Source organism: Euphorbia lathyris, chromosome 3 (genome assembly GCF_963576675.1).
Source record: "Euphorbia lathyris chromosome 3, ddEupLath1.1, whole genome shotgun sequence".
In the NCBI taxonomy this organism is placed as follows: domain Eukaryota; kingdom Viridiplantae; phylum Streptophyta; class Magnoliopsida; order Malpighiales; family Euphorbiaceae; genus Euphorbia; species Euphorbia lathyris.
Window position 1 is genome coordinate 14,609,977 of NC_088912.1, and position 144,179 is coordinate 14,754,155.

The 144,179-nt window shown below is 35.4% G+C and overlaps 4 protein-coding genes and 5 long non-coding RNA genes across 13 annotated transcripts; 6 read left to right on the forward strand and 3 right to left on the reverse strand.

The window, feature by feature from the left end:
• Window positions 1-21,552: 21,552 nt before the first annotated feature.
• LOC136223544 (uncharacterized) lies at window positions 21,553-24,255 on the forward strand. Its single transcript, XR_010686013.1, has 6 exons — window positions 21,553-21,824; window positions 22,078-22,176; window positions 22,665-22,732; window positions 22,909-23,054; window positions 23,144-23,300; window positions 23,804-24,255. It is a non-coding gene; the product is annotated as an uncharacterized lncRNA (long non-coding RNA).
• Window positions 24,256-25,994: 1,739 nt separating this feature from the next.
• LOC136223586 (uncharacterized) lies at window positions 25,995-28,123 on the reverse strand. Its single transcript, XR_010686017.1, has 3 exons — window positions 27,764-28,123; window positions 27,434-27,555; window positions 25,995-26,464 (listed from the first exon to the last, which is right to left on the reverse strand). It is a non-coding gene; the product is annotated as an uncharacterized lncRNA (long non-coding RNA).
• Window positions 28,124-37,103: 8,980 nt separating this feature from the next.
• On the reverse strand, window positions 37,104-39,298 carry LOC136222455 (uncharacterized). Its single transcript, XR_010685645.1, has 3 exons — window positions 38,934-39,298; window positions 38,604-38,725; window positions 37,104-37,571 (listed from the first exon to the last, which is right to left on the reverse strand). It is a non-coding gene; the product is annotated as an uncharacterized lncRNA (long non-coding RNA).
• On the forward strand, window positions 37,568-57,794 carry LOC136222452 (histone H2B-like). Of its 2 annotated transcripts, none has more exons than XM_066010226.1 (2): window positions 37,568-37,812; window positions 57,031-57,794. In XM_066010226.1, exon 2 carries the CDS (start codon window positions 57,048-57,050, stop codon window positions 57,480-57,482), a length of 435 nt encoding a protein of 144 aa, XP_065866298.1. In that variant the 5' UTR covers window positions 37,568-37,812; window positions 57,031-57,047; the 3' UTR covers window positions 57,483-57,794. The 2 variants fall into 2 exon arrangements, with proteins under 2 accessions (XP_065866298.1, XP_065866297.1); XM_066010225.1 differs by lacking the exon at window positions 37,568-37,812 and adding an exon at window positions 42,196-42,294.
• LOC136222451 (ribosome-inactivating protein cucurmosin-like) lies at window positions 40,805-42,292 on the reverse strand. The gene is made up of 2 exons (XM_066010224.1): window positions 42,164-42,292; window positions 40,805-41,831 (listed from the first exon to the last, which is right to left on the reverse strand). The coding sequence occupies exon 2, from the start codon at window positions 41,814-41,816 to the stop codon at window positions 41,010-41,012; it is 807 nt and encodes a 268-aa protein (XP_065866296.1). The 5' UTR covers window positions 41,817-41,831; window positions 42,164-42,292; the 3' UTR covers window positions 40,805-41,009.
• A 38,735-nt stretch (window positions 57,795-96,529) lies between the features above and the next one.
• On the forward strand, window positions 96,530-97,303 carry LOC136222453 (histone H2B-like). Its single transcript, XM_066010227.1, has one exon. The coding sequence runs from the start codon at window positions 96,650-96,652 to the stop codon at window positions 97,082-97,084; it is 435 nt and encodes a 144-aa protein (XP_065866299.1). The 5' UTR covers window positions 96,530-96,649; the 3' UTR covers window positions 97,085-97,303.
• Window positions 97,304-103,673: 6,370 nt separating this feature from the next.
• Window positions 103,674-106,385, forward strand: LOC136222117 (uncharacterized). Its single transcript, XR_010685508.1, has 3 exons — window positions 103,674-103,747; window positions 104,385-104,483; window positions 105,879-106,385. It is a non-coding gene; the product is annotated as an uncharacterized lncRNA (long non-coding RNA).
• A 24,144-nt stretch (window positions 106,386-130,529) lies between these two features.
• LOC136223538 (uncharacterized) lies at window positions 130,530-134,312 on the forward strand. 4 transcript variants are annotated; one of them, XR_010686009.1, is made up of 5 exons: window positions 130,530-131,109; window positions 131,228-131,340; window positions 132,859-132,938; window positions 133,346-133,479; window positions 133,971-134,312. It is a non-coding gene; the product is annotated as an uncharacterized lncRNA (long non-coding RNA). The 4 variants fall into 4 exon arrangements; XR_010686010.1 differs by having other exon boundaries at window positions 131,213-131,340; window positions 132,859-133,479; XR_010686011.1 differs by having other exon boundaries at window positions 132,859-133,479.
• A 1,482-nt stretch (window positions 134,313-135,794) lies between these two features.
• LOC136222454 (histone H2B-like) lies at window positions 135,795-136,584 on the forward strand. The gene has a single exon (XM_066010229.1). The coding sequence runs from the start codon at window positions 135,931-135,933 to the stop codon at window positions 136,363-136,365; it is 435 nt and encodes a 144-aa protein (XP_065866301.1). The 5' UTR covers window positions 135,795-135,930; the 3' UTR covers window positions 136,366-136,584.
• The last annotated feature ends 7,595 nt before the right edge of the window (window positions 136,585-144,179 follow it).

A 144,179-nucleotide genomic window follows, 5' to 3' on the forward strand; every position in this document is an offset into this window, starting at 1 on the left:
AAGGCAACTCTTGCTTCTCCATTAGCTCAGTGCTTGCTTGTGCATTTAACACATAAGATTGGTCGAAATTTTCTTCCTCCATTTTGAGATGTGCCTTCTGCAATGTGTAATAGGTTTGTTTTCACCGGACATTCTGCAATCTGATTTGGTATGAGTGCCCATAAGATGATCTGATGCACTCACATCTTGACATGGATTTTCCTGCACAAAATTAAATAAGTTAAAATCATCTGCTCTCATTCTTGATTTGTTCAGATTTTTTTTTTATTTCTTAGCCCATTCAGATTTCTCCATCAGATTGGATTTCAAAAAAGAAGAAGACAAAGTTTACAATTGTTTGTCAACCATAATCACCTTTTTATTATATGTTTGAAGAATTCTCCGACATGATTCAATTTCCAAACATGAATAATTGTACATTGCAATAGGTGTGTGCACGTGAACATGCTTCATTCTAACATGTCATTAATCAAAACTACATAGAAAATCTTAATGAAGAACTGCTAATTACACTACACAGTGACAAAAGTAGATACAATACAAATTTAATCAATGCAAATATATTAATTAAGATCCTTATAACTGATACATCAGCAATTTAAAAAAAACATAATTTAATTACTTAAATCCACGTATAAGGACACCGAAAACTTATTTCTAAAACATAACCTTCATAAAATAGCCTTAAAGAAAAACAGACAAAGACACATACTAGCAAAAACCCTATTTGCCATCCATCTCAAACAAATATTGAGTCAAATAACCCATCCAGATCTGATCTAGCAATTTATATGAACTTGGGTGTTCTATCAATTCATAACATCCCTTCAAATTATCTCACCACACCAACAAGAAGCAGAATAAAATCAAATTAAAAGAAAAAAAAAGAGCTACCTTCTCCCATCTGCTTTACTACTTGTATTTCTTTTGGTTATGTTTGTTCCCAATCTGGTAGCTAGAGAGAAGCAAGAGAGAATTTTGAGTCTTGCTGATAGATGTCGGCTGCTCTAGAAGTAAGAGAAATTTAGGGTTTTGTTATATATAGTATGAAACTAACCATTGTCAAGTAAGTTATATATTTTTTTAATTTTAATAAAAAAAAATTATCGGTTGAGAGATAATAAGTTATGGTCTTGAAATTCATTTTTTTACATTTACAACTATTAATAAGTTTTTTTATATAAAGGAGTCGGCACTATTGGGGCTATTCTCATACTAGTGACTTGGTAAACTTTTTTAGTCATACTCTGTCTTATAACCGTTTTGTGATTTGATTAGGATTGGGTAATACCGTATACTCGCGGGTATATCACCCGTTCCCATCCATAGTCTTAACAATAATATCCTTACATTGAGTTAAGGGTCAAAACGTCCCTATAGTTGGCAGCCAGAATTGATTTGGTCAAAATTAAAACATAGACATCAACTCAACCCTCATATTTTTAAATTTCAACCAATTGAATTGGATTAAATCAGTTTGAATACCAAAAAATTTAAAAAATCTGGCTCAGTTTGTTAAAATTTGTTAATTTAAGGACTGAATTGATACCTAAACTTAAATTTGCACTAAATTGACCCTCATCCCAAGTTTAACCAATTTGATTCTCAATTCTCCTTACATTTAATATTTGATTGTTTTTTTATAAATACATTTGATATTTGTTGAAATATTGACTAATAAGATAAGTACAGTAGGGTTTATATAATTCCTTTTATCTTCACATAGGTTTAATTGTACTTTTTTTAATACCCTCTAAAACCCAACTTGCAAAATACCCCAGTCCGATAACTTTTTATTTGCTTAGTTATTCTAATTTGTAAGTTTTGTAGATAATCCAAATTATTTCAAGCCGTCTGTTTATCGCTTATATATATATATATATATATATATATATATATATATATATATATAATTTGCCTTCAGTAGTGTTATCAATTTTTTTGCTAACATGGAAAATAATGTTACAATTTTATCATAAAAATAATTATATAATCCTTAAAATATGGGTAAATTTCATCAAAGGTTTACAATGTTTATCTCATGTCAGATTTTGCCTTTTTGACTTTTGGTGTACAACAGCTAAAAATGATCTGTCAATGCAAAATTTGACTCTTCTAACATAAGATTACTTTTATACCCTCTTTTTCCTCATTCCCTCTTTTTCCTTTCCCTTTGCCCTTCTCTCTCTAACTACTCTCTCTACCTTATTTCTCTTCATTTAATATTTCCTTATTGGTTCTATATCTTTGTAGGATGGAATCCCTACAGATACTTTGGGATGCCCTCCTGGACGGAATACATATAAATTAATGGGATGCTTGATGTTCAAAGTGGATTGACCCATTCTGTAGAAATTGGCTGACCGAGACTAGGAGGGAAACTTAGCACCAAACCCGGCTTTCTTTGCTAATTTTTAAATTCATGAATTTCAATTGAGTTTCTAATGTGGATTTTGCTCGAAATTTGAAAAGATTGACCCAAGAATCTACAAATAGGAATCCATTACTCCTATCCTTAGATCTATTTCAAAAGCTGCTTTTGAACTTGGTGATTATTGTAGAATTATGGAGAGAGGAGATCGATGTTTGGGAACTTAATTGCAAAAAACCTTTTCAAATTCCTGCATGTTTTATTTCAATTATCGATCCATAGTGGTGAGCTGCATGAGTTCAACAGGTTCCACTTTTCCGAGTACTTTCTGACTTCATTTAACTCGCTGAAATCAAAATCTTGGTAAAAGCAATTGAAGGAAAATTCTATATATGCAGAATTTAATGCATATTTATACCTTCAAACTAGTTTATTTTAAAATAAATTCATATTTGTTATTCTAGTCTTTGGTTAAATTTTTGAATTTATATATATTAATTAATCATATAAAGAATATACCATTACTTTAGTTATTGTTTTTGTCCAAGTAAAAAAATCGAATAGGTTAAATTTGTACAAAAAATCTTTTAAATAATGTTTTTTTTATGGAATTTAAAATATTGTTTTAGTAATAGTCAAATTAAAAGAATGAGTCATTTTGATAAGCACATAGTATGCTGCCACTATGTTTTATAAGTTTGACAAATGAAGGTAACGTGTCACTTTCCTCTTATTTGATAGCAAACGACTTACACCTACAAATTAAAGACATTGATATCTCAAATTTGTATCTACCGGATTTAGGGGTTTTGAGGGGCGGCTTTTTGTTAAGTCACATGTCTTCTTGTTAGGTTTCTTTGAAGTAGTCTTTGCTGTTAACAATAAGTTCCTAGAAGATAGGAATAAGTTAGAGTTTGATTCTATCTGTTTTGGTCTTTCCTATAATTACGTTTCCTGTATATGTGGGATACGTTAGTTTCTCTTTTTGGATTTCTGTTCATTGTAAAGCTATTTAAAGCTTCCTCAGTTTACATTCTAAATAACAAATACTCTTTGCATTGTGTTGCAATTTGTCTATTGTGTTCAATATTTATCATTTGGTATCAGAGCCTGAACAGGCCTGATTGAGAGAGAAGAGTGTGAGAGAAACACGAGAGAAGAGTGTGAAGAGATGGCAGAAAGCAACAATAATAATGGTTTTGTGCAACCAGCTATCCCAAAATTTGATGGCTTCCATGAACATTGGGCAAAATTGATGGAGAATTTCCTTCGAGCAAAGGAATTCTGGAGCCTAGTAGAAGACGGAATAACAGAGATTCCAGCAGGAAGAGAGCCATCAGAAGCAGAGACTAAAGTTATTGAAGAACAACAATTGAAAGATAAGAAGGTGAAGAATTATCTCTCTCAAGCCATTGACAGAGAAATTATGGAAACCATTCTGAACGATGATACATCCAAGCAGATTTGGGACTCGATGAAGCAGAAATTTAAAGGGTCAACAAGGGTTAAAATAGCACAACTTCAAACCCTAAAAACTGAATTCGAAATTCTGAAGATGAAAGAAGGGGAAAGTGTCAATGCCTATTTTGGAAGAACACTCTCAATTGCCAAGAGGATGAAATCATGTGGTGAAAGTCTCAAAGAAGCTGATATCACAGGAAAGATTCTTCGATCCTTAGTTCCAAAATTCAACTACGTGGTATGTTCAATTGAAGAATCAAATAGTATGAAACTAACCATTACCAAGTAAGTTATATATTTTTTTAATTTTAATAAAAAAATTTATTGGTTGAGAGATAATAAGTTATGGTCTTGAAATTTATTTTTTACATTTACAACTATTAATAAGTTTTTTTATATAAAGGAGTCGGCACTATTGGGGCTATTCTCATACTAGTGACTTGGTAAACTTTTTTAGTCATACTCTGTCTTATAACCGTTTTGTGATTTGATTAGGATTGGATAATACCGTATACTCGCGGGTATATCACCCGTTCCCATCCATAGTCTTAATAATAATATCCTTACATTGAGTTAAGGGTCAAAACGTCCCTATAGTTGGCAGCCAGAATTGATTTGGTCAAAATTAAAACATAGACATCAACTCAACCCTCATATTTTTAAATTTCAACCAATTGAATTGGATTAAATCAGTTTGAATACCAAAAAATTTAAAAAATCTGGCTCACTTTGTTAAAATTTGTTAATTTAAGGACTGAATTGATACCTAAACTTAAATTTGCACTAAATTGACCCTCATCCCAAGTTTAACCAATTTGATTCTCAATTCTCCTTACATTTAATATTTGTTTGTTTTTTTATAAATACATTTGATATTTGTTGAAATATTGACTAATAAGATAAGTACAGTAGGGTTTATATAATTCCTTTTATCTTCACATAGGTTTAATTGTACTTTTTTTAATACCCTCTAAAACCCAACTTGCAAAATACCCCAGTCCGATAACTTTTATTTGCTTAGTTATTCTAATTTGTAAGTTTTGTAGATAATCCAAATTATTTCAAGCCGTCTGTTTATCGCAATATATATATATATATATATATAGGGGAGGGATCAAGTGAGAACCCTCCCCTAAGTGAGAACTCACCTTAGGTGAGAACCACCCAAAACTACGTAGTTTTGAGTAGGAAAATTAAGAAAAAATGTTGCTGCTTATTAGGGGGTTCAAACCTACGACCTATTCATCTACACTCCATATTGTTTACCACTGAGCCAATTGCTCTTTTTGTATATTATTTCGCGTGCTGATTAATATACCATCTCCCTTTTAGCTTCTATTGTTTTTTTTTGTTTAATATTTGACACATGCACTTAATAATATCGATTAAATATGCATAATAATGAATTATTAATAGAAAAAAGGAAATGTGCATAACAATGAATTATTAATAGAAAAAAAGAGAAATGTGCATAATAATGAATTATTAATAAAAAAAATCCAAGAACATGCTCTAATTTCTTATTTATTTAATTCCTTTATATTTTTGTAATTTATGTTACATAAGAAAATATATTTTTTAAAACATACGTTAAGACATATATTTTAACTTTTAAAACACGAACTATGAAGTTTAGAACGTACGACATATTTTTTAGAACATACGTTATGTTTTTTAGAACATGTGTTATGTTTTTTCGAACATGAGTTATAAATTATATTATAGAACAAATGAAAAAACGATCCAGATATCTACTGATTTTTTAGAACATTATACTTAATTTTTAGAACACAAACTATATATTTTTTAAAACATACGTTATAACATATATTTTAACTTTTAAAACACGAACTATGAAGTTAGAACGTACGACATATTTTTTAGAACATACGTTACGTTTTTTAGAACACGTGTTATGTTTTTTCGAACATGAGTTATAAATTATATTATAGAACAAGTGAAAAAACGATCGAAATATCTACTGATTTTTTTAGAACATTATACTTAATTTTTGGAACACAAACTATATATTTTTTAAAACAAACGTTAGAACATATATTTTAACTTTTAAAACACGAACTATGAAGTTTAGAACGTACGACATATTTTTTAGAACATACGTTATGTTTTTTAGAACACGTGTTATGTTTTTTCGAACATGAGTTATAAATTATATTATAGAACAAATGAAAAAACGATCGAGATATCTACTGATTTTTTTAGAACATTATACTTAATTTTTGGTACACAAAATATAAACTTTAGAACATGCGTTATGTTTTTTAGAACATACATTATGTTATTTAGAATATGAGTGTTATAAATTATATTATAGAACAAATGTAAAAATGGTCCATATATTTACTATTTTTTTAAACATTATACTTAATTTTTAGAACACAAATTATAAAGTTTAGAATATATGTAACAATATTTAGAACATCGTCCTTAACATTTTAAAATATAAATTACAAAAATATAGAAGAATTAAATAAATAAGAAATTAGAGCATGTTTTTGCATTTTTTTCTATTAATAATTCATTATTATGCATATTTATTTTTTTATTAATAATTTATTATTATGCACATTTAATTGATATAATAAGTGCATGCATCAAATATTAAACAATGGAAGCTAAAAGGGTCATAATATATTAATCAGCGCGACACATAGTACACAAGAAAGACAATTGGCTCAGTGGTAAGTAGTGTGGAGTATAGATGCAAGGTCTCAGGTTCGATCCCCTAGATAGCAGTGTTTTTTTTTAAATTTCCTTACCCAAAACTACGTAGTTTTGGGTGGTTCTCACCTAAGGTGAGTTCTCACCTAGGAAAGGGTTCTCACAAGAACCCTCTCCTATATATATATATATATATATAATAATTTTCCTTCAACAGTGTTATCAATTTTTTTGCTAACATGGAAAATAATGTTACAATTTTATGATAAAAATAATTATATAATCCTTAAAATATGGGTAAATTTCATCAAAGGTTTATAATGTTTATCTCATTTCAGATTTTGCCTTTTTGACCTTTGGTGTACAACAGCTAAAAATGATCTGTCAATGCAAAATTTGACTCTTCTAACATAAGATTACTTTTATACCCTCTTTTTCCTCATTTCCTCTTTTTCCTTTCCCTTTGCCCTTCTATCTATAACTACTCTCTCTACCTTATTTCTCTTCATTTAATATTTCTTTATTGGTTCTATATCTTTGTAGGATGGAATCCCTACAGATACTTTAGGATGCCCTCCTAGACGGAATACATATAAATTAATGGGATGTTTGATGTTCAAAGTGGATTGACCCATTCTGTAGAAATTGGCTGACCGAGACTAGGAGGGAAACTTGGCACCAAACCGGGCTTTCTTTGCTAATTTTTAAATTCATGAATTTCAATTGAGTTTCTGATGTGGATTTTGCTCGAAATTTGAAAAGATTGACCCAAGAATCTACAAATAGGAATCCATGGGCACCACGTACTCCTATCCTTAGATCTATTTCAAAAGCTGCTTTTGAACTTGGTGATTATTGCAGAATTATGGAGAGAGGAGATCGATGTTTGGGAACTTAATTGCAAAAAACCTTTTCAAATTCCTGCATGTTTTATTTCAATTATCGATCCATAGTGGTGAGCTGCATGAGTTCAACAGGTTCCACTTTTCCGAGTACTTTCTGACTTCATTTAACTCGCTGAAATCAAAATCTTGGTAAAAGCAATTGAAGGAAAATTTTATATATGCAGAATTTAATGCATATTTATACCTTCAAACTAGTTTATTTTAAAATAAATTCATGTTTGTTATTATAGTCTTTGGTTAAATTTTTTAATTTATATATATTAATTAATCATATAAAGAATATATCATTATTTTAGTTATTGTTTTTGTCCAAGTAAAAAAAATCGAATAGATTAAATTTGTACAAAAAATCTTTTAAATAATGTTTTTTTATGGAATTTAAAATATTGTTTTAGTAATAGTTAAATTAAAAGAATGAGTCATTTTGATAAGCACATAGTATGCTGCCACTACGTTTTATAAGTTTGACACATGAAGGTAACGTGTCACTTTCCTCTTATTTGATAGCAAACGGCTTACACCTACAAATTCAAGACATCGATATCTCAAATTTGTATCGACCGGATTTAGGGGTTTTGAGGGGCGGCTTTTTGTTAAGTCACATGTCTTCTTGTTAGGTTTCTTTGAAGTAGTCTTTGCTGTTAACAATAAGTTCCTAGAAGATAGGAATAAGTTAGAGTTTGATTCTATCTGTTTTGGTCTTTCCTATAATTACGTTTCCTGTATATGTGGGATACGTTAGTTTCTCTTTTTGGATTTCTGTTCATTGTAAAGCTATTTAAAGCTTCCTCAGTTTACATTCTAAATAACAAATACTCTTTGCATTGTGTTGCAATTTGTCTATTGTGTTCAATATTTATCATTTGGTATCAGAGCCTGAACAGGCCTGATTGAGAGAGAAGAGTGTGAGAGAAACACGAGAGAATAGTGTGAAGAGATGGCAGAAAGCAACAATAATAATTGTTTTGTGCAACCAGCTATCCCAAAATTTGATGGCTTCCATGAACATTGGGCAAAATTGATACAGAATTTCCTTCGAGCAAAGGAATTCTGGAGCCTAGTAGAAGACAGAATAACAGAGATTCCAACAGGAAGAGAGCCATCAGAAGCAGAGACTAAAGTTATTGCAGAACAACAATTGAAAGATAAGAAGGTGAAGAATTATCTCTCTCAAGCCATTGACAGAGAAATTATGGAAACCATTCTGAACGATGATACATCCAAGCAGATTTGGGACTCGATGAAGCAGAAATTTAAAGGGTCAACAAGGGTTAAAATAGCACAACTTCAAACCCTAAAAACTGAATTCGAAATTCTGAAGATGAAAGAAGGGGAAAGTGTCAATGCCTATTTTGGAAGAACACTCTCAATTGCCAAGAGGATGAAATCATGTGGTGAAAGTCTCAAAGAAGCTGATATCACAGGAAAGATTCTTCGATCCTTAGTTCCAAAATTCAACTATGTGGTATGTTCAATTCAAGAATCAAATAATGTTGATGTTTTAACTGTGGATGAACTCTAAAGCAGCCTTTTAATTCACGAACAAAGGATGAAAGGATCTGTAGAAGAAGATCAAGTATTGAAAGTTACACATGAAGACCGAAGTGGACGAGGCAGAGGCACGTTTAGAGGTCGAGGAAGAGGCAGAGGCGGATCGTTCTTTGACAAATCTGCTATTGAATGCTATAAATGTCACAATTTGGGACATTTTCAGTATGAATGTCAAAATTCAGAGAAACGGGCTCACTATGCCAAGATCGATGATGAAGATGAGATGTTGTTAATGGCGCAAGTTGATCTCAAACAAGACAAAAGGAAAGGGATCTGGTTTCTTGATTCTGGATGTTCGAACCACATGTCAGGAAACAAAGAGTGGTTCACACGACTTGATGAAGTTTTTAAGCATTCTGTTAAATTTGGAATGATTCCAAGCTGATGGTGATGGGGAAAGGGAGTATCAAGCTCGAAGTTGGTGGCCAAATCCAAATTGTGAGTGATGTTTTTTATGTACCTGAATTGCGTAATAACCTGCTGAGTATAGGTCAATTACAAGAATGAGGAATCACCATTCTTATCAAACATGGAGTGTGCAAGTTATGTCATCCGACCCGTGGTGTTATAATGAAAAGTGAAATGACAGCAAACAAAATGTTTGTAGTTATTGCAAACATTCTCATGAAATCACCTTCTTGCTTTAATGCACAAATTGAAAAATCGAGTGAAATTTGGCATCAAAGATTTGGGCATCTGAGCTATAAAAATCTAGCATTGCTGCACAACAAAGAGATGGTTCGAGGGCTACCAAACATCAAAACCCCAACAAAAAAATGTACAAGTTGCATGATGGGAAAACAACACAGAGTAGCCATTTCAAAGAAGAGTAATTGGAGAGCCATAAAGAAATTACAGCTCATACACTCAGACATTTGTGGTCCTATTTCGCCTGCCTCCTACAGTCAAAAGAGGTACATATTAACATTCATAAATGACTTTAGTCGAAAGATGTGGGTTTATTTTCTGAACGAAAAAGAGTGAAGCTTTTGTGACTTTCAAAAATTTCAAAATAATGGTGGAGAAAGAGTGTGGTCTATCAATGTGCAACTTAAGAACAGATAGAGGAGGAGAATTCAACTCCAAAGAATTTTCAGAATTTTGCAAAACACAAGGCATAAGAAGACAGCTTACTACAGCGTATACGCCTCAGCAAAATGGAGTTGCGGAACGTAAAAACCGTACAATCCTCAATATGGTGAGATGCTTGCTTGAAGAAAAACAAATGCCCAAAATGCTTTGGCCAGATGCTACGAAGTGGACATGTCACATTCTCAATTGTAGTCCCGTTGCCTCTGTGAAAAATAAAACTCCAGAGGAATGTTGGAGCGATTTGAAACCTAACATTGAATATTTAAGGGTCTTTGGCTGCATTGAAAATGTACATGTACTTGATGCTAAGAGATTGAAGTTAGACGCAAAAAGTCAGAAATTAGTCCTGATCGGCTACAGTGTGGAGTCCAAAGGATATAAGCTGATTAATCCTTTCACAAAGAAAGTAACCATCAGTAGAGATGTCATCTTTGAAGAAGATGAAAGATGGGATTGGGAAAAAACAAAAGAGGAGACTACTGATGTACTTGATTGGGGAGAAGAATATGAAGAAGCCCACAATCAAGGAGATGAAAGTGAAGAATAAGCAGATTTAGATGAAGAAAATACAGCAGATGTGGATGAAGACATCACCTCCAATGACGTAGAAAATTCAAGCTCCAACAGTGATGTTCCAAATTCAGCAAGTTCCAGCTCTAACTCACTAAATTCCAGCCCCAATAATACCTCTAATTCATCTTTCTCAATCAGAGAACGAAGAGCTCCTGCCTACTTAGAAGATTACACAAGTGGAGAAGGATTCTCTGAAGATGAGGTACAAAACTTTGCTCTATGTATATCTGCTGATCCCATTTTCTATGAACAAGCAGCAAAATTGAAGAAATGGAGGGATGCAATGGATCTTGAAATCGAAGCAATAAAGAAAAATCAAACTTGGGAACTTGTAAAGGCTCATTTGGAAGTGAAGGTGATAGGTGTCAAGTGGGTGTATCGAACCAAGCTGAACGAAAATGGAGAGATTGACAAAAGTAAAGCACGCCTCGTGGCCAAAGGGTATGCTCAAGAAAAGGGAATTGACGACAATGAGGTCTTTGCACCAGTAGCACGATAGGATATTATTCGCATGGTAATTGCAGTAGCAGCGAAAAATGGTTGGAAGTTGTTTCAACTAGACGTTAAAAGCGCATTTCTGCACGGAGAACTCAAAGAAGACGTCTACGTTGCTCAGCCACAAGGCTATGAAGTTAAGGGAGAGGAGAACAAAGTATAGAAACTAAACAAAGCTCTTTATGGCTTAAAGCAAGCTCCAAGGGCGTGGTTTAGTAGAATTGAAGGATACTTCGTCAAAGAAGGGTTCGAAAGAAGCTGCTGTGATCCTACCTTTTAAAACAGGAGAACAACAAGATTCTAATTATAAGTCTCTATGTTGATGATCTTGTTTTTACAGGCAATGATTTGATTATGATACAAAATTTCAAAAACTCTATGAAGAATGAGTTCGAGATGACTGATCTAGGAGAAATCAAGTATTTCTTGGGAGTGGAAGTTCATCAAGGAGTAAATGGCATTTTCATCAGCGAGAAGAAATATGCCAGTGAAATGCTTGAAAAATTCGGGATGAAAAGGTGCAATGGAGTCAGAAATCCAATTGTTCCAGGAAACAAACTATCAAAGGAGGAGGAAGGCACTCAAGTAAATGGAACCTTATTCAAGCAGATCGTTGGAAGCTTGCTATATATGACTGTCACAAGACCAGATTTGATGTACAGTGTATGTCTTATAAGCAGATTTATGTCAAAACCAATGGAAATACATATGTTAGCAGCTAAGAGAATCTTGAGATACATTCAAAGTACTGCTGATTTTGGCATTGTTTACAAACGAGGCTGCACAACTGAGTTAATGGCATCTACAGACAGTGATTATGCTGGTGATATAGATGATCGAAAGAGTACATCAGGGTATGTGTTCGTATTAAGTGGAGGAGCTGTAGCTTGGGCATCAAAGAAGCAACCTGTAGTGAGTTTGTCAACTACAGAGGCAGAATATATCGCTGCTGCCTCATGTGCGTGTCAATGTGTCTGGATGCAGAGAATTCTGAAACAAATTGAAGGTACAAAAATTGACTATGTGAAGGTTCTCTGTGACAATTCTTCTACTATTAAACTTGCAAAGAATCCGATACTTCATGGGAGAAGCAAACATATTGATGTAAGATTTCATTTCTTAAGAAATCTTGTAAATGATGGGTCAATTAAAATGGAATATTGTGGCACGAATGAGCAAGTTGCAGATATCATGACAAAACCTTTAAAGCTTGATCAATTTGAGAAGCTTAGAGAAGCACTTGGTGTTCGAAGCAGCTTGGGTATAAACTAACTTGTTGTAAGCAAGTTTAGTTTAGGGGAGAGTTTTGTTAAGTCACGTGTCTTCTTGTTAGATTTCTTTGAAGTAGTCTTTGCTGTTAATAATAAGCTCCTAGAAAATAGGAATAAGTTAGAGTTTGATTCTATCTGTTTTGGTCTTTCCTGTAATCACGTTTCCTGTATATGTGGGATACGTTAGTTTCTCTTTTTGGATTTCTGTTCATTGTAAAGCTATTTAAAGCTTCCTCAGTTTACATTCTAAATAACAAATACTTTTTGCATTGTGTTGCAATTTGTCTATTGTGTTCAATATTTATCACTTTTCTCGCCTGGGAACAACGAAGCATGGATCGATGGTAAATACATTGATATCTCAAGATGGAAAATGACACTACAAAAAATCACCACTTGCGCCACGATTAAAATCGTGGCACTAGTGTAATATTTCTGTGGCTATACTATTTAGCCACGGAAATTCAAACTAGATACTCTTGTGGCACAAGTGAGCGTGGCTAGGTAGTTGCCACGGAAAAATAATAGTTGTGGCATAAATTGATTTTTATGCCATAGAAAAATCCGTGGCTAGTCATATCCTTTTGCCACAAGCAAAATCGTGGCAAAAATAAAATACCCATGGCAAGATATAGCGACCCGTGGCAATCAACCCACCTAGCCACAAGCATAATCGTGGTAAAAATATAACAGTTTTTGCTAGGAACATTAGTTAGCCACGAGCATAACCATGGCAAAAACAAATCATGGCAAGCTTGATAAATATTAATAATTTATATTTAATTAACTTTTAATTTCTTTAATTATTATTATTACTAGTCAAAGTTTAGTGTAATACAACAAAACATTTCATTGATATCCCAAATTTGAAAACTATCATCTTAACACTTAATTTATGTTGTTTGGCCACCTATACGTAGGACCAAATTACAAAGAAAATGAAATAGAATATGAGAAAATGGTACCAACGGGTAATTGTATAGAATTGTTTTACAATTTTCCAAAAACACTTCCAAAGATCAACAATAATGTAATTATTATAAGCCACTTAAACCATGGAGTTCCAGCATGGTACTTTAAAACAGAGTGATTTAAGAAAGCTGTTTGTCCATCCGAGCAGCAACATGAACTGCCTGCAGAGAAATTAAAATTTAGATATCTGTTTGTCCAGTACGAGCAGCAACATGAACAACCTGCAGAGAAATTAAAATCTGAATGATGCATTTTTAGCATTAGATGACTGAAAATAAGCAAAACTAGGAAAATATGACCGCATATATGAATAATAATAATAATATTAAAATAAAATTATTATTAAGGTTGAATATTTGATAAGAAAGGCTTATCATAATGAGTGAAATAAAATCCAAGTTACAAGAGTCAAAAGTGCTTAAAATTACTATCTTGCTCCTCAGAACCAAATTAAAATACATTTCACTACATCAATTGAAGTATATCCAATCAGGTCAAGGGAGTTGATTTTCATTCCAGGGAAAATTGTTAATTCTTCTCAATTCTCATCATTCCAAAAGTTCAATTCATCATTAGACTCATTCCAATACACATAGAGGATTGAAATCGAGTCCTAATGGCTATATGTACAATTCAAATTCCTGAAAGTTTTATAATGTAAAATAGATTTCAGAGAAACCCACCTCTTTGACTCCATAACATGGTTCAAGTAATTAATTCTAAGTCGCAATTGAAAGATCATTTCTGCAAAATTATTAAAAAGCATACTGTTAACACAAACCTAACCAAGTCGAACAAAAAAGAAAGAAAGCATAGGAAAAACACAATAGCACAAATTAGGGTTTTCAGTAGTCCTGCAAATAAGGCATAAGTATGTATCTAATAATGACATTTATACAAATAAACAATAAAATAGCTCAACTTTTGTTTGATTTGAGAACTAGAGAAACTCCGATTTTGAGGAGAAGAGTATAAAGGGCAACAATCTCATGCACAAGGGAGCTTACCAATTCTTGTTCCAGTCGATCGTGGGGTTCGTCCAATTGACTAGAGTGTGACAATAGAGGTGGACGACCATGGTTTCTAGAGCTAATTCGAGTAAGGGAATGATTTCCTTCCGGAGCTAATCAAAGAGAGAGACGAGAGAGAGAGAGAGAGTTTCGTATAGGAGAGAGATGGTCTGCAATATTTTATTTTCTCTTTTCTTTTAACACTACAAAGTATTTTTTATTTCTTTATTAGGGTAAAGTGGCTTTTGTTTTGGTGGGAATTTATCCCGCCCAAAATATTTAGCACTTATAATGAGCGTAATGTTAAAAAATTTAGTAAAGTTAAGTTTTTTATAATTAATAAGGGTTAATACACATCTTTGCCCTTGCGTTTTCTCGGAAAAACAGATTTGCCCTTAAATCAAATAAACCCACAAAACTATCCCTGAATTTTCCATGAACCTGCAATTATACCCTAATCTGACAGAGCTGCTAAACGGCGATGACATCAAACCTTCTTATCTCCAGAAAAACTTCAGATAAGAACAACCAATCACAAACAGAAAAAAATATGCACATTCAATTTCGATTAAAAGCAAGTTAGAAGAACAGATTGGTCAAAATTCATTTTCATAAAAGTTCAATCAACCTAATAAAATGGCGTCTAAACCTCCTAATTAATCCAAAAGCAATAGCAATAGAAAAAAATAAGAAACCAAATGAATTTTGATTGTCGTCATCCAATTTTTTGGAGACAAGAAGGTTTGATGTCATCCCCGTTTAGCAGCTCCGTCAGATTAGGGTATAATTGCAGGTTTATGGAAAATTCAGGGATAGTTTTGTGGGTTTATTTGATTTAAGGGTAAATCTGTTTTTCCACGAAAACACATGGGCAAATATGTGTATTAACCCTAATTAATAATGACCTGCTTTTATTTCCACTCATTAAAATTACAAAAAATATACTTTTAATGATAGGTTTTTTCACCGCTCATTATTTTTTGCTCATTATTGTTTGTTTTTCTTGTAGTGCTATCAATAGCATCACAACACCAAAGTCTAAAATCTATGGAAACTTGATCATTTCTGCTTATACAGCAACTTATCAAAAGAAATAGACTCAGTAAATTTCTCGACACTATGAGTCGTGCTCTCTTCGAACCTTCCACCCCAAAGTTTGGTGTCCATAGTTTCAATTTGAGGTTGAGAGGAGCCACATTGGGTGCATTGTTGAAAAATGAGGCACCACATTTAATTATTCAACTACTTGGTTAATAATGGGTTCATTACATGGCTATAAATATCCATGTAATATACTTCTCATAGTATTAAAAATTGTGGAAAAAAAGAGAAAGGGAGTTAATAGAGAGAGGAAATGGAGAAAATGAGCAAGCAGTTGAGGGAATTTTCCTTGCTTGTTAAAAAAATGAAATTCTTCAATGTGGTCATTGCAAAAAACATGGTCATGATGAGAAAAACTGCTGGCACAAAGGAAAGCCTAAATGTTTCAAGTGTAAGAAGTTTAGGAATTGCAGGAACAAGAAAGAAGAAAGTATCAATTTGGCACATCATGTTGAGAAAGAAGAATTTGTTTAATTTGGAGAGAAGTGCTGTTGAAGGTTGATAAGAAGTGCATTAACAATTCGATTCGGTGAGAAGTGCTCCGAGAAGTTGTTTGCGGAGAGAAGTGCTCCGTTTACAAGGTTTACATCATATATTAAAAAAAAATGAAAGTTTTAAATTAATAGTTAAGGGGAAGATTGTTGAAAAAATGAAGCATTAATTTAAAATAAACAAAAAAACAAAAAGATAAATGAAAAAAACAATAAAAGAAAAATAAAAGTCTAAATTGGGTGCCTTTATTGTTGAAAAACGAGGCACCACATTTAATTATTCAACTACTTGGTTGAATAATAATGGGTCATTACATGGCTATAAATAGCCATGTAATATACTTCTCATAGTATCAAAAATTGTGTGAAAAAAGAGAGAAAGGGAGTTAATAGAGAGAGGAATAATGTAGAGTGAGAGAGGCATAATTGTGCCTTGAGAGTTTGTGAGAGTTTATTTTAAAGGGTAGTCTAATTATTTTGGGGAGAGATAAAAATAGTAAAGATAATTATTTTGGGTATTTTTGGGAAACACCGACTGCTACTATTTTTGTTTTATCTCATTGTAACTCTAGAAAGTTTTTAGAGAACACCCTCTTGTAAACCTCATAAATTCAATAAAATTGAAATTTATTGCTTCTGTTAAATTGTCGTAATCTAGAAAAATTCCCAACAACCTGTAATAATGCATAAAGCTTCAAACTTTTCCTAGGCAATAGTGTTTGGAGGGCAACAAACAAAGGATTGAAGGGAATTTAATTTGGTTTGGGTAGAGAGGGAGGCCGTCCGATATGGGTATGGAGAAGATGATAGCATAAGAGAGTGTGATTTCATTGGGTTGCCATGGAGACGGCAGCGGAGAGGGGAGTGTCTAGTAGCACGGTTAGCTTCTTATTTTCTAGAGGAGCAAGAAAATACCGATCCTAGTTGTCTTGCCCCAAATTCCTACTTTATTTATTTTTTTGGTAAATTTACATTTTTTATTTTTCTATTTACTCTCTTTTTCTTTATATATTTTACCATTTAAGATGAGGTATGTATGCCTGTCATTATTTACATGTACAATTTAGGTTTTTTTGTCTTATGCAATATTTTAATATAATCATGTTTTTAGACTAAAATTCAGTAACTTCCATTGACTATTTTGGCAATTTTTGTTAATTTTAATCTATGACATTCAGATTTTAAGAGTGCAGTAAAAAAATGGTGCTTTTCCGACTTGGGGTTTAAAAACTTATAAATAGGGATTTGAGGTTTGCGAAGTTTGCACTTAAATAATCTATGAGTCGAATTTCAACTAAACAATAATTGTGGTTCAGTTAATTTATAAAGTTAGACTTTATATATGGTGTAATTTGCAATGTCAGTTTTTTTAATTACTCAAAATTGCACATTTTCTCGATAAATATAGTAATTACAATAATTTTTTACAAAATGTTCAATTTTGTGAAATGCAGAAAGTACAAACATATATTTATAAACTTTTTAATCAGATTATTGTTTTTACAAATCAATCAAACCGCAAATAAAAATTTACTGGTTTAATTTTTGCTCAAACTATTTTATCTTATAAGTAGTAATATTTGCTTAAAATTATTAGTATATGAACTCTATGCTTCTTCCATTTTTATATATGTTGGTGAACTATAGTGACTTTTCTAGAAATATACTTTAAGGGTGCATTTGGTACGTTGTAATGCAATGTAATGTAATCAATGTTGTAATGTAATCAAATGTGTAATCATCTATTTTGAAAAATACATTATAATATTCTTATCTCTTGTTAATATTAAGATTTTAGTTCTTCTATCTATTTTTTTAGATTTTTAACAGTTATATTTGGCATAAAGAGACAGACATAAACTAATATAATAACATGATCATTTTGTATCTACTATGGGCATGCTGAAAACTAAGATATATTCCATTAAAAATCTAAAAAAACTAGACAAAAAGAGCAAATGGTTAATATGAACAAAATCATAAACACCTTATAATATGTTTTTGAAAATAAAAAAACAAAAATATATATTAGGAACTAATAAATTATTTACCTTATATATTATTTGAAGTAAAAAACCAAATTGGGAAGCTTCGAGAATGATAATGATGTCATCCTCAATTAAAAAAAATTGATGTCATGAATTATCATTATTCGCTAAGAAATAATGCGACCATCAATCCCACATGTCTACTTTGTCTTACAGGAGGCTATATGCATAAGGGTAACATAGTAATTTTCTGTGTATTGTTGTATGTTATTAAGTTAAACCCATGTGCTTTAACATGTCACTTTTGTAAGGGTCACACAAGGGTTGTTTATCTAGACCATTCCATTTGGCTTTTCCAGAGGAAAATCGGGGTGCCTTTATTGGATTCCCTGAAATGTCTGTTTTACCTTTTGTTTTCATTAAATTTACATTTTGAGGATTGAATTTATTTATTGCTTGCACTTAAAATATGAATAAAAATCAATAAAAATGGTTTAAATCACTAAAGAAAGTCTTAATAGATTCTTTGTTCCTAAGGATGACAATTAGCAAAGTATTTGTGGATATATAGTATCAATCTTAAACTCTTACCTGTTTATTTTTTACGTGCTCATATCCGTCTCATTACCCTAACGAGTATATGCTTTACATATTGGTTCCATTTAATTCGTAGGTACCCTTGCCGGTTAAGAATAAAAAAAATAAAACAAAAAAATTACAAATTTAACAAAATATAAATTTAATAAATCACTCATCTAAAAATTGAACATGTTAAACCTTAATTAATAAGAAAAAAAGAGTTTGGTGGTATCACACAATTGTTGAAGAACAAAATGTTGAGCTTCAAATCTCACATCTTATATATAAAAAAACAATAATATTTTTAAATATACCAAAAGAGTTATGATGGATACCCCGTACCGGGTACCTAGAGGCATTCTCATACTCGTCCCATTACCCTAACAGGTAGAGGTTGTCTCATACCTTTTTATATAGTGTATGGATAGTCCGATTAGGATTAGGTAGTGTCGGGTACTCATGGGTACAGTACCAGTTGCCATCCCTACTAGTTTCCTATACTTGTAAAAAAAACTTTATTTTCCCATATACTTTTAAAATATCTTATTTAGCTTTTGCATTTTTTTGAAGTGATCTATTAATTCATTGAAATCTGCGTGGCAAAGTAATGACAAATTTTGAAAAAGTAAAATTGTGTACGCTTTAAGAAAAGTGAGAAGGGCAAATAGATTACTTTAAGAAAATTCAAGAGGCTAATAGGTACGTTTAAGAGAGTTAACATATCACTTTAAACAAGTTCGGAAGGTAAATGGAAGCTTTCAAAATGAAAGAGGCAATTGAGTTTTTTGGACAAATAAAAATGGGCAAAGATGTATTAAGCCATAAGCAAAGATATAATTATATAAGGTACAAATTTAGGTCTATGGTTACTAGAGAGAGTTTATTGAGATTCCACATACATAGTAGTCCAATCTTAATATCTAACTTTCAATAAATGGTGCAATATCAAACCTTGATAAAAAAAAATATGAGTTTTTTCTGTGTAATTTCAAGTTTTGATCACCATCTAACCTTCAGCGTTCTAAGCACCAAATGCTTGAAATTATGCATCTTTCATTAATGAAAACATTCATCTTCCATTAAGAAGATTTGAAATTGTATGCAGATCTTGGCGGACTGGAAATCACAACAGCAGGTGTGGGAAAAACCTGGTAGCACCTCTATGGGTGGGACTGCTGGCCACGGAAATTCTTTCCATTCCCAAAGGCGAGGATCGAACCCTGGACCTTTGGTTAAGGGAGGAAGAGCCTTTACCACTCTACCACAACCCCGTGGTTTGTCAAAACCTTATATTTGAATGTGATGCGACGTGGTGGATAAGTTCAACTCTTATACTGCTGATTTGTCAGATTTCGGCACTATTACTCATGATTGTCATTTCATACTCTCTATTTGACCCCACTGTTCGGTGTCTTACTCTCCTCATTCAGCAAATGGGGTTGCACATGCCATTGCACGACATGCCCTTTCTAATGCTAATGAGTTTGATTCTTTTATTATTCCAAGCTGGCTAATAGCTGCCATTTGTAAGGAATCATTTCAAGTTGAACGAAGACATTGTACTAATGGAAAGGAGTCCAAAGATGGTTCCATTAATGTCATTAATTGCAAATTTACTTGTGACGCTGCCTCAAGCTGCATTTCATAGTGCAGCCAAAACAGAGTTGTAGAATAGAATAAGGTATAGCTTTTTGTCAACTATCATTTAATAAAAAATTATTAATATATTTTTGAATATAATTTTAGAATAAGATTGGTAAAAATAAAATGTTAAATTTGAAAAAGACATACATAATTGGGTCGGGCGGACAATATTCCTTGAGGGCGGCTTCGACAAGAAAATTTGATTTTAGGCATTTAGTTTCTAGAAGGGTATAAATTAGCCGTTTGATATTGAATTTTCTTTGCTTGAGAATTTGAAATGACTATGAAATATTAACGAAAATCTTAATAAAAGGTAGCTTACTTTCTTTGCTACGGCTTAATAAAAGAGTTTCAAGTTTATTGTTAGACTTTTATGGAATCTTATGTCCAACATTTACTACACAGATTGATTTCAAGTTTTATTAACGTATAATGAGTTGTTTCTTATTAACAAAAGATGTGATAATTCAAGGCTTATTGATCTCATACCCGTCTCATACCTTTTTATATAGTGTATGGATAGTCCGATTAGGGTCAGGTAGTGTCGAGTACTCATGGGTACAGTACGGGTTGCCATCCCTACAAGTTTTCTATACTTGTGTACGCTTTAAGAAAAGTGAGAAGGACAAATAGATTACTTTAAGAAAATTCAAGAGGCTAATAGGTACGTTTAACACTACAAGAAAAATAGTAATTAGCAACCAATGTTTGAAACCAGATTAAAATTGGTTGCAATATTGCCACCCGTATGGTTGCAAAGCATTGTCATTGGTTGCAAATGTGAGAAGTAGATTTCTTAAATACATTTGAGACCAAAATTCTGGTTTCAAAGTTTTGTTGGTTGTAAACATTGCAACCAGACACGTCTCAACATATATTTTCTGGTTGCAATTTATCTATGCCCTAAATTTCAATTTTATTAAACCCAATTTTAGAGAACAAAACTTGTTCATAAACCTGATTCCCATTTCTCCAAGCCAACAGTTAGGGTTGTAAACGAATCGAGCCGCTATTATGCATCATTTAGTGATCGGCTCGATACAAGTTCGATCAAGTTTGGCTAAAAAAAAACTCATGAAAGAAAAACGTTTATTTTTTTTGTAGGTTTTTAAATCAAAACTATATAATTTTAAGTAATAATATTGTTTATATTTAATACTGTAATTATAATTTGATATTTAAAAAAAAAACAAAAAATAATTTGATATATTTAACTTAAATAATATTATAACACTTGCTAATATTTCTAATTATTTACTCTGTGTACCCAGTACGACTTATTAAAAAAAAGTAATATTATTTTATAATTTGGTATATAAAAGAGTAAAGTAATGTTTTAGGGTTTTATACAGTTTTTCTTATCTCATTTCCGCCTCCATCGAACTGTTTTCTTCCGTCTTCCTCAGTTTTCCATTTTTGCTTCCACTGTCTTCTTCAATCCTCCATCTCTGGTCGACCGCCAAATCCTCTTTATCTCAGTTATCCATCTCTTGCCGACTGCAGTAAAACTCTTCACCTCAGTTTTCCCATCTCTCGCCGATCGCCGTAACCCTCTTCCCCAGTTCTCCATCTCTCACGGATCGTGAATCGTCTCAGTTTTCCACCAGTCACGTCAACTGAACTCGTAACTGTTATAAGGTGGGTTATCTTTATATTTTTTATTTATACATCTGTCTTAAATTAGCGTTCAAAAATCCAGTAGAAATATTGAAGTTCTTAATTCGAACTTTACCTCTGCTTGAGCTTGTTTATCTTCCTCTGTTTAGCTCAAAATCTTCATTCACTTTTCATCTTAATTTTATAGAAAAATTATACATTATGGTTCTGAGTTAGCCTCTGTTTCCATTCTGGTTTCTCTTATAAAGGTAGATTATTGTGTTTTTGGTTGCAGAAAATTGGGGGTTTTCACCAAGAGTGGACTTCTGAATTGCAATTGGTCAATGGTGGGGTTTTTATTTGTTGGCGAATATCTGGAGGCTTTTGGTTAATGGTGAGATTTTTCAAAATAGTCTGTTATGCAGCAACATCCTAATGTGATTTTTTTAATAGTCTGTTAGTATTATTTCAGTCAAATTGGAACTACATTGTACTTAAGCCTTGATTTAGGGTTAATTTTGATACTCATTTGAGCTGTATCTTACTAGAAAGAAGTTTTATTTCAGGTAGTAAATGGATGGATGTGTCATGCGTATCATATATGCCTACATTAGAAACGCCAGAATTAGTGAGAAATAAGTTAATGCACTATGGAGATAGGATTTTGAACCCCCTATAACAACCACGAGTCAATAAACCATCTTGCAAACTTAATGAAAATAAATAAAAGGGGCACTATGGAGTTATAGAAGTGTAGAGATTGATGTATAGGTTTTGTTGTTTTCTTGACTATGTGTTCAGCTTTAATTCTCTTATCCATGATATTTTTGGATGCTTCTTTTTAAGGCAACTGGCACTTAAAACTTGTCTATTTGAATTCAGGTCATGTATTTTACTATTGCGGATGGCTTTCAAGTTTCAACTGGGTATTACTTAAGTGGAGTTGATAGGTATTTACACAATTATGAATATACTTTAGGGGAGTTGATAGATATTTACACAATTTATCAACGACTCCCCATATCCCATGAGAAGTTGAAATTGGCATCCCCTTACTACTTGTGTTTTCCTTAATTGAATTGCATATTTAAGTTTCATCAACACATATTTTGAATGTGCATGGCAGATATGACATTTAGCTTGAATGCCCTCCATGGGATGCATCAGATCAGGAAGGGTTTTTGGGCAGGAGCATGTGATTCTAGTAATGCCCCTGCTTTTAGGAACTACACCATCAAAAAGGGAGATAAGATAGATTGATGGGAATTTGGTGTAAGCCTTGTACAAAGTCTTTTTTTTTTTTTTTTCTTAAAAGGCATCGCTTGCACACCTTATCTTATGTATTCCCTTTGTTATGGAAGGTAACAAGTTAAGTGGAAGTGGAGTTAGTGCAAGTGTCAGTGCTGAACTGTACGGGAGAGATGTAATCAGTCTTAAAAAGATCATCAATGATTTGTATAAGAACTCTGACATCAAACCTTCACTTGTAGCACGTGGAGGATTATTTTATAAGCTGTGGTATGCTAAGTTTCTTCAACTTTCTGGCACACGCAACTTCAATATTATGATTCGTCACATATGCAACTTAGGTCGAGGTAGGCTGCTGTGGTGCCAAAATCATTTCATTGTGACTAAAATGAAGAATCTGTTTATGATGACTGCTATGTGTTGAAATATTACATATGTTTCATGAAAGTTTAAAACACAGTTGATTTTATATGCACTGCTTTATAAGTCTTCTAAATCACGGTCTTATTGGTCACTGCTATACGATACTTCCTTTCATGAATTTGATTTGTTTGTTAATGTTATACACCCTGCCTGACAGTATCTTTGTGAAACTAAATTGCTACTTTAAACTTAGTAGACCGTAAGTCGGGACAGTATGTCGTTTCAGTTGCATCTCATTATTACCGGGACTGTATGTTTCTTCCTAGAAATACAAGAGTAACTCTTCATCTTTAGGTCCCAAAGTTAACTATTCAGTTACCTCTTATGCTAATACACAAACTCATCTTCAGTCTATACAGGATATGCTTAATGATTTCAAGAGTGGACTCATTTTTATAGAGCATCCAAAGCGCATAGATGAACGTCATCAATGGAAGGATCAATCGCTTCAAGGTTTGCATTTGCGTGTTAATGCATGAGGTTAACGAGCTTCGAGGACGATCGATAGATATAGAGACACAAATTGGTCCATCTTTAAGGCAAATCCAAATCACTTTTGATCGACTTTACAACTTGGAGAGGATAGATTTTTTTTTTGAAAGAGGGATCGACTTTACAACTTGGAGAGGATAGATTGTTTTTTTGAAAGAGGGTGGATATCGAACCCATGATCCCCACCCTAATTTGATATTAGAGTTGTACAGAGTTATATATGCTCATTTTGGTGATTGTAGTATATGCCATGAATGTATGACTTGACTAGTTTATTATTATGAGACCTTAAGAATATGTGTATAATTTTAATTGTTTATTCGAAATGTTCTTTTGTTTATTAATTATATTGTTTGTTTTAGTAATTATATTGTTTGTTTTATCATGGAAAAAGTATATATATAAAAAAGCTGTCCAGAATTCAAAACAATGCCGTCACTAATCCGAAGGTATAATGTTGGTTGATGAAGTGAGCTGTCAACTTTCCGTCCAAAAACTTTGGTTGAAAAGTCGTCGGTGAAATTTGCAACCGGATTCTTTGCAACCAAAAGCTAGGTTCTAACAACATTGACATACAAATCTGAAGTTGGATATTGAAACCAAATAATGGTTGTAAAAAAACAGTTTGTAACTTTGCCACCAACTTAACAACCAATAAAGTGGTTGCAAACTTTGCTACCTTAAAGCTAGATTTGGTTTCAAAAATTTAGCAACCTAGCAATTACCAACCGATTCATTTTGGTTGCTAAAGATACAAATCTGGTTGCAAAAACGTGTTAGAGACCGATTTCGCAACCAGATTTTTGGTTGGTAATTACAGTTTTTCTTGTAGTGTAAGAGAGTTAACATATCACTTTAAACAAGTTCGGAAGGTAAATGGAAGCTTTCAAAGTAAAAGAGGCAAGTGAGTTTTTCGGACAAATAAAAATGGGCAAAGATGTATTAAGCCATAAGCAAAGATATAATTATATAAGGTACAAATTTAGGTCTATGGTTACTAGGGAGAGTTTATTGAGATTCCACATACATATTAGTCCAATCTTAATGTCTAACTTTCAATAAATAGTGCAATATCAAACCCAGATAAAAAAAAATGTGACTTTTTTCTATGTGTAATTTGAAGTTTTGATCACCATCTAACCTTCAGCGTTCTAACCACCAAATGCTTGAAATTATACATCTTTCATTAATGAAAACACTCATCTTCCATTAAGAAGATTTGAAATTGTATGCAGATCTTGGCGGACTGGAAATCACAACAGCAGGTGCGGGATGTCGCCGGGAGCAGCTCAGTTAGGAGTGAAATTGGATGGGAAAAACCTGGTAGCAGCTACACAAAATGCAATTGTGATGCGTCTACGTTTATGGCTGAAGATAAATCGAGTATGGGAGCCGTTCTTCGCAGCTCTGATGGCAGCTTCATGGCCTGCTACAGCGCCTGGAATGATAGCTTGTTTACTACAGATATCGTTGAAGCCATCGCTCTACGCCAGTCCATACGCTGGGTCCTCTCTGAACTGCCAAAACCTTATATTTGAATGTGATGCGAAGCGCTTGGTGGATAAGTTCAACTCTTATACTGCTGATTTGTCAGATTTCGGCACTATTACTCATTGTAGATACCCATTTTGTCCGGGGTAAATTTTTATTTTTTATAATTTTATCCTTTTAGCGAATTTATTTCATAAATATTCACATTGCATGTATGTACTAGATATACCGATATTTCGCTATATTTAGTACCTATATTTTTTATAAATTGTTCTTAATTACATTTTACAAAAAGGAAAATTATATTCGTATAGTTCGTAAAATTAGCTAAATGTTTATATCATAAAGATAAAATCAATTATTAATTTTTAAAAAAATGTTACTTATGTGTTTAACTAGGTATGTTTGAAATAATATTGTATTTTATTTCACAGGGTTGTATTAAAAATGTAGCCATGTGTAGACTAGTTATAATATTTAATTTTTGGTTGTGAACCCTTGATCAAGTAATAAAAACATAATTGAGTTTCAAAATAAAATAGAGGAAAACAAAAAGAATAAAAAGGAAATAGAAAAATATGATTTTTATTAATAAATTTCAGCAATTACAAATGAAATCCCAACCGGCCCCAAACCCATTCTAATAGGCCCTTAAGATCCAGGATCCATACAACCAGTAAACACATCACAAATACAACCTAAAATACAATAAAATGAATAAATCTTGGTGGGCAAACAGATGCCACACCACGTTGATTGACCACCACTTGGCCACTGAATAAGCTTTGTTGTACAAATTAATAGAGAGCCACGCCACTCGAACGAATCTGTTGGCTCTCTATTAGAGCCAAGAACAGACAGCAAAAGGGGACTTCGAGGGGGAACTTCAGGTTCTTTCCTCTGGATCTGGACCTCTCTTCACTTCTTATTAAACTGCAACAGGAGGATTTTTGGACACTTCTCCAATGCAGACCTTCCTATTTTTCTTCTTCATCTTCATCATCTTTACTTCTTAAAACTTCAAAACCCTGTCAAACGAAGGCGTTTTCAACATCAATAAGCAAGGCCAGTAATAACGAAGGAGAGAATTCAGCCAGAATTATCAAATAAAAAACAATATCAGCAATAACCAGGCAGAGAATCCAACCGGATTCATCAAACAGAAAAAACAATAGAAAGAAGAAGGCGGGGAACACAAGCGGTCCTTGAGTAAAAAAGGGGTCACAGACAAAAGAAACAAGGGACGGACTGCGTTTGTTCTCTTGTCTTCAGGTAAAATTTCTTCTTTTATATACAAATCTAAGTCTCTGTAACATTAGTCCATCACCTATCACTAAGAAAACACATGGTAGAGGAGCTTTGGGGAGTGCCTATGCTATAGGGATAAACCGACTTTTCTCTCATTTCATTTGTATTGTCCTCTGAGGATTTTTGGGGAGTTCCTATGCTATATGAACAAACCAACTTCGCTCAGAAGGTCTTTAAATCATCTGTATTGTCATTAAGAAACACAGTAAATGAATGGAAGGATATGCTATATTCTTTCGCATCATTTTAAGTCCTCCAACTGTGCATTCAAAACACCAACAATACATTTTACAGATTCATGTCTTATCTAATATGAAATGAAAACTTTTAGCTACTGATGTAATCCTGAACCAAATGTTAACTATCTATTTTACACTTACAACTCAAATCCCCTCACCATCTTCAGACTTAAGGAAAACGTCAAAAAATACCCCTAATGAATCATATATGAGCCACAGAAATTTAGCATATTAATTACTAATTTCCATTGCAATAATATCATCCCACAAAAGCATACAGACGTGTGCAAGCAATCTGCCACAGTCAAATTTCTAAGCCTAAAACTATCCCAATGGTAAACATAAAATTCTATTTAAATATCATCCTGCTGTCAATTTGCTTTCACAGACGAACAAAGGACTTAATATCCCAAATTGTATGCTTTAAATTTGATGGAAAAGGAACCGTACCAAACAGACGGTAGCACTTGAAATCAGCGAGTCATCTAGAGAACGATGCGCGAGCCATTCAAATGGTGACCGCAATCAGGCCCTTTGGGTTTTTCTTTTCAGTTGATGAATCTGTCCAGGTCCTAGCATTCACAAAAAGAAAGCGAGATTAAAAGAAATGAAATCAAATAAACAAATAGAAATCAACCATGAAAATCACTAACAACGAAACAGATTCTTAAAACACAACCAAATCTAAGCGAATTCTAGGAAAAGAAAAAAGAGAAATCAGAAAGCATAAGAGGAAATAAAGAACAGGGATATAGAAATCGGACAGATAGGAACTTATACCTCTGGGAACCACGGTTGATTTCCGAGGAGCCTGCATGTTCAGATCATAAGAGTACCAGGCACCGATTTAAACGAGAGAGAGAGAGAGAGAGTAGAACGGCGACCACTAGGAGGGGTAGGCGTCGTTAGAATCACCATCACCGTTCAAGAGGAACCCACTGTTAATCCGCGCCGTCGCCGTCCAAAGAGCAGACGCCATGGGTAAGAGCTCTAGGTTTTTCGGCCCTGGATGAAGAAGAAAAGTGGCTGGAAAATAGGAAGGAGAGTTATAATTTGGGGGTTAGGTTTAAAAGATTAAGGTGAATCCTATATGAGAAAATGAGACTCAAAATGTTAGGCAAGTGGGCTTTGGATTGAATTAAATTTAGTCCACGAATTCGTTAAGTTTATTACTTGATCCTTTTTTTTAAATAATTTGTTTGGGAAAAACTAGTAGTTGCAGCAGAAAATGAATTTTTTTTTATATAGCTCAATTAATGGTTGGATAAAATTATAAAAATGATGAAAGCTAAAAAAAACAAATCAAATAAAGGTTTTGAAATTGTTAAGAAATTTAAAATCGATCCAAATTAATAACAAAAACGGCTCAATTCATACGTCTATGCTATAGGGGTATGAAAGCGGTCAAAATCAAATTATCGAAATGAGACGACTTACTTTATACGCCTATGTTATAGGGGTATAAAGTCGGTCAAAATAAATAAATAATTTAGAACGGTTCAATTCGTACCTCTATGTCATAGAGGTATGAAATGAACCAAAATAAAATTAAACGACTCAATTCATACGTCTATGCTATAGGGGTATGAAAGCGGTCAAAATCAAGTTAATTAAAATAAAACGGCTCAATCCATACCTTTATGTTATAGAGGTATGGAACCGGTCAAAATTAAAATTAAAATTAATGAAATGGCTCCGATTTATACGCCTATGCTATTGGGGTATGAAAGTAGTCAAAATGTAACTAACTCAAATTAAATGGTCCAAACCCATACGCCTTTATTATAAAAATATATATATAAAATAAAGAGAAATGAATCGAATAAATCAAATAAGTTTAATGCCAAAAAAATCACATCTTTTAGTACCAATTTTGGGCGGGGTAGGGTGATTACTCAAAGTTTTCTTCCCTACACGTAACCGACAAACGAACTTAAAATCTCTATTTTGCAGACCCCCTTATCCATTAAAATATATCTAATTTCGGCGTCCAATCACGCCTTAATTTTATTGGTGGCGACTCTGCTGGGGACCCGTCAAGCTAATTTAAGATGTGATTTCTATTAATTTGCTTATTGGTTTTATTTGATCTATTTCTTTAATATATATGATGTATATTTTTTTTATTATTGTTATTTCATGTTTTTATCGATTAATATTTATCACATGGTACGGTTCATATAATCACCCCCACTATCACACGAGCACTCAAAGGCCATGCTATGGTCTTACCCTTTCTAGGATATTAGGACGAGAACAAAGTAAGGGTGCCGCCATGGGAAACCTGGTTAGGCCCGTGAAACGTTCTCAACTCAAGCTGCCTTTCAGCCAGGTTCTTGGTTAGAAGGATTTTGCTAAAGCCTTGGTTCAAGGGTTTAGTATCAAAAAATGGCTTGAGACCCCAAACAAACTCTTATATCCACCCGTTAGAATTAGACCAAAAGCCACCCCGTAGAAGCTTCCTATTTTTATACAATGGTACTATCTAGGAATAAATCATTCTGTCACGATTTTATTTTAAACCAGGATTTACATTATGATTGTTGTATATCTAGTAGGTACAATAATTATCGATTTATTTATATAGATATTAATTCGTTTAATTTAATTACTATATAAATATTTTTAATGTAAATATGTTATTACCCTTCTAAAAAAATTTCAAAAAAATAGAATAGTTTTTCACTTTTATTCCAAATTAATTTGATTAATAATTAATATACTTTTTGAAAAAAAAATTGATTATTTTTTATAAATGTAAAAATAAATTTCATTAATTTCACAAGTCGGTTTATTAAATATATTAAAAGGCGAATTAAAAAAAAAAATTAATTTTAGTTTTTTTTATGCTTTTAAATCATATTCTTTTTTTTATCTAAAAAAAAGCGCATTCTTTTTTTAAAAAGAAATAATTTTTTTTAATTGAAAACTCATTAATTTGTAAATCCATTTTTTATAGACTATATAAATCAGTATATTAAGTGATTTAAATATTTATATACATAGATGTGTTTTGAAAAGGTATGGATAGATATGAAATTGGTTTCTTTAAATGTTGGGTTATTGACATAAAAAAGAAATGTTAGGCTATTAAAATAAAATGAAAAGAAAAGAAAAAGCAATTTTTTTTTTTAATGATGAGTACCTTTTCCTTTTAATAAATTTTTAAGTATAGCTTGAAAAATAATTTAAATAGACATTTTTTCTTTTGTAAGAGAGGTCTTTATATCAAGTGACAATTCTTTCCAAAGTTTCATTTTATTTGTCATACCATTTTTTTTTCTTCTGGAAAATATTTCAATAGCTTCTACTCATTGATCCTCAATTCGTTATATATGTCTATTCATTCATGATAGTTATGTTTTATATCATTTAAATTAGAAGTCAATTCACAGTTGTAGTTTGTCTTAATTCCATAGTAACTAATAAATTCTATAATAGATGTATGTAATTTATTATCGGTCAGGTTTTGACGGATAAGAAAATTATTCTCTGTTAATCTAGTCTTGACCTCTAATAAAAAGTGGTTCGGAACTCCAAATTTTCCTTTGTCTATTTTCAACTATTGTAAAAAAAATAAAATAAAAAACTCTTGAAGAATTCTTCAAAAAAAAAAAAAAATCATTGACATTTCTTTAAAACATTTGCATTTTTTTGTTAATATCATTTTTTACTCAATACTTAAATAAATAAATGTTCAGTTTTTTAATCTTTTTTTTAATCTATTTTATAGAAAAAAAAACAAAAAAAGTGTGTGGTTATTATTATTTGGCTCATTCATAGAATTCAAGAAAAATCGAAGATCATTGGTAGATAATTATTAGAAGAAGTAAGCATGGATCTTGAACATGTAGCTCAAGTGTCGGATCCATAAGAGAAAATGCAAAAATGACGACGAACTTGGTTGAAGATTAAAATGGGGTATGTCAACCTTCCGAAGCTTTATTGATACCGCACTCAAAATGACGGCCGAATGAAACTGAAGAACCAAGATGTTTGATAGAAGAGGTTTCTCTTTAGCCATAGAAATTTGGTTTGTAACTTCTACATTTCTTGTAAAAAAAAAGAAGGGGAGATAGTTAGCATTGTGTTGCTAGAATTTTGCCCAAATTCAGGGAAGAAATTGTAAAAATAGATATTTATTACAAATGTTCTCGGGATTATCATTTTTTAATGAATGCACATTATTATTTTCATGTCATGCCTTAGTATCCTATCTCTTTCTTCGATATATCATAATACTCACCATATGTTGTACATATCCATATTTACAAAATGACCATAAATAATTTGAGAAATTTAGTGTTTATGAATAAAGGAAAGATTTTCATTATTCGGGCACACCTAGTAACAAAGACGATTTCAGACTCCGGCTCATGTTGATCCTATAGACCAAAAGAAGGAAAAACCAAAAGAATCTTCAGAGAACCAGTTGATGTGATTGTTGACTCAGATATTAAGAAAATCAAATGAGATTTATGCAACTGAAAGTCAATTTCAGATATCTCACTCTAGAGTATGTAATATGTTAATGATTCATGCATGTTTTAGAGAAATTATCTTGATTAATAGATTAAATTAATTTTGTAACTCTATAACTTATTTGATTATTCATCGAAGCGAAATACCTAACTAATCATGATTAGGGAAATGACCTAGGCCTTCTTTGAATCGTTCATTCAACCTTTAACCCACCCTTACATTATATTCCTTTGTTCACCCTTTGAGCCCTTATAGCCTTTTTTTATTCATATCACCGACTTTTCATTTCCATAAAGGTCTTCCGAAGCAAGAAAGCCAGTGGATAGAAGAGATGAGTTAGAAAAAAATATTGGCACCACAAAATCTTACTTCAAGATGATTTGAGTGAAATCATCTGGAACAATTCAAAATGTCGGATCAATGAAAAAAAAAAAAAGCCCGCTAGATTGAATCCTGCAAAGGCAATCTAGGCAACAGTTAGGGCGAGAGAAAAAAAAGAAAGAAAATGCCTGATAGATTGAAAACTAGCAAAGAACAATCTATGCAAAAATTAAGGCAAAAAAAAAAAGAAGAAAAAAAAGAAGAAAGAAAGAAAATATATGGTGACATCAAGATATGGTACAATGTATGAAGTCAAGATGATGATCAAAATGAATCTTCGAACCTTACAAATCAAAAACTGAATTCCTTTATGATGATATAAGACCTTTCGAGTCATCCAACTTTCTTAATAGACATACCCATTTTTCATCTCTTCCAACTACTACCCCCAACCTCTACATGACCTAAAAAGTCCGTTTGATCCCTAATCATGATTTTAGTTATGGATAGTGGAGAGGAATATAAAATAAGCATATGGTAGTGTAAATTCAAAATTAATTTGGTTTAATAATCTTGAAATTTTACTTAACTGCATGTTATCATAAACATTGATTGAGAAAGATGAAATTATGATCAAGATGGACACATCGAACAAGGATAGGAGTTAGGGTGTTCCTTCGTCAAATGGTATGAGGACTACTCTCATCATTCAAAGAAAAATGTTTACTCAAGAACTATTGAGAGTTTATCAAGATCAACAACTACATATGAGATTTCAGTGACATATATTTGTTCATGACGTGTCCAAAAATTCGAGCAACGTACCTAAAGAAGATAAATCAAGCCAGACAATGGAATGAGTACGTCTTAAAAAGGACATACAAAATGAAAAAATGATTGGAAAGAAAGTGAAAAAAAATAAATTTGGCCTGTTAGGTTGAAGACCCGCAAGGGCGGCCTAACTAGAAAATAAATGGCAATAAGATAAAAAGCCCGCTGAGTGAGAAAATTACAAAGGACAACTCAGGCAAAAATTAGGGCATGCTAAGTCGAAAACCCGTAAAGGGCGATTTAGGCAAAATTTAGAGCACACTCCACTTTGGGGGCATCAAAGTAAGACGACATTTGATTCTGATGAAAAATTGGTTATTCGACGACAATGTGGGGGCACTCGAAGTGAGATAGCCAATGAAGATTCAAGATTTGGGACAATGACATCATGTAAGAATGTGTGAAACAATGAAATCTTCCTTGTTTCATGATCATTAAAAAAAAATCAAATAACTTTATGGTCAAAATCTCTTTTCGATAAGACCTTTTGAGCCACATCTCACAATGAAAAATCCCACATCGCCCAGGTATGACATTCATTTTTCAACAACACATAGTTTTTGTGCTTATACTTTACTCCATTCCTTGCCAAATCCTTGCCCTGAAAATGGTCTTATGCATTCATTAAATAATTATGATTCTGAGAACATTTGAAATGAATATTTTCCAATTCTAGTTTCATGTTTGCTTTGAACAGCGAATTATCGAGATAGTGCTCAAATTTTTGTGGTTCATACATTCATACACGTCATAGTTACCAATGGGCTATGAAAAGGACAATTCTCCAGAAACTTAAGCATGCACAACTGATGGATATTTGGGGGCAATGTAGGTGATCATTTTAGCAAAATTGCACTCCTTTTGAGTCAAGAAGCCAATAGAGGAAAAATCGGGGGCAAGTTACCTTTTGGTATGGTTTGAAAAAAATACACATTATAAGGGACCATAATCTTCAATAGCATAGAGATTTCAAGATTAGAAGAGCTGATTATTCTTCATGGAAATGAGTTTTCCTGATTCAACACGACTATCGGACGAGGTCACTGACCCCATACGAAATTTTGGAAAGGATACTCTTAAACCTCTTCAAGAAGAAATTTTTCATATTGAAAGCATGTTTATCCGATTCGAAGAAGCAATCGTCTACTACAGGTGGAGGCATGAGCACATGAATTTTGGCCAGATTAAGCTGAGATCCCGGAAAACATTCCAGATATTTCTTGGATTTTATAGATATGAATGAGCCAAATGAGTACTTATGTGAATATAAATTTAATATTAACCATTTTTTTAATCTCATTATGAATATTTCAAAAAAAAAAAAAAAAGAAAAAACATCCAGTTGCATAAAAGTACATTTTTCTTGAAGGTTCCTCTAGTGACATTTTCGTAAAAAAAATTTATATTTAGAATAGAAACTTGTTTTCCTTTTGGATCCGATGAGGTCAGGCCTCACAAGTCATTTCTATAAATTTTTGTTGCTCTTTGAGTCATTTCAGTTAAAGATATAGGTTTTGTTGCTTTTTGAGTGCATTGAGACCAAGCCTCATAATTCATTTTATTCAAATAATAATTACAAAAAACCCTCTTTTGGATCGATGAGAGTCTCACAATTCATTTATATCCAATGTATAATTTTTTGTTGCCATTTGAATCATTTCTATTCATGATATACATTTTTGTTACTCTTTGAGTTATTTCTATTCGTGATATACAATTTTGTTGCTCTTTGAGTCATTTTTATTCAAGATATAGATTTCCGTAGCTTTTTATTCCATTGGGATCAAGTCTCAAGATTCATTTCTATTCATGAAATAAATTTTTGTTGCTCTTTGAGTCATTTCTATTCAAGATATAGATTTTGGTTGCTTTTTTAGTCCCTTGAGACCAAGTCTCACGATTCATTTTATTCAAAATAACAATAATAAAAAAACCATCTTTTGGATCTGATGAGGTCAAGTCACGCAATCTATTTCTATCCAATGTATAAATTTTTGTTGATCTTCGAGCCATCTCTATTCAAGATAGAATATCCCCTTCGAGTTCCTCGAGATCAAGTCTCAGGATTCACTTCTATTAAAATATCCTCGTTTGAATTCATTGAGATCAAATATCAGGATTCACTTCTATTCAAGGTAAAATTTATCCTTTGTGAATTCCTCAAGACCAAGTCTCGGGATTCGCTCTCATTCAAAGTAGAAAACTATTTTCAAAAGTCAAATTTGATAAGATCATGCATCTTTTGGGTCGGTGCCTATTCAATATAAGAATTTGTTCTTCTTTAAAATCTCTTGAAATCGTGTATATTTCGAGATCAAATTTTATTCAAGATGGAAATCATTGTTGTTTTTGTTAATCCTTTGAGATCTGATCTCACGATTAGTTTCTATTCAACATAAATGTTTGTTTTTCCAATTCTTCGAGATCAAGTCTCAAAGTTCACTTTTACTCATGATAGAGTTTACCCATTTGAAATTCATGATGTTAGGTCTTTAGGGTCACTCTTATTTAACAACCAATTCTTTCGAAGATTTTTTTTTTTATTGTGTTGAAATCTCATATTCATATCGCCTTTGAAATAAATGTTTCTCTTATAAAGACACTCATCTTAACTTGCGGGGAGCCGCTCTAAAAGCTCGCGGGGAGCCGTTAAATCTCATCAACACTTGCGGGGAGCCGCTCTAAAAGCTCGCGGGGAGCCGTTAAATCTCATCTCAACTTGCGGGGAGCCGCTATAAAATCTCGCGGGGAGCCGTTAAATCTCATCAACACTTGCGGGGAGCCGCTATAAAAGCTCGCGAGGAGCCGTTAAATCTCATCATAACTTGCGGGGAGCCGCTCTAAAAGCTCGCGGGGAGCCGTTAAATCTCATCTCAACTTGCGGGGAGCCGCTCTAAAAGCTCGCGGGGAGCCGTTAAATCTCATTAACACTTGCGGGGAGCCGCTCTAAAAGCTCGCGGGGAGCCGTTAAATCTCATCTTAACTTGCGGGGAGCTGCTATAAAAGCTCGCGGGGAGCCATTAAATCTCATCTTAACTTGCGGGGAGCCGCTATAAAAGCTCGCGGGGAGCCGTTAAATCTCATCTCAACTTGCGGGGAGCCGCTCTAAAAGCTCGCGGGGAGCCGTTAAATCTCACCAACACTTGCGGGGAGCCGCTCTAAAAGCTCGCGGGGAGCCGTTAAATCTCATAATAACTTGCGGGGAGCCGCTATAAAAGCTCACGGGGAGCCGTTAAATCTCATCAACATTTGCGGGGAGCCGCTCTAAAAGCTCGCGGGGAGCCGTTAAATCTCATCTTAACTTGCGGGGAGCCGCTATAAAAGCTCGCGGGGAGCCGTTAAATCTCATCTCAACTTGTGGGGAGCCGCTCTAAAAGCTCGCGGGGAGCCGTTAAATCTCATCTCAACTTGTGGGGAGCCGCTCTAAAAGCTCGCGGGGAGCCATTAAATCTCACCAACACTTGCGGGGAGCCGCTCTAAAACCTCGCGGGGAGCCGTTAAATCTCATCTTAACTTGTGGAGAGCCGCTATAAAAGCTCGCGGGGAGCCGTTAAATCTCATCAATACTTGCGGGGAGCCGCTCTAAAAGCTCGCGGGGAGCCGTTAAATCTCATCTTAACTTGCGGAGAGCCGCTCGAAAAGCTCGCGGGGAGCCGTTAAATCTCATCTTGACTTGCGGGGAGCCGCTCTAAAAGCTCGCGGGGAGCCGTTAAATCTCATCAACACTTGCGGGGAGCCGCTATAAAAGCTCGTTTCTAAAAAAAAGAAAAAACGGAGGATGCCCGTCACAGTCATTCAAAACAACGGAGGATGCCCGTCACAGTCATTCAAAAAAAGAAAAAAACGGAGGATGTCCGTCACAGCCATTCAAAACAATGGAGGATGTCCGTCATTGTCATAAAAATGACACTTCAGAATCATTCAATCAATATCGAGGAAGTTCCCTGAATTCTTTTTTTTTAATAACAGTCATAAATAAGAAAACAAAATGGATATCTTGGGCTACTTTGTATATTTTTATTCACATAAAACTATACAAAGGGGGGCAACTGTAGATACCCATTTTGTCCGGGGTAAATTTTTATTTTTTATAATTTTATCCTTTTAGCCAATTTATTTCATAAATATTCACATTGCATGTATGTACCAGATATACCAATATTTCGCTATATTTAGTACCTATATTTTGTTATAAATTGTTCTTAATTACATTTTACAAAAAGGAAAATTATATTCGTATAGTTCGTAAAATTAGCTAAATGTTTATATCATAAAGATAAAATCAATTATTAATTTTTAAAAAAATGTTACTTATGTGTTTAACTAGGTATGTTTGAAATAATATTGTATTTTATTTTACAGGGTTATATTAAAAATGTAGACATGTGTAGACTAGTTATAATAATTAATTTTTGGTTGTGAACCCTTGATCAAGTAATAAAAACATAATTGAGTTTCAAAATAAAATAGAGGAAAACAAAAAGAATAAAAAGGAAATAGAAAAATATGATTTTTATTAATAAATTTCAGCAATTACAAATGAAATCCCAACCGGCCCCAAACCCATTCTAATAGGCCCTTAAGATCCAGGATCCATACAACCAGTAAACACATCACAAATACAACCTAAAATACAATAAAATGAATAAATCTTGGTGGGCAAACAGATGCCACACCACGTTGATTGACCACCACTTGGCCACTGAATAAGCTTTGTTGTACAAATTAATAGAGAGCCACGCCACTCGAACGAATCTGTTGGCTCTCTATTAGAGCCAAGAACAGACAGCAAAAGGGGACTTCGAGGGGGAACTTCAGGTTCTTTCCTCTGGATCTGGACCTCTTCACTTCTTATTAAACTGCAACAGGAGGATTTTTGGACACTTCTCCAATGCAGACCTTCCTATTTTTCTTCTTCATCTTCATCATCTTTACTTCTTAAAACTTCAAAACCCTGTCAAACGAAGGCGTTTTCAACATCAATAAGCAAGGCCAGTAATAACGAAGGAGAGAATTCAGCCAGAATTATCAAATAAAAAACAATATCAGCAATAACCAGGCAGAGAATCCAACCGGATTCATCAAACAGAAAAAACAATAGAAAGAAGGCGGGGAACACAAGCGGTCCTTGAGTAAAAAAGGGGTCACAGACAAAAGAAACAAGGGACGGACTGCGTTTGTTCTCTTGTCTTCAGGTAAAATTTCTTCTTTTATATACAAATCTAAGTCTCTGTAACATTAGTCCATCACCTATCACTAAGAAAACACATGGTAGAGGAGCTTTGGGGAGTGCCTATGCTATAGGGATAAACCGACTTTTCTCTCATTTCATTTGTATTGTCCTCTGAGGATGTTTGGGGAGTTCCTATGCTATATGAACAAACCAACTTCGCTCAGAAGGTCTTTAAATCATCTGTATTGTCATTAAGAAACACAGTATAGAGGATTTTGGGGAGTCCCTATGCTATAGGGACAAACTAAGTTTTCTCTTTTAGGAGGACGGTAAATGAATGGAAGGATATGCTATATTCTTTCGCATCATTTTAAGTCCTCCAACTGTGCATTCAAAACACCAACAATACATTTTACAGATTCATGTCTTATCTAATATGAAATGAAAACTTTTAGCTACTGATGTAATCCTGAACCAAATGTTAACTATCTATTTTACACTTACAACTCAAATCCCCTCACCATCTTCAGACTTAAGGAAAACGTCAAAAAATACCCCTAATGAATCATATATGAGCCACAGAAATTTAGCATATTAATTACTAATTTCCATTGCAATAATATCATCCCACAAAAGCATACAGAAGTGTGCAAGCAATCTGCCACAGTCAAATTTCTAAGCCTAAAACTATCCCAATGGTAAACATAAAATTCTATTTAAATATCATCCTGCTGTCAATTTGCTTTCACAGACGAACAAAGGACTTAATATCCCAAATTGTATGCTTTAAATTAGATGGAAAAGGAACCGTACCAAACAGACGGTAGCACTTGAAATCAGCGAGTCATCTAGAGAACGATGCGCGAGCCATTCAAATGGTGACCGCAATCAGGCCCTTTGGGTTTTTCTTTTCAGTTGATGAATCTGTCCAGGTCCTAGCATTCACAAAAAGAAAGCGAGATTAAAAGAAATGAAATCAAATAAACAAATAGAAATCAACCATGAAAATCACTAACAACGAAACAGATTCTTAAAACACAACCAAATCTAAGCGAATTCTAGGAAAAGAAAAAAGAGAAATCAGAAAGCATAAGAGGAAATAAAGAACAGGGATATAGAAATCGGACAGATAGGAACTTATACCTCTGGGAACCACGGTTGATTTCCGAGGAGCCTGCATGTTCAGATCATAAGAGTACCAGGCACCGATTTAAACGAGAGAGAGAGAGAGAGTAGAACGGCGACCACTAGGAGGGGTAGGCGTCGTTAGAATCACCATCACCGTTCAAGAGGAACCCACTGTTAATCCGCGCCGTCGCCGTCCAAAGAGCAGACGCCATGGGTAAGAGCTCTAGGTTTTTCGGCCCTGGATGAAGAAGAAAAGTGGCTGGAAAATAGGAAGGAGAGTTATAATTTGGGGGTTAGGTTTAAAAGATTAAGGTGAATCCTATATGAGAAAATGAGACTCAAAATGTTAGGCAAGTGGGCTTTGGATTGAATTAAATTTAGTCCACGAATTCGTTAAGTTTATTACTTGATCCTTTTTTTTAAATAATTTGTTTGGGAAAAACTAGTAGTTGCAGCAGAAAATGAATTTTTTTTTATATAGCTCAATTAATGGTTGGATAAAATTATAAAAATGATGAAAGCTAAAAAAAACAAATCAAATAAAGGTTTTGAAATTGTTAAGAAATTTAAAATCGATCCAAATTAATAACAAAAACGGCTCAATTCATACGTCTATGCTATAGGGGTATGAAAGCGGTCAAAATCAAATTGAGGTATGAAATGAACCAAAATAAAATTAAACGACTCAATTCATACGTCTATGCTATAGGGGTATGAAAGCGGTCAAAATCAAGTTAATTAAAATAAAACGGCTCAATCCATACCTTTATGTTATAGAGGTATGGAACCGGTCAAAATTAAAATTAAAATTAATGAAATGGCTCCGATTTATACGCCTATGCTATTGGGGTATGAAAGTAGTCAAAATGTAACTAACTCAAATTAAATGGTCCAAACCCATACGCCTTTATTATAAAAATATATATATAAAATAAAGAGAAATGAATCGAATAAATCAAATAAGTTTAATGCCAAAAAAATCACATCTTTTAGTACCAATTTTGGGCGGGGTAGGGTGATTACTCAAAGTTTTCTTCCCTACACGTAACCGACAAACGAACTTAAAATCTCTATTTCGCAGACCCCCTTATCCATTAAAATATATCTAATTTCGGCGTCCAATCACGCCTTAATTTTGATTGGTGGCGACTCTAAAAACTAGTCTAAAAAACGTAAAATTATTAACTAGTTAAATTTTAACGCCCCGGCGCACGCGCCCGGAAAAATCCCGGTTGCGACACTCATGATTGTCATTTCCTACTTTCTAATTGACCCCACTGTTTGGTGTCTTTCTCTCCTCGTTCAGCGAATAGGGTTGCAGATGCTGTTGCACGACATACGCTTTCCAATGCTAATGAGTTTGATTCTTTTATTATTCCAAGCTGGCTAACAGCTGTCATTTCTAAGGATCTCGATCCTTTTAATTAGTAAGTTGAAGTATTTTCCTCAAAAAATAAAATTCACTTTCCATTACTTTTTAGTCTCAACAGCAATGTGAAAGGAACATCCTATTTTCGCATGCACGTGCAAAAATTAAATAGGACCAATTTTAAATAAAGAGAGTCGAAGAGTTTAAATTATTCTCGAATTAAGGCCAAAAATATTTTAAATACAAGAAAAATTGTGATTGAGGATCAACAATGAATAATTTTGTTCTGTGTTTCGTGGCGAGTGCCGAATCCACTACAAATTCTAAATAAAACGAATATAAATGAAAATTGTAGACTTAGCTTACTCTTTTTGTTGGAGAACTTCTACGGCTGAGTTGAGTGTAGGTAATTGAGTAGTGTAATAAAAGACAAGATGAACAATATAGATTTGATTAGCTATTTATTATTAATTAATGAACATAAAACTAAAGGAAGCACACAAACACTGAGCAAATATACAGTAAATGCTGAGACCTTCTTTATTGTTAAAATCACACAAACTCTTAGCAAACATACAGAAAATGCTGATACCTTATTTATAATTACAATCACAGCCTTTTTAGCTAGAACTGAAGCATTTTTAGAGCACTGGCAGCAACTTTTCCACAGCTTTTTCAACAAAGATTTCCCCAAATCTTTCTTGTCCAACTGTTCTTCCAGATCATTTGCAGAGCAAGATTGAAATATCTGGTTTAACTTGTGCAACAGTCAATACATTGTATTTAGTACCGTTAGCATATTCCAATGTGACCGGTGTTTTAAAATTTCCACTGGTACCAGATAGTTGGATTTGTGTAGAAAGAGCAGCCCATGAGTTTTCGAGACTAATAGTGTCGCTTTTCGGCTTATACCCCTCTACTAAGCCATTCTCTATCTGTCTCTGTATGTATTTGAATCTTCCAGCTTCTGCAACCATTTGTATAACAATAAGAAGACTGTTTTTAAAAGCAGGGGTAACCGCACCATTGAAGCTATAAAGTGTATCAATTGCTTTTCTTAATGGTCCGATTCCTAGTCCAACTGTCGATCTATCTCCCAAAATGTTATAATTGGTACTGACTGTTAGTTTTTGTGGCTTTGTTCCATGAAAAAGGAGACTTGTTGCATCAGAAGGAGCATCACTTAAGAAGAAGGAATTGCTGCCGGATTTAAACCCAATCACATATACATTAACAACAGTTATTGCTAATGTAACATTGAACTTGGATTCGTAATTTATCAGATTTACCAGAAGATACTGATTAGCTTTTGTGATTTCTGATGACTTTCGCAGTATTGGGATATCATGGCTTTTAGAGCCACTGTCTAACTCTCTTCGTAAAGAGGACATTAAGTCCCTGTAGCTTCCATCACTGGCAAGATGGGTAGTAAATGTAACACTTGGGTAGTTAATTGGTGTTTTCAGACACGATCCGATTGCAATGTTGCAGAATAACCATGTTGCCAATACAATCAACATGTTCTTCATCTTTTCAAGTTGCACCTGTTAAAAATTCAAATTAGCCAAACCTTTTCAACATGGAGAAATTTAGGAACCGATTTTAGGGACTGAAAGAGCTATACTTGCAGTAAAACTGGGCTAGTGAAAACTGTTGATACAATTTTAATGAACTATGAAATTTCATTAAACTAAATATCGATAAAATCTCAATCAAATTGAAGAAGAGCTATACCCAACTTCTGTTGCAGCATATTGCAATAATGGGGAAGCCATAGATTTTTAAATCTATAGAGGTTTTTTCTTATTCAGTCAGGATATATAGAGATCTACATGTGTTTTGATTTTATAAAAATAAAAATGAATACCAAATTTACCTTTATAAATTTGCAGCTTAATGAACACCACTATTCAAGACCAACAATGATCACTCTCTCTCTCTCAAAATAGCAAAATGGTTTCGATATCTTCTATGAATGTTGATGATGTTGATGATGTCAATAAGGAGGTATGACACTCATATAAACTTATAAGAGAATCTAATACATGGTGGTGATTTCATAAATTTCTGTGCCCAAATTTTACCTTGATTTTACAGTTTACATCTGCACTCACCAAATTACATTCAAAGTGGGTATATAAAAAATCATGTGTTATCTAAGTAATACATTTTTGTATGTCAATTTTAGTTTTACTTTTTACTTGGAATGTAAATCCAATGATGAGACATTCTTAATATTTCGGATGACAATTGGTTTTTTGGACCAAGTTCAAAGGATTTATAAAATACTCGTACAAGGGAGGGGCAATTTTACCCTTAACGTCTAAAATAGGGCAATTTTATCCATAACATTAAGAGTCAATAGCAATTTTACTCCTGAATTTAGCAAATTGGATCAAGTTCAAACATTATTATTAGACATATTTGTTCATTATTCTCCACCAATGTAAGTTGATTCTAAAAAAAAAGATTTAATGTTTTTGTAATTTAATAATACAATTGAAGATAAATATTTTGGAATTTGGTAAAATATTTGAATTTTTTTTGTCCAACTCATACAAAATACAATTTATTTTTAAAATTTTTATTTAAAAAAATCATTGTTTAATCATATATTTGTGATCTGTTGCTAATGAGTGATAAAATAACGAACACGTTTAAGTGTAGATGACAAGATTTATGACCGAGAAAATAATTTGATAAATAATTTTTTCAATTGACCCAACTTGTCAAAGTTAGGAGTAAAATTACTCTTCGCTACCAACCTTAAGGGGCAAATTGCATCATTTTAGATGTTATGAGTAAAATTGCTCTTACTATAAACGTTAGGAGTGTTTTTAAACCCTATCCCTTTTATAAATTTTCAAAGCAAAAGTTCTGAAATCTAATTAACAAAAAGGAGCTCCGACCTTCCTAATTGAGAGGTTAGGCCAGTACTTCCTACGTCCTCGAACACTACCAAATAATATTTCACGAAGCAAATATTACAATAGAGAAAAGAAGAGAAAACAACTAAGTCTGAATTTCATTTGTGAAAATTTCATATTTCTTAATTAGTGACTAAGACTGTACTGCACATTAAAGTAATGATATCACAAAAATATTTATGTTTTATAATAGTGTCTGAAATTCACCCAAATTATCAACTTTAGGGGTAAAATCGTCCGATGAATATCTTCCAAGTGGCTCACGGTCTCGGCAACATAAACCTCGGGTGCATTTGCGTCAACGTTTTCATCTTGACCCCTATTCTGATTTTCATCAGACTCCGGTATGGGTAGTTCTCGACCTGTATTTTTCCTTGGTGGCATCTTAAACAACAAATGGTATTAGAAAAGTTTGGAAATAAATTGCCAAAACAGAATATCAAAGCAAAAAATACCATAAAAAAACACTTAGTAAATAAAATCGGTATTCACAAAAAGTTATTAAAATTTTGGTAAAACTTAAGAAACCGTAATTTTGGTACTAATAAAAAAAACGTTTTTAGGTCCCACTGGGCGTGCCAAAAATTGTTGGCGATATTTTTGAAATATCCCAATTTTCAACCTTGATACGCGTTTGCGGGGATTAAAAATGGTAAAAATAATACGGGCGTGCCAGAGAAGCTACTTCTCAAAGGGTAAAATGGTAATTGAATAAAGTAAATAAATAAAATGCGCCTAAATTACTTGAATTCTAAACAAAAAGCGATTGACGACCGTTACAAGGACTGAAAATAAAAACAACGGTTTTGGGTCTCGACGTTACTTGACAGGTCGGTCGGAAAAACAATTTTTTAAGATAAGTACTAAAATAAAGACAATAAAACAACACAAAGATATAAATTTTTTAATTTTCTTTTATATTTTTATTGATTTTGTAAATATTTTTCAAGGTTTTTTTTTTGTATTACAAATAATAATAAAGCATGAAAATTACAACTTAAAAAGAAATAATAACTTTAAAGCTAGAAACGCAAATAAATCACAAAAACAAATATGTACGCGATGAAATAAAATTAACCGATCTCTTTGATGTCGTTGGGATGCGTGAAATTGAGGATTAGAACTCTGGAAAATCGGCTCGGGAGCTGTTGCGTTGTCCGGGTAATACTGGGCGAATTTGGAGCAGTTCGAAGAGTTCAGGGACTTAGGCAGAAATTTACCACCAAGCTAATAAATCAGCAGTACTTTGTGGACCAAAAACAGTGATTTCTTAGGACTTTCTGGCTCAATTTCGGGAGCTGTTGCGTTGTCCGGGTAGTGCTGGGTGAATTTGAAGTAATTCAGAGAGTTCAGGGACTTGAGCAGAAATTTACCACCAAGTCAACAACAAAATGGGACTAAATTGATGCTTTTGTGGGACTTTAGGACTCAATTTCGGGAGCTGTAGAGGTCGGATTATAGCGAGACGAAGGCTAATATCTAAAGTTAGTGTGCGAAGGAAGGATTTAGAACTGGAATTTCACAAAAAGATAGACTAAATGAGTCGGAATAAATTATTGAAAATTGGGCGACAGAATAATTGTTTGATGGATGAAAAAACCAAAAGCTTGATTCTGTTTCGTGGAGGGTACTTTAGGGGCGATTTAGAAGGCTATAGGATGTCGTTTTTTACGAAATAAAAATTGAGAGTTGAAGAATTGATGTAAATAAAGACATTAAAATTAATTTGGGCTAAAACGATCGACTAACGAACTCTAAATAAAATTTGGAAAACAGTTCACCAGAAAGGTTGTTTGATGAATTTTTCAATGATGAAAAACTCAAAAGCTTGTTTCTGGGTCTTTTTAAGAATGACTCGAAAATGGGGTTTCGGTGATCTTGGTTTCACGGAAAATGCTTGAAGCTTTGAAGAACTTAATAATGGCAAAATTTGGTTTAGACTAAGAAAGCTTGAACCGAGGATTGTGTAATGATTTTACTGACTTAACTAAGAGATTGCAAAAAAACGATTTGATTAAACTAACTGAAAATTGAAAGCTTTTCTGAGGAACTGAAGATTAAAGAACTAATTCTGGGAATTGAGACCTTGTTTAGACTAATTAGATGCTAAAGAACGATTTCTACGAATCTAAGGATTGATAAAGAGGCCGACTTTGGCAGAGAATTTGAGAGAAAAATTTGAGTTGTCTGTGTTTGATTGATTTTTGAGTGGGGTTGATTGATTTTTGAGTGGGGGTTGGAATGAAAGATTTGAGCTCTATTTATAGGATTTTGAGCAACAAATCCCATGTTAGTGGCCCTTATTTTTCTCAAACATGATCCCACTACCTTCCCATGAGTTAGAGAAAGAAAATGGGTGAGTGGGGAGTTGGAAATATGGAGGTAATGCCGTTGAATATGTCCTGGTATGTGAAGACAAGTTCAAACCCGTTTTTCTGCACTACTTCTCTTTGAAAAATTCTACTGGCTTCGTTTTAGCTCCGTTTTGCTCCGTTTTTTACATTCCGGAAAGCTAACATCCCGAGCTTTCTGAAACAAATAATAGTTGTCTGATATCTTGCTGTTTCGGGGTCCGTTTTCATCGTTGAAGTTGCTGGACGGGTTACTGAAAAAATGGTGCAAATTTACCCCTGATTTTTATTATTTCTTTTTCTTTTCTTTTTATTTCTATCTTTTTATAATAATCTTTTGATATTATTTTCTATTTTTATCACATTTTTATTTGATTGCAAAATGAATTTAATTAAAATAAAATAACTATAGACTAAAAATTATAACCTATGCTAAAATACAAAAATTTAATTAGCCCCCAACAATTGCCCCCCTATTTTATGTGTAAACGATTTGAAAATGAATTTTGCACATAAAATAAGTCCTTTATTTATTTTTATTTTTCTTTACCCGTCAGTACCGATTTGTTGAAGCTGAAATTTGTTTAACTCCGTCTATGAATTCGCGACTTCACTTCCATTGTTAATAAACTTCTTTGAGCTACTGACTGGCGGAAATAAATTGAATTGTCACTTCTTTTTCACAAGAATCATGATTGGGTAATATCCGTCTTGAACCTCTTGAGCTTGGAGTTGAGAATCCATTTGATGATATGGATATATCGTACATGACGGAACCTGCCCCCTGACGTCTTCGAGCTTGGATGCTATCGGTGTTGCACATGTTGTTGTCTCGTATTTGATGGGGACAAAACTGAGCGAGTGGACGGCGGATCAGGTGGAAAAGGCTACACCGAGCTTCTTTGTAGCGATTGCTTTTTTTTTATCTCTCACAACTTTTTTTATTCTTTTTTTTTTTACATGTAAATGGACTTTTATTGTTTTTCTTTATTTTTATTTTTCTTTTCGTTTATGTCTTTTGTCATTTCATTTTTTTTTACGCTTCTATTTTTTTTTTTAGAATACTAATCATTGAACCTTTTCGATGAGAGGCTCATTGCCAATCGGCCTACGGTAAGGCACAATGGTGTTTGACTTTTTCTTGCCTTTGGTCTTGATTTTGATTGGGCCAATGCTATCTTCGTATAATTGAGACTCCACCATATCCGAATGTGTCTCAAATGGTTTTTCGTTTGCCTTAATCACCTCGATGCCGTTTCCTTTCCAACGTAATAAAAGTTGGTGCAAGGATGACGGAATGCACGAGTTGGAGTGGATCCAATCTCGTCCAAGCAATGCTTGGTAACTCATCGTTGAATTGACTATAAAGAATGCCGAAGTTGTGGTCTGATTACCGACGGTAAGTTGCACAGGTAAAACCCCATAGGTTTTAGCAATTTCGCCAGTAAAAGCCGAGACAGAAATTTCTAAGGTCATTATGTCGCCTACGGATTTCCCGAGAGCTAGTGCCATCTTTAATGGCATAATATTAACGGCTGATCCATTATCAACTAGAACTCTCGATAAAGGCTTGCCATCAACGTGTGCTTTGACGTATAATGGCTTAATGTGTCGTGTCATCTTTAGAGTGGGTTTGTCAAAATAAACCCGCTTCATCCGATCTTCCGATGAAGCTTTTGTTGTAACGCCACTTCGCCGGTCTTCTTGAATCTCTTGTACCTCCTAGTTTGGATCTTTTTTTCTAAAATTTATTGGTAAAATTAAAGAAGTAGCAACACACCCAGCTTGGATAATGAAATCTCCAACGCGAATTTTCACATTTTTCTTTTCTTTTATTTTTTCTTTCGAAACGTTGCTAGAATCGACACTAGACAACTCCATTTCACTTTTTCTTCTTTTTTCTGTCTCTCTCTTTCTTATTCTTATTTTTGCATTTTTTGAGAGAGGTTGTGGAAATTTTTTATGTCGGTTGACGAACCATTTTTCGAGGGGAACTTGCGCTGGTGGAGTGACGAAACGCGACTGGCCTTGGTTTGTGCCATTTTTATCCTTCGGCTTTTGTTTTCTCCAAGGCTTTTCTTCCTTCTCCTCGATGGGTTGAAAGGTGCCTTTTGGTACCCAAATTTGTTTTTTCTTTGGATGGTCGGGGCGCCCTTTTCTCTGACTCGAGGTGTTGCTATGGACATTACGCTTAGGAGGTGGCATCTCGATGGACGTTGCATTTATCATTGTAGCGGCTGGAAATGGATCCTTATCAATCAACATGCTCTCTTTCTTTTCAGGAAATTTAAGCACGCCTTTGTTTATTCTATCCTGCACCGCATTCTTAAAAACAAAGCAAGATTGTATGTCGTGGCTCCAACTATCATGATATTTACAATAAGTTTTTCCACTGGTGTCATCTCTCGATGGAATGATGTGTCCATGTGGTAAGGTGATAAAACTTTCTTAACAAATAGTCAAAAAGTTTCTCGGTTTTAGAAACATCAAATGTGTATTGCACATTTGTATTTCGTCTAACCACTTCGGGAGCTTTTGGAATTTTTGCTAGCATTGGACAAACGCGGGATCCTGTTCTAGTTAGTTCGGCTATAGCTACCTCATGTGCTTCATTGGTTTCTATATCCTGATGGTAACTACCTATAGAGTTTTTCTTCCTACGATTATCCTCACACATTAATTCTTCATATTCTGACACTTTAGCAACAAGTTCGTAATAATCACAAAAATCAATACCCTGGAATTTCTTCCTATTTTCAAACTCTAAACCACGTTGAGTAATTTTAACAAATTCTATTTCAGGAATATTAACTCGACATCTATGCCTCATTTTCTTGAAACGATTAATAAAACTTTCAACGGACTCACCTGAACGCTGAACCATACGAGATAGTTCGGTGACACATACCTCGGGCTCAGTTCGATAGAACTGAGCATGAAATAATTGTTCCATGCGACCCCAGCTTCTGACGGATTCAGGTTGTAATGTCGTATACCATGTGAAAGCTGGTCCAGTTAGTGATCCGGGGAATAAACGCAAACGAAGCATATCGAAGTCTTGCTCCGCACTAATCCCTCGATGGTAGATTGTCCATTTTCACATGAAAATAAAGAAAAATCTGGAATTCTAAAATGGTGAGGAAATGGGTCCTTGGGTAGGCTTTCTGAAACTCCGGACGGTATATTTCACGGACCGTAGGTCCATAAATTTCTTGCACGATGTTCCGAATACGTTGCCTATCCTCCGCTTCATTACACATTTCGCTCCTCACACCTGAAACACGAGATACGTTGTTATTATCACGAGAATTCTCACGAGTAGATTCCCGGGTATGATCACTGTCTTGATTTCTCCACGTGCCCTCCGAACCACGGACGTTGATGTCACTATAGTGCTCCGAGTGGGTATTAGGTCCGATGTTTGACCTGAAATGAGGCGCATTTAGGGATATTGAAAATTGTTCCGAGGTTCTTCGATCTCCTCGCTCATTGAATCTCATGTTTTCCTCCCGACTAGACGGTGGCCTATATCGGTCGCCTTGGGGAGTGCCTTCCCTTATGTTATCTGAAACATTGTGAGAATTCAAATTTTTAGCATAAATTTCAGCACACCTATCTGGGATTCTATTCATCTCATCGGTGAGATTCTCAATCCTGTTTTCCAAATTGGGTTGTCTCCAAGCTTGCATCATCTCAGTTTGAGCTTTAACATTTTGCGACATCTCGGCTACAAGCCTTTCCATGTTGCGCATGTGGGCCTCTTGTCTCGCAAAAAATGCGTTGAAGTCCGGTTGTGGCATTGACGTCCCATGAATATCTTCCAAGTGGCTCACGGTCTCGACAACATAACCCTCGGGTGCATTTGCGTCAACGTTTTCATCTTGACCCCTATTCTGATTTTCATCAGACTCCGGAATGGGTAGTTCTCGACCTGTATTTTTCCTTGGTGGCATCTTAAACAACAAATGGTATTAGAAAAGTTTGGAAATAAATTGCCAAAATAGAATATCAAAGCAAAAAATACCACAAAAAAAACACTTAGTAAATAAAATCGGTATTCACAAAAAGTTATTAAAATTTTGGTAAAACATAAGAAACCGTAGTTTTGGTACTAATAAAAAAAACGTTTTTAGGTCCCACTGGGCGTGCCAAAAATTGTTGGCAATATTTTCGAAATATCCCAATTTTCAACCTTGATACGCGTTTGCGGGGATTAAAAATGGTAAAAATAATGCGGGCCTGCCAGAGAAGCTAATTCTCAAAGGGTAAAATGGTAATTGAATAAAGTAAATAAATAAAATGCGCCTAAATTACTTGAATTCTAAACGAAAAGCGATTGATAACCGTTACAAGGACTGAAAATAAAAACAACGGTCTTGGACCCCGACGTTACTTGACAGGTCGGTCGGAAAAACAATTTTTTAAGATAAGTACTAAAATAAAGACAATAAAACAACACAAAGATATAAATTTTTTAATTTTCTTTTATATTTTTATTGATTTTGTAAATATTTTTCAATGTTTTTTTTTGTATTACAAATAATAATAAAGCATGAAAATTACAACTTAAAAAAAATAATAACTTTAAAGCTAGAAATGCAAATAAATCACAAAAACAAATATGTACGCGATGAAATAAAATTAACCGATCTCTTTGATGTCGTTGGGATGCGTGAAATTGAGGATTGGAACTCTGGAAAATCGGCTCGGGAGCTGTTGCGTTGTCCGTGTAATACTGGGCGAATTCAGAGCAGTTCGGAGAGTTCAGGGACTTAGGCAGAAATTTACCACCAAGCTAATAAATCAGCAGTACTTTGTGGACCAAAAACAGTGATTTCTTAGGACTTTCTGGCTCAATTTCGGGAGCTGTTGCGTTGTCCGGGTAGTGCTGGGCGAATTTGAAGTAATTCGGAGAGTTCAGGGACTTGAGCAGAAATTTACCACCAAGTCAACAACAAAATGGGACTAAATTGATGCTTTTGTGGGACTTTAGGACTCAATTTCGGGAGCTGTAGAGGTCAGATTATAGCGAGACGAAGGCTAATATCTAAAGTTAGTGTGCGAAGGAAGGATTTAGAACTGGAATTTCAGAAAAAGATCGACTAAATGAGTCGGAATAAATTATTGAAAATTGGGCGACAGAATAATTGTTTGATGGTTGAAAAAACCAAAAGCTTGATTCTGTTTCGTAGAGGGTACTTTAGGGGTGATTTAGAAGGCTATAGGATGTCGTTTTTTACGAAATAAAAATTGAGAGTTGAAGAATTGATGTCAATAAAGAGATTAAAATTAATTTGGGCTAAAACGATCGACTAACGAACTCTAAATAAAATTTGGAAAACAGCTCACCAGAAAGGTTGTTTGATGAATTTTTAAATGATGAAAAACTCAAAAGCTTATTTATGGGTCTTTTTAATTCATTGAGATCAATAAAAAGTTCCCAAATATGATTTGGAATAGATGTGTAAACTAAGAATGACTCGAAAATGGGTTTCGGTGATCTTGGTTTCACGGAAAATGCTTGAAGCTTTGAAGAACTTAACAATGGCAAAATTTGGTTTAGACTAAGAAAGCTTGAACCGAGGATTGGGTAATGATTTTACTGACTTAACTAAGAGATTGCAAAAAACGATTTGTGAATTGGTTGATTAAACTAAGAGAATTTTGGATTTGAAGTTTCTGAAAATTGAAAACTTTTCTGAGGAACTGAAGATTAAAGAACTAATTCTGGAATTGATACCTTGTTTAGACTAATTAGATGCTAAAGAACGATTTCTACGAATCTAAGGATTGATAAAGAGGCTGATTTTGGCAGAGAATTTGAGAGAAAAATTTGAGTTGTCTGTGTTAGTGGCCCTTATTTTTCTCAAACATGATCCCACTACCTTCCCATGAGTTAGAGAAAGAAAATGGGTGAGTGGGGAGTTGGAAATATGGAGGTAATGCCGTTGAATATGTCCTGGGATGTGAAGACAAGTTCAAACCCGTTTTTCTGCACTACTTCTCTTTGAAAAATTCTACCAGCTTCGTTTTAGCTCCGTTTTGCTCCGTGTTTGACATTCGGGAAAGAGCTTTCTGAAAAAAATAATAGCTGTCTGATATCTTGCTGTTTTGGGGTCCGTTTTCATCGTTGAAGTTGCTGGAAGGGTTACTGAAAAAATGGTGCAAATTTACCCCTGATTTTTATTATTTCTTTTTCCTTTCTTTTTATTTCTATTTTCTTTTTATAATAATCTTTTGATATTATTTTCTATTTTTATCACATTTTTATTTGATTGCAAAATGAATTTAATTAGCCCCCAACAGATTGCTACCATTATTATCACAATTCTCTCCTATGACTACTACAATAAAACATTTTCTAAGAAAAAGATAGCAGACAGCAAATATAAATGAATATTGCTGAATGCAAAAACTAAAGAGAAAGACTAAGATTTGTATGAGGAATGTATTTCCTCCTAAACAATAAAAAGAAATCAACTGAAGAGAGAAATATGAAAGAGTATCAGATGACGCATCTCAACATCATCACCTCCGATTCTACAGTACTCCTCAACTTGGCTCGTCTTCTACCGGTGTAGCTGCTTTAATAACTCAAGAAACTTCAGAAACAAACAAGGGAGGTTCTCTCTTCTTTCTGAGCTATTTAGGTCTAGATCCGAGAAGTTTAATCCCGATCCTTCTGCTTCTGCTCCTGGAATTCCTTCTCATAATTCATGATAAACATATCTTCTTATCTGAAACAGTAAAATTAACACCAAATTATCAGAAATTACGAACTAATTTTGAATTTGAATTTTGAGAAATGAAGGAAGAACACCTGCAAGAGGTGGTGAGAGGTGTGAGGAGAAAGAGACTGAGGGCAAATACTGATACAACAGTCCAAACATAATTTTCTATCTGGTTCTTCTTAGCTTCTTCGTGAATTATACAATCATTGAAGAACTTTTCAGTGAGAAGAACTTGAAGCCAGTGAGAACTGATTAGAAAAGAGTTACTGGAAATTGAAAAAACCCACCATGATTTTGGTTTCTACCTGTTCCATTATTTGAAAGTTGTGGAGAGAGAGATGAGTTAGAGGGAGAAAGGATTTAGTGAGAGAAAGGAAGAGAGTGGGAGAGATGAGTTCAAAAAAGGGGATGAGGTTATTTTAGTAATTTCATAATAGGTGTTAATTTTTTACTTTTGGAGTGGTCAAATTGTTGATGTGGCGCGTTGACTTCGAGTTGACCGGTCATAATTACCTGCTATACATTTTAGTGGGAGGTTACCAAAAGGTTGTACACTTTAGTGTGCAAAATCAAAGGTTATACACCAAAGTGTGAAAATAGGTAAAGGTTGTACACCATGTATGTAATTAACCCGTGAACCTTGTAAAATTATTGTGTTCTTTCTTATTTGTTTATTTCATGTATTTCGTGTTTTATTTCTGCGTTGTGCCGTTGTGTCCTAGAAGAGGAATTTGGTATCAGAGCAATCTGGTTTGGACAATGGTATGGTTAGATTGAATAAGTTCTTGAATAAGCAAGTTTGATGGAACTGACTTTTCATTTTGGAGCTTACAGATTATAGACTATCTATATAGCAAAAAGCTGTACTTGCGGCTTTCAGAAGTGAAACCAGCAGACATGAGCCAAGAGGATTTGGGAACTTCTCGATCTACAAGTGTTTGGCGTAATCAGATTGACGCTAACACGGAATGTCACTCATAACATAGCAGAAACCAAGTCAACAGCCGAAATGATGAGACTTTTATAAGATATGTACAAGAAGCCTTCTGTAAATAATAAGGTACATCTGATGAAAAAGTTATTCAATTTAAGAATGGGTGATAGCGCCTCAGTTGCAGAACATATAAACGAGTTCAATACAATTGTTACTCAACTAACGTCTGTTGATATTATCTTTGATGATGAGGTACATGCTTTAATTCTTTTGGCTTTATTACCTAATAGTTGGGAGTCTAAGAGGGATGCAATTAGTAATTCTGTTGGCAAGGGAAATTTTTCATTTAGTGATGTCAGGGATCGAATTCTTGCTGATGAAGTGCGAAGGATTGATTCCGGTGTAGGTACATCGACAAGTTCTGCATTAAATGTTGAAAATAGAGGTAGAAGCAATGAAAGAAATTCTAACCGAGGACGAGGTAAATCGAAGTCAAGGAATGGTAGATCCAAATCAAGAAATGGATGGAAATTGGAGTGCTGTAATTTGTGGAAAGCCCGGACATATAAAGGCTAAATGCAGACTTCCAAAGAAGGAAGACAATAAGAAAGCGGCAAATGTTGTAGCTGATGAGGTACAAGATGCCTTACTTTTATCTCTTGATTGTTCCATTGAGTCTTGGCTATTAGACTCAGGTGCTTCTTTTCATTCGATATCAAACCGTGAAATCATAGAGAACTATTTAGTTGGAAACTACGGGAAGGTGTATCTCGCAGATGGTGAGCCGTTGGAGATAGCCGGAATAGGTGATGTTCATTTGAAGTTAAAAAATGGAACGGTGTGGAAAATCAACCAAGTAAGACATGTGCCTAGGTTAACAAAGAATCTTATTTCAGTTGGACAGCTTGATGAAGCATGTCACAGTGTGCACTTTTTAATAATGGATCTTGGAAAGTCAGCAAAGGAGCAATCGTTATTGCTCGAGGTAATAAAACTGGTACTTTGTACATGACCACTAATTGTAATGATACTTTGGCATCTATTGATGCAGGTGTAAACTGAAGTCTATGGCACTGTAGACTTGGTCACATGAGTGAGAAAGGGATGAAGTTGATGATATCAAAAGATAAACTCCCTGACTTAAAAGGTGTAGAACATTGCATATGTGAAAGCTGCATTTTTGGCAAATAGAAAAAAGTGAGTTTCTTGAATGGTGGAAGAAAGCCTAGAGAAACAAAGTTGGAGCTGGTTCATACAAACGTTTGGGGCCATCTCTTGTGCCATCCCTTGGAGGCTCTAAATATTGTGTTACATTCATAGATGACTCAAGCAAAAAGGTATGGGTTAACTTTCTCAAAAATAAGTCTGATGTGTTTGATACCTTCGGGAAATGGAAAGCTCTAGTAGAAAATGAGACAAATTTGAAGGTGAAGTGCCTGAGATCTGATAATGGTGGAGAATATGAAAATAGTGAATTCAAGAAGTATTGTGCACAAATGGGCATCAAGATGGAGAAAATTATTCCAGGCACACCTCAAGGTTGCATGCAGGTTTACCAAAATACTTTTGGGCAGATGCAGTTAACATTGCAGCTTACTTGATAAACAATGGTCCCTCAAGCCCGTTTGATTTCAAGATACCGGAGGAAGTATGGAGTGGAAAAAAGGTAAACCTTTCTTTTCTGAAAGTGTTTGGTTGTTTATCTTACATTCATGTGGATTCTGCAGATAGGTCTAAGCTTGACCCTAAATCCAAGAAGTGTTATTTCATTGGCTATAATGAAATTGAGTTTGGTAATTGTTTTTAGGATAACGAAAATCAAAAGATCATAAGGAGTAAGGATGTGATCTTCAATGAACAAGTCTTGTACAAGGACAGCTTGGCAGAAGCTGTACAAACTGATTCTAAAGTTAAAAAGTCAGAAATAATTCTCCATGAAATTCAAGTTAGTATGCCAAGGTAAGAAAATGAAGAAATGATCATAGAAGAGGAGCCACATAATCCTGAGGTTACCTTAAGAAGATCTTCTAGAACCATTAGACCATCTCACAGGTATTCTCGTGCACTTAATTACATCTCATTGACTGACAAAGGTGAGCCAGAAACCTTTGATGAGGCAGTGCGGGTGGATGATTCTAGCAAGTGGGAGTTAGCCATGAAAGAAATGAATTTTCTGTTGTCTAATCATACGTGGAAGTTGACAGAACTACCACCAGGAAAGAAAGTCTTACAAAACAGATGGTTATTTCGGTTGAAAGAAGAACATGATGGTTCTACAAGGTACAAAGCTTGTAAAAGGATATCAGCAAAAGGAAGATGTTGACTTCAAAGAAATCTTTGCTCCAGTGGTGAAGCTGAACATAATCAGACTTGTGTTTTCTCTTGTAGCAAAAGAAGATCTGTACCTGGAACAAATGGATGTGAAGACAACATTTTTTCATGGTGAACTAGGGGAAGAGATTTACATGAAGCAACCATAGGGTTTCGTAGTGCATGGCCATGAGACGATGGTGTGCGAACTGCAGAAAAACCTTTATGGGCTTAAACAAGCTCCGAGACAGTGGTATAAGAAGTTTGAGGGTTTTATGATTGACAATGGTTTCTTGAGATGTCAAGCTGTTATATTAAAAAAATTGGAAGTCATTACATAATTTTGTTATTGTATGTAGATGACATGTTAATTCTCCACTATTAGAAGTCTCATGTATGTATGTTATGGTAGGCACAAGGCCAGATTTAGCCCATGCAGTGGGAGTTGTAGTACTTCTGGTGGTGTTTTCACACTTGGTGCCACAACTGTGAGTTGGTTCTCAAAACTACAGAAGATAGTTGCACTATCAACTACAAAAGCAGAGTATGTTGCTATTACGGAAGCTAGCAATAGGAGATGATTTGGTTACAATCATTTCTTGAAGAGTTGGGACAGAAACATGAGACAAATATTTTACATTGCGACAGTCAAAGTGCTATTCACTTAGCAAAGAATCCAATTTTTCATGGAAGAACAAAGCACATTCAGGTGCGATACCATTTTATTAGATCAGCATTAGAAGATGGAGTTTTTATGCTCGATAGGATTCTTGGAAGTAAGAATCCTGCTGACATGTTAACAAAGACTGTGACTGTTGATAAGTTAAAGTTGTGCGCAACTTCGGTTGGCCTCAATGCATGAAGAGGTTGTTTCAGCGACTGCTTTAATTCGTTGAGTGTGTCTCCCATTTTATGTATCCAACAAATTTAATTAAGAAATAGGGGGTTGTTGAATGCAATTGGACAAGATCGGGAGGGCAGTTGAAGTTTTTAGACCAATTTTATACTTTCAATTGGTAATTAACTGTAAAAAGAAGAAAATATAAAGGGATAATAAGATGCAAAAATACCCTAATGTTGACGGTCACAGGCAATTTTATTCCTAAAGTTTAAAATGAAGCAATTTTATTCCTAACGTCTATTAGATGGATGATTTATTAAATTTTGAATTGGTTAAATTTGTAATGGTTTTTGTTTTATATCTTAACGGTTAATGGTTTTTATTGAATAACTCAGTATTTCAAAAAGAAATAAAAAAATTGAATAACTCAAAAATTAAAAAGCTCATTGGCCTTAGAAAATCAAAACCGTTCAATATTGTCCTTTCCCAATCCACGGTCATTAAGTTATCCAAGTCATCAATTTTTGCCTCACTTATCCAGCGAATCATATCTCATCTCTCTATCTTATATATGTACATTCTTTATTCTCAAACTTACCCAACTCGCTGACATATTTTCTTTTCCCTCGATCCTATCATCCCTCTTTAGTCTCTTCACTATTTCCAATGGCACCTAAGGCAGCAGAAAAGAAGCCGGCAGAGAAGAAACCGGCAGAGGAGAAGAACGCTGAGAAAGCACCGGCAGAGAAAAAGCAGAGAGCAGGGAAGAAATTGTCCAAGGAAAGTGGAGCTGCTGACAAGAAGAAGAAGCCATCCAAGAAGAGCGTTGAGAGTTACAAGATGTACATCTTCAAGGTTCTGAAGCAGGTTCATCCTGATATCGGAATCTCGAGCAAGGCTATGGGGATTATGAACAGCTTCATCAATGATATCTTCGAGAACCTGGCTCAAGAATCTTCTCGTCTGGCTATGTACAACAAGAAGCCGACAATTACCTCTCGGGAGATCGAGACGGCCGCTAGACTTGTTTTGCCTCGAGAATTGGCTAGGCATGCCGTATCTGAAGGTACCAAGGCTGTTACCAAGTTCACAAATTCTTAGCTTTTCCTTTGATAACCTAATTTGATGTTAGTTCGCTGTTATGTTTGATTTAGGGTTTTCATGATGTCTCCTTTAGTTCAGTGTAACTACAGTAATTTAGGGTTTTTAGGATGTCTCAGTTTTTGTTCAATGTAACTACAGTAATTTTATTGCGTTCAATTTCATTTCTTTGACTTCTCTAAGTGTGATGTATTTGTTTTGATTATGTGGATTTTAATGTTTGATTTGTGTTTCTGCTGGTGCTTTTTTGAATTAGGTACTTTTGTATCTGATTTAGTTTCATTGGCTTTATTTTGATATGCATTAGATGTAAAGAGGAAGCTTTTGTACACAAATAAATTTGGTATTAATCGAATTAAAGGTTACAACTTCATGTCTGGTTTAGGGTTGTTTAATTGCTGTATTAGCAATTGGTACTTGTTAAATCACTTTAAAAATTGACTGAGTTGTATGAAATTGAATCAAATTATAGTTTTGCTCATTTTTATCTTGCTCTCTTTTATTGTTGTAAGCTTTTGTTTGGGAGATTGGCAGTCAATGAGGTAGAGAGTTAAATGAGATAATTGTTAAACATCCCACATTGCTAAATGAGGAAACTATATGGCTCCTTAAATATGTGAGGCAATCCTCACCCTTTGAGGTACCTTTTGGGGTGAGTTAGGCCTTTGTTCACATGGTATCAGAGCCATGGTTCAATGAGGGGGGCGTGTTAAACATCCCACATTGCTAAATGAGGAAGCTATATGGCTCCTTAAATATGTGAGGCAATCCTCTCCCTTTGAGGTACCTTTTGGGGTGAGTTAGGCCTTTGTTCACAATAATAGAAAGGAATATAAAGTGATTGAGTGTGTTTCAATTCGTTCATTCTCTGTCATATCAATTTTTTTTTTAAATCTCCCTAAGCAAGGGAGAAACAATTTTTTTTTTTTAATATAGTTTGCAACTTTGAATAAAAGAATTAAGTCAAGGATAAAATTGAACAATTTGGATCAACTATACTTAGAATTAATCGGAGTATAGTTTGCTTCTGTAAATCAATTAAATGTTATCTTCTTTCAAGAACATCCTCCATCATTTCTCCACATCTCTTCAACTGATTCACAGTTACTAAGGTTCTATTAAAGAACTCATCAATTGTCTTTGACTTCTTCATCTTCAGTTTCTCATACTCACTTCTCAAGGTTTGCAAACACACATTGTTACTTTATTTTTCCCTTTAAAGGAATTTTCAAGATTCTTCCATCCATCCCTCAATGTTGTTGCAGAGAACTTTTCATGAATATAATCTCATCCAGACACACATGGATGAGAGAGAGTGTTTGTTGGTCATTCTTCTCTGATTTCTTTAAATTTAATTCCTCCTCATTCTCTGGCTGATCATATTCGGTTTGTACCATATCCCATACTTTTTGGGAACCCTTGCCAAATCCTAGGGTTAGTTAGATATTGTTTGTTGAGATACTTCCTTTTGGTTTGACAAATTAGACTGCCTTTTTTGTCTCAAAACCAGCCCATCAGTAGCAATATATTTAAATGTTACCAAAGAAACCTTTTGTTCTAAATAACTACATCTAATTAGAAACCTTTTCAATTATAAATGTCAAATATTCATTTCTTATGGTCATCTTTGGTAGATCTTGTTTTTCTTGGTGAAAATTGAAGAGCTAGCCTACAAAATGTTTTGTAAAACTGAACAAGGCCTTAGTTGTGAACCAATTTTCAAACTTTCGGGTTCTTTCTTATTCTCATTGTTTCAGTTTTTACAATTTCCGATGTGGGATGTGAAGATAGTGTGCGCATGCTTCCGAGGGCAAAAAAGAAATTGTCCTTTAGTAAAAAAATCCATCCCACATCTCCTACTTTCAAATGCAAGAATTTTTTTGTCCTTTATAAATATGCAAGTGAGGATGAATAAACAACAACATGAGTTGTATCGTGTGTTTTATTAAGCCATCATGAAGTATATTAAATCCACTATGGATTTGTTTCAAGTTTTGTTTTTATATTTTCACTTAACTCGTTTTAAACATATTGTAGAAAAATAAACGACCACCTCGCGAGCTCGTGAACAATCAAGCTGCTAAACGAGCCGAGCTCCAATAACATATTGAGATCGAACCAAGCTCAAAGCTCAGCTAAAGCTTGATAAGAAACTGCCGAACGGAGCTCGAGTAGGTCAAAGCTTGGCTCGGCTCGTTTACGGCCCAGCCCTGCTGCTTGGTTGTATCGCCCCGTACACCTCTTTTAACTAACTAAAAGCTTCGGCTTCTTTTTAAAGTTCATCGTTTTTTCTTCTCAATTTCATTGAGCGCCACATCATCAACACATGAAAGTCATTTAATGGGAAATTCGATGAAATAATCCAATGTTGTATGTAGATGGTAAGGGTTTGACAGAAAACAGTCCTTAATTTTCCATATAGAGAAGTTCGGTTGAAATTGCTCGATCTATACAATATTAAGTTTAATAATGGACGGTTTTAAAGGACATGTCTTAATTTGCTATTCACCAATAATGATAAAACTAAACTAATTAGTTATTTTCTATATATATAAGAAATCTAACAAATTCCAAAATAATAACTTTCAACGTTAATAATTGTGATTTAATAATATTAATTTTAGCTCACTTTTTCTTTAAAGAATTTCACCTACCTTAATCTTATTATATTTTTTGATTTAATAGTATTAATTTTAGCTCACTTTTTCTTTAAATATTTTGGTTCTTTTTATGTAAAGCCCAACATAATGTGGGGCTTTGGCTTTTGTGGTTTTCTCTGTCAACTAATTCCATAAAACCCTAATTGCATCTCTTTAAATTCATACTCTCCAGCCATCATATTCACTGTCTTTAAAAACCAGCCCCATAGAGCTTCTCATCTCATTGAAATTGTTTGCTGGAAGCGGACCAGGTCAGCATCTTCTTTTCATCTTTGTCTCTCATTCATAATTAGTTCTATTTTTCAGACATTTCATGGACATAATACATAAATATATTGTTCAAAATATGATCGATTTTAGATTCAAACAGATCTAATTTTGATTATGGTATTGTTCAGACCTCAGTTCAACAAAAAGGCTACTAGGAATTAAGCTGGAAACATAGACAATTGCGAAATCTGAGTTAATATTAATTCCTATCTCAAGAGTTTTTGTATTTACCCATATTATTAGATTATCAGATGTGTTTGTTTTTTTTATCAAAACCAATTGCGAAATCTGAACAGATCTAGTTTGGAATGTTTAATTACATATCTAGACTATATTCTTATCAGGTCTACCTCTATAAATTAATAATGTTGGGACCATAGAATTTTATTAATTTATAAAGTTATTAATTAATGGATAAATTAATAATTATTAATTTATAGAGTGATTTTAATTTTTTTAAAAATAAATTTTAAATTACTAATTTAAATAAAGTTTTTGTCTAAAATCAATGAACAAATCAAATTAAATGTGCATTATGTAATAAATCTTGCAGTCTCATCTTGGAAAATAGATATCAAACAAGAGACAATAGCAAATTGTTTCAAACATTCTAAAATTCGTACATGGGATGAATCTGTGACAACGAATTTAGAGGAAGCAACCACTAAAGAATATATTCATGAACTTGAGGGAATGTTTGGTCAACTTGGTTACCGCAATCTAATGGATGTCAATCAAATATTGGATTATCTAGGTGAAAACAATGAATGCTCACAAGTCCAAAGTTTAGAAGAAATTGTGTCGAGTGTTATGCAAAATTCAATTGAGGATGAAGCTATGATGATTTGGTACCTTTAAAACCAGTCACAAGAAAGGAAGCAATTATAACATCATCCACTCTTTACAATTTTTTGTGACAATTTGACAAGGATACACAGGGACTTTTGAATGCACTCAGAATAGTTAGGGATGAAATTCAACTAGATTTAAATTTCAAGAAAAAACAAAATACTATAGATTCATATTTTGTTAATTTATCCTAAGTACATATCTATATATATTTTGCATATGTATTTGAGAAATTATTAATTTATAGAGGTAATAATACACGGTATTTATAAAGGGTTGTTCTACAAAATTATTATCTTATTAATTTATTAAAATTGATCATTTTTTGAACTGGCCCAAGTCGGGACCGGAAGAAATTATTATTTTAAAGAGTTTATTAATTTATCGAGTATTAATTTATAGAGGTTTTACTGTATATGAATAAGATCTAGATTGCAACCTTTAATAAACTAAAAGAAATCCGAACATGTTCGGTTGATGATGATCATTCCAACATGATTTGGTGCATGAAAAATGATTAGGGAGAAATTTGAATAGACCTAGCCATCTCTCCAAACCCTAGATGTGCTAATTTTGATTCATGTGATGATTTAACGGAAAAGAATGTTAATTTTAATTTAATAATTCATATGATAATTTTAATTTTCTACAGGAAAATCAATGGTCAAGAAATTGGAAGAAAATCCATGTCTAGATAAGAATGGACATTCTAGCAATGATTGCAGAAGGTCGCCCACGAATTAACTCCCAAGTAAGTTGAGGTTTAGAATAACAAATCTCTTATTACGGTTAACCTACTAAATCTGCATTATTTAAAGTGAAAAATATGATGTTTTTGTATTGGTTCATGTTTTCAAGTTGCATGATCAAATTTCATATTCAAATGCTGTTTGTTTTCAGAACAATTTACAATCTTAATAGAAAGAAATTCATTCTACTTATTTACATATGAGGTTTGTGTTCTTAAGTTGAATATCAAATTTGACAAGGATGAACTTTCATGGCTAATGGCTTCTATACATCAATACTTGAAAAGAATGATTCAGTAATTTATGATGCAATTCTTAGGTATTTGATATGTTACAGGCATATGTGTTTCATGATCTTCAGAACTTATGTGCATTATTATATGAAAAATAAGCAAAAATAGAAGCATGGTCAGGCAAAAATAGAATTCATGGACTGTTGGCCAAAAATAGAATGCATGGACATTAGTATACAAACAACAAATGGGTGGCACAAAATTTATATTTGCCTTGTACACCACAAGCAATAGAGGATCTCTACAATCATAATAAGTTTTAAAGATTGGTATAACATGTGACAACATTAATATTCATCTTTACATAAACCACAAATGTTGACTAAATTATAAAGAGAAAATAGAGGAGGGGAAAAATAATAAAAGTAGACTAGGCAATAAATTTAACAAATAATAATGAATATCATTGGGCAAGTAAATGCAATTAGAATATGTTCAAACTTAACGGGGGTAATTGCTTAATTCCATTCCTTTGCTTACATAACTTTCAAATGGAATTCAATCACTGATCCGTTTTTTTTTTCTACCAATTTAAGGTAACTCTAGTTAGGAGGGAGAATTCAATCACTGATTTTCCATCCAAATGGATCGTACTTCCAAAATTTCAAAAGACATGGCTTCCCTAATGTTCACTTTCTTTCTTCTTGTGCTAGTCTGGTAGTTTCACATTAGTTTTCTACTAATACATAGATTACTGTTATTTAAAATTTCATGTTTATGTTATATTATATATACCTGCATGAATGCAGGTTCATCTTTTTAATATATCTACAACTGTTTTAATTCATTAATCTTATGTTTATGTGATAAATTGATATTAGGATTTATTTATCACATGTGTTTTTTGTAGCTTGCATATAGTAGTTTTGTTGTTAATCATGTTGCTATAAATGAGTTTTGAAGCTTAGTCATACTGAAATTTCTCTATTCTAGTATCACTCTAATGTTTTTGCTTATTAAAAGTAAAATTTTGGTCAATTGTATGGTTTCCTGCTAATATGACATTAATTTGGTTGTTTAAAGCTGGATAAATTATAAAATTGATCTTTGTAGTTATTGATGAGCCTAAAGCTAATTTACAATTCATTGACTCTAATGTTTATTTTGCTTCTTCGGCAGATTTTATTATGTGCATGGGGGATGACAGATTTGACCAAGATATCTTTGAGAGCATAGAAAAAACATGTAGATGATATAGCTGATGTACTAGTATTGCTTCAAAGTCTGGCAACTCCTCCACGTTCCAAATCGAGAAGCGACACAGAAAAGCAAGTCTCTTTCGACAATGACCTTTAGAAAAGCATAAATTGTTTGCCTTTTCATTGCATAAACACAGGGTAAAGAAAGTATGCAGTGTAGAAGAAGGACGATGTTATGTTTTTAGTGTATAGTGAAGAAGGATGAGGAGTGGTGTAAGTAAGTTTTGTGGAAAGTATGTGCTTGTGTTGTTCAGAAAATATAGATGTTTATCTACATAAGTAGTAGTAGCCAATAATAGTTAGGAGAGAATTTCTTTTGTTTACATGAAAAATGGCGGTTGCTTCTAAATTAAAAAGCATTCTTACTGGTCAGTTTCTCAGAATTTGTGCTTTGCTTCAAGTTAAATAAGTATCCATAAGTACACCCGTCAAAAGACTATGTTCTACCACCTAATGACACAAGACTTTCAAGACAAACAATTGACTATTCCAATAACAACCCATGTAAATTGTAATCCAAGACTTTCAACTCTGCTCCAAGACCTTTCCTTTTAATGTCATACCAAATAATATGATCTCTATTAAGATGACTCTTATCTCCTCTTTTTGAATATCTCAAAAGTTTCACATTTTCAAACCAATTACTGGACAAACTCGGATTTGTAATAGAGTATAACTTTGTCCAAGTATACTTATCAAGTTCATCCTTCTTCATATAAAATTCTGCGTCAAACTGTCATTCTCTGACGAAATAGTTAATGCAAAGATAGCCTTCTAAAAAATGCAATTTCATTGAAACTTCATCCATTGAGTTGATTAAGTAAACAGGTTGAAGCATTATGCAGAATGTCTCTTTGCTCGTAATAAAAGCCACAATCTCTAGTTTCCAACCATTTTGGTTTAATGTGCATTACCAGTGCACACTACCATGTGTAAAGTGACTACTTCTGGGAACAAAACCATGTACATCTATGTTGTAATCGAGGTAAGGAAATCCTGAGAAGCCCTTCTCCAATTATTTGATTTCAATCCATAAATCCAAACTTGAAATTCTAATTTAGGTTCAAGTTTTTGCTGAATTTATAGGATATGAAAAGCCTTGGAGTCACCAATAAAGTCGTTATAGCCCAAAACCCAACCATTTATTCTCTTTAATTCAACATCAAGGAATGAAGTCTATAATATCATAAATTAATAAGTGCAACTTTAATGTTTAAATTCTGGTGTATAGTATAAGAATACTTCTAACTTTGACATTCAAAAGTATTTTTACCCTTAATGGTTAAAATGATACAATTTTACCCTGATAAGAATATCACAGTACATTCATCACCAGCAACAAGTTATTAGTGAAAGCAATTTCAATTGCAAACACATGTTATTAGTGAAAGCAACAAGTTGACAAAAATAAAGCTTGAAGCTAACTAAATAATTATAAATTTACTCATAAATAGTGAGCAAATAAGAAATACCCTTTCAAGAGCTAGGTTCGTACTTTCCCTTTTTGAAATACATTTACGGTGTTTTCTACTCATGCCATGTATATTTCTTTTCAAATTGAATTTTCTGAAAAGTTTAAAATATTTTATTTTATTTATTGAGCCCTTCATCTTGACCGTGGCCGCGCAAAGATCTTCGTACTTTTGGACCTCCTCCTCGGTTAGGAGATGAAAAGGAGCCCGGTATTGGCGGGTGAGTGGTGGAGTTCCCTCCCGTTCGGGTGATGGTGGTTGTTCATTTTGGTTATGGGCGGAACGGGTCTGAGTGGACCGTGGGGGACGCATGTTGGCGGTTTGTAGTGGGTGATTGAGAAGGAGTAGAAGAGGAGTTGGGGAAGTAGGAGTAAGTTGTGGGGGAGAGAAAGAAGGAGAAGGGGGAGTATTTATAGGAGAGGGATGGGAATCCAAGTAAAACTCGGATTCCCAGGGGGTACGCGAGGCGTGAAGGGGCCACGCCACGTGTATCCCACCTCCTGACCATTATTATTCGCAAAAGGGGTAAGGTACGCGGGGCGTGAAAGGGCGCACGCCTAGCGTATTACACCTCCTGCCCCTTTTTGATGGTAAAAAGGGGGAGGATGCGGGGCGTACATGGGGGTACGCCCCGCGTAAAAGGCAGAAGTTGAAGAATTTTTTCGGTTTTAGTAGTTTTATGATTTTTAATTTGGTGGTTTATGGTTTATTAGTGAGTATTTAATGATTTTTATGATTTTTAAGTTTATTTAGGAAGGTGGTTTAGATAGAATTAATGTGGAGGGAAGGTGAAAGGATTTGAATTTGAAAGGAGGGGATGTGATTGGAGAGAAGAAGAGGTGGATTGTGGAAGTGGGAAATATATATGGGGAAGTGGGAAGAGTAATTGAAGAGTGGAGAAAAAAAAGCTGCCATGGGGAGTTGTGATTCACAACTCCCCGAGGATACGCGATGCGTGCCCTAGAGCACGTCCCGCCTGTCCTCCCACGTGGCATTTATTAAAAAGGGGGGTTAATTGCCACAGGTGACGCGAGGCGCGGTAGGAGGGGCGCCCCGCGTAACGTGTCTTTTATTGAGAGAGATGAGTCAGAAACGCAAATGCGCGGGGCGTACTGGGTTGTACGTCACGCGTGTTTAAGAATTGTTTGGATTATCAATGGGATTTGTTTTTCTTTCACTTTATGAAAAATGACAAAAATAAAAATAAAAATAAAAATAAAAAAATAAAAATAAAAATGAAATGAAAATAAAAGCAAAAACAAAAATAGAAATAAAAGTGAAAATAAAAATTTAAAATTTAAAAAAATAACAATTACTCAAAGGGGAAAACTAAGACGACATAAAAGGGTAAATAAATAAAACAAGTCTATGATACATATACATAAGGGGTTCGAGAAATTCAAACCAATGCTACGTTTAGAGTCGAAATAGCTCGACTTTCTCGTGCGGCGGCTCAATGTAAGTTGTCCGTGTTGGAACTTGACGGGTCCGAACTTCCACTATTCAGGAGAGTTATCGCCTGCCCGGATTCCCGATTTTTGCCCCGCAGATTTTGTTCGGTGTTTGCCGGGAGGGTTCCTAGCGGCCTTTCTTGTTGCTGACGATTCAGATGGGCTACTTGGCGACTAAGGTCCCTGCAAAACACCTCACTATCGGAAAGACGGGTTAATATATCCTTCAACAAAGACGTGACCGATTGGCCATGTACATTGTCAAGAGGTGGAGCGTTTCGATTACCGGGCATGGTTTGTGATTGCCCTAGCCCGTTTTCCCGATATTCTTGCTCAAAGCCTGATGGGGGCCTCAACACATTATTATTATTACCATATGACAAGTTTGGGTGTTGGTACCGAGGCCGCCAACCGCTGTTATTATTATTGTGGTGGTGATAGGATTTCGGATTAGGATTATACCTTGGATTGCCTCCTACATAACTTACACTCTCGATGTCACCGGCGAAAGGGCTACCGGCTTGGCAATTGAGTCCGTCGTGGTCTCCACCACAGTGATTGCACATCAGGACCTGTGCACTTTTGTTGAGGCTCAATTGGGCTATTAACGCGTCAAGTTTCTTATTCATCTCCGCTATGGAACTTTTCGGAGCCTCTTTCTCCACAGCGAACATTTGATTTCACGACGGTCTGGCAAGCCAATCCTCTTGCCACTACACGCTTTTTCTCGCGAGCTCGTGAATGAGCTCGTAGGCCTCACTTGCTGACTTCCGAAATAGATCCCCACCTGCAGCGGAATCAACAGTCGCATGATTAGTGGGAGTTAAACTGTGGTAAAAGGTGCTTACCAAGTCGTGCTTTGGAATGTCATGGTGGGGGCTGTTCCGGAGCAACTTGCGGAACCTAGCCCAAGCTGCATGAAGGGCCTCGCATTCCAGTTGCCTAAAAGATGTGATATCAGTCCGTAACTTGACCGTTTTGGATGGCGGGAAATAGTAGGAAAGGAACTCCTTCTCGAGCTCCTCCCATGACGTGATGGATCCCGCCTCCAACGAGTGTAGCCACTCCAACGCATGTCCTGTTAAAGAAAAAGGAAACAACTTTAGTCTCACAGCCTCAACGGGAACACCATTTTGCCGAGAGGTGTTGGCACACATAAGGAATTTATCGAGATGTTCGTTGGGGTTCTTATGGAGTTCCCCGCCGAATTGGCCACATTGTTGTATCAGCTGGATCATGTCGGTGTTTATCTCGTACGTGTTGGCCGGTATCGTGGGGGCAACACTTCCGTTACGGTTTTGGGGACGATGCGGAGCAAGGATCTCCATCATCGAACGTGTGTCGTTTCCCCCGCAGATGTTGTTCACATGCGGCCTTTGGTTTCCTTCGGGCTGGTTGACCTCGGCGTTGGGGTTTGCCATTTTTGCTCTCCGAATCCTACAAAGAGTACGTTCAATTTCGAGATCAATAGGAACGAGAGGACAACTTCGAGATCGGGTGTGCATAAAAAGAATGAAATAAAATACAATATCAACAAGAAAGAATGATGTTAGTAAAAGTATATATAAACAGTTTATACAAAAAGAATGCTTAAACTAACAATAAATCGCTTTTGTCTAATATTGCAAGATATTATAAATCCCCGGCAACGGCGCCAAAAACTTGATGTGAGTTTCGTCTAGTGGTGTAAATATGAAATGTATATTATGATTAGTGTGTTACGACTATGGATGTGATCTTTCTAAATGCTCTATCTTTACTAGACGTCACTACTTAGGGGTAAGTGTACCCCGTCGTATCAAGTAATAATCCGGTATCGAATCCACGGGATTTATAACTGCAAGTATTAAACTACTCGGTTTTATACATTATTTAAGCGCTGAATACTTTGAGGTTGATATGGGGACCAACTACAAACTACTCCTAACTACGGGTGAGGCGAATTTATATAACAAAACTCTATGAAGTGATGCGGATGCGATAAGATATAAATATGACAAATAACGACTTCTAAGTTTATACGGTGGATGGTTTGTTCGTGCAATGATGACTACGTGTAGTGTGACCGACCCGTGAAGTACTTAGACTACGTGGTTCCTAGTAAAGCCGTGTCTAATGCTCGGGATCAGAAATTAGGGCACGTAAGTTCCGTGGCTTGTCAATTCCTACGGTTTCCGGTTTGTCACTTCCGGTAAGGCAACACCTATATGAATCCCTAAAGATAGTCCGAATGGCATCGGAAATCGCGTTCTCCTAGACAATAATCAATTATGTATATCAAAACAAGTAACAAACATCAACACATATATAGAAAAGAAGATTATGAATCATAAATTATAAATATGGAGAATGTAAATATGAATTACAACCAAGCCTGGTACATAGGATGAGTGCAAGCTAATTAGCAAGTGTAAAGGGAAGAATCCACCCTCGGAACTAGCTAACCGGACTCAAAGCCGTCTCTTAGGACTTGGATGGTGGAGCTTTCGAGCTTGGTGCACGAAGATGGAGCGGAACTTTGATGGAATGCCGGAATCAACGAACAAGCTCTCAAGGTGGAAGAGTTTGGCTATATAAAGCCTAAAACAAAATCTAAAACTACAAGAATCTAATCTCAAGAGTTTCTTTTCTATGCAAAAAAGAGTATCTCAAATGAGTACTAGTCACTCCTATTTATACACATCAAGCTAGGGTAGGTTTGTAATTTCACAAAGTACAAGCATGGAGCAACATTATTTTGTGCAGAAATCCCATAATACGCCTCGCGTAGGGTGTGGAACGCTCCGCGTGTTTGCCCATTCCGTCAGGAATCTCCTGCATGTGGACCAATTCCAAATCTTGTTGTCTCAAACATGCCCTGCGTAGAGTGAGATGCACCTCCCGTGTTTGAGTTTCTGAGTTTTTATTGCTTGAATTGGGTCTTTTACGCCGTGCGTAGCTGAAGCACGCCCCGCGTAAATGTGTCTCTGAGCTTTTTGCATTGAAGAACTTCCTTACACGCCCCGCGTGTAAGGTGGTACGTCCCGCGTATGGATAGTTGACTCATGGAGACCGTGCAGTCTGACTTTCAGGATTGAGTTAATCATTTCTGACATATGTTCCACACCCCGCGTATGGTGGTACACGCCTCGCGTATTGATGACTAGATCCCACGTGGTGCCTGCGGATAAGTCAATTATTTCTGATCCAATGTTTCACGCCTCGCGTGAGGAGTGATGTGCCTCGCATGTATGGGTGGATTTTCACTTCTTGCTCGTACCTGAAATACAATTCTCGGGAGCCGAGTTAGCTTGATATTTTATTTACTAATATTAATAAAAAATACGGAAAATTAACCGAAAGTATGGAATTTATTTTTATTTCGTTATTTTATTAAAACACTCTATTTTTGTAATTAAACTTATTTATTTCTTCTAAAATTGAACCGTAAATCACGCTGAAAGATAGGGGTAAAATACCCCTATCAGTACTCTTCACAACCCAAAGATGAGGGCATCCCTTCCCTAAGTCCAAGCCCGGAACCAAGAGCTGAGAACAACGAGAGTCAGGCCACACAACTAAGCACGCGAGGCGTGCTCACCAAGGCGTGAGGCTTAGAGGACTCTTTTACCGAACAATTGTCCAGTACCCAAGTCACGTGGGGCATATCTCCTAGTACGCGGGGCGTAAGAACAGAGTCCGGAGTGAAGAGTGCCCGGGAGATCAAGCACGCGGAGCACAACAGCGGGGACGCCACGCGTAAAGCCCACCAAGGAAAATCATCACGACCAGAAGCTACAATACGCGGAGCGTGACTCTAGGAACGCTGCGCGTACAATCCCTTCTTGTTTATGTTAACCCTCAAGTTTTTGTTTAATAACAGTTCGTTTTATTTATGGGTACGTGTAAGCAATGATCTTTACAATTATATCATTTGTTTTATTTTTTTTTAACTGTGCCATTATAATCCCAGCCCAGGTAGATTCTTGTGTTGTGCAAATGACTGATTTGATAGAGTATTTTTGTGCAAATTATCAACACCAATGAACCAAGCGCAGACAGTTGAAACACATTTTATTCATTTCCAATCTCAACTTAACCAGCATGAAATGCCTTCTACATACTTCATAAAGTTGTTGTTCCCCAAAATCCAGTAGAGACGATGCAAGAGTATGAATCAAAGGGTGCCCTTTGATAAACTTCTAACTCAAATCATCAAGAGAAACTTCCTTTTACGGCTGTACTCACATGGTTTGATCAATTTCTGGTCCGGTCTTTGAATGTCCGAAAACATCAATTTGGGCCATTAGATTTTGATCAGGCACAATATTGGATGATTTCACGTCTGGATGAATGATTGTAACCCAAGGTAGTGAAGGCCTCTAGCAGCTGCAATGCATATCTTCAACCTTTGCTTGCAATCCAAGTTGGGATTACCTGATAAATTTGAAGACCTTACATGATGCCACTATGATGATTTTATCAGTGCTTTGCCTTTTAAAGAATACAGTGATTCCAAGGTTGATATCCTCAATATTTCCCTGAAATAACAAGGCTTTTGTACGAACCTTTCTTGCTTTATTGTTTTTACACCTGTCAATGAGGCAGTTTGGATATTGTCATTCCTTTCGGCCTATGCTATTTTCAGGTGGCAATGAAAGACATATCGACCCTCTAATTGTCATCATGCATCTCAACATTATTCTTTTTTTTGATAAAGAGAGACAATATATTACGAAGCACACCGAATAAATTCATTCTGAATACAAAAAGAAATACAATCAGGGAAATCTTCAATGAGAATTTCCATTTGTGAAAGGGAACGTGCCCACGCAGCTAAATTATGAGCAGCAGTATTTGTTTGTTGTCTTTCATGCACGAACTGAACAGATTCAAAAGAGTCAACTACCTCAAAAATATCACCAAGAATAACACCCAACCAATTTGACAAAACCTTATCACCTTTTAACAGTTGAATAGTTGAGGCTGAATCAGTAGCTACTAAAATAGTATAATAACCACAATCCCGAACTATTCGTAACGAATATAGATTGCTAATAACTCAGCATGTAAATCCAACAAAGTAGAACCAATTGGGCCACCACCTGACATGGAAACTAATCCATTGCTATCCCTGACAACAATACCAAAAGATCCAATAGATGTTTTGCATTACAACATTTATTACATTATATTGCATTACAGCGTACCAAAAACCCGGGGGTGTCAACCTAGCTGGGATGTCCGGCGGTTTGATGAACTCGTCCCGACCCTTTAATATAATTCTATGGATGAATGATTTTGTGGTAAATGATGCAACAAGCTCTCTTTTGCAGATTCTATTGATTGATTATAAGAATTCAAAGTGTTGTTTGCTATATCATTCTTCCTGTTTATCCATGTATGAGCATTTACTTCACCGTCGACTGGTCTCCACTAAAAATTATCCCTGAACGATATTTATTATCAAATAAATTGCCTCTATCATTCTTCCTTCTTATTTCTTTATTTCTGTATTTCCTTTGCTAATCGGAAAAAATTTCGTGATGGCCGAAAAATTCATAGCGGTGGCCGAAAACTGGAACCGTGTGCCAGAAACATCAACCTTGTGGCTGGAATTTTCTGTAAAAATGGTGCATTGTAAAGATAAATGAAGAGAGAAAGTCTAAGAATTGATTAAGGAGAGAGAAATATGATCTATATTTATTGTGGGGTTATTTTATTTTGGTTCCATTGGATGGGTTGAAACCATTGAGGACTTTCCTATATGTATAATAGATGACATATTTAGAATTAATTTTGATAATCTGATTTAGTTGTAATTTTATAATTAGTTACCATTTTTCAGAAAAAATACAAAAATAAACCTTGTGGTTTGAGCCAATTTCAAACATAAACTATATGGTTTAAAAATTCACAAACAGATACCTTGCGGTTGATTCTGTTACGCCATCTCCAACCATATAGAGTTACTACATCAACACTTCTATAATCGTCTACTCGATTTAAAACTCTAAAATGAATATTTTTGTTGATGATGAGGTGTAGGAAAAAGTAACGGGTAAAACAGAGGTTGACGAGTGAGAAATGAGGTGTAGTGTAGTATAGTGATTGGGTAGGAATATTATTAAAAATTAAATTATAAAACAAATGAATATAAAAATAAAAATATCCCTTTGACTTAAAACCGTTTGTTAGTTTAGACTATCTTTGCTAACGGAATCAACCTTAATGTACCAATTTGTCAACTTTAAAGCACGTAGTTATTTTTGAAAATTACTCAAACCACATTGTTTATTGTTATACTTTTTTCCATTTTTTTGGGATAAAGTGCAAAAATACCCCTAACTTTTACAGCTAGGAGCAATTTTACCTCTACTGTCTAAAATAATGCAATTTTACCTCTAACGTTGTCAAATTGAGTCAATTTCAGACATTATTATAAAACACAGATATTTTGTTCCTTATTCTGGAGTAATTGCATATCAATTAGTAATGCAAAAATATTTCATATTTCCCTTGATTTAATAATAGAATCAGAGATTAATATTTAGGTGAATGATTTTGATTTTGTTTACACAACTCTTACAAAAAGCATTATATTTTTCTTAAAAAAATTTCGCCTAATCATATGTTTATGATGTGTTCCTAATGAGGGATAAAATGACTCACATATGAAATGTAGATGACAAGAGCTGCCAACATTAAGGATAAAATTGCACTATTTTAGACTGTTAGATGACCCACTATCTCTTATCTTGTTTGGTATTGCTGAGGATTTCTTTTCTATATGGATTTAAAAACTTGAATCAGAAGGGTTGCTTTCTCCCATGCATTACTCTCATGGTACTTGCTTCCCGACCCATTTACTTTATGCGGATGATATGCTGTTATTTGCTAAGGCCACAAAGCTTAATGTGCGAGCCATCAGAGCAGTATTCCGTACATATGGAAATTTCTCGGGTCAGAAGGTCAGCTGGGAGAAATCGGCGGTTTACTATCAGGTAGTCTTGGAATCAGACGGCCGACCTTGCCTATCACATACCTTGGAGTCCCGCTCTTTAAGAGTGCTCTAAAGTCTCGACATTTGATCGGTTTGGCGGATCGTTTTTTGAACACTTTTAGTCAATGGAAGGGAAAAACACTCTCCTTCGCGTGCCGAATAACTCCAATTAAGGATGCTTTAACAAGGCCCTCATACACTCATTCATGATTTACAAATGGCCTGGTGCACTTGTAAAACGTCTGAATAGAGGGGTTCATAATTTTTTATGGACTGGCAGCCGTGATTCAAGGAAACTCCTCACTATCCCATGAGAGACTTGTTGTCGAAGCCGAGTGGGCGGAGGCCTTGGGGTAAAGCATTTTAGGCTCTTTAACACTTCGTTGTTTTGGAAGTTCTGATGGGGTCTGATTAAGGACTCGAACTTAGTCATCTCCTTATTAAAAACACGATTCTTCTCAGCAGTGGGTATTCAAAGAGCGGTTATCGGAAGCTCGATGGTCTGGTCCTCATGTAAAGGCACTTATGGCACAATATGTATGCAGGTTCATTGGTGGATTAAAGCTTCATCGCGTCTGAATTTTTGGAATGACCACTGGATAAAGCCAACGGTGGCTCTGAGATTGGGTCTTCCGGTATCCCAACATCGGGTGTTGTGCAACAAAATGGAGGAATTCCTAAATGGGGATTGTTGGAAAAATCTTCAGGAACTACCCGATGATGTTTAGTAGGATATATTATTGATTAAAAGGAGGATAGACATGGAGGATTTGTGTCTCTCGGAGTCGGATCCTTCGGGGCGATTCACTGTGAAACATTTCTACAAATCTCTCTGTCGAATGACGGCTCAGGTTCCATGGTACCGATTCATTTCGTGCGTTTTCCTTCCTCCATCCAGGGCTGCCATGAGTTGGAAAATCATACATGGTTGTGTTGCAACTTTTGATAAACTATAGTCCTGTGGCTTCTACCTTGCATCCCGATGCTCGATTTGTAAGTGTGCTACAGAATCCCAGGATCATCTATTCATTGCTTGCTCCTTCGCCATGGTCCTTTGGGATGAAATGGAACTAATTTTTTGCATCAGCATTAACAGAACATATATTTTGGAGTTTTTTTTCTCTCAATTAACTCAAATTCTTTTTTGGCGAATTTATCTTGGGTGTTTGGAAAATTGCGGTTTGCTATTGTCTTTGGTTAATTTGGACCTCAAGGAATGTTGTTGTGTTCAATAACGATCCCCCTTTAATCCAAAATTCTATGCTGAAGTTACATTTATACATCAGAGAATCTAGCCAGGAAATTCCCAGCGGCCCCTCACACTCTGATAGACAAATGATATGGTCGATAGGGATCCCAGCGCGACCACCCTCGGTGCCAAACATTAAACTTGTGAGATGGATAACACCGCCCCGCGACTGATAAATGTCAACACCGACGGATCCACTATCAGCTCTCCAGGTGCGGCTGGTGCAGGGGGTATTTTTTGGAACTATAGAGGCTTTGTGATTGGCTATTTCGCCTTCCCAATTCCTGACTCTTATGCGCACTTGGCGGAATTACGGGTTGTGATTTTTGCTATTGACATTGCTTGGGAGCATGGATGGTTTAAACTTTGGGTAGAGGCGGACTCCCTTTATATTGTTAATCTATTAAACTAGCGCACCTCTAAAGTCCCATGGGTGGTGACCAGACAACGATGGTTGCACTGCCTACAACAATACGCTTCGATGGAGGTAGTTGCCACACACATATTCAGAGAGGGTAATCGTGTTGCTGATGCTTTAGCTAATTTTGGAACTAACTCCAATTGTATTCATTAGTGGAGCTTGGCTCCAACCTTATATTCTTTGTTTACTTTCTATGATCTTTGTAACTTAGCTCATTTACGCTTTAGATAACTCTCTCCCTCTAGTTTGTAATCATTTTTGCATTTATTTATTCTATCGGGTTTTGCGGCGTTTGGTTGTGGGGGTGCCAACCTAGTTGGGATGTCCGTACTAAATAGTTTAAAATTGTTGATGAGTCAGGCACATTAATCGAAGAATATCCGCTTGCACTGGGAACAGTCCCCTGAATACACTCTGACGATTAAGTTAGTAACGGATGTATAGAGAGAGGAAATCCAAGTGCTTAGTGAGAGAAGAAGTTACGTATGTGTGGTTACGGTGGGGGTATTTATAGGTTTTCGCTTTAGCTAGGGCTAGTCTGCATCCCCGAGGCCTCCATACAAACGTCCTTCTCTAGTGGCACAGGGCACTCGTCCGGGTCTGATGACCGTCTAGCATCAGGGATCGGGATCGATGGTGCATGAAGGATGGATCTTTATTTGCTTCATCAAATATTTTCTATAAAATTAAAATCACTAAAATTTTACAACTTATACATTGATTTAATTTTTTAATATTAAATTTCAAAAATAAATATTAATAAAAAATAAAAATAAATTATTAATAAATACCAAATGAATATTAAATAGAATATTCAAATCATTCATATATTTAACTAGTTTAAATTAAAATTAACGGACAGTAGTAAACCATCAGCAACAAAGATCATTGACAACAGTTGTTAGGAAATAACTGATTCTAATGATATCTTATTGATAATGGTCATCACAAACAACTATGTTGAAACTCATCCAGACTTTTGAAAGACCCAATTATACAAAGGAGAAATAATAAATTGAATTTTAAAAATAAATACTTGAAAATAATTTGTTGATAAATATTAAATAAAAATAGTCAAATACACAACCAATACCAAATCTCATCCTATTTAATTTCAAGGATGAATTTAGACCATTGATTTATTTTGATCTTGTGGTCCACATTAACCCTATCATTAACTGCTACTATATATTCATTGTATACCAAAACCTAACCCTAACACAAATTAGCCGCCTCTCTTCTCTTTCTTCCATCTCTTCCACATAGAACCCTAAACTAAAAAGAAAAACATAATGCAGATTGTTGAGAGAGAAAGGGAGAATGATCTCTATGGCTACCCTGGCTAAGATTGCAGATGTGGCCGGCGGTGACAAACATAAAGGAAGGGGTGTTTCCTCCCGTTGTTATGATTGATCGCCGACAACTTTCTGCAATCTTAGCCACCAGAGTAGTCTTTTATTTCGCCAAACTGGCAACAGATGAGTGTTGTGCTCAATGCATATTATGGAGATTTTCGAGAGAGAAAGGGAGAATGATGTATATGGCTACTCTGGCTAAGATTGCAGATGTGGCCGGCGGTGACAAACATAAAGGAAGAGGTGTTCCCTCCGATTGTTATGGTTGATCGACGGCCACTTTGTGCAATCTTAGCCACCAGAGTAGTCTTTTATTTCGCCAAACTTACAACAGATCTGAGCAACACCGTTTTTAACAATCAAATATGGATCCAATACAAACAATTACAAATCTGATGTTTATTTTCAATTAATTTGTAAGTTGTAGTTTGTTTGACTGCACTCTAATGTTTATAAATGTAAATTTTCTCGTACTGAGTGAACAAAATCAACAGTTATTTTCTTCTTCATGATTCACACAAAATGAATTGGCAGATTTTATGATCCATTTGAATAGATGTGTGAGTTGTAGTTGGTTTGATTGCATTCTGATATGTTTGGTTCATAGAATGCTTTTGTGTATGGATACATTAGGATTCTACTTCTTACTTTTTTCGTGTTTCATTTGTAGATGAGGTCCCAATTGGAATAGATTTTTTCTTAATCTTAGCGATCAGAGTAGTCTTTCTTGTTGTAGTTTGTTTGAGTGCAATCCCATGTTTATAAATATTTAGATCTGCAGATGACGAGGAAAGAGTACTGAATACAGTATGAATTGACTTCTTCTTCTTTCCATTTCTTATTTGCATATGATGTCACAATTTTAATAGATTTTTTTTTATTCTTCCTTTCTTAAATGATAGATCTGCAGAAGGGAGGACGCCCCGCGTGTCTGCCATTTTGCCCATTCCGTTGATAATTTCTCTTACGCATGGACTGATTTCAGAGATGTTGACTCAACCACGCTCCGCGTAGACCGGAGTACGCCCCGTGTGGTTAAGTTTCTGGAACGTAATATTGCCTGGTTTCTCCTTCACACTCCGCGTATACCTGGGGATGCCCCGCGTGCGTGAGCTCGTGGGACGAATATCTCTATTTCACACCTTGCACGCCCCGCGTGTTATACTATACGCTCTGCGTGGTAGTTGTTGACTGTGTGGGAACGCGTGGGTTGACTATCGTAACTTAGAGGGAATTGCTTTACGCCCCACGTGTAGCATTCCACACCCCGTGTACCTGCTGATTAATCAATTGTTTATTCTTTAATCCGTACCTGCAAAATACGACTTACGAGAACCGAATTAGCTTGATATTTTATTTTTCTGAATTTAATCAAAAGTAAAGGAATTTTACTAAACACACAAAATTTATTTTTATTTTATTATTTATTTAAAACCACACTATTTTTGTAATTAAACTTAATTATTTAGCTCGAAATTAAACTGTCACGCTAAAAGATATGGACAAAACGTCCCTATCACATAACCCTAGTCGCGGTGCGAGAATAAAATTTTCCTATATCTAACACTAAAAATCTCAATTGAGATTTCTGAATCTCTATAGAGATAACTGAACTTTTCATAAACACTTAACAAAACTTCAAAAACATGACTAGATTTGTTTTTTTTTTTGTTTTTTTAATAACAAAACTTATTTGTACACAAAACAAGAAATAAAAATAAATTACAAAATAGCTAAAAAAAACTTAAAGTAAAATAAAGGCCTAAATCATACGCAGTCCCCTGAACTTGTCACTTTTAGTCATTTTGCCCCCTGAACTTACGGGACGACCTATTTGCCCTTTAACTATTTAAAAGTGGTATTAACAACCCCTATTTTCATTATAACGGAAACAATTATGACATTTTTCATTGCAAGCACTAAGGTCATAATAAAAAGAGTTGTGCACTACTAAAATAAGCTGCAAATCAGGTTAGTATAGACAATACACAAGTTCTCTTGTAAAAATTGCATATATGGTTATGCAGTACTAAACCAAGTTTCATTTTGTTTCCGTTATAATGAAAATACGGGGTTGCTAATACCACTTTTAAATAGTTGATGGGGCAAATAGGTTGTCCCGTAAGTTCAGGGGGCTGCATATGGTTTAGGCCTAAAATAAAATAAAAATAATGAACAAAAAGAAATTAAGAAAAACGACAAATTAAAAATATAAAAGTTAAACTAAATTAATCTTCATAAAATTCGTCCACAAATTCAATTGCTTCAATTTGAGCACCTTCATAATAAATTTTGCATCCATTAACGTTAACTTTAAATCGATCACATTTGGAATTTTCTAATTCTAAAGCTCCAAAATCAAACTTATTAACCACATACGGTCCAGTACATCTAGACTTAAACTTACATGGAAATAATCTTAATCGGGAATTAAAAACCAAAACTTTATCCCCAACATTAAAGCTTTTAACCTTAATTTTGGCATCATGCCATTTTTTCACTTTTTCCTTATATACTCTTGCATTTTCCTTATATGCCCTTGCATTTTCCTTATATGCCAATCGATTGGATGAGTCATTTCAAAACGTGTTAATGGACCTTTGATATTCCTAAGCTTTCTTTTAACTATAGTCCTCCAGTATAAATTTAGAGCAGATTACTAAACGTCCTCAACACTAACAAAATTTCTCTCTGTTCTAATACAATATAATCTCTGTTTCAAGCGAAGAACATCCTCATCCCAGAGCAATCTAGGTAATCATTCCTTATCCATATGTTTTTTAATTTATGTTTTTACTCTTTGCAATATATTTACTACTGAATCCTCATACAATGTTATGTTTCAACCCCCAAAATAGATCTCTAGCCATGCCTGCTGTTAGGGTTCTGCTAGATAGATTTTTAACTCAAACACTAGAAACACTTCAGTTACCAAATTTTGTTTCCGGTACAGAAACCAAATTTCATAACGGTTGTCTCTTTCATGTACAAGATAGTAGACACTGAGCTTGCCTGCTATCATACTGTCGTAAGCGATCCATCAGCATCCAACTAAAGCCCTTTGGGATGCTTGTAAGAAAGCAATGGACTTTCTTAAGGCAGAGTACAATTGATCTATGAAGACTACAACCACATTGAACTAGAGAGGGTTGATAACATTAATGATGCAGTCTTTGCAATGCAAATTGAAGACATGATAGATTTGGAAGCAAATAAATTTTTCCTAAGTTTGTAATTAGGAAAAACAAAGTTTTCCTTAGTCTGGTCGACCAAATCCACAGTGCTTCAAAGGATTTAATTGAATAGATATGTACTAGGTCGTTTCCCCTTTTCCTTGTTTTTCTGTTTAGTAATAGGTTGTTTGGTGTATGTGTTTACCATATTTACGATTAATATTGATAACTAGTGGAGAATTTCCGATTGTCTTCCGTCCCTGTGGGGGCGTCGTTGGGTTCGACGGGGGGAAGCTCCGATGCCAAAGTCAGTAAGGAAGAACAAGAGAGCAAACTGAATTGACAAAGGGTAAGTAAAAGTGTACCTTGATAGCCTGATGTATAGGCTATATATATAGTCATGAAGTTGTAACTTGCAGTAACTAGAAGGTCTCCATTAATGCTCCATTAATGGCGGTTACTGGTTACCTTTAAGCTGGCGGTTACTGGTTACTTTTAACCTGGCGGTTAGCTAATTGATAGCTCATTAATGGTCTTTATGGCCGAGTCGGCGGTTAGCCGTTACTGTGATGAATCAGGTGAAAGAGGAGATTCGCCTCATAGGTTCGCCAGCGGATCTTACTGAGCTGAACCGTGGAGATCCGTCATCCGGTTCTTCTTGCGGCGTTCTCAAGGTGAATATCCCTTTTGGTCCTTGGGATAATATTCTGTCAGTAAGATGAATATCCCTTTTCGTATTCTTTGATCCGTCAAGGCGTATGTACGCTCTCCTTGAGAGCTATGGCGGGTCTCCGCTACTCGCTCTCATCGGGCGTATCTCGTTATGGCGTATCTCGCCATGGTCCACGTGGCGTGGCATAATGCTAGAGACTCCTTCCTTTTCCTCATTATTTGCATATTCTCCCCTGCATTAATTATCATTAATTCCACATTAATCATGTATAAATATCTCTTTTAGAAGGAATAATGGTTTGCCATTATTTCTATTAATTTTCCCTTATTCCTTATTCAAGAATAATTTGGGTTGTTATCAGAAGCCCCCCCTAAAGTTATAAAAAGCTCTTTAGGGCTGTCTAAATGGTGTTTTATTTTTCTATCTTGGAGGAAAGTGGACCCGCCCTAGATGGGGGATCATATATGGAAATGATGTGCCTTTTGGGGCTTCCTTATGCGGGATCTTATGAACAAGATCCGCCCTATGTGGGATCATATATGGATATGATACGCTTTTAAGGGATTTTGCTTCTTCGTGGATAGGTGGCCAACCGTATCCATTGTTAGCCTCTAGGGGCTTCTTGAGAGTTATATTTCCTTTAGAAAGGAATAACCTGCCCTTTATGGGACCATTTGTTCCTACCCCATAGGATTATGATTCGCCTTTAGGGACTTATTTTCTTCAGTTCTGCCATATTGAGGAGAATGACCTGCCCTTAGGGATCAGTAAGAATGATCAGCCATTTAGGGACTTTTGTGCATTTTGTGGAGGCGAGACTTTGTTGTTTGGATAAAGATGAGGCTTCATTGTTTGGATGAAGACGAGGCTTCATTGATTGGATGAAGACGAGGGTTCATTGATTGGATGAAGACGAGGCTTCATTGTTTGGAGATGAAGACGAGGCTTAATTACTTGAAGATGAAGACGAGGCTTCATTATTTGGAGATGAAGACGAGGCTTCATTATTTGGAGATGAAGACGAGGCTCCATTATTTGGAGATGAAGACGAGGCTTCATTACTTGGAGATGAAGACGAGGCTTCATTAGTTGGATGTACCCTTTGCTTTCCAGAACTATTTTTACTAATGCATTATATCTTTTAGCAAGTAATTTTCTAGAATCTGGTTTAGGATTTCTCCGATTGTTTAGGGTAGGTGGCCAGCCGTACCGCAATGTGTGAACCTTTGTGAAGGTTTAGAAGCTGTTCTATTCCTTCTAGAGGAAGTAAAGCTGCCTAGGGGATCAACTTGCTACCTATCTTTGAGGTGAAGCGATCCGCCCGTAGGACTTGTGAACCCTTCTTTGGGAAGGGAGTGAGAGAGTGTAAAGTCCTTGCGTCCAAGGAATGTTTTAACTCTTTCTCGAATGGTGATCATCTAAAGATGGATCCGCCCATGAGAATGTTCTCCTATCTTTGAGGAGAAAGTTGAGGGTGTAATGATCTCATGTTTGAGACGATTTTAACCCGCTTTTGATGGTGGTCAATCCTTTTCCTGTCTTTGAGGAGAGAGTTGAGCTCATTTGAAAGCTCCTGAGGGTCTGTGCTTCTTATCTTTGTGGAAAGGGGATCCGCCCGAAATGGGATCAATTGTCCTATCTTTGAGGTAATTGATCCGCCTGTGGAACTTTTCATTCGCCAGGCACTGGGCGTATATCAGCACTAAAAGCTAGGCAAATGAATATAAGAAGTATGGCGAGAAAGAATAAATTATAAAATGTAAGATACTATAACAGTTAATGCACATATAAGAATATGTAAAAATACTGATTTTTAGGCCCATGGTTCCGCCTTTTCCGAGCAACTAGAACCGCATCCTCAATGATGTTTAACTTATGAGTAATCACATCTGGGCTTACTCTTGTGGGGATCTCATTCTCCTATGTAAATATGTTTTCAGATTCAATGAGAACTTTTTTAACATCCTCTTTGATCTCAAGTTTTAATCTTTTGGCGATCCGCACCCACTTTCCATCAGCAATAAGGAGCGTTTCTGTGTCGCCCAAAGCTGTAGTGACAAGTTAATATTTCTCACCTTCGTCCTCTTTGGATTGTGGGCGGATTGATAGTGAGATCGAGTATAAGTCTCTTTAGCCACCTTTTGGTTCCCGCTAATCATTACTCCTCCTTTGCTGGTGGGAATGTACATTGTTAGACGACGGATGGAAATTAGGGCTGCAACCTCTGGCCCTTGGTCTGGATAGTGTGACCCGTCACTCCACTGATGTCAACAATGGTTGTTTCTATTTGGATCGGATCAACCTTTAGTTTGGCGAATGCACCTTTGGTGATGACATTGCGAGAACTGCCCGTGTCTTTACTCGCTTTATTTGATCTCCCATCCTTGAATCTCCATTGTTACTACCAATGTATCTGCATGTGGAGAGATTACTGGACCTGTTTCTGCAAAAGGAGAAATGGAGGGATGTTTTATCCAGAGCGGATATTTTTGCCTTTTCCACGGGTGGCTGATACACTAGTCCATCTGCTATGACATTAATGACACTTTTGAATTTATTTTTGGGATCTGTCTTGTGCTTGTCATCTTGTTATTTGTTATTCTGGACAAAGCTATCTAGTTTGCCAGCTCCCAGCAAGCTTTAGTGTGGTGGCCAACCTGTAGTACGCTTTGGCGTTTCTTCCAACGGTTACAAGCTCCCCTCCTTTGGGTTCAGGATATGTAATGTCCCGTTTATATTGACTCTTCTCCTTTATATAGTGGAAAGTTGGAAGCTTTAAACATTCTGTCCACCTCGTACCTCAAGATCCGTGCTGTGAATGGCGAATTCATGTTAACTTGATGGCGTACCTTTCTGCATTGTTCTCTTGTCTATATAGAGCGACATTCACTCGCCTTTCAATCTCATCATTCATGTGTTCAATGTTGAATCATGATGGTGAAGCCGGTTCTTGATCTTGATCTCGATCATGTTGAGGTTATGCTTGGAGATATGGTTTAACGCGGATGGATGTTGTCACAACCGTGGGAGCCATTTTATCTAACTTCTGATATCTTGTCTCCGCATCCTTCAACATTTTGCTAACATAATAGATGGAGAAATGCTGACCTTCTTCTTCTTAAATAACCATGGTGCACATATCTTTATCCATGACAGATTAATACAAATGCAGGTCTCCCCTTCAGATTGGTCTGCTCATCAAGGGTGGTTCTGTTAGGAATTGTTTTATACCTTGATATGCTTGTTGACAATCTTTCTAGTATGATGATCCGCCCGTTCAACCTCTGAATCTTTCTCACCCATTGTGGGGTTTTCATTTAGGCGCTCTTTTCACCTTTTTCCTCGCATGGCTTTTATTTAGGCGCTCTTTTCACCTTTTTCCTCGCAAGGTTTTTATTTAGGCGCTCTTTTCACCTTTTTCCTCGCAAGGTTTTTATTTTATCTAGATTTGCTCTAACTCCTTTTTGGCCAATGACATAGTCAAGGAATTTTTCTGAAGTGACTCTGCATATACACTTCTTTGGATTGAGCTTTGTTTTTCATATCAGTGTTTGCACTGGTTGTAGTATTGGCAACTCCCCTGTACCTGTGGGTTAGCACTGAAAGAACTCTAGAAGTGGGGCATACTATGTCCATTATTAAAAGATTGTGGTAAGTCATAAAAGCTATATTCACTTACCTTGGGGATCAATGGCTTGATCCATGGAACATACTTCATAGCAAAAGAATGTTTGCATTTGCCTTGTTGGCAAATATCATGTATGATGCAATTCTCTTTATGGAATTTTTAGTTCATCTTGGAATCAACTTAATAATTCCTTCACGTTGAATTCTTAATAAATAACCATAATGAGAATTGTTTAAGAATAATGTCCTTTTGTATTTCAATGCGCATTAATATCCAAGATAGCATATTTATTTTAAACGTCATAAAAGTTATGACATTCTATATTGGGTAAGATATCTTACATAGTTGCTATTTACTTGCAATTAATATTGTGCATCCATACATTAATGGCATTCAGAGATCATTAAAGCCTCATTTGAATGAGGTGTAATTAAAGAAAGGTAAGTGATGATTTAATAATATAGTTATATATAAAATTACTCTTATATTATTTCATTTGTACGAATAAAATAAAAGAGAAAGGGTAATTTTGGAAGAAAAATACATGTACCATGATTCTCCTCCAATTTGGAGTGTAAGGAAAATTACTCAAAATCCACTCTCACCTACCTTCACATACAATCCTCCAATTTTTAAGGAATTCTCATGTATATCTTAAGAATTTCGCATAAATTAATGTTCTGATCCGAAACCGACACTTGCACTATTTTACAGTTAGCTCAGGACATGAAAGTTTTGTTTATCCAATTTGGTAATTCATCAGCCCATAATGGCCTTAATAGTTAGGGACAATTACAGGATAATTACAAATAGACTCAATATTTTCAAGTCTCTTGTGTTGGTAACAGAAATTCTAACAATGTCAAATAAACAGTTTTTATATGAATAGACACATCCTTGTAAAAAAGGGAATGAAATAACTGTTTGACAAAACAATATTCAAAAATATGAATTTTTGATATTAAAAGTACTATATAGGAGAAAAGCCATATACAGATGGTGAATTGTACAAGGAAAAACCAAATATGATTTTTTTGTAATTTCTTCTAATAGTTATATGCATGTTCATCCAAAAGACCGACCAGATCTAAATCAATTGTAATTACATGAGCCCTTTTATGATATTTTAATATCAAATGACAAAATCACATTGAATGGATGATTTTTTTCTTTTGTAAATCCCAAGATTACGGGTCTTATACATGCGTTTGTACTAATTCAATGATAATATCATATTACACTTGTCATGCATAAAAATATGAGGGCATAGTAAGCATGCAAGATTTAATGAAAGATTTGTGTCTATGACTTCATCTTTCACAGTTTATTAGATTTATCATAATAACATGTAATGATATTCATAACACTTTATAAGAGTGAGGGATCTCAATTTTCTTTAATTAAAAATGGAATAAGAAAGGGGAGGAAACTTATCCTTTTCATCATAAAATTTCAGATTCAATGTAGAAAACTCTTTCCCACCAATATATGGAGAACTGTATATTTGGATAGATTTGTTGTACTGATTGAGCCAAAGTTTGAGATTGTGATTTCTATTCCGTTGACTCTATTGTTTTGTTCTTTGTGAAACTCTATACAATCAAGATTTTGTGATCTTCTGTTTGTTAGAGATCCACCTTCACCGCACCAATTGATAACTAGTGGAGAATTTCCGATTGTCTTCCGTCCCTGTGGGGGCATCGTTGGGTTCGACGGGGGGAAGCTCCGATGCCAAAGTCAGTAAGGAAGAACAAGAGAGCAAACTGAATTGACAAAGGGTAAGTAAAAGTGTACCTTGATAGCCTGATGTATAGGCTATATATATAGTCATGAAGTTGTAACTTGCAGTAACTAGAAGGTCTCCATTAATGCTCCATTAATGGCGGTTACTGGTTACCTTTAAGCTGGCGGTTACTGGTTACCTTTAACCTGGCGGTTAGCTAATTGATAGCTCATTAATGGTCTTTATGGCCGAGTCGGCGGTTAGCCGTTACTGTGATGAATCAAGTGAAAGAGGAGATTCGCCTCATAGGTTCGCCAGCGGATCTTACTGAGCTGAACCGTGGAGATCCGTCATCCGGTTCTTCTTGCGGCGTTCTCAAGGTGAATATCCCTTTTGGTCCTTGGGATAATATTCTGTCAGTAAGATGAATATCCCTTTTCGTATTCTTTGATCCGTCAAGGCGTATGTACGCTCTCCTTGAGAGCTATGGCGGGTCTCCGCTACTCGCTCTCATCGGGCGTATCTCGTTATGGCGTATCTCGCCATGGTCCACGTGGCGTGGCATAATGCTAGAGACTCCTTCCTTTTCCTCATTATTTGCATATTCTCCCCTGCATTAATTATCATTAATTCCACATTAATCATGTATAAATATCTCTTTTAGAAGGAATAATGGTTTGCCATTATTTCTATTAATTTTCCCTTATTCCTTATTCAAGAATAATTTAGGTTGTTATCAAATATAAATCATCTTCTTTTCTTGTTCTCTTTATGTTTACTTTATGCCTTATATTTTTGGTTTATTTTATAACCGTTTTTTTAGATCAATATCGTTGTTACATTTAGTAAATCGGATATATTGAAGGAGGCAGTTCAACTGTCTTTGAGAGAGCCAGTAAACGATCTGGCTATCGTGAATATTGAGGATTTTGATTTTCCATAGAAGCACATATGTGGAACAACCCTCCTCTTCGATGTAGCAATAAAGAAGGCTGCAATAGAATGTATGAAATTTCTCCATATTCGTAAGGGATTTGAGATTATGGACTACAATTATGTTGAATATGAGCATAAGAAGAGTAACTTAACTCATTTGATAATCAAGTACGGACCGAAAGGCAGTATGCAATGCAAAGAAAACTGAAATCAGAGTATGTTTTTGTAGGGCTTTTACCGAACTTGATCGCATTAGGGAAATATTGTATGAGTAGAAGTAGAGTTAAGCAAATTCTCATGTTAGTTTTTAACTTTTTACTTCATTCTCCGGTTTGTGTTTGAACAATATTTCAATTAGTTTATGGCAAATTACTTTATAATTTTTACTTTGTTCATGTTAGTCTTGGTAACATACGAATTCTCGCTTACTCTTGCCCAAGATGCATATCCTTCACAGTTTCACATTCACATTTCACTCTGGCTTACACTTGCCCAAGATGCATATCACTTCTCAACCAGATTCTATTACAACAAATTTTAATTGTCAAGATTAGTTAGATATAGAAGGGCAACATCCATGTACATGATTTCTTAATGAATTTGAATGAATCGTATTGTTTTTCATAAGATTTCAGCTTAAGTTCATAAGTATGGCTGAAATTTGTACTTAGTTTAGTAATTATATAACGGCTTCACTAATTGTTTAGTCTATTGTTTTTATCGTAATGGAATTTTAATTACATCATGCAATTTTTCTTTACAATTTTTATTGAACCATAAAACATAAATGAGAAAAACATGAAAAATATGTAGAATGAGGAAAATGTGAAAACCGAACATGAAAAAACGAAAAATTGAAATAATTGAAAAATATGAAAAACGAGAAAAATAGGAAAAATCGATAAAAAAAATGAGACATAACGCAAAAGATGAGGAAAACGTGAAAATGCCGAAACAAAATATTCAGAATACGTGAAAACTAAACCACCAAAAACACGAAAAATGCGAAAAATATAAAAACGGGGAAACATGAAAAATGAACAAAAATATTGTAGTAATTATCATGCCGTCTGACGATGTTCCCATGCATATGAAAAATTTAGAATAGTTGAAGTTCCGATTACATTACAACGGATATATTGTAATAATAATTATTTTTGACAATTTTTTTTTAAAAATCTTATGATTCTGGATTTGAATATTAGGATTCGAATTTACCGGCGAATCTAAATTATAATAGAATCTTATGATTTCATTCCATCTTAGGAAGTTGAGAACAAGGCAGAAAATCATAGTTCAGACATTTAAACATTGTGAATTAGTTCTGTTAGGATTCCATTTCCATTGGATTTGAATTTTAAGTACTTGGTAATATGATTTCTTTGCTCACATTAAAATTGCATTTCTAAATACTATTTTAAGTTCAACATGGTAAATCTTGAATTTTTTTATAATATTATAATTTTTAACTGAATCTTAGGATTCTATTTGATTGATGAGTCACGATTCACAAAATGAAGATTTCCATTCACGAGTCTAATCTCGACTTCACAGCCACGAATTAGAACTTTGATTGCATTACAACATTTATTACATTATATTGCATTACATCGTACCAAAAACCCGGAGGTGTCAACCTAGCTGGGATGTCCGGCGGTTTGATGAACTCGTCCAGACCCTTTAATATAATTCTATGGATGAATGATTTTGTGGTAAATGATGCAACAAACTCTCTTCTGCAAATTCTATTGATTGATTATAAGAATTCAAAGTGTTGTTTGCTATATCATTCTTCCGGTTTATCCATGTATGAGCATTTACTTCACCGTAGACTGGTCTGGATTGAAAATTATCCCTAAACCATATTTATTATCAAATAAATTGCCACTATCATTCTTCCTTCTTATTTCTTTATTTCGGTATTTCCTTTGCTAATCGGAAAAAATTTCGTGATGGTCGGAAAATTCATAGCGGTGGCCGAAAACTGGAACCGTGTGCCAGAAAGTCTAAGAATTGATTAAGGAGAGAGAAATATGATCTGTATTTATTGTGGGGTTATTTTATTTTGGTTCCATACGATGGATTGAAACCATTGAGGACTTTCCCATATATATGTATAATAGATGACATATTTAGAATTAAGTTTGATAATCTGATTTAGTTGTAATTTTATAATTAGTTACCATTTTTCGGAAAAAATACAAAAATAAACCTTGTGGTTTGAGCCAATTTCAAACATAAACTATATGGTTTAAAAATTCACAAACAGATACCTTGCGGTTGATTCTGTTATGCCATCTCCAACCATATAGAGTTACTACATCAACACTTCTATAATCGTATACTCGATTAGAACTCTAAAATGAATATTTTTGTTGATAATGAGGTGTAGGAAAAAGTAACTGGTAAAAGAGAGGTTGAGGAGTGAGAAATGAGGTGTAGTATAGTGATTGAGTAGGAATATTACTAAAAATTAAATTATAAAACAAATGAATATAAAAATAAAAAGATCCCTTTGACTTAAAACCGTTTGTTAGTTTAGACTATCTTTGCTAACGGAATCAACCTCAATGTACCAATTTGTCAACTTTAAAGCACGTAGTTATTTTTGAAAATTACTCAAACCATATTGTTTATTTTTATACTTTTTTCCATTTTTTTTTTGGGATAAAGTGCAAAAATACCCCTAACTTTTACAGCCAGGAGCAATTTTACCTCTACTGTCTAAAATAATGCAATTTTACCCCTAACGTTGTCAAATTGAGTCAATTTCAGACATTATTATAAAACACAGATATTTTGTTCCTTATTCTGGACTAATTGCATACCCGTGATTTAATAATAGAATCAGAGATTAATATTTCGGTGAATGATTTTGATTTTTTTTACCCAACTCTTACAAAAAGCATTATATTTTTCTTAAAAAATTCTCGTCTAATCATATGTTTATGATGTGTTCCTAATGAGTGATAAAATGACTCACATATGAAATGTAGATGACAAGAGCTGCCAACATTAGGGATAAAATTGCACCATTTTAGACTGTTAGAGGACCCACTATCTCCTATCTTGTTTGGTATTGCTGAGGATTTCTTTTCTATATGGATTTAAAAACTTGAATCAGAAGGCTTGCTTTCTCCCATGCATTGCTCTCATGGTACTTGCTTCCCGACCCATTTACTTTATGCGGATGATATGCTGTTATTTGCTAAGGCCACAAAGCTTAATGTGCGAGCCATCAGAGCACTATTCCAGACATATGGAAATTTCTCGAGTCAGAAGGTCAGCTGGGAGAAATCGGCAGTTTACTATCAGGTAGTCTTGGAATCAGATGGGCGACCTTGCCTATCACATACCTTGGAGTCCCGCACTTTAAGAGTGCTCTAAAGTCTCGACATTTGATCGGTTTGGCTGATCGTTTTCTGAACACTTTTAGTCAATGGAAGGGAACAACACTCTCCTTCGCGTGCCGAATAACTCCAATTAAGGATGCTTTAATAGGGCCCTCATACACTCATTCATGATTTACAAATGGCCTGGTGCACTTGTAAAACGTCTGAATAGAGGGGTTCATAATTTTTTATGGACCGGCAGCCGTGATTCAAGGAAACTCGTCACTATCCCCTGAGAGACTTGTTGTCGGAGCCGAGTGGGCGGAGGCCTTGGGGTAAAACATTTTAGGCTCTTTAACACTTCGTTGCTTTGGAAGTTCTGATGGGGTCTGATTAAGGACTCGAACTTAGTCATCTCCTTATTAAAAACACGATTCTTCTCAGCGGTGGGTATTCAAAGAGCGATTATCGGAAGCTCGATGGTCTGGTCCTCATGTAAAGGCACTTATGGCACAATATGTATGCAAGTTCATTGGTGGATTGGAGCTTCATCGCGTCTAAATTTTTGGAATGACCACTGGATAAAGCCAACGGTGGCTCTGAGATTGGGTCTTCCGGTATCCCAACAGCGGGTGTTGTGCAACAAAATGGAGGAATTCCTAAATGGGGATTGTTGGCAAAACCTTCAGGAACTACCCGATGATGTTTAGTAGGATATATTATTGATTAAAAGGAGGATATACATGGAGGATTTGTGTGTCTCAGAGTCGTATCCTTTGGGGCGATTCACTGTGAAACATTTCTACAAATCTCTCTGTCGAATGACGGCTCAGGTTCCATGGTACCGATTCATTTCGTGCGTTTTCATTCCTCCATCCAGGGCTGCCATGAGTTGGAAAATCATACATGGTTGTGTTGCAACTTTTGATAAACTATAGTCTCGTGGCTTCCACCTTGCATCCCGATGCTCGATTTATAAGTGTGCTACAGAATCCCATGATCATCTATTCATTGCTTGCTCCTTCGCCATGGTCCTTTGGGATGAAATGGAACTAATTTTTTGCATCACCATTAACAGAACATGTACTTTTGGAGTTTTTTTTCTCTCAATTAACTCAAATTCTTTTTGGCATATTTATCTTGGGTGTTTGGAAAATTGCGGTTTGCTATTGTCTTTGGTTAATTTGGACCTCAAGGAATGTTGTTGTGTTCAATAACGATCTCCCTTTAATCAAAAATTCTATGCTGAAGTTACATTTATACATCAGAGAATCGAGCCGGGGAATTCCCAGCGGCCCCTCACACTCTGATAGACAAATGATATGGTCGCTAGGGATCCCAGCGCGACCACACTCGGTGCCAAACATTAAACTTGTGAGATGGATAACACCGTCCCGCGACTGGATAAATGTCAACACTGATGGATCCACTATCAGCTCTCCAGGTGCGGCTGGTGCAGGGGGTATTTTTTGGAACTATAGAGGCTTTGTGATTGGCTATTTCGCGTTCCCAATTCCTGACTCTTATGCGCACTTGGCGGAATTACGGGTTGTGATTTTTACTGTGGACATTGCTTGGGAGCATGGATGGTTTAAACTTTGGGTAGAGGCGGACTCCCTTTATATTGTTAATCTGTTAAACTGGCGCACCTCTAAGGTCCCATGGGTGGTGATTAGACAACGATGGTTGCACTGCCTACAACAATACGCTTCGATGGAGGTAGTTGCCACACACATATTCAGAGAGGGTAATCGTGTTGCTGATGCTTTAGCTAATTTTGGAACTAACTCCAATTGTATTCATTAGTGGAGCTTGGCTCCAACCTTATATTCTTTGTTTACTTTTTATGATCTTCGTAACTTAGCTCATTTACGCTTTAGATAACTCTCTCCCTCTAGTTTGTAATCATTTTTGCATTTATTTATTCTATCGGGTTTTGCGGCGTTTGGTTGTGGGGTGCCAACCTAGTTGGGATGTCCGTACTAAATAGTTTAAAATTGTTGATGAGTCGGGCACATTAATCGAAGAATATCCGCTTGCACTGGGAACAGTCCCCTGAATACACTCTAACGATTAAGTTAGTAACGGATGTATAGAGAGAGGAAATCCAAGTGCTTAGTGATAGAAGAAGTTACGTATGTGTGGTTACGGTGGGGGTATTTATAGGTTTCCGCTTTAGCTAGGGCTAATCTGCATCCCCGAGGCCTCCATACAGACATCCTTCTCTAGTGGCACAGGGCACTCGTCCGGGTCTGATGACCGTCTAGCATCAGGGACCGGGATCGATGGTGCAGGAAGGAGGGATCTTTATTTGCTTCATCAAATATTTACTATAAAATTAAAATCACTAAAATTTTACAACTTATACATTGATTTAATTTTTTAATATTAAATTTCAAAAATAAATATTAATAAAAAATAAAAATAAATTATTAAAAAATACCAAATGAATATTAAATAGAATATTCAAATCATTCATATATTTAACTAGTTTAAATTAAAATTAACGGACAGTAGTAAACCATCAGCAACAAAGGTCATTGACAACAATTGTTAGGAAATAACTGATTCTAACGATGTCTTATTGATAATGGTTATTACAAACAACTATGCTGAAACTCATCCAGACTTTTGAAAGACCCAATTATACAAAGGAGAAATAATAAATTGAATTTTAAAAATAAATACTTGAAAATAATTTGTTGATAAATATTAAATAAAAATAGTCAAATACACAACCAATACCAAATCTCATCCTATTGAATTTCAAGGATGAATTTAGACCATTGATTTGTTTTGATCTTGTGGTCCACATTAACCCTATCATTAACTGCTACTATATATTCATCATATACCAAAACCTAACCCTAACACAAATTAGCCGCCTCTCTTCTCTTTCTTCCATCTCTTCCACATAGAACCCTAAACTAAAAAGAAAAACATAATGCAGATTGTTGAGAGAGAAAGGGAGAATGATCTCTATGGCTACCCTGGCTAAGATTGCAGATGTGGCCGGCGGTGACAAACATAAAGGAAGGGGTGTTTCCTCCCGTTGTTATGATTGATCACCGACAACTTTCTGCAATCTTAGCCACCAGAGTAGTCTTTTATTTCACCAAACTGGCAACAGATGAGTGTTGTGCTCAATGCATATTATGCAGATTTTCGAGAGAGAAAGGGAGAATGATGTATATGGCTACTCTGGCTAAGATTGCAGATGTGGCCAGCGGTGACAAACATAAAGGAAGAGGTGTTTCCTCCGATTGTTATGGTTGATCGAGGGCCACTTTGTGCAATCTTAGCCACCAGAGTAGTCTTTTATTTCGCCAAACTTGCAACAGATCTGGGCAACACCGTTTTTAACAATCAAATATGGATCCAATACAAACAATTACAAATCTGATGTTTATTTTCAATTAATTTGTAAGTTGTAGTTTGATTGACTGCACTCTGATGTTTATAAATGTTCTCGTACTGAGTGAACAAAATCAACAGTTATTTTCTTCTTCGTGATTCACACAAAATGAATTGGCAGATTTGATGATCCATTTGAATAGATGTGTGAGTTGTAGTTGGTTTGATTGCATTCTGATATGTTTGGTCCATAGAATGCTTTTGTGTATGGCTACATTAGGATTCTACTTCTTACTTTTTTCGTGTTTCATTTGCAGATGAGGTCCCAATTGGAATAGATTTTTTCCTAATCTTAGCGATCAGAGTAGTCTTTCTAGTTGTAGTTTGTTTGAGTGCAATCCCATGTTTATAAATATTTAAGGTTTTTAGTGTATAAATATTTAGATCTGCAGATGACAAGGAAAGAGTACTGAATACAGTATGAATTGACTTCTTCTTTCCATTTCTGATTTGCATATGATGTCACAATTTTAATAGATTTTTTTTATTCTTCCTTTCTTAAATGATAGATCTGTAGATGATATCTTTTATTATTCTGGCCACCTAATTAAATCTTGTATATGTATATGTTTGTTTATTCAATACAATGAACTTTGCATATAGTGGATTCAATCAAGTTATCTTAAGAATTGGAGTTGTCAACGGAACTGGTGGAATTTAGACGTCTTTTTTCTTTTGTTACTTTTCTGCTTCCAAAATTTTGGTCTTTTTTTAGAGGTATCCAATCATAATCCAACCTCTAATTCAAACTGTTTTTCTTGACAACTCCATCATGCCTTTTACTTAGGGGTATCCACTGCTATAGAATTGGCTTAATACATGTTTGTTGGTCCTTGTACTTGACCCAAAACTTTAAATGTACCTATGTACTTTTAAAAGTTCAAAATGAACCCTTGTTCTGGTCTAGTTTCATTCAATAAATCCCAATTTTTGAATAAAATTTTGGTGAATGCTTTAAGTGGAAGACCATTCTCCTAAACTTTGATATTTTTCATCATTAAAAGTTGGAGGAGAAAGAGTTGATGTGTCGTTGAAAGCCATGGTTGAGTTTTCTCTGAAAACTCAAAGACCCAAAAGATTATTGATGCTCTTGCAGAAATAGAAGAAAATAAAATTAATTGATCTGGATCTCCCCTTGATTTCTATTTTTATTATTGATTTTGTTGTTTGTTATTTTAAACCATAAACAACAAGCCTATATATAACAGAGAAATAGATCACCATAATATTTAATAACTACTAACCTATTTAGTATGTATTAACTATAGTAACATTTAACTTATTTATTATCTATAATAATTTTAGTAACTCTACTAAATAAAATATATCAAATATTTTTTCATAACAACTGAATCAAAATAACTAATTATTAAACTTTGAGTCAAAACTAACAGAAATTTACTTAGCAATAGAGAAAACGAACAAGTCATCAGCTCGTGTTTCTGCCTTTTTTAATTGAAAGGCTGGCAATCAGGGAGTGCAGATTACAGACATCCTAGCTATGCTGGTATCCCTGCTCTCAGCACCCAATCCCTAAACCAATTTATTAAAAAGAATAAAGAATACAGTAGAAAACCAAGTCAGGAAAAAATAACTAAGCAAATTTGTAGACTTGCCAACCTCCTATGTTACAAAGAAAGGCAGAAATACAAAATTGAGGGATGTCCGACCACCAAACCAGATCAGAATGCATTCTACCGTAATTAGCTAGGAGATCAGCAACTTGATTACCTTCTCGGTAAATGTGAGAGACCACCATTGTCATTGAGTCCAAATTTTCCAGACATTTTAGTCAATCCTGCCTGGGAAACCAAGGAACTACTCTGCTTTTGCTCCGCAGCAAATTAACAACAAACATTGAGTCACTCTCTAGCCAAAGCCGAAGCCACCCCTATCGAACGCCATGTTAATGGCTGTTATTGCTGTCGAGAGTTCTGCAGCATAGGAAAAAGACGATTCCAAGTTATAGGAGAATGCTCCGGAGAATTCACCGCGCGCCGATCTGTAGACTCCCCCACAACCCGCCGAACATGGGCAGCCAATAACAGAGGCATCTGTATTTACTTTCATCCAAGTGTCCGGAGGCGGTTGCCAGCGCATTAGAATTATACGCAGAGCCCGATGCTTTAAAACAGGGAGCTAGAGTTCTCTAAGCGTGTGCAGCTCCGTTGTCGAGTTCCACATAAAGTCATCACCAAGCTTACCAGATTCGTGAATTGAATGCCATAGTTTGCGCAGAGTTAGCGAAATGCATGGTTCTTCATCTTCAAAAATCGATTTATTTCTAGTCGTCCAAAGGATCCAAATTCCACTGACAACAGCGGATCTCCAGAGTGCACGAACTTGCGTGTTGAAATTCTGATTGTGCGCATCTGTTAACAGATCCAACAACGATCCCAATCTATATAATTTGCGCTCGAACAGAGATTCAATTGAATTCCATACCTGTACAGAAAATGGACAAGTTAGGAATAGATGATTGGCCGTTTCTGTGTCCGCCCTGCAGAGGCTACAACGAGAGACGACGTGACAGCCCCTAACTCGTAGTCGATCATGCGTTGCTAAAGCCCCTAAAATTTCTTTCCAACAGATCAACGAGTGGGAAGGCGGTATGTAAGAGTGTATTGAATACGGATCGTTACAGAATATTCTAGGAGTCCAATATTATTAAATAATACCAGATCAACAAGTGGGAAGGCGGTATATAAGAGTGTATTGAATACGGATCGTTACAGAATATTCTAGGAGCCCAATATTATTAAATAGTAACAGATCAACGAGTGGGAAGGCGGTATATAAGAGTGTATTGGGTTTAGGGGTGGTTGTTTAGGGGATTCCAACCTTGTTGAGATGTCTCCGACCTTCTTTCCTTATCCCCTATCTTTTAATAAAAAAAAGAGAACATATGTAACTAAATAATACATTGAAAGCCAAAAAAACAAAATAGGGATAGTAACTAAATAATAAGTTAAAAGCCAAATAACAAAATATGGATAGGTCGAGTGTCATTTAAATCAAATATAATTAATACGTAAGGATGAAATGCATGAATGCTTTATGTATTACAAAATGAATAACTCAATATTTTAAAAAAAATGAATAACTAAAAAATTAAAAAAGTGTTGTGGCCTTAGAAAATCACAACCTTTCAATATTGTCCTTTCCCAATCCACGATCATTATGTTATCCAAGTCATCTATCTATGCCTCACTTATAATCACATCTCATCTCTCTATCTTATATATGTACATTCTTCATTCTCAAACTTACCCAACTCACTGACATATCTTCTTTTCCCTCAACCCTATCATCCCTCTTTAGTCTCTTCACTATTTCCAATGGCACCTAAGGCAGCAGAAAAGAAGCTGGCAGAGAAGAAACCGGCAGAGGAGAAGAACGCCAGGAAAGCACCGGCAGAGAAAAAGCAGAGAGCAGGGAAGAAATTGTCTAAGGAAAGTGGAGCCGCTGACAAGAAGAAGAAGCCATCCAAGAAGAGTGTTGAGAGTTACAAGATGTACATCTTCAAGGTTCTGAAGCAGGTTCATCCTGATATCGGAATCTCGAGCAAAGCTATGGGAATTATGAACAGCTTCATCAATGATATCTTCGAGAACCTGGCTCAGGAATCTTCTCGTCTGGCTAGGTACAACAAGAAGCCGACAATTACCTCTCGGGAGATCCAGACCGCCGCCAGACTTGTTTTGCCTAGAGAATTGGCTAGGCATGCCGTATCCGAAGGTACCAAGGCTGTTACCAAGTTCACAAATTCTTAGGTTTTCCTTTGATAACCTAATTTGATGTTAGGTCGCTGTTATGTTTGATTTAGGGTTTTGATGATGTCTCCTTTAGTTCAGTGTAACTACAGTAATTTAGGGTTTTTAGGATGTCTCGTTTTTTTCAATGTAACTACAGTAATTTTATTGCGTTCAATTTCATCTCTTTGATTTCTCCAAGTGTGATGTATTTATTTTGATTATGTGGATTTTAATGTTTGATTTGTGTTTCTGCTGGTGCTTTTTTGAATTAGGTACTTTTGTATCTGATTTAGTTTCATTGGCTTGATTTTGATATGCATTAGATGTAAAGAGGAAGCTTTTGTACACAAATAAATTTGGTATTAATCGAACTAAATGTTACAACTTCATGTCTAGTTTAGGGTTGTTTAATTGCTGTATTAGCAATTGGTACTTGTTAAATCACTTTAAAAATTGACTGAGTTGTATGAAATTGAATCAAATTATAGTTTTGCTCATTTTTATCTTGCTCTCTTTTATTGTTGTAAGCTTTTGTTTGGGAGATTGGCAGTCAATGAGGTAGAGAGTTAAATGAGATAATAGAAAGGAATGTAAAGTGATTGAGTGTGTTTCAATTCGTTCATTCTCTGTCATATCAAATTTTTTAACTTTGAATAAAAGAATTAAGTCCAAGGATAAAATTGAACAATTTGGATCAACTATACTTAGAATTAATCGGAGTATAGCTTGCTTCTGTAAATCAATTAAATGTTATCTTCTTTCAAGAACATCCTCCATCATTTCTCCACATCTCTTCAACTGATTCACAGTTACTAAGGTTCTATTAAAGAACTCATCAATTGTCTTTGACTTCTTCATCTTCAGTTTCTCATACTCACTTCTCAAGGTTTGCAAACACACATTAATTGTTACTTTATTTTTCCCTTTAAAGGAATTTTCAAGATTCTTCCGTGCATTCCTCAATGTTGTTGCAGAGAACTTTTCATGAATATAATCTCATCCAGACACATATGGATGAGAGAGAGTGTTTGTTGGTCATTCTTCTTTGATTTCTTTAAATTTAATTCCTCCTCATTCTCTGGCTGATCATATTCGGTTTGTACCATATCCCATACTTTTTGGGAACCCTTGCCAAATGCTAGGGTTAGTTAGATATTGTTTGTTCAGATACTTCCTTTTGGTTTGACAAATTAGACTGCGTTTTTTGTCTCAAAACCAGCCCATCAGTAGCAATATATTTAAATGTTACCAAAGAAACCTTTTGTTCTAAATAACTACATCTAATTAGAAACCTTTTTAATTATAAATGTCAAATATTCATTTCTTATGGTCATCTTTGGTAGATCTTGTTTTTCTTGGTGAAAATTGAAGAGCTAGCCCACAAAATGTTTTGTAAAACTGAACAAGACCTTAGTTGTGAACCAATTTTCAAACTTTCAGTTTCTTTCTTATTCTCATTGTTTCAGTTTTTACAATTTCCGATGTGGGATGTGAAGATAGTGTGCGCATGCTTTCGAGGGCAAAAAAGAAATTGTCGTTTAGTAAAAAAATCCATCCCACATCGCCTACTTTCAAATGCAAGAATTTTTTTGTCCTTTATAAATATGCAAGTGAGGATGAATAAACAACAACATGAGTTGTATCGTGTGTTTTATTAAGCCATCATGAAGTATATTAAATCTACTATGGATTTGTTTCAAGTTTTGTTTTTATATTTTCAATTAACTTGTTTTAAACATATTGTAGAAAATTAAATGAGCACCTCGTGAGCTCGTGAATAATCAAGCTGCTAAACGAGCCGAGCTCCAATAACAAATTGAGATCGAACCAAGCTCGAAGCTCAGCTCGAGCTCGATAAGAAACTACCGAGCGGAGCTCGAGTAGGTCAAAGCTTGGCTCGGCTCGTTTACAGCCCTACTCCCAAAAGTCTTTCTCATTGACAAACCTCATTAGACTATTTGTAACGTGAAGCATCTACATACAACCTCATATCTTCATTTCCTTAGGAGAATAAGGGCACAAAGGGATAAAAATAGAAGAAAGCTTTTCAAGTTGAAAATTTGGAAGCAAAAGGAAAACTGGACAGTTATGGTCTAATATTACCATGGACAGTTGAAAGTCTACTCATTTGGCAACAGATGAACCGAAGTTATCGGAAAAACAAAAGTCCATTTGCACAACTAACATTCATTGCTACAGAACTTTCTATTCAGCTCACGAATGTTGGGATATGATCAAAATTCTCATTGATAAAGTAATGAAAATAATGAACAAAAGAAGGATATAACTTATTTTCAAAAGATTTATTAACATAGGTTCCTTTAATATTCAAAATCTATAGTTAGTCCTACTTTTATACCAAATAAAAGTGATTTTCAATAAGAAGGACAACTTAAGTAGCAAATATAGATAAACATAAACACATATATATCCTCTAATTCACAAATGTTCATCTATGAATTCACTTTTGTTTACTCGGAAACAATGGAGCTAACAAGAGTTGTCAAAATTCAGGAAAAATGGCTTTTTTAAAATTGGAACAGGTTTTTAAAATCATAGAAAATTCTCTCAGTTAATGAAAGAAAAACAGGTAGGCAAATCAGAGAATGATACATAAGATGAGAGTAAAACCAAAAATTTCAGATAACCTTACCAGAAAAATGAACTCCTATATCCCTACTTTTAACTAAAGAGTTTCATGCTATAGTTGAAACTTTTTTATAATAGGTGATAATGAGTACCAATATATTTACTCATTGTATTGTAGTGACTCACTGCAAACCTAACATCTAGTTGATTAGTTGATTATTGACACCAGCCTGAACTCTGAGTTACTCATACTGACGTGTTAGCCATGATATCTTCATAATGTCTTTTAACCACTGAAATTATTGGAGTGATCTAATTGAAAACAAACTCAAAATTGAGTGATTTTATTGAGACAAATTTAAGTTTAGTGACCAATGTGCATGTAACCCTATGTACTTGTCCAAAAAATTTAATGCCATGTACTTTTAAAATGTCATATTTGTCCTCATAAACTTGCTTAAAGTGACATGTTGACCCAACTTATCAATGTCAGAAGTAAAATTGACCAAACTTGACAACGTTAGGGAAATTTTTAAAAGTAAGGAGCAAAGTTAACGATAAAATTACTCCTAATTATAAGCTTTTTTATGCCTGGTTGCAGGGAAGCCCGACACACCGGGACTGGTGTCACTTTGTCTGGAAGCCATATATCCCGCCTTCTCGCTCTATGGCGTGCTGGAAGTCGATTCTGGGCTATTTGGCAACTCATAACAAACTTCAGCAAAGAGGCTCTTGTATTGTCTCACGGTGCAGCCTTTGCAAGAGGGAAATGGAAACCGACACGCATATTCTTGTAACGTGTTATTTTTCTGTGCAGGTTTGGAGATCAATCGAGTCGCTGTTTGGCCGATCAATATACACTTCGGGTTCAGTTACTGACCTGATACAAGAGAATCTTAAGCAGATATTCAGCACCCAAATTGGTGCGCTATGGAATTCAGCGATTGTTAATGGGATGTGGACCCTTTAGACTACTAGAAACAGGGCAATTTTTGAAGGAGAGGATCCCCAAATCTCGCTAACTCTTTGGAGGATCTGGCAAGCTGTTCATGAAACGGGCAGACTCGGTCATGGAGCAATGTGGAAATCAACAACGGAGCAATATATTTTGACAGAGCTACAGCTTCCAATTCAATTGCACGACGCTCCCATGATAATTCTGGTGCGTTGGCAGCCTCCGCCGGCCTTCTGGATGAAGGTGAACACGGATGCCTCAGTTACTGGCTGCTCGGGTCCCGCCGTCTGCGGCGGCGTGTTCAGATCAGCAAACGGCATGTTCGCTGGGGCGTTCTCCTATTACCTAGCTTACACTTTTTCATATGCAGCAGAACTTTCAGCGGCCATATCGGCGGTCAATATGGCTCATGATAGAGGTTGGTTGCGTCTTTGGATCGAAAGCGACTCAATTTTTGTCGTTCATTCGATTCGGAATAGAGTTGGGCTAGTGCCCTAGTCTCTTAGGCAGGACTGGCTAACATGCCTAAAAAATCTTGAATCAATGACGGTTGTAGTCTCTCACATCTATAGAGAAGGTAATCAAGTAGCTGATCTCCCAGCAAACTATGGTAGAATGAACTCAAATTTAACTTGGTGGACGGAAATTCTCCCGTTCTGTATCTCAGCTTCCTTTGTTATTTAGGAGGTTGGCAGGTCTACAGATTTGCTTAGTTTTTCTTTCTGCTAGTGATGTATTTTGTAATTCTTTCATTTCTTCTTAACAAATTTGGTTCACGGATAGGGTGTTTTGAGTAGGGATGCCAACATAGTTGGGATGCCTATGATTCACACTCCCCGTTTGTCAGCCTTTCAAGCAAAAAAAAAAGTAAATGTAACATTAATTATGTTTTATTTGTGTTATTTCTATGTTTTATCTAAGATATTTATTATAGATGTTTAATCAAACTTCAATGTAACTCATTCCTAGTTGAAAATGTATTTAGTGGTGCTGAAATTCAATAATTCTTTTTATCGCAAATTTAAAAAAAAATCCATATAATTACACTTTTTATTAATTACATGTCTGTATTTTTTTTAAACGGGAACTGAGGTTTTTTTTCGATTGTTGATGTTTTTCTACACTATAAAAATGACAATTAACGATATCAGAGTGAAAATTTCAATAAGGAGATAAAAATCAGTGGTACTAATTAGAGATGAAAATAGAATAATAATGACATTTTTTAGAGTTTAATTATAAAGTGTCCTACCTATCTTTATTTGGGATCAAATGTGAAGTTTAAACTCATAATATTATTTTAAAGATGCTAATCTTGTGATGAAGTAAAACCAAACTAATTACACCACAAACTAAAATTCACTTTTTACAAATGTTTGCCACCCATATATCACATTCACTCATTTCATTAAACTTGATAATCAATTAATATTCACATAACCATGATGTGATACTCACAATTATTATATAAAAAAAAAAGATCATGTGATGTAACACACATGATAAACATTACTATCAATTGTAAGACCTATTTTAGCGCTTAACTGCTAGTTCCATTCCAACAAGGGATGCAAGCAAGGAATCCAATCCAGGAAAGTCAACAATCATCGATAGGGGTACCACCAAGCGGCTATCGTCCATTCCTGATAGCCTATGCCCGTTCCCTATTCCAAACAAGAATGAATGGGAATTGATCTGACAACGGCTGGGCAAAATCCATCTCTCAATTTACCACCCGGCTAACAGAGGAAGCTAACTACGCGTAATGAAAGAGCCCTTCCTCACTGACAATTTCCTGACTGGGTTCCAACCCACGTACATACACATGCCATAAAGGGGACACCGGCCGGCCCAGCCCTGCTGCTTGGTTGTATCGCCCCGTACACCTCTTTTAACTAACTAAAAGCTTGGGCTTCTTTTTAAAGTTCATCATTTTTTCTTCTCAATTTCATTGAGCGCCACATCATCAACACATGAAAGTCATTTAATGGGAAATTCGATGAAATAATCCAATGTTGTATGTAGATTGTAAGGGTTTGACAGAAAATAGTCCTTAATTTTCCATATAGAGAAGTTCGGTTGAAATTGCTCGATCTATACAATATTAAGTCTAATAATGGACGGTTTTAAAGGACATGTCTTAATTTGCTATTCACCAATAATGATAAAACTAAACTAATTAGTTATTTTCTATAGATATAAGAAATCTAACAAATTCCAAAATAATAACTTTCAACTTTAATAATTGTGATTTAATAATATTAATTTTAGCTCACTTTTCTTTAAAGAATTTCACCTATCTTAATCTTATTATATTTTTTGATTTAATAATATTAATTTTAGCTCACTTTTTCTTTAAATATTGGGTCAAATACATGAATATCATAAATAAATGCAAAATTACAACTAAATCATATTATCAAACTTAATTCTTAATATGTCATTATTTTCTATATATTACAAATAAAGTATGATTTTACACTCTAATTTAAAAATTCTAGACCCAATTCATAAATGTTAAACCCTAGAAAATATATCCTAGACACCTAATTTAGAAATTATAATCTTTAAAATATATTAAAAAGAGGAAATTATATAGAAAAACAAGTTTGAATTTCATATTACACTTAACTAATTCATATATTTGTATCTTATCATTTCATGGTTTTTCTTTATAAATATATAAAATCTCATATTTTTATTTTCAATTTTGTCAAATTCAGTTATTAATTTAAAAAAAAAACTAACTAAAGTCTGACAGTTTTTAAAATTCTGACATAATTGGTATTTCTTTTTGAAAATTAGAAACTTGTAAATATTTAATTAATTTATGATAATCATGTAACTAACCCTATTAAAAATGCTGATTTTACTAATTTGACATAATTCAAAATTATTTCTTGACATAGTCGTAAATAATTTTTCAAATCTGAATTTGTATGTAAATATCCCTTTATGTAAAGCCCAACATAATGTGGGGCTTTGGCTTTTGTGCGTTTTCTTTGTCAACTAATTCCATAAAACCCTAATTGCATCTCTTTAAATTCATACTCTCCAGCCATCATATTCACTGGCTTTGAAAACCAGCCCCATAGAGCTTCTCATCTCATTGAAATTGTTTGCTGGAAGCGGACCAGGTCAGCATCTTCTTTTCATCTTTGTCTCTCATTCATAATTAGTTCTATTTTTCAGACATTTCATGGACATAATACATAAATTTATTGTTCAAAAGATGATCGATTATAGATTCAAACAGATCTAATTTTGATTATGGTATTGTTCAGACCTCAGTTCACCAAAAAGGCTACTAGGAATTAAGCTGGAAACATAGACAATTGCGAAATCTGAGTTAATATTAATTCCTATCTCAAGAGTTTTTGTATTTACCCATATTATTAGATTCTCAGATGTGTTTGTTTTTTTTATCAAAACCAATTGCGAAATCTGAACAGATCTAGTTTGGAATGTTTAATTACATATCTAGACTATATTCTTATCAGGTCTTCATATATATGAATAAGATCTAGATTGCAACCTTTAATAAACTAAAAGAAATCCGAACTTGTTCAGTTGATGATGATCATTCCAACATGATTTGGTGCATGAAAAATGACTAGGGAGAAATTTGAATAGACGTAGCCATCTCTCCAAACCCTAGATGTGCTAATTTTGATTCATGTGATGATTTAACGAAAAAGAAGGTTAATTTTAATTTAATAATTCATATGATAATTTTAATTTAATAATTCATATGATAATTTTAATTTTCTACAGGAAAACCAATGGTCAAGAAATTGGAAGAAAATCCATGTCTAGATAAGAATGGACATTCTAACAATGATTGCGGAAGGTCGCCGGCGAATTAACTCCCAAGTAAGTTGAGGTTTAGAATAACAAATCTCTTATTACGGTTAACCTACTAAATCTGCATTATTTAAAGTGAAAAATATGATGTTTTTGTATTGGTTCATGTTTTCAAGTTGCATGATCAAATGTCATATTCAAATGCTGTTTGTTTTCAGAACAATTTACAATCTTAATAGAAAGAAATTCATTCTACTTATTAACATATGAGGTTTGTGTTCTTAAGTTGAATATCAAATTTGACAATGGCTAATGGCTTCTATACATCAATACTTGAAAAGAATGATTCAGTAATTTATGATGCAATTCTTAGGTATTTGATATGTTACAGGCATATGTGTTTCATGATCTTCAGAACTTATGTGCATTATTATATGAAAAATAAGCAAAAATAGAAGCATGGTCAGGCAAAAATAGAATTCATGGACTGTTGGCCAAAAATAGAATGCATGGACATTAGTATACAAACAACAAATGGGTGGCACGAAATTTATATTTGCCTTGTACACCACAAGCAATAGAGGATCTCTACAATCATAATAAGTTTTAAAGATTGGTATAACATGTGACAACATTAATATTCATCTTTACATAAACCACAAATGTTGACTAAATTATAAAGAGAAAATAGAGGAGGGGAAAAATAATAAAAGTAGACTAGGCAATAAATTTAACAAATAATAATGAATATCATTGAGCAAGTAAATGCAATTAGAATATGTTCAAACTTAACGGGGGTAATTGCTTAATTCCATTCCTTTGCTTACATAACTTTCAAATGGAATTCAATCACTGATCCTTTTTTTTTCTACCAATTTAAGGTAACTCTAGTTAGGAGGGAGAATTCAATCACTGATTTTCCATCCAAATGGATCGTACTTCCAAAATTTCAAAAGACATGGCTTCCCTAATGTTCACTTTCTTTCTTCTTGTGCTAGTCTGGTAGTTTCACATTAGTTTTCTACTAATACATAGATTACTGTTATTTAAAATTTCATGTTTATGTTATATTATTTATACCTGCATGAATGCAGGTTCATCTTTTTAATATATCTACAACTGTTTTAATTCATTAATCTTAGGTTTATGTGATAAATTGATATTAGGATTTATTTATCACATGTGTTTTTTGTAGCTTGCATATAGTAGTTTTGTTGTTAATCATGTTGCTATAAATGAGTTTTGAAGCTTACTGATACTGAAATTTCTCTATTCTAGTATCACTCTAATGTTTTTGCTTATTAAAAGTAAAATTTTGGTCAATTGTATGGTTTCCTGCTAATATGACATTAATTTGGTTGTTTAAAGCTGGATAAATTATAAAATTGATCTTTGTAGTTATTGATGAGCCTAAAGCTAATTTACAATTCATTGACTCTAATGTTTATTTTGCTTCTTCGGCAGATTTTATTATGTGCATGGGGGATGACAGATTTGACCAAGATATCTTTGAGAGCATAGAAAAAACATGTAGATGATATAGCTGATGTACTAGTATTGCTTCAAAGTCTGGCAACTCCTCCACGTTCCAAATCGAGAAGCGACACAGAAAAGCAAGTCTCTTTCGACAATGACCTTTAGAAAAGCATAAATTGTTTGCCTTTTCATTGCATAAACACAGGGTAAAGAAAGTATGCAGTGTAGAAGAAGGACGATGTTTTATCATCTGTTGATATAGCTGGAAGCTTAGGCAGTAGTAATGCATTTCAATTATGATTAGAGATTCAATTTGAGTTGAGATATGGTAAGAGAAGTCGATAGGGTAGGATGGTATTCGTGGTAGATTGTTATGTTTTTAGTGTATAGTGAAGAAGGATGAGGAGTGGTGTAAGTAAGTTTTGTGGAAAGTATGTGCTTGTGCTGTTCGGAAAATATAGATGTTTATCTACATAAGTAGTAGTAGCCAATAATAGTTAGGAGAGAATTTCTTTTGTTTACATGAAAAATGGCGGTTGCTTCTAAATTAAAAAGCATTCTTACTGGTCAGTTTCTCAGAATTTGTGCTTTGCTTCAAGTTAAATAAGCATCCATAAGTACACCCGTCAAAAGACTATGTTCTACCACCTAATGGCACAAGACTTTAAAGACAAACAATTGACTATTCCAATAACAACCCATGTAAATTGTAATCCAAGACTTTCAACTCTGCTCCAAGACCTTTCCTTTTAATGTCATACCAAACAATATGATCTCTATTAAGATGACTCTTATCTCCTCTTTTTGAATATCTCAAAAGTTTCACATTTTCAAACCAATTACTGGACAAACTCGGATTTGTAATAGAGTATAACTTTGTCCAAGTATACTTATCAACTTCATCCTTCTTCATATAAAATTCTGCGTCAAACTGTCATTCTCTGACGAAATAGTTAATGCAAAGATAGCCTTCTAAAAAATGCAATTTCATTGAAACTTCATCCATTGAGTTGATTAAGTAAACAGGTTGAAGCACTATGCAGAATGTCTCTTTGCTCGTAATAAAAGCCACAATCTCTAGTTTCCATCCATTTTGGTTTAATGTGCATTACCAGTGCACACTACCATGTGTAAAGTGACTACTTCTGGGAACAAAACCATGTACATCTATGTTGTAATCGAGGTAAGGGAAATCCTGAGAAGCCCTTCTCCAATTATTTGATTTCAATCCATAAATCCAAACTTGAAATTCTAATTTAGGTTCAAGTTTTGGCTGAATTTATAGGATATGAAAAGCCTTGGATTCACCAATAAAGTCGTCATAGCCCAAAACCCAACCATTTATTCTCTTTAATTCAACATCAAGGAATGAAGTCTATAATATCATAAATTAATAAGGGCAACTTTAATGTTTAAATTCTGGGATATAGTATAAGAATACTTCTAACTTTGACATTCAAAAGTATTTTTACCCTTAATGGTTAAAATGATACAATTTTACCCTAATAAGAATATCACAGTACATTCATCACCAGCAACAAGTTATTAGTGAAAGCAATTTCAATTGCAAACACATGTTATTAGTGAAAGCAACAAGTTGACAAAAATAAAGCTTGAAGCTAAATAAATAATTATAAATTTACTCACAAATAGTGAGCAAATAAGAAATACCCTTTCAAGAGCTAGGTTCGTACTTTCCCTTTTTGAAATACATTTACGGTGTTTTCTACTCATGCCATGTATATTTCTTTTCAAATTGAATTTTCTGAAAAGTTTAAAATATTTTATTTTATTTATTGAGCCCTTCATCTTGACCGTGGCCGCGCAAAGATCTTCGTACTTTTGGGCCTCCTCCTCGGTTAGGAGATGAAAAGGAGCCCGGTATTGGCGGGTGAGTGGTGGAGTTCCCTCCCGTTCGGGTGATGGTGGTTGTTCATTTTGGTTATGGGCGGAACGGGAGGAACGGACCCGAGTGGACCGTGGGGGACGCATGTTGGCGGTTTGTAGTGGGTGATTGAGAAGGAGTAGAAGAGGAGTTGGGGAAGTAGGAGTAAGTTGTGGGGGAGAGAAAGAGGAAGAAGGGGGAGTATTTATAGGAGAGGGATGGGAATCCAAGTAAAACTCGGATTCCCAGGGGGTACGCGAGGCGTGAAGGGGCCACGCCACGTGTATCCCACCTCCTGACCATTATTATTCGCAAAAGGGGTAAGGTACGCGGGGCGTGAAAGGGCGCATGCCTCGCGTATTACACCTCCTGCCCCTTTTTGATGGTAAAGAGGGGGAGGACGCGGGGCGTACATGGGGGTATGCCCCGCGTAAAAGGCAGAAGTTGAAGAATTTTTTCGGTTTTAGTAGTTTTATGATTTTTAATTTGGTGGTTTATGGTTTATTAATGAGTATTTAATGATTTTTATGATTTTTAAGTTTATGGGGAAGTGGGAAAGATATATGGGGAAGTGGGAAGAGTAATTGAAGAGTGGAGAAGAAAAAGCTGCCATGGGGAGTTGTGATTCACAACTCCCCGAGGATACGCGAGGGGTGCCCTAGGGCACGTCCCACGTGTCCTCCCACGTGGCATTTATTAAAAAGGGGGGTTAATTGCCACAAGTGACGCGAGGCGCGGTAGGAGGGGCGCCCCGCGTAACGTGTCTTTTATTGAGAGAGATGAGTCAGAAACGCAAATGCGCGGGGCGTACTGGGTTGTACGTCCCGCGTGTTTAAGAATTTTTTGGATTATCAATGGGATTTGTTTTTCTTTCAATTTATGAAAACTGACAAAAATAAAAATAAAAATAAAAATAAAAAAATAAAAATAAAAATGAAATGAAAATAAAAGCAAAAACAAAAATAAAAATAAAAGTGAAAATAAAAATTTAAAATTTTAAAAAATAACAATGACTCAAAGGGGAAAACTAAGACGACATAAAAGGGTAAATAAATAAAACAAGTCTATGATACATATACATAAGGAGTTCGAGAAATTCAAACCAATGCTACGTTTAGAGTCGAAGTAGCTCGACTTTCTCGTGCGGCGGCTCAATGTAAGTTGTCCGTGTTGGAACTTGACGGGTCCGAACTTCCACTATTCAGGAGCGTTATCGCCTGCCCGGATTCCCGATTTTTGCCCCGTAGATTTTGTTCGGTGTTTGCCGAGAGGGTTCCTAGCGGCCTTTCTTGTTGCTGACGATTCAGATGGGCTACTTGGCGGCTAAGGTCCCTGCAAAACACCTCACTATCGGAAAGACGGGTTAATATATCCTTCAACAAAGACGTGACCGATTGGCCATGTACATTGTCAAGAGGTGGAGCGTTCCGATTACCGGGCATGGTTTGTGATTGCCCTAGCCCGTTTTCCCGATATTCTTACTCAAAGCCGGATGGGGGCCTCAACACATTATTATTATTACCATATGACAAGTTTGGGTGTTGGTACCGACGCCGCCAACCGCTGTTATTATTATTGTGGTGGTGATAGGAGTTCGGATTAGGATTATACCTTGGATTGCCTCCTACATAACTTACACTCTCGATGTCGCCGGCGAAAGGGCTATCGGCTTGGCAATTGAGTCCGTCGTGGTCTCCACCACAGTGATTGCACATCAGGACCTGTGCACTTTTGTTGAGGCTCAATTGGGCTATTAACGCGTCAAGTTTCTTATTCATCTCCGCTATGGAACTTTTCGGAGCCTCTTTCTCCACACCGAACATTTGATGTCGCGACGGTCTACACGCTTTTTCTCGCGAGCTCGTGAATGAGCTCGTAGGCCTCACTTGCTGACTTCCAAAATAGATCCCCACCTGCAGCAGAATCAACAGTCGTATGATTAGTGGGGGTTAAACCGTGGTAAAAGGTCCTTACCAAGTCGTGCTTTGGAATGTCATGGTGGGGGCAGTTCCGGAGCAACTTGCGGAACCTAGCCCAAGCTGCATGAAGGGCCTCGCATTCTAGTTGCCTAAAAGACGTGATATCAGTCCGTAACTTGACCGTTTTGGACGGTGGGAAATAGTAGGACAGGAACTCCTTCTCGAGCTCCTTCCATGACGTGATGGATCCCGCCTCCAACGAGTGTAGCCACTCCAATGCCTGTCTTGTTAAAGAAAAAGGAAACAACTTTAGTCTCACAGCCTCAACGGGAACACCATTTTGCCGAGAGGTGTCGACACACATAAGGAATTTATCGAGATGTTCGTTGGGGTTCTCATGGAGTTCCCCGCCGAATTGGCCGCATTGTTGTATCAGCTGGATCATGTCGGTCTTTATCTCGTACGTGTTGGTCGGTATCATGGGGGCAACAATTCCGTTACGGCTTTGGGGATGATGCGGAGCAAGGATCTCCATCATCGAACGTGTGTCGTTTCCCCCGTAGATGTTGTTCACATGCGGCCTTTGGTTTCCTTCGGGCTAGTTGACCTCAGCGTTGGGGTTTGCCATTTTTGCTCTCCGAATCCTACAAAGAGTACGTTCAATTTCGAGATCAATAGGAACGAGAGGACAACTTTGATATCGGGTGTGCATAAAAAGAATGAAATAAAATACAATATCAACAAGAAAGAATGATGTTAGTAAAAGTATATATAAACAGTTTATACAAAAAGAATGCTTAAACTAACAATAAATCGCTTTTGTCTAATATTGCAAGATATTATAAATCCCCGGCAACGGCGCCAAAAACTTGATGTGAGTTTCGTTTAGTGGTGTAAATATGAAATGTATATCATGATAAGTGTGTTACGACTATGGATGTGATCTTTCTAAATGCTCTATCTTTACTCGACGTCACTACTTAGGGGCAAGTGTACCCCGTCGTATCAAGTAATAATCCGGTTAAGACCGGGTATCGAATCCACGGGATTTATAACTGCAAGTATTAAACTACTCGGTTTTATACATTATTTAAGCGGTGAATACTTTGAGGTTGATATGGGTACCAACTACAAACTACTCCTAACTACGGGTGAGGCGAATTTATATAACAAAACTCTATGAAGTGATGCGGATGCGATAAGATATAAATATGACAAATAACGACTTCTAAGTTTATACGATGGATGGTTTGTTCGTGCAATGACGACTACGTGTAGTGTGACCGACCCGTGAAGTATTTAGACTACGTGGTTCCTAGTCAAGGTGTGTCTAATGCTCGGGATCAGAAATTAGGGCCCGTAAGTTCCGTGGCTTGTCAATTCCTGTGGTTTCCGGTTTGTCACTTCCGGTAAGGCAACACCTATATGAATCCATAAAGATAGCCCGAATGGCGTCGGAAATCGCGTTCTCCTACACAATAATCAATTATGTATATCAAAACAAGTAACAAACATCAACACATATATAGAAAAGAAGATTATGAATCATAAATTATAAATATGGAGAATGTAAATATGAATTACAACCAAGCCTAGTACATAAGATGAGTGCAAGCTAATTAGCAAGTGTAAAGGAAAGAATCCATCCTCGGAACTAGCTAACCGGACTCAAAGCCGTCTCTTAGGACTTGGATGGTGGAGCTTTCGAGCTTGGTGCACGGAGATGGAGCGGAACTTTGATGGAATTCCGGAATCAACGAACAAGCTCTCAAGGTGGAAGAGTTTGGCTATATAAAGCCTAAAACAAAATCTAAAACTACAAGAATCTAATCTCAAGAGTTTCTTTTCAATGCAAAAAAGAGTATCTCAAATGAGTGCTAGTCACTCCTATTTATACACATCAAGCTAGGGTGGGTTTGTAATTTCACAAAGTACAAGCATGGAGCAACATTATTTTGTGCAGAAATCCCATAATACGCCTCGCGTAGGGTGTGGAACGCCCCGCGTGTTTGCCCATTCTGTCAGGAATCTCCTGCATGTGGACCAATTCCAAATCTTGTTGTCTCAAACACGCCCTGCGTAGACTGAGATGCGCCTCGCATGTTTGAGTTTCTGAGTTTTTATTGCTTGAATTGGGTCTTTTACGCCGTGCATAGCTGAAGCACGCCCCGCGTAAATGTGTCTCTGAGCTTTTTGCATTGAAGAACTTCCTTACACGCCACGCGTGTAAGGTGGTACGTCCCGCGTATGGATAGTTGACTCAGGGAGACCGTGCATTCTGACTTTCAGGATTGGGTTAATCATTTCTAACATATGTTCCATGCCCCGCGTATGGTGGTACACGCCTCGCGTATTGATGACTAGATCCCACGTGGTGCCTGCGGATAAGTTAATTATTTCTGATCCAATGTTTCACGCCTCGCGTGAGGAGTGATATGCCTCGCGTGTATGGGTGGATTTTCACTTCTTGCTCGTACCTGAAATACAATTCTCGGGAGCCGAGTTAGCTTGATATTTTATTTACTAATATTAATCAAAAATATGGAAAATTAACCAAAAGTATGGAATTTATTTTTATTTCGTTATTTTATTAAAACAGTCTATTTTTGTAATTAAACTTATTTATTTCTTCTAAAATTGAACCGTAAATCACGCTGAAAGATAGGGGTAAAATACCCCTATCAGTACTCTTCACAACCCAAAGATGAGGGCATCCCTTCCCTAAGTCCGAGCCCGGAACCAAGAGCTGAGAACAACGAGAGTCAGGCCACACAACTAAGCACGCGAGGCGTGCTCACCAAGGCGTGAGGCGTAGAGGACTCCTTTACCGAACAATTGTCCAGTACCCAAGTCACGCGGGGCATATCTCCTAGTACGCGGGGCGTAAGAACAGAGTCCGGAGTGAAGAGTGCCCGGGAGATCGAGCACGCGGAGCGCAACAGCGGGGACGCCACGCGTAAAGCCCACCAAGGAAAATCATCACGACCAGAAGTTACAATATGCGGAGCGTGACTCTAGGAACGCTGCGCGTACAATCCCTTCTTGTTTATGTTAACCCTCAAGTTTTTGTTTAATAACAGTTCGTTTTATTTATGAGTACGTGTAAGCAACGATCTTTACAATTATATCATTTGTTTTATTTTTGTTTTAACTGTGCCATTATAATCCCAGCCCATGTAGATTCTTGTGTTGTGCAAATGACTGATTTGATAGAGTATTTTTGTGCAAATTATCAACACCAATGAACCAAGCGCAGACAGTTGAAACACATTTTATTCATTTCCAATCTCAACTTAACCAGCATGAAATGCCTTCTACATACTTCATAAAGTTGTTGTTCCCCAAAATCCAGTAGAGACGATGCAAGAGTATGAATCAAAGGGTGCCCTTTGATAAACTTCTAACTCAAATCATCAAGAGAAACTTCCTTTTACGGTTGTACTCACATGGTTTGATCAATTTCTGGTCCGGTCTTTGAATGTCCGAAATCATCAATTTGGGCCATTAGATTTTGATCAGGCACAATATTTGATGATTTCACGTCTGGATGAATGCTTACAACCCAAGGTAGTGAAGGCCTCTAGCAGCTGCAATGCATATCTTCAACCTTTGCTTGCAACCCAAGTTGGGATTACCTGATAAATTTGAAGACCTTACATGATGCCACTATGATGATTTTATCAGTGCTTTGCCTTTTAAAGAATACAGTGATTCCAAGGTTGATATCCTCAATATTTCCCTGAAATAACAAGGCTTTTGTACGAACCTTTCTTGCTTTATTGTTTTTACACCTGTCAATGAGGCAGTTTGGATATTGTCATTCCTTTCGGCCTATGCTATTTTTAGGTGGCAATGAAAGACATATCGACCCTCTAATTGTCATCATGCATCTCAACATTATTCTTTTTTTTTTATAAAGAGAGACAATATATTACGAAGCACACCGAATAAATTCATTCTGAATACAAAAAGAAATACAATCAGGGAAATCTTCAATGAGAATTTCCATTTGTGAAAGGGAACGTGCCCACGCAGCTAAATTATGAGCAGCAGTATTTGTTTGTTGTCTTTCATGCACGAACTGAACAGATTCAAAAGAGCTAACTACCTCAAAAATATCACCAAGAATAACACCCAACCAATTTGACAAAACCTTATCACCTTTTAACAGTTGAATAGTTGAGGCTGAATCAGTAGCTACTAAAATAGTATAATAACCACAATCCCGAACTATTCGTAACGAATATAGATTGTTAATAACTCACCATGTAAATCCAACAAAGTAGAACCAATTGGGCCACCACCTGACATGGAAACTAATCCATTGCTATCCCTGACAACAATACCAAAAGATCCAATAGATGTTTTGCATTACAACATTTATTACATTATATTGCATTACAGCGTACCAAAAACCCGGGGGTGTCAACCTAGCTGGGATGTCCGACGGTTTGATGAACTCGTCCCGACCCTTTAATATAATTCTATGGATGAATGATTTTGTGGTAAATGCTGCAACAAGCTCTCTTCTGCAGATTCTATTGATTGATTATAAGAATTCAAAGTGTTGTTTGCTATATCATTCTTGCTGTTTATCCATGTATGAGCATTTACTTCACCGTCGACTGGTCTCCACTAAAAATTATCCCTGAACGATATTTATTATCAAATAAATTGCCTCTATCATTCTTCCTTCTTATTTCTTTATTTCTGTATTTCCTTTGCTAATCTGAAAAAATTTCGTGATGGCCGGAAAATTCACAGCGGTGGCCGAAAACTGGAACCGTGTGCCAGAAACATCAACCTTGTGGCTGGAATTTTCTGTAAAAATGGTGCATTGTAAAGATAAATGAAGAGAGAAAGTCTAAGAATTGATTAAGGAGAGAGAAATATGATCTGTATTTATTGTGGGGTTATTTTATTTTGGTTTCATTGGATGGGTTGAAACCATTGAGGACTTTCCCATATGTATAATAGATGACATATTTAGAATTAAGTTTGATAATCTGATTTAGTTGTAATTTTATAATTAGTTACCATTTTTCAGAAAAAATACAAAAATAAACCTTGTGGTTTGAGCCAATTTCAAACATAAACTATATGGTTTAAAAATTTACAAACGGATACCTTGCGGTTGATTCTGTTACGCCATCTCCAACCATATAGAGTTACTACATCAACACTTCTATAATCGTCTACTCGATTTAGAACTCTAAAATGAATATTTTTGTTGATGATGAGGTGTAGGAAAAAGTAACCGGTAAAAGAGAGGTTGACGAGTGAGAAATGAGGTGTAGTATAGTGATTGGGTAGGAATATTATTAAAAATTAAATTATAAAACAAATGAATATAAAAATAAAAATATCCATTTGACTTAAAACCATTTGTTAGTTTAGACTATCTTTGCTAACGGAATCAACCTTAATGTACCAATTTGTCAACTTTAAAGCACGTAGTTATTTTTGAAAATTACTCAAACCACATTGTTTATTTTTATACTTTTTTCTATTTTTTTGGGATAAAGTGCAAAAATACCCCTAACTTTTACAGTCAGGAGCAACTTTACCTCTATTGTCTACAATAAAGCAATTTTACCCCTAACGTTGTCAAATTGAGTCAATTTTAGACATTATTATAAAACACAGATATTTTGTTCCTTATTCTGGACTAATTGCATATCAATTTGTAATGCAAAAATATTTCATATTTCCCGTGATTTAATAATAGAATCAGAGATTAATATTTCGCTGAATGATTTTGATTTTTTTTACCCAACTCTTACAAAAAGCATTATATTTTTCTTAAAATTTTTTTGTCTAATCATATGTTTATGATGTGTTCCTAATGAGTGATAAAATGACTCACATATGAAATATAGATGATAAGAGCTGCCAACATTAGGGATAAAATTGCACCATTTTAGACTGTTAGATGACCCACTATCTCTTATCTTGTTTGGTATTGCTGAGGATTTCTTTTCTATATGGATTTAAAAACTTGAATCAGAAGGGTTGCTTTCTCCCATGCATTGCTCTCATGGTACTTGCTTCCCGACCCATTTACTTTATGCGGATGATATGCTGTTATTTGCTAAGGCCACAAAGCTTAATGTGCGAGCCATCAGAGCACTATTCCATACATATGGAAATTTCTCGGGTCAGAAGGTCAGCTAGGAGAAATCGGCGGTTTACTATCATGTAGTCTTGGAATCAGACGGGCGACCTTGCCTATCACATACCTTGGAGTCCCGCTCTTTAAGAGTGCTCTAAAGTCTCGACATTTGATCGGTTTGGCGGATCGTTTTCTGAACACTTTTAGTCAATGGAAGGGAACAACACTCTCCTTCGCGTGCCGAATAACTCCAATTAAGGATGCTTTAACAAGGCCCTCATACACTCATTCATGATTTACAAATGGCCTGGTGCACTTGTAAAACGTCTAAATAGAGGGGTTCATAATTTTTTATGGACTGGCAGCCGTGATTCAAGGAAACTCCTCACTATCCCCTGAGAGACTTGTTGTCGGAGCCGAGTGGGCGGAGGCCTTGGGGTAAAACATTTTAGGCTCTTTAACACTTCGTTGTTTTGGAAGTTCTGATGGGGTCTGATTAAGGACTCGAACTTAGTCATCTCCTTATTAAAAACACGATTCTTCTCAGCGGTGGGTATTCAAAGAGCGGTTATCGGAAGCTCGATGGTCTGGTCCTCATGTAAAGGCACTTATGGCACAATATGTATGCAGGTTCATTGGTGGATTAGAGCTTCATCGCTTCTGGATTTTTGGAATGACCACTGGATAAAGCCAACGGTGGCTCTGAGATTGGGTCTTCCGGTATCCCAACAGCGGGTGTTGTGCAACAAAATGGAGGAATTCCTAAATGGGGATTGTTGGAAAAATCTTCAAGAACTACCCGATGATGTTCAGTAGGATATATTATTGATTAAAAGAAGGATAGACATGGAGGATTTGTTTGTCTCGGAGCCGGATCCTTCGGGGCGATTCACTGTGAAACATTTCTACAAATCTCTCTGTCGAATGACGGCTCAGGTTCCATGGTACCGATTCATTTCGTGCGTTTTCATTCCTCCATCCAGGGCTGCCGTGAGTTGGAAAATCATACATGGTTGTGTTGCAACTTTTGATAAACTATAGTCCCGTGTCTTCTACCTTGCATCCCGATGCTCGATTTGTAAGTGTGCTACAGAATCCCAGGATCATCTATTCATTGCTTGCTCCTTTGCCATGGTCCTTTGGGATGAAATGGAACTAATTTTTTGCATCAGCATTAACAGAACATGTACTTTTGGAGTTTTTTTCTCTCAATTAACTCAAATTCTTTTTGGCAAATTTATCTTGGGTGTTTGGAAAATTGTGGTTTGCTATTGTCTTTAGTTAATTTGGACCTCAAGGAATGTTGTTGTGTTCAATAACGATCCCCCTTTAATCCAAAATTCTATGCTGAAGTTACATTTATACATCATAGAATCGAGCCGCGAAATTCCCAGCGGCCCCTCACACTCTGATAGACAAATGATATGGTCGCTAGGGATCCCAGCGCGACCACCCTCGGTGCCAAACATTAAACTTGTGAGATGGATAACACCGCCCCGCGACTGATAAATGTCAACACCGACGGATCCACTATCAGCTCTCCAGGTGCGGCTGGTGCAGGGGGTATTTTTTGGAACTATAGAGGCTTTGTGATTGGCTATTTCGCCTTCCCAATTCCTGACTCTTATGCGCACTTGGCGGAATTACGGGTTGTGATTTTTGCTATTGACATTGCTTGGGAGCATGGATGGTTTAAACTTTGGGTAGAGGCGGACTCCCTTTATATTGTTAATCTGTTAAACTGGCGCACCTCTAAGGTCCCATGGGTGGTGACCAGACAATGATGGTTGCACTGCCTACAACAATACGCTTCGATGGAGGTAGTTGCCATACACATATTCAGAGAGGGTAATCGTGTTGCTGATGCTTTAGCTAATTTTGGAACTAACTCCAATGGTATTCATTAGTGGAGCTTGGCTCCAACCTTATATTCTTTGTTTACTTTTTATGATCTTCGTAACTTAGCTCATTTACGCTTTAGATAACTCTCTCCCTCTAGTTTGTAATCATTTTTGCATTTATTTATTCTATCGGGTTTTGCGGCGTTTGGTTGTGGGGGTGCCAACCTAGTTGGGATGTCCGTACTAAATAGTTTAAAATTGTTGATGAGTCGGGCACATTAATCGAAGAATATCCTCTTGCACTGGGAACAGTCCCCTGAATACACTCCGACGATTAAGTTAGTAACGGATGTATAGAGAGAGGAAATCCAAGTGCTTAGTGAGAGAAGAAGTTATGTATGTGTGGTTACGGTGGGGGTATTTATAGGTTTCCGCTTTAGCTAGGGCTAGTCTGCATCCCTGAGGCCTCCATACAGACGTCCTTCTCTAGTGGCACAGGGCACTCGTCCGGGTCTGATGACCGTCTAACATCAGGGACCGGGATCGATGGTGCATGAAGGAGGGATCTTTATTTGCTTCATCTTTATTTCCTCCGATTGTTATGGTTGATCGACGGCCACTTTGTGCAATCTTAGCCACCAGAGTAGTCTTTTATTTCGCCAAACTTGCAACAGATCTGAGCAACACCGTTTTTAACAATCAAATATGGATCCAATACAAACAATTACAAATCTGATGTTTATTTTCAATTAATTTGTAAGTTGTAGTTTGTTTGACTGCACTCTGATGTTTATAAATGTAAATTTTCTCATACTGAGTGAACAAAATCAACAGTTATTTTCTTCTTCATGATTCACACAAAATGAATTGGCAGATTTTATGATCCATTTGAATAGATGTGTGAGTTGTAGTTGGTTTGGTTGCATTCTGATATGTTTGGTTCATAGAATGCTTTTGTGTATGGATACATTAGGATTCTACTTCTTACTTTTTTCGTGTTTCATTTGTAGATGAGGTCCCAATTGGAATAGATTTTTTCTTAATCTTAGCGATCAGAGTAGTCTTTCTTGTTGTAGTTTGTTTGAGTGCAATCCCATGTTTATAAATATTTAAGGTTTTTAGTGTATAAATATTTAGATCTGCTGATGACGAGGAAAGAGTACTGAATACAGTATGAATTGACTTCTTCTTCTTTCCATTTCTTATTTGCATATGATGTCACAATTTTAATAGACTTTTTTTATTCTTCCTTTGTTAAATTATAGATCTGCAGAAGGGAGGACGCCCCGCGTGTCTGCCATTTTGCCCATTCCGTTGATAATTTCTCTTACGCATGGACTGATTTCAGAGATGTTGACTCAGCCACGCTTCGCGTAGACCGGAGTACGCCCCGTGTGGTTGAGTTTTTGGAACTTAATATTTCCTGGTTTCTCCTTCACGCCCCGCGTATACCTGGGGATGCCCCGCGTGGGTGAGCTCGTGGGACGAATATCTCTATTTCACACCTTGCACGCCCCGCGTGTTATGGTATACGCTCTGCGTGGTAGGTGTTGACTGTGTGGGAACGCGTGGGTTGACTATCGTAACTTAGAGGGAATTGCTTTACGCCCCACGTGTAGCATTCCACACCCCGTGTACCTGCTGATTAATCAATCGTTTATTCTTTAACCCGTACCTGCAAAATACGACTTACGAGAACCGAATTAGCTTGATATTTTATTTTTCTGAATTTAATCAAAAGTAAAGGAATTTTACTAAACACACAAAATTTATTTTTATTTTATTATTTATTTAAAACCACACTATTTTTGTAATTAAACTTAATTATTTAGCTCGAAATTAAACTGTAAATCACTCTAAAAGATATGGACAAAACGTCCCTATCACATAACCCTAGTCGCGGTGCTAGAATAAAATTTTCCTATATCTAACACTAAAAATCTCAATTGAGATTTCTGAATCTCTACAGAGATAACTGAACTTTTCATAAACACTTAACAAAACTTCAAAAACATGACTAGATTAGTTTTTTTTTTGTTTTTTTTAATAACAAAACTTATTTGTACACAAAACAAGAAATAAAAATAAATTATAAAATAGCTAAAAAAAAACTTAAAGTAAAATAAAGGCCTAAATCATACGCAGTCCCCTGAACTTGTCACTTTTAGTCATTTTGCCCCTGAACTTACGGGACGACCCATTTGCCCTTTAACTATTTAAAAATAATGAACAAAAAGAAAGTAAGAAAAACGACAAATTAAAAATATAAAAGTTAAACTAAATTAATCTTCATAAAATTCGTCCACAAATTCAATTGCTTCAATTTGAGCACCTTCATAATAAATTTTGCATCGATTAACGGTAACTTTAAATCGATCACATTTGGAATTTTCTAATTCTAAAGCTCCAAAATCAAACGTTTTATTAACCACATACGGTCCAGTACATCTAGACTTAAACTTACATGGAAATAATCTTAATCGGGAATTAAAAACCAAAACTTTATCCCCATAATTAAAGCTTTTAACCTTAATTTTGGCATCATGCCATTTTTTCACTTTTTCCTTATATACTGTTGCATTTTCCTTATATGCCAATCGATTGGATGAGTCATTTCAAAACGTTAATGGACCTTTGATATTCCTAAGCTTTCTTTTAACTATAGTCCTCCAGTATAAATTTAGAGCAGATTACTAAACGTCCTCAACACTAACAAAATTTCTCTCTGTTCTAATACAATATACTCTCTGTTTCAAGCGAAGAACATCCTCATCCCAGAGCAATCCAGGTAATCATTCCTTATCCATATGTTTTTTAATTTATGTTTTTACTCTTTGCAATATATTTACTACTGAATCCTCATACAATGTTATGTTTCAACCCCCAAAATAGATCTCCAGCCATGCATGCTATTAGGGTTCTGCTAGACAGATTTTTAACTCAAACACTAGAAACACTTCAGTTACCAAATTTTGTTTCCGGTACCGAAACCAAATTTCATAACGGCTGTCTCTTTCATGTACAAGATAGTAGACACTGAGCTTGCCTTCTATCATACTGTCGTAAGCGATCCATCAGCATCCAACTGAAGCCCTTTGGGATGCTTGTAAGAAAGCAATGGACTTTCTTAAGGCAGAGTACAATTGATCTATGAAGACTACAACCACATTGAACTAGAGAGGGTTGATAACATTAATGATGCAGTCTTTGCAATGCAAATTGAAGACATGATAGATTTGGAAGCAAATAAATTTTTTCTAAGTTTGTAATTAGGAAAAACAAAGTTTTCCTTAGTCTGGTCGACCAAATCCACAGTGCTTCAAAGGATTTAATTGAATAGATATGTACTAGGTGGTTTCCCCTTTTCCTTGTTTTTCTGTTTAGTAATAGGTTGTTTGGTGTATGTGTTTACCATATTTACGATTAATATAAATCATCTTCTTTTCTTGTTCTCTTTATGTTTACTTTATGCCTTATATTTTGGTTTATTTTATAACCGTTTTTTTAGATCAATATCGTTGTTACATTCAGTAAATCGGTTATATTGAAGGAGGCAGTTCAACTGTCTTTGAGAGAGCCAGTAAACGATCTAGCTATCGTGAATATTGAGGATTTTGATTTTCCACAGAAGCACATATGTGGAACAATCCTCTTCTTCGATGTATACCCAACTCAGATTACATTCACCGGTGAAAGCTGTATTTCACAGAGTGTAGCAATAGAGAAGGCTGTAATAGAATGTATGAAATTTCTCCATATTCGTAAGGGAGTTGAGATTATGGACTACAATTATGTTGAATATGAGCATAAGAAGAGTAACTTAACTCATTTGATAAGGGATTAGATAATCAAGTACGGACGGAAAGGCAGTATGCAATGCAAAGAAAACTGAAATCAGAGTATGTTTTTGTAGGGCTTTTACCGAACTTGATCGCATTAGGGAAATATTGTATGAGTAGAAGTAGAGTTAATCAAATTCTCATGTTAGTTTTTAACTTTTTACTTCATTCTCCGGTTTGTGTTTGAACAATATTTCAATTAGTTTATGGCAAATTACTTTATAATTTTTACTTTGTTCATGTTAGTCTTGGTAACATACGAATTCTCGCTTACTCTTGCCCAAGATGCATATCCTTCACAGTTTCACATTCACATTTCACTCTGGCTTACACTTGCCCAAGATGCATATCACTTCTCAACCAGATTCTATTACAACAAATTTTAATTCTCAAGATTAGTTAGATATAGAAGGGCAACATCCATGTACATGATTTCTTAATGAATTTGAATGAATCGTATTGTTTTTCATAAGATTTCAGCTTAAGTTCATAAGTATGGCTGAAATTTGTACTTAGTTTAGTAATTATATAACCGCTTCACTAATTGTTTAGTCTATTGTTTTTATCGTCATGGAGTTTCAATTACATCATGCAATTTTTCTTTACAATTTTTATTGAACCATAAAACATAAATGAGAAAAACATGAAAAATATGTAGAACGAGGAAAATGTGAAAACCGAACATGAAAAAACGAAAAATTGAAATAATTGAAAAATATGAAAAACGAGAAAAACACGAAAAATCGATAAAAAAATGAGACATAACGCAAAAGATGAGGAAAACGTGAAAATACAGAAACAAAATATTCAGAATACGTGAAAACTAAACCACCAAAAACACGAAAAATGCAAAAAATATAAAAACGGGGAAACATGAAAAATGAACAAAAATATTGTAGTAATTATCATGCCGTCTGATGATGTTCCCATGCATATGAAAAATTTAGAATAGTTGAAGTTCCGATTACATTACAACGGATATATTGTAATAATAATTATTTTTGACAATTTTTTTTTTTTAAATCTTATGATTCTGGATTTGAATATTAGGATTCCAATTTACCGGCGAATCTAAATTATAATAGAATCTTATGATTTCATTCCATCCTAGGAAGTTGAGAACAAAGCAGAAAATCATAGTTCAGACATTTAAACATTGTGAATTAGTTCTATTAGGATTCCATTTCCATTGGATTTGAATTTTAAGTACTTGGTAATATGATTTCTTTGCTCACATTAAAATTGCATTTCTAAATACTATTTTAAGTTCAACATGGTAAATCTTGAATTTTTTTTATAATATTATAAATTTTAACTGAATCTTAGGATTCTGTTTGATTGGTCACGATTCACAAAATGAAGATTTCCATTCACGAGTCTAATCTCGACTTCACAGCCACGAATTAGAACTTTGATTGCATTACAACATTTATTACATTATATTGCATTACATCGTACCAAAAACCGGGGGTGTCAACCTAGCTGGGATGTACTCGTCCAGACCCTTTAATATAATTCTATGGATGAATGATTTTGTGGTAAATGCTGCAACAAGCTCTCTTCTGCAGATTCTATTGATTGATTATAAGAATTCAAAGTGTTGTTTGCTATATCATTCTTCCTGTTTATCCATGTATGAGCATTTACTTCACCGTCCACTGGTCTAGACTGAAAATTATCCCTGAACCATATTTATTATCAAATAAATTGTCACTATCATTCTTCATTCTTATTTCTTTATTTCGGTATTTCCTTTGCTAATCGGAAAAAATTTCGTGATGGTCGGAAAATTCATAGCGGTGGCCGAAAACTGGAGTGTGCCAGAAACATCAACCTTGTGGCTGGAATTTTCTGTAAAAATGGTGCATTGTAAAGATAAATGAAGAGAGAAAGTCTAAGAATTGATTAAGGAGAGAGAAATATGATCTGTATTTATTGTGGGGTTATTTTATTTTGGTTCCATTGGATGGATTGAAACCATTGAGGACTTTCCCATATATATGTATAATAGATGACATATTTAGAATTAAGTTTGATAATCTGATTTAGTTGTAATTTTATAATTAGTTACCATTTTCGGAAAAAATACAAAAATAAACCTTGTGGTTTGAGCCAATTTCAAACATAAACTATATGGTTTAAAAATTCACAAACAGATACCTTGCGGTTGATTCTGTTACGCAATCTCCAACCATATAGAGTTACTACATCAACACTTCTATAATCGTCTACTCGATTAGAACTCTAAAATGAACATTTTTGTTGATAATGAGGTGTAGGAAAAAGTAACGGGTAAAAGAGAGGTTGAGGAGTGAGAAATGAGGTGTAGTATAGTGATTGAGTAGAAATATTATTAAAAATTAAATTATAAAACAAATGAATGTAAAAATAAAAATATCCCTTTGACTTAAAACCGTTTGTTAGTTTAGACTATCTTTGCTAACGGAATCAACCTCAATGTACCAATTTGTCAACTTTAAAGCACGTAGTTATTTTTGAAAATTACTCAAACCATATTGTTTATTTTTATACTTTTTTCCATTTTTTTGGGGATAAAGTGCAAAAATACCCCTAACTTTTACAGCCAGGAGCAATTTTACCTCTACTGTCTAAAATAATGCAATTTTACCCCTAACGTTGTCAAATTGAGTCAATTTCAGACATTATTATAAAACACAGATATTTTGTTCCTTATTCTAGACTAATTGCATACCCGTGATTTAATAATAGAATCAGAGATTAATATTTCGGTGAATGATTTTGATTTTTTTTACCCAACTCTTACAAAAAGCATTATATTTTTCTTAAAAAATTCTCGTCTAATCATATGTTTATGATGTGTTCCTAATGAGTGATAAAATGACTCACATATGAAATGTAGATGACAAGAGCTGCCAACATTAGGGATAAAATTGCACCATTTTAGACTGTTAGAGGACCCACTATCTCCTATCTTGTTTGGTATTGCTGAGGATTTCTTTTCTATATGGATTTAAAAACTTGAATCAGAAGGGTTGCTTTCTCCCATGCATTGCTCTCATGGTACTTGCTTCCCGACCCATTTACTTTATGCGGATTATATGCTGTTATTTGCTAAGGCCACAAAGCTTAATGTGCGAGCCATCAGAGCACTATTCCAGACATATGGAAATTTCTCGGGTCAGAAGGTCAGCTGGGAGAAATCGGCAGTTTACTATCAGGTAGTCTTGGAATCAGATGGGCGACCTTGCCTATCACATACCTTGGAGTCCCGCTTTTTAAGAGTGCTCTAAAGTCTCGACATTTGATCGGTTTGGCGGATCATTTTCTGAACACTTTTAGTCAATGGAAGGGAACAACACTCTCCTTCGCGTGCCGAATAACTCCAATTGAGGATGCTTTAACAGGGCCCTCATACACTCATTCATGATTTACAAATGGCCTGGTGCACTTGTAAAACGTCTGAATAGAGGGGTTCATAATTTTTTATGGACCGGCAGCCGTGATTCAAGGAAACTCCTCACTATCCCCTGAGAGACTTGTTGTCGGAGCCGAGTGGGCGGAGGCCTTGGGGTAAAACATTTTAGGCTCTTTAACACTTCGTTGCTTTGGAAGTTCTGATGGGGTATGATTAAGGACTCGAACTTAGTCATCTCCTTAATAAAAACATGATTCTTATCAGCGGTGGGTATTCAAAGAGCGATTATCGGAAGCTCGATGGTCTGGTCCTCATGTAAAGGCACTTATGCCACAATATGTATGCAGGTTCATTGGTGGATTGGAGCTTCATCGCGTCTAAATTTTTGGAATGACCACTGGATAAAGCCATTGGTGGCTCTGAGATTGGGTCTTCCGGTATCCCAACAGCGGGTGTTGTGCAACAAAATGGAGGAATTCCTAAATGGGGATTGTTGGCAAAATCTTCAGGAACTACCCGATGATGTTCAGTAGGATATATTATTGATTAAAAGGAGGATAGAAATGGAGGATTTGTGTGTCTCGGAGCCGGATCCTTCGGGGCGATTCACTGTGAAACATTTCTACAAATCTCTCTATCGAATGACGGCTCAGGTTCCATGGTACCGATTCATTTCGTGCGTTTTCATTCCTCCATCCAGGGCTGCCATGAGTTGGAAAATCATACATGGTTGTGTTGCAACTTTTGATAAACTATAGTCCCGTGGCTTCCACCTTGCATCCCGATGCTCGATTTGTAAGTGTGCTACAAAATCCCAGGATCATCTATTCATTGCTTGCTCCTTCGCCATAGTCCTTTGGGATGAAATGGAACTAATTTTTTGCATCAGCATTAACAGAACATGTACTTTTGGAGTTTTTTTTTCTCTCAATTAACTCAAATTCTTTTTGGCATATTTATCTTTGGTGTTTGGAAAATTGCAGTTTGCTATTGTCTTTGGTGAATTTGGACCTCAAGGAATGTTGTTGTGTTCAATAACGATCTCCCTTTAATCAAAAATTCTATGCTGAAGTTACATTTATACATCAGAGAATCGAGCCGGGGAATTCCCAGCGGCCCCTCACACTCTGATAGACAAATGATATGGTCGCTAGGGATCCCAGCGCGACCACACTCGGTGCCAAACATTAAACTTGTGAGATGGATAACACCGTCCCGCGACTGGATAAATGTCAACACTGACGGATCCACTATCATCTCTTCAGGTGAGGCTGGTGCAGGGGGTATTTTTTGGAACTATAGAGGCTTTGTGATTGGCTATTTCGCGTTCCCAATTCCTGACTCTTATGCGCACTTGGCGTAATTACGGGTTGTGATTTTTGCTGTGGACATTGCTTGGGAGCATGGATGGTTTAAACTTTGGGTAGAGGCGGACTCCCTTTATATTGTTAATCTGTTAAACTGGTGCACCTCTAAGGTCCCATGGGTGGTGATCAGACAACGATGGTTGCACTGCCTACAACAATACGCTTCGATGGAGGTAGTTGCCACACACATATTCAGAGAGGGTAATTGTGTTGCTGATGCTTTAGCTAATTTTGGAACTAACTCCAATTGTATTCATTAGTGGAGCTTGGCTCCAACCTTATATTTTTTGTTTACTTTTTATGATCTTCGTAACTTAGCTCATTTACGCTTTAGATAACTCTCTCCCTCTAGTTTGTAATCATTTTTGCATTTATTTATTCTATCGGGTTTTGCGGCGTTTGGTTTTGGGGATGCCAACCTAGTTGGGATGTCCGTACTAAATAGTTTAAAATTGTTGATGAGTCGGGCACATTAATCGAAGAATATCCGCTTGCACTGGGAACAGTCCCCTGAATACACTCTAACGATTAAGTTAGTAACGGATGTATAAAGAGAGGAAATCCAAGTGCTTAGTGATAGAAGAAGTTACGTATGTGTGGTTACGGTGGGGGTATTTATAGGTTTCCGCTTTAGCTAGGGCTAATCTGCATCCCCGAGGCCTCCATACAGACGTCCTTCTCTAGTGGCACAGGGCACTCGTCCGGGTCTGATGACCGTCTAGCATCAGGGACCAGGATCGATGGTGCAGGAAGGAGGGATCTTTATTTGCTTCATCAAATATTTTCTATAAAATTAAAATCACTAAAATTTTACAACTTATACATTGATTTAATTTTTTAATATTAAATTTCAAAAATAAATATTAATAAAAAATAAAAATAAATTATTAATAAATACCAAATGAATATTAAATAGAATATTCAAATCATTCATATATTTAACTAGTTTAAATTAAAATTAACGGACAGTAGTAAACCATCAGCAACAAAGGTCATTGACAACAGTTGTTAGGAAATAACTGATTCTAATGATGTCTTATTGATAATGGTCATTACAAACAACTATGCTGAAACTCATCCAGACTTTTGAAAGACCCAATTATACAAAGGAGAAATAATAAATTGAATTTTAAAAACAAATACTTGAAAATAATTTGTTGATAAATATTAAATAAAAATAGTCAAATACACAACCAATACCAAATCTCATCCTATTGAATTTCAAGGATGAATTTAGACCATTGATTTGTTTTGATCTTGTGGTCCACATTAACCGTATCATTAACTGCTACTATATATTCATCATATACCAAAACCTAACCCTAACACAAATTAGCCGCCTCTCTTCTCTTTCTTCCATCTCTTCCACATAGAACCCTAAACTAAAAAGAAAAACAAAATGCAGATTGTTGAGAGAGAAAGGGAGAATGATCTCTATGGCTACCCTAAGATTGCAGATGTGGCCGGCGGTGACAAACATAAAGGAAGGGGTGTTTCCTCCCGTTGTTATGATTGATCGCTGACAACTTTCTGCAATCTTAGCCACCAAAGTAGTCTTTTATTTCGCCAAACTGGCAACAGATGAGTGTTGTGCTCAATGCATATTATGCAGATTTTCGAGAGAGAAAGGGAGAATGATGTATATGGCTACTCTGGCTAAGATTGCAGATGTGGCCGGCGGTGACAAACATAAAGGAAGAGGTGTTTCCTCCGATTGTTATGGTTGATCGACGGCCACTTTGTGCAATCTTAGGCACCAGAGTAGTCTTTTATTTCGCCAAACTTGCAACAGATCTGAGCAACACCATTTTTAACAATCAAATATGGATCCAATACAAACAATTACAAATCTGATATTTATTTTCAATTAATTTGTAAGTTGTAGTTTGTTTGACTGCACTCTGATGTTTATAAATGTAAATTTTCTCGTACTGAGTGAACAAAATCAACAGTTATTTTCTTCTTCGTGATTCACACAAAATGAATTGGCAGATTTGATGATCCATTGGAATAGATGTGTGAGTTGTAGTTGGTTTGATTGCATTCTGATATGTTTGGTTCATAGAATGCTTTCGTGTATGGATACATTAGGATTCTACTTCTTACTTTTTTCGTGTTTCATTTGCAGATGAGGTCCCAATTGGAATAGATTTTTTCCTAATCTTAGCGATCAGAGTAGTCTTTCTTGTTGTAGTTTGTTTGAGTGCAATCCCATGTTTATAAATATTTAAGGTTTTTAGTGTATAAATATTTAGATCTGCAGATGACGAGGAAAGAGTACTGAATACAGTATGAATTGACTTCTTCTTTCCATTTCTGATTTGCATATGATGTCACAATTTTAATAGATTTTTTTTATTCTTCCTTTCTTAAATGATAGATCTGCAGATGATATCTTTTATTATTCTGGCCACCTAATTAAATCTTGTATATGTATATGTTTGTTTATTCAATACAATGAACTTTGAATATAGTGGATTCAATCAAGTTATCTTAAGAATTGGAGTTGTCAACGGAACTGGTGGAATTTAGACGTCTTTTTCTTTTGTTTCTTTTCTGCTTCCAAAATTTTGGTCTTTTTTTAGAGGTATCCAATCATAATCCAACCTCTAATTCAAACTGTTTTTCTTGACAACTCCATCAGACCTTTTACTTAGGGGTATCCACTACTATAGAATTGGCTTAATACATGTTTGTTGGTCCTTGTACTTGACCAAAAACTTTAAATGTACCTATGTACTTTTAAAAGTTCAAAATGAACCCTTGTTCTGGTCTAGTTTCATTCAATAAATCCCAATTTTTGAATAAAATTTTGGTGAATGCTTAAAGTGGAAGACCATTGTCCTAAACTTTGATATTTTTCATCATTAAAAGTTGGAGGAGAAAGAGTTGATGTGTCGTTGAAAGCCATGGTTGAGTTTTCTCTGAAAACTCAAAGACCGAAAAGATTATTGATGCTCTTGCAGAAATAGAAGAAAATAAAATTAATTGATCTACATCTCCCCTTGATTTCTATTTTTATTATTGATTTTGTTGTTTGTTATTCTAAACCATAAACAACAAGCCTATATATAACAAAGAAATAGATCACCATAATATTTAATAACTACTAACCTATTTAGTATGTATTAACTATAGTAACATTTAACTTATTTATTATATATAATAATTTTAGTAACTCTACTAAATAAAAAATATCAAATATTTTTTCATAACAACTGAATCAAAATAACTAATTATTAAACTTTGAGTCAAAACTAATAGAAATTTACTTAGCAATAGAGAAAACGAACAAGTCATCAGCTGGTGTTTCAGCCTTTTTTAATTGAAAGGCTGGCAATCAGGGAGTGCAGATTACAGACATCCCAGCTAGGCTGGTACCCCTGCTCTCAGCACCCAATCCCTAAACCAATTTATTAAAAAGAATAAAGAATACAGTAGAAAACCAAGTCAGGAAAAAATAACTAAGCAAATCTGTAGACTTGCCAACCTCCTATGTTACAAAGGAAGGCAGAAATACAAAATTGAGGGATGTCCGACCACCAAACCAGATCAGAATGCATTCTACCGTAATTAGCTAGGAGATCATCAACTTGATTACCTTCTCGGTAAATGTGAGAGACCACCATTGTCATTGAGTCCAAATTTTCCAGACATTTTAGTCAATCCTGCCTGGGAAACCAAGGAACTACTCTGCTTTTGCTCCGCAGCAAATTAACAACAAACATTGAGTCACTCTCTAGCCAAAGCCGAAGCCACCCCCTATCGAACGCCATGTTAATGGCTGTTATTGCTGTCGAGAGTTCTGCAGCATAGGAAAAAGACGATTCCAAGTTATAGGAGAATGCTCCGGAGAATTCACCGCGCGCCGATCTGTAGACTCCCCCACAACCCGCCGAACATGGGCAGCCAATAACAGAGGCATCTGTATTTACTTTCATCTAAGTGTCCGGAGGCGGTTGCCAGCGCATTAGAATTATACGCAGAGCCCGATGCCTTAAAACAGGGAGCTGGAGTTCTCTAAGCGTGTGCAGCTCCCACTACAAGAAAATGGTGAGTTAGCGACCGAAGTTACCGACCGGTTTATATTCGGTCGCTAAATAGCAACCGAATCGGTCGCTAATAATTTTGCCCTGTTGCAAAAAGTGTCGGCCTAATTGACCCCTGTTTTACCAACTAGAATTTTTGTTCAGCAACATGTCACGGGGTTGCAAAATAAAATAAAATAAAAAGTAAAATAGAAATAAAAAAATATAAAAAGAAAGAAGAGAAGGTTTTGCTCATCTCTCTCTTCAAGCCCTAATTCTTCTCTCTCTTCGAGCCGCAATTCCTCTCTTTCTCTTCGAGCCCTAATTCTTCTCTTCGCAGTTCCTCTCTTTCTCTTCAATCTCTAATTCCAGAACTAGTATACCTAATTCCTCTCTTTCTCTTCAATTCCTCTTGGATAACTCCTTTAATTTCTTAGCGCTAGATGTTAGTGCGTGGAACTCAAATTATTGTTCCGCTCAACCTTAGATCTCCCTTATAGCAGCAGGATACAAGATAGGGTTCAAGCTCTTCTGAGTTACCAAAGAGGAGAAAAAGTTAATTTCAAGGCGCTAATGGCTCTGATTTCTTTTCTCTTCATGGTCGTTCCCTTTAATCCGGCTACTACTCATGGCTGGTCTCTTCAACATTTTTTAGAAGCTTTAGGAGTCCAGGAAGAAGAAAAGCAAAGTCAAGGAAGAAGCAACTGGCTGGTCTATTCAAATAGGTTTTGGTGTTATGAAGCACGTTTGGAAGAAGCTTTTGCTCGGTGTCACTGTATTGTTCAATTTTCTGGTTTAGAGGCTAAACATTCAATTAAAATTTCTCCAATGGTAACTTTTCTATCCTTTGATTTTTTATTTTTCCCTTCTAATATCCTATCATTTTTGTTATATGTTCTGAATTTTGACCAATGTTACCTATTAAACTCTGTAGTTGTGCCTTGTTTAGGTGTTTTACGGTGTATAATTGGGTTAATCGGTCTTTGTCCTCACCTCTTTGCATAGCTTGGAGTTTTCAGACCAAATCTACACTTGCTGGCCTCACTGGTTGCAACTATCAAGGTATGACACTCACTGATTGAAAATAAGTGATCCTTAGGAATTTATTTGATTAATTGGTTCTTTAGGAATGATAAAAAGATGTTTGTTTTATGAAATGTGTTATTAAGTTCATTATGTGCACGTGAAATACTTGATGGGATTATGAATCAAGGGTAGTAATTTGAACTCTGGTTTGCTATAAAAAAAATACATCAATTAATATTATAGTATACAAGATGAGAAGATGAATAAGTTGAAGAGAAATGGCATCAACATGTAAAGGATTCAGGCAATTGACATCATGTAGGAAAATTGCATAATTAACATCAATATGGTTCCACTTTATCTGAAAGACAGAGTTTCTTTTGTTCTTGACTTGATCATCTCATCAAAGGCATTAATGTAAATATGGCTTCTGTTGGGCATGCAGTAAAGTTGGAGTTGCTAGATCAACTGTTGCTTAAATTAGTCACATCAATTTTCTGTTTCAATTTTTGGATCAGATTAGTTAAATGGTCATAAATTTTTTTGCTTAAACTGTTATGATTTACCATTTTTCAATTTTTGGCTCAAGTATCATTGGTTCAGTGGGTTGTTTTCTTACAAGTTGTTTCTACTTACAATTTAGAGCATGCCTCTTGTAGATTTTCAATTTGGATTGGTAAATTGAAACAGATGTTTCATTTGTTCTTGAATGTAAATTTGCAAAAAGATGAGTATAGTCTTCACTCATCCATTTTTCACCTATTCCCATTAGATCTTTGTGTTCTTTCACAAATAATTCATGAGGAGTATAGTCTTCACTCAAATTATTATTTTGGGTCAATTCATGTATCAAAATCACCTCCTCCCCTTGGGGTGTCGCTGCTTTCATCGTTTTGGTGCTTATTTTGCTCCAATTCCAGTCTTCCTTTCTTGATAGCTGGTTTTGATATCTATATATACTTCTTATCAGTAACGGATGAAATTTTCCAGTACTTATAGTAATTAGTGGCTACTCAAATCCCTCTGGATTCGGTGGCTACTCAAGTCCCTCTGAATTTGTCACTGGTTCTTGTGTTGGATTTCTGTTGTCCACATTAAGTCTTTTTCGTTACATGTTAATTTGGAAGGTCCCCACATTAGGAGAAACTTCTTTTTTGATTCAATATGAGTTTAAATGATCTCTACAGGATCTGTCTTGTCTGGCTTTTTTTTTTTTTGTAGCTAGTTCAGTTTGACATTTTGCTTGTTAGTTGATTCCCTGATTTGATTATTTTTCTTGGGTTTTTTCAAGAGTTATAAGATAAGGAAACATGAAATTGGTTCTGGACATCTTAAGATATCTCTCAAAAGATGATTTTAGAGTTCTTACTGATGTTGAGATGGGCATGAGTAATGTCAGTACCTATATTCTCAAATATATATTATTAGTATTTGCTTTATAAATAGTCCTGTAATGTCTGATATGTTCTTTTTCACATTATTTCTGTTTTTTTTCACTTCATTTCAATTAATATGACATTATTATGTACCTAATTAATTACTTCGGACATGCAGGAACATACAAGGTTTTAAAAAACTTGCTCAAGCATAAGCTCTACACCACGACTTCTCCAAATGAGTTAAAATGCACAATAGTATCTACATAAATACTTTTTGAAGTTTGCCAACTTATTTAGTTATCGATTCTTATTTAGTTTTGCTGCCCAGTTAGTTTAATCCACTTATGAGTTATCAAATTGCTTTTTTCCAACTCCAGTTTTATCAGTCAGTTATGCTACTCTAATTGCTTTTTTCCAACTTATTAAAAGATGGAATACTCAGGTTGCTTTAGTAAATGAAACAAATTGGTTTTTGGGGAAGTGTTGTTACTATAATATATCCATAAAATTACTAGATAGACCCACCGTTTATAACTTGTCTTCTTTTCTTTGTTCCGTGTTTTGACCGTTATAACTGCTCCTCTTATTTCCGATTTTTCGTTTTCTTTTTTCATTTGTTTTCTTCTTCTAATCCTTTTTCATGTATAATTTATTCTCTACAGATTCAGGGAGAACTTAATTGTTGTACAAAAAGTGGATTGCTGGAGTTTGTTGATCTGTTTCTATTCGGTTTTCAGTTTCGATCAGATTCAGGACTAAAATCGTTGGAGTTTGTGGGTTAATACCTATGTGCAAGGTAAAGAGTTTCCTCTTGCGAATTTACTATATTGAAGCATGTATTGTAGTTGACTTTAAGCCATGTTCCTTAAAAATTGGTTATCAAATGCTGAGTCCGCTATTTTGAGACTGTCCCGTTGTTCATGCTCTACTGTCTCTGCTATTCATGCTCTGATGTCCTGTTTTTGTTAATGTCCTGCTGTTTTTTTAACTATTTTAATGCTTGTTGTTCGTACTGTGTTTCTTTAGATTTGAACTCCTTATTTCCAAGCTGGGCTGTCTTTGTAAATCATGTTGTGTCATAACTTTTATGTCTATTATTCCATACAGAATTTGTAGTTTACATTTGCCTATGATTATGAAAGTTGTTGCATGTCCTGTTTCCTAATATTGTGTCCTTTCGATTCTTGGCTGCTGGCATAAAAAATCATTAACACATGTTCTGTCTCCTTACTTGTTTTATTGGAGTTGCAATGTGATTGTCATTTCGATTTGTTCTGTTTATTGTAGGAAACTTATGAACATCTTACCCAAGTTAAAATTGAACAGACAATTGAGTAAATTGTTCACTCCATTGAAGAATTAAGAGCGTTCTACCTGGCTGGAGGGCTTAATAGGGATGATGGCATTTTTGGACTGGGTTCAGCTGCTTCCGAGTATCATCATGACCGGTATCCTAGAAATTTAAGATCATTGTCATTTAAAGTTCTGCTGATGAATCTAATTAGGTGTTAATACTGTAATTCTTGAGATAAGAACAACATTGAGACTTATGCCTTAATGGCTTCAATGTTTATATATGTATATTGACTTAATCTTTGAATATTATTTATGAATGTATATTTTTCGTTTCATGAATTATTAATTAAATATGTTCAATTTATTGTGAAGTTTGCTTGTAATTGTAATTATAAATAATCTTAAATTTGATTGGTAATGTCCGTATATATTAGTGCAGTCCGTATGGAAATTTGATGAGAAAAAGTATCCAAAATTTTACCGACGGCAATTCTGTTGGAATTCGTCGGTAAACGATACGTGGTGCATGGTGCTTCTTGCCAGTTAGCAACCAGATTCGGTCGCAAAAACAGGTCGCAGAATTTACAACCGCAGTTTGCAACCGACTATTCGGTTGCTCAATGAGCAACCGATAATGAAAATAACAGGTTGCTGATGTTACCAACACGCTACTTAGCGACCGAAGTGATTCGGTTGCAAAATGGTAGATTCCGGTTGCTAAACAGAATTAGCGACCGAATTAGCAACCGAAAATTCGGTTGCTAACTCGCTGTTTTCTTGTAGTGTCCGTTGTCGAGTTCCACATAGAGTCATCACCAAGCTTACCAGATTCGTGAATTGAATGCCATAGTTTGCGCAGAGTTAGCGAAATGCATGGTTCTTCATCTTTAAAAATCGCTTTATTTCTAGTCGTCCAAAGGATCCAAATTCCACTGACAACAGCGGATCTCCAGAGTGCACTAATTTGCGTGTTGAAATTCTGATTGTGCGCATCTGTTAACAGATCCAACAACGATCCCAATCTATATAATTTGCGCCCGAACAGAGATTCAATTGAATTCCATACCTGTACAGAAAATGGACAAGTTAGGAATAGATGATTGGCCGTTTCTGTGTCCGCCCTGCCGAGGCTATAGCGAGAGACGACGTGACAGCCCCTAACTCGTAGTCGATCATGCGTTGCTAAAGCCCCTAAAATTTCTTTCCAACAGATCAATGAGTGGGAAGGCGGTATATAAGAGTGTATTGAATAACAGAATATTCTAGGAGTCCAATATTATTAAATAATACCAGATCAACAAGTGGGAAGGCGGTATATAAGAGTGTATTGAATACGGATCGTTACAGAATATTCTAGGAGTCCAATATTATTAAATAGTAACAGATCAACGAGTGGGAAGGCTGTATATAAGAGTGTATTGGGTTTAGGGGTGGTTGTTTAGGGGATTCCAACCTTGTTGAGATGTCTCCGACCTTCTTTCCTTATCCCCTATCTTTTAATAAAAAAAAAAGAGAACATATGTAACTAAATAATATATTGAAAGCCAAAAAAACAAAATAGGGATAGTAACTAAATAATAAATTAAAAGCCAAATAACAAAATATGGATAGGTCGAGTGTCATTTAAATCAAATATAATTAATACGTAAGGATGAAATGTATGAATGCTTTATGTCTTACAAAATGAATAACTCAATATTTTAAAAAAATGAATAACTAAAAAATTAAAAAAATGTTGTGGCCTTAGAAAATCACAACCTTTCAATATTGTCCTTTCCGAATCCACGATCATTATGTTATCCAAGTCATCCATCTGTGCCTCACTTATAATCACATCTCATCTCTCTATCTTATATATGTACATTCTTCATTCTCAAACTTACCCAACTCACTGACATATCTTCTTTTCCCTCAACCCTATCATCCCTCTTTAGTCTCTTCACTATTTCCAATGGCACCTAAGGCAGCAGAAAAGAAGCTGGCAGAGAAGAAACCGGCAGAGGAGAAGAACGCCAGGAAAGCACCGGCAGAGAAAAAGCAGAGAGCAGGGAAGAAATTGTCTAAGGAAAGTGGAGCCGCTGACAAGAAGAAGAAGCCATCCAAGAAGAGTGTTGAGAGTTACAAGATGTACATCTTCAAGGTTCTGAAGCAGGTTCATCCTGATATCGGAATCTCGAGCGAAGCTATGGGGATTATGAACAGCTTCATCAATGATATCTTCGAGAACCTGGCTCAGGAATCTTCTCGTCTGGCTAGGTACAACAAGAAGCCGACAATTACCTCTCGGGAGATCCAGACCGCCGCCAGACTTGTTTTGCCTAGAGAATTGGCTAGGCATGCCGTATCCGAAGGTACCAAGGCTGTTACCAAGTTCACAAATTCTTAGGTTTTCCTTTGATAACCTAATTTGATGTTAGGTCGCTGTTATGTTTGATTTAGGGTTTTGATGATGTCTCCTTTAGTTCAGTGTAACTACAGTAATTTAGGGTTTTTAGGATGTCTCGTTTTTTTCAATGTAACTACAGTAATTTTATTGCGTTCAATTTCATCTCTTTGATTTCTCCAAGTGTGATGTATTTATTTTGATTATGTGGATTTTAATGTTTGATTTGTGTTTCTGCTGGTGCTTTTTTGAATTAGGTACTTTTGTATCTGATTTAGTTTCATTGGCTTGATTTTGATATGCATTAGATGTAAAGAGGAAGCTTTTGTACACAAATAAATTTGGTATTAATCGAACTAAATGTTACAACTTCATGTCTGGTTTAGGGTTGTTTAATTGCTGTATTAGCAATTGGTACTTGTTAAATCACTTTAAAAATTGAATCAAATTATAGTTTTGCTCATTTTTATCTTGCTCTCTTTTATTGCTGTAAGCTTTTGTTTAGGAGATTGGCAGTCAATGAGGTAGAGAGTTAAATGAGATAATAGAAAGGAATGTAAAGTGATTGAGTGTGTTTCAATTCGTTCATTCTCTGTCATATCAAATTTTTTAACTTTGAATAAAAGAATTAAGTCCAAGGATAAAATTGAACAATTTGGATCAACTATACTTAGAATTAATCGGAGTATAGTTTGCTTCTGTAAATGTTATCTTCTTTCAAGAACATCCTCCATCATTTCTCCACATCTCTTCAACTGATTCACAGTTACTAAGGTTCTATTAAAGAACTCATCAATTGTCTTTGACTTCTTCATCTTCAGTTTCTCATACTCACTTCTCAAGGTTTGCAAACACACATTAATTGTTACTTTATTTTTCCCTTTAAAGGAATTTTCAAGATTCTTCCATGCATCCCTCAATGTTGTTGCAGAGAACTTTTCATGAATATAATCTCATCCAGACACATATGGATGAGAGAGAGTGTTTGTTGGTCATTCTTCTTTGATTTCTTTAAATTTAATTCCTCCTCATTCTCTGGCTGATCATATTCGGTTTGTACCATATCCCATACTTTTTGGGAACCCTTGCCAAATCCTAGGGTTAGTTAGATATTGTTTGTTGAGATACTTCCTTTTGGTTTGACAAATTAGACTGCGTTTTTTCTCTCAAAACCAGCCCATCAGTAGCAATATATTTAAATGTTACCAAACAAACCTTTTGTTCTAAATAACTACATCTAATTAGAAACCTTTTTAATTATAAATGTCAAATATTCATTTCTTATGGTCATCTTTGGTAGATCTTGTTTTTCTTGGTGAAAATTGAAGAGCTAGCCTACAAAATGTTTTGGAAAACTGAACAAGACCTTAGTTGTGAACCAATTTTCAAACTTTCAGTTTCTTTCTTATTCTCATTGTTTCAGTTTTTACAATTTCCGATGTGGGATGTGAAGATAGTGTGCGCATGCTTTCGAGGGAAAAAAAGAAATTGTCCTTTAGTAAAAAAATCCATCCCACATCGCCTACTTTCAAATGCAAGAATTTTTTTGTCCTTTATAAATATGCAAGTGAGGATGAATAAACAACAACATGAGTTGTATCGTGTGTTTTATTATGCCATCATGAAGTATATTAAATCCACTATGGATTTGTTTCAAGTTTTGTTTTTATATTTTCAATTAACTTGTTTTAAACATATTGTAGAAAAATAAACGAGCACCTCGCGAGCTCGTGAACAATCAAGCTGCTAAACGAGCCGACCTCCAATAACAAATTGAGATCGAACCAAGCTCGAAGCTCAGCTCGAGCTCGATAAGAAACTGCCGAGCGGAGCTCGAGTAGGTCAAAGCTTGGCTCGGCTCGGCTCGTTTACAGCCCTACTCCCAAAAGTCTTTCTCCTTGACAAACCTCATTAGACTATTTGTAACGTGAAGCATCTACATACAACCTCATATCTTCATTTCCTTAGGAGAATAAGGGCACAAAGTGATAAAAAATAGAAGAAAGCTTTTCAAGTTGAAAATTTGGAAGCAAAAGGAAAACTGGATAGTTATGGTCTAATATTACCATGGACAGTTGAAAGTCTACTCATTTGGCAACAGATGAACCGAAGTTATCGGAAAAACAAAAGTCCATTTGCACAACTAACATTCATTGCTACAGAACTTTCTATTCAGCTCACGAATGTTGGGATATGATCAAAATTCTCATTGATAAAGTAATGAAAATAATGAACAAAAGAAGGATATAACTTATTTTCAAAAGATTTATTAACATAGGTTCCTTTAATATTCAAAATCTATAGTTAGTCCTACTTTTATACCAAATAAAAGTGATTTTCAATAAGAAGGACAACTTAAGTAGCAAATATAGATAAACATAAACACATATATATCCTCTAATTCACAAATGTTCATCTATGAATTCACTTTTGTTTACTCGGAAACAATGGAGCTAACAAGAGTTGTCAAAATTCAGGAAAAAGGGCTTTTTTAAAATTGGAACAGGTTTTTAAAATCATGGAAAATTCTCTCAGTTAATGAAAGAAAAACAGGTAGGCAAATCAGAGAATGATACATAAGATGAGAGTAAAACCAAAAATTTCAGATAACCTTACCAGAAAAATGAACTCCTATATCCCTACTTTTAACTAAAGAGTTTCATGCTATAGTTGAAACTTTTTTATAATAGGTGATAATGAGTACCAATATATTTACTCATTGTTTTGTAGTGACTCACTGCAAACCTAACATCTAGTTGATTAGTTGATTATTGACACCAGCCTGAACTCTGAGTTACTCATACTGACGTGTTAGCAATGATATCTTTATAATGTCTTTTAACCAATGAAATTATTGGAGTGATCTAATTGAAAACAAACTCAAAGTTGAGTGATTTTATTGAGACAAATTTAAGTTTAGTGACCAACGGTGCATGTAACCCTATGTACTTGTCCAAAAAATTTAATGCCATGTACTTTTAAAATGTCATATTTGTCCTCATAAACTTGCTTAAAGTGACATGTTGACCCAACTTATCAATGTCAGAAGTAAAATTGACTAAACTTGACAACGTTAGGGAAATTTTTAAAAGTAAGGAGCAAAGTTAACGATAAAATTACTCCTAATTATAAACTTTTTTATGCCTGGTTGCAGTGAAGCCCGACACACCGGGACTGGTGTCACTTTGTCTGGAATCCATATATCCCGCCTTCTCGCTCTATGGTGTGCTGGAAGTCGATTCTGGGCTATTTGGCAACTCATAACAAACTTCAGCAAAGAGGTTGTTGTATTGTCTCACAGTGCAGCCTTTGCAAGAGGGAAATGGAAACCGACACGCATATTCTTGTAACGTGTTATTTTTCTGTGCAGGTTTGGAGATCAATCGAGTCGCTGTTTGGCCGAACAATATACACTTCGGGTTCAGTTACTGACCTGATACAAGAGAATCTTAAGCAGAGATTCAGCACCCAAATTGGTGCGCTATGGAATTCAGCGATTGTTAATAGGATGTGGACCCTTTAGACTACTAGAAACAGGGCAATTTTTGAAGGAGAGGATCCCCAAATCTCGCTAACTCTTTGCAGGATCTGGCAAGCTGTTCATGAAACGGGCAGACTCGGTAATGGAGCAATGTGGAAATCAACAACGGAGCAACATATTTTGACAGAGCTACAACTTCCAATTCAATTGCACGGCGCTCCCATGATAATTCTGGTGCGTTGGCAGCCTCCGTCGGCCTTCTGGATGAAGGTGAACACGGATGCCTCTGTTACTGGCTGCTCGGGTCCCGCCGTCTGCGGTGGCATTGTAGACACCGAGTAGGAGGACTTGTAACGAAAACCTTTAACAAAGCGGTCGAAGCGGTTGGTTCCGGGAAAATTTTGAAAGAGAAAAACGTATAATAATAAAACGGTGAGTCAACGAGAATCGTGGTCGTTGAGTGAACGGCTCGTGGACGCTCCGCGACGTAGAGCGAGCGCCTAGCGGCAGCCGACGTAGGTCCGACAACAGTCGGACGCACGTCCGGCAGTGCAGGGCGTGCGCTCGGCGTCCGCGGGACGCCCGACGGCCGTCGGGCATGCACCCCCGACAGCCGTTGGGCGAGCGCCCGACGGCCGCTGGGCAGGCGCCCAACGACGTTGGGCGGACGCCCAACGATGGTTGGGGGAACGCCCAACATCAGTTGGGCGTACGCCCAACGATTGTTGGGCGTTCGCCCAACGATGGTTGGGCGTTCGCCCAACAATTGTTGGGCGTTCGCCCAACAAAAGTTGGGCGTTCGCCCAACATAGGTTGGGCATTCGCCCAACCAGGGTGGGCGTTCGCCCAACATAGGTTGGGCATTCGCCCAACCAGGGTGGGCGATCGCCCAACCCCCTTTGGGCGACGCCCAATTTTACTCGAGCGTCGCCCAAAGTTCCGGGGATCCGTTTGCCTATATAAGGCACGAATCCCCATGCATTTAGGGGAGGACTTTTGGGGAGGAGCTTCTCACTCTAAACATTTTTAGAGAGAGAAAATCTTTTTTTTTGGGAAAAAACATTTTTTTTCCTAAAAATTCTAAATTTCCTAAAAGTTAAAATTTTACCAAAACACAAGGAATCAACCGACTTCAACCGTCAATACCGAAGTTGAGGTATTATCCGAGGACTAGACTCGTTTTATTTATTTCATTTATTTTATTTTCTTTATTTATTTTTATGTTATAATTTTATTTATTTAGTTATTCATTTATTTATCACGTTTCATTTAGTTCTTCGTATTTATTGTTATCCCATGTTAAATAAAAATTCGGTTTTGTTTTAAAATAAAAAACCTCGTTTTAATATCCCAATACGAACCGTGATCCGATTAAAAGGTAGTTCGGGTATTAAAAACGTTGTAATTAGGGTAAATTCCAAAAAAAACCCATTGTGGTTTGATGTTGTTCCAAAAAAACCCTTGTGGTTTGTTATTACAAAAAAAAAGGACTGTGGTTTGCGCCGTTACCCGAAAAACGGAAATGGGCTTAACACCGTTAATTTGCTGACGTGGCACAGGGGTAGAGTTGGAAATTCGAATTTTTTTTTTATTTTTTTTTATTTTTTCTCTCTCCTCTTCTTCTCCTTCCTCCTTCTCCTTCTTCTCCTTCTTCCTTCTTCTTCCTCCTTCTCCTTCTCCTCCTTCTTCTTCTTCTTCTTCTTCTTCTTCTTCTCCTTCTTCCTTCTTCTTCTTCTCTCCTCCTCCTTCTTCTTCTTCTTCTTCCTTATTCTTCTACCTTTTTTTCTTTTTTTTAAGTTTCGAAAATTTTTCCAGAAATCTGGAATTCCAGATTTCTGGAAATTTTCCAGATTTCCGACGGAAATCTGGAAAATTTCTAGATTTCTGGAAAATCTGGAAATTTTTCCAGATTTCCAGAAATCTGGATTTTCAGATTTCAGGAGAAATCTTCTCTTTCTTTTTTGTCAAGCTCTTCGGTCCGTAATTCATACAAAGAACCACTTTACAAATAGACCTCTATAATAATTAAAAAAAAATGAAAACAAAACCTACGTGTCCACCAAAAAGAGCTGATTCTCGTGAATTTCATTAGAGGAAAAAAGGAAACAACAGTAATAGTATAACCTAAAATAACGGTTTCTTATATCTTAATACATCCACTGATTTATAAAATTGAACTGGAGACAAAGAATAAGAAGGAAAAAAGAAATTAACCAAACAAATCAAAGTCTGGGAATAATCCTAAAGCTTCAATTCTTCCCACCGGAAAAAATAAACTTGAAATCGATAAAAGAAAAGCGATGATCAAGAACATGAAGGCCATTAATTTGGATAGGATTTCACATACCGTCAATAAGAAAAATGTAGAGAGATTGTAAGCACCGGAGAATTTTCAAAAAATAAGAAAAGTATCCTTCCCTTCCCGTGAAAGAGAATGGCGATTCCGTAGGGTCGAACAAGGTGCGCTTTTTCGGAAGGAATTGACAGAGAATGAGAGTTTAGGCGGAAAAGATTATGGTATATTATTGGCCTTTTTCTTTTGTTTATTAATTATGTTGGTTTTGTAAGGCATATTGATAAAAAAATGTTTAGGTTTTTGGCAAGTAGTATATTTCTAAAGTTTTTTTTATTTGTTTCCTTTTGATTTTTGTCTGAAAAATTTCCAGATTTTTGAAAATTTTCCAGAAATCTGGTTCCAGAAATCTGGAAATTTCCAAAACTTAAAAAAAAAAGAAAAAAAAGGTAGAAGAAGAAGGAGGAGGAAGAAGAAGAAGGAGAGAAGAAGAAGAAGGAGGGGGAAGAAGAATAAGGAAGAAGGAGAAGAAGAAGGAAGAAGAATGAGGAGAAGAAGGAGGAGGAGGAGAAGAAGGAAGAAGAAGAAGAAGAAGGAGGAGAAGAAGGAGGAGAAGGAGGAAGGAGAATAAGAGGAGAGAGAAAAAATAAAAAATAAAAAAAATAAAAAAAAATTTCGAATTTCCAACTCTACCCCTGTGCCACGTCAGCAAATTAACACTGTTAAGCCCATTTCCGTTTTTCGGGTAACGGCGCAAACCACAGTCTTTTTTTTTTGTAATAACAAACCACAAGGGTTTTTTTGGAACAACATCAAACCACAGGGGTTTTTTTTGGAATTTACCCTTGTAATTATAAGCTTGGAAAAGATATTTCCGAATAACGTTTTAAAATAAAAACGTCGTTTTAGGAAACTCCGTTATACACTATGATCCATTTTTGGTAGTTCGGAGATCCCAAACGATCGAATTAGATTTAATTTAAAGCTTTTGAACGAATCTGGAAAGTTTTGGAGTACTGCTGTAATTCTACATTTTCTGTCACTAACAGCAGATTGGCGACGGATTTTCCGTCGGTAATCTGCTGGAAACCGAAAATCACCATTTTTACCCTCCTTTCCCCACTTTTTGACATTTCTACTTGTATATATATTATTGTGTGATATGTTTATAAAAATTATTTTTTAATCCTATAACTATTTATTATGTACTATATATTTATGGAAAAATTACAAAACTAGGTCAAATGGGAGGCTCATTTACATATTTAACCCATTTACTCAACCTATTACATATCTAGACTCATTTTGTGTGACTTTCCCGTAATACCCCTACCCTTCCCACTTCCCCTCACTCTATCGGTTTCTCTCCCCTGTTCTCCTTGGTGCGCGAAAACGGTTTGGCTCCTCCATTAATGATTTGAAGACTTTTGATCTTCCTATTTGCCTTTAAATTGCATGAAATCTGCACCATGTTTCCAAATCACAATGAAGTTCTCTTTTCATCTCTTGATTCTGCAACTTCCTCACCCTAGAAAACGAAGCCATGGTTCTTCATCTTCCTGTTCGTTAATTGGTTTCTTTCTTCTTGTTACCATTCCAGAAATGGTTATTCTACTTTATTTCCGTCGTTCTTCCCAGTTTATCATATTGTTAGGAGCGAAAAATGTAAGTATCTGCTGTTTTTCCTGCTTTTTCCATGAATTCACTTCGCGTAGTCGATGAATTCGCGGAGATCTGCGAAGAGAACGAGCCTGAAACTTGATGATCTACTTCGCGAATCGATGAATTCGCGACGTTCTGCGAAGAGAAAGAGTTTGAAACGTATGGATCTACCTCGCGAATCTATTAGTTCGCGAAGTCTGCGAATAGATCCTTACGTTTCAGACCTCGCACACTTTGCGAAAGCATCGATATGCGACGTAGATAGTCACATTTCAGACCTCGCAGATTTCACGAAAAAATCGTTATGCGAAGTAAAATCACCTCTTCCCATGCACATTTACATTCGCATGCTTCGCTAATTTTCATTTCGCGAATCCAAAA

Bases quoted from the DNA above. Each gene is read 5' to 3' on its own strand.
- LOC136222451 (XM_066010224.1), bottom strand. From the start codon at position 41,816: ATGAAGAACATGTTGATTGTATTGGCAACATGGTTATTCTGCAACATT.
- LOC136222454 (XM_066010229.1), top strand. From the start codon at position 135,931: ATGGCACCTAAGGCAGCAGAAAAGAAGCTGGCAGAGAAGAAACCGGCA.
- LOC136222453 (XM_066010227.1), top strand. From the start codon at position 96,650: ATGGCACCTAAGGCAGCAGAAAAGAAGCTGGCAGAGAAGAAACCGGCA.
- LOC136222452 (XM_066010226.1), top strand. From the start codon at position 57,048: ATGGCACCTAAGGCAGCAGAAAAGAAGCCGGCAGAGAAGAAACCGGCA.